Source organism: Vidua chalybeata, chromosome 16, assembly GCF_026979565.1.
Source record: "Vidua chalybeata isolate OUT-0048 chromosome 16, bVidCha1 merged haplotype, whole genome shotgun sequence".
In the NCBI taxonomy this organism is placed as follows: domain Eukaryota; kingdom Metazoa; phylum Chordata; class Aves; order Passeriformes; family Viduidae; genus Vidua; species Vidua chalybeata.
The window spans coordinates 2,806,614-2,945,234 of NC_071545.1; the positions used below are offsets into that span (position 1 = coordinate 2,806,614).

At 52.3% G+C, this 138,621-nt stretch overlaps 7 protein-coding genes across 12 annotated transcripts in view; 2 read left to right on the forward strand and 5 right to left on the reverse strand.

Moving 5' to 3' along the window:
* Positions 1–354: 354 nt before the first annotated feature.
* Positions 355–5,551, reverse strand: RGS11 (regulator of G protein signaling 11). Of its 2 annotated transcripts, none has more exons than XM_053957138.1 (17): positions 5,466–5,551; positions 4,528–4,624; positions 4,170–4,220; positions 3,978–4,084; positions 3,824–3,875; positions 3,684–3,742; positions 3,435–3,511; positions 3,239–3,320; positions 3,040–3,108; positions 2,355–2,378; positions 2,210–2,271; positions 1,873–1,986; positions 1,640–1,755; positions 1,212–1,299; positions 969–1,107; positions 822–904; positions 355–748 (listed from the first exon to the last, which is right to left on the reverse strand). In XM_053957138.1, exons 1-17 carry the CDS (start codon positions 5,523–5,525, stop codon positions 622–624), a joined length of 1,407 nt encoding a protein of 468 aa, XP_053813113.1. In that variant the 5' UTR covers positions 5,526–5,551; the 3' UTR covers positions 355–621. The 2 variants fall into 2 exon arrangements, with proteins under 2 accessions (XP_053813113.1, XP_053813112.1); XM_053957137.1 differs by having other exon boundaries at positions 2,355–2,384.
* Positions 5,552–6,391: 840 nt separating this feature from the next.
* On the forward strand, positions 6,392–10,282 carry ARHGDIG (Rho GDP dissociation inhibitor gamma). The gene is made up of 6 exons (XM_053957146.1): positions 6,392–6,551; positions 7,632–7,814; positions 8,795–8,878; positions 8,961–9,037; positions 9,593–9,656; positions 9,750–10,282. The coding sequence occupies exons 1-6, from the start codon at positions 6,479–6,481 to the stop codon at positions 9,947–9,949; spliced, it is 681 nt and encodes a 226-aa protein (XP_053813121.1). The 5' UTR covers positions 6,392–6,478; the 3' UTR covers positions 9,950–10,282.
* Positions 10,283–10,464: 182 nt separating this feature from the next.
* PDIA2 (protein disulfide isomerase family A member 2) lies at positions 10,465–13,827 on the forward strand. Its single transcript, XM_053957135.1, has 11 exons — positions 10,465–10,779; positions 11,189–11,395; positions 11,674–11,807; positions 11,879–12,016; positions 12,090–12,206; positions 12,285–12,410; positions 12,489–12,683; positions 13,026–13,146; positions 13,258–13,439; positions 13,519–13,602; positions 13,747–13,827. The coding sequence occupies exons 1-11, from the start codon at positions 10,545–10,547 to the stop codon at positions 13,825–13,827; spliced, it is 1,620 nt and encodes a 539-aa protein (XP_053813110.1). The 5' UTR covers positions 10,465–10,544.
* A 647-nt stretch (positions 13,828–14,474) lies between these two features.
* AXIN1 (axin 1) lies at positions 14,475–92,393 on the reverse strand. 5 transcript variants are annotated; one of them, XM_053957128.1, is made up of 10 exons: positions 92,317–92,393; positions 83,314–84,285; positions 46,444–46,584; positions 39,399–39,495; positions 31,800–31,937; positions 25,620–26,173; positions 23,223–23,399; positions 22,400–22,645; positions 17,062–17,232; positions 14,475–16,264 (listed from the first exon to the last, which is right to left on the reverse strand). In XM_053957128.1, exons 2-10 carry the CDS (start codon positions 84,189–84,191, stop codon positions 16,138–16,140), a joined length of 2,529 nt encoding a protein of 842 aa, XP_053813103.1. In that variant the 5' UTR covers positions 84,192–84,285; positions 92,317–92,393; the 3' UTR covers positions 14,475–16,137. The 5 variants fall into 5 exon arrangements, with proteins under 5 accessions (XP_053813103.1, XP_053813101.1, XP_053813104.1 ...); XM_053957126.1 differs by lacking the exon at positions 92,317–92,393 and adding an exon at positions 86,279–86,355; XM_053957129.1 differs by lacking the exon at positions 92,317–92,393 and adding an exon at positions 85,781–85,920.
* A 15,676-nt stretch (positions 92,394–108,069) lies between these two features.
* Positions 108,070–113,228, reverse strand: MRPL28 (mitochondrial ribosomal protein L28). Its single transcript, XM_053957144.1, has 5 exons — positions 112,883–113,228; positions 112,626–112,778; positions 110,941–111,075; positions 108,860–108,946; positions 108,070–108,456 (listed from the first exon to the last, which is right to left on the reverse strand). The coding sequence occupies exons 1-5, from the start codon at positions 113,168–113,170 to the stop codon at positions 108,373–108,375; spliced, it is 747 nt and encodes a 248-aa protein (XP_053813119.1). The 5' UTR covers positions 113,171–113,228; the 3' UTR covers positions 108,070–108,372.
* Positions 113,229–113,806: 578 nt separating this feature from the next.
* PGAP6 (post-GPI attachment to proteins 6) lies at positions 113,807–130,776 on the reverse strand. The gene is made up of 13 exons (XM_053957131.1): positions 130,680–130,776; positions 126,465–126,642; positions 124,758–124,965; positions 124,546–124,679; positions 123,933–124,198; positions 122,463–122,785; positions 121,689–121,782; positions 120,993–121,110; positions 120,197–120,333; positions 118,154–118,332; positions 117,209–117,355; positions 116,704–116,820; positions 113,807–116,277 (listed from the first exon to the last, which is right to left on the reverse strand). The coding sequence occupies exons 1-13, from the start codon at positions 130,774–130,776 to the stop codon at positions 115,981–115,983; spliced, it is 2,295 nt and encodes a 764-aa protein (XP_053813106.1). The 3' UTR covers positions 113,807–115,980.
* A 7,466-nt stretch (positions 130,777–138,242) lies between these two features.
* Positions 138,243–138,621, reverse strand: part of LOC128796433 (hemoglobin subunit alpha-A) — an 828-nt gene continuing 449 nt past the window's right edge. The window contains exons 2-3 of the mRNA XM_053958049.1: positions 138,572–138,621; positions 138,243–138,470 (exon numbers count right to left, since the gene is read on the reverse strand). The exon at positions 138,572–138,621 is cut by the window's right edge and continues 155 nt beyond it. Coding sequence (XP_053814024.1) covers positions 138,342–138,470; positions 138,572–138,621 — 179 coding nt within the window. The 3' untranslated portion in view covers positions 138,243–138,341. The remainder of the gene's footprint in view (positions 138,471–138,571) is intronic.

Genomic DNA, 138,621 nt, shown 5'->3' on the forward strand with positions numbered 1-138,621 from the left:
CCAGCCCTGCTCCTGGTGCCCCTGCCAGCCCACAGGGCCGGCCCCATTCCAGAGGCCTTTTTGTCCCTCCCAGGGTGTGGGTGGCACACCAGGAAGGCCCGAGTGCCAGCTCAGCCGTGCCAGGCTGGTGCTGCCCCTCAGAGCAAACAGATCCGTGGGTGCTGGCAGTGCCATGGGCACACGGTCCCCTCCCGGCTCTGCGCCCTTGCTGGCTGCTGCAGCCATGGGAGGCCATCGCTTCCAGCCCACAGTCCAGCTCACAGTCCAGCCTGGAGAAGTGGGCAGCACTTTGCGCACCTCCCACCCTGCCGATGCCTCCCTGACCCTCTCCCCAAAAACCACGGGAGCCACCAGTGTTTCCCGTGGGGGTTTTACTGTCTCGTGCCCGGGGTGAGGGTGGGAGGAGGGGGCGACCCCGCACCAGGCCGGCTGGGTGCGGCTTCCCCGAGGGAGAGGAGGGTGCGGGGATGTGAGCGGGGGCTGCGGCGGGGTCAGCCTGGCTCCGGGGGGCCTGGGGGGAATATGGCTTCTCTCCTTCAGTGCTACTGCCGGCAGGGTCCTGCGGCGGGGCTGGGCGTGCTGGGTCAGGGCGCTCCCGTGCTGCCGGGGGGGCTGCGGCTCTCAGCTCTCCTCCTCGGGCACGGGGGCGGTGGAAGGGCTCCTGCTCCTCTCCTCGGCATCGCCCGCGGGCAGCAGCAGGGCCGGGCTGGGGCTGGAATGCCGCTGTTTGCGCATGAAGGGGAAGACCCTGCGGGCAGAACGGGGTCAGAACCGGCGAGGACCACCCCTGGTGGGCCCCAGGGGCCGGCCCCTGCCCTCACCGCTTCTTGGTCTCCGGGGGAATGATGGCCTCGGCCAGGAGGTTCTTGTAGAGGTCCGACTTGAGGAACCGTGGGTAGGAGTCCTGGGCGAGCAGAGTGGTCAGGATCCTGCCCAGCCCTGCACTGCCCAGCCCCGCCCTCACCCACCTTCTTCATCAGCATGTAGATGTGCATCTGGGCATCGTCCATCACGTAGCGATGGGGCGTCTTGATGCCCTCCAGTGTTCGCTCCATCGTCTTGCTGTCGATGTTCACCCAGCGCGTGGCCCCGGGAGCCAGGAACTGCCTGGGGAGTCACAGACAGCAGTGAGCCCGGCCCCGGCCTGGGACAGAGCTCCGTGACGGCCTGACCACCCCCAAACCTTTCCTCCCGAACCCACTGGCACTCACTGGTAGATGGAGTCCACGATCTCGGCGATGCGGGACTGCTCCCCGTAGCGCAGCTCCTCACACGCCTCCCAGAAGCTCAGGTTCTCAGCTGGGGAGGGGGACATGGTGCTGGGAATGGGGACACGGCACTGGGCACCCCGCATGGGAAACCCCCAAAGGCCACCATGGCTGGGCATGTGTCCCCGTGGGACAGAGCCAGCTGGGGCCGTGGAACCAGGGAAACTGGGGCAGATCAGCTGGGAGGTACTGGGATGTGGTGGTGGGCTGAGGAATGGCAGGACACAGTAATGGGTTGGTTTGGTGGTGTTGGGATTGGACAGTGGATTAGGCACTACTGGGACATGCTGGGTTTGGCAGTGCTGGGTCAGAGTGGTGGGTCTGGGGTGCCAAGACAGAGGTGTTTTGGGACTGGGGCTGAGGCTGCTCACCACTGAACTCCTTCTTGAGGAATTCCAGGAGCTGTGCCCGGCCCAGGGGGTCGTTGATGAGCTCACTGAAGTTGAAGCCCCAGCGCTCCACGCGCAGCTTCGTGGGGGTCGTCACTCTGTGGGTGACAGCGGCATTGGGGCTGGCAGCACATGGCAGCCTGCATGACCCCACAGACCCCACAACCCTGTCCTGCAGATTGGGGTTCTGGGGGGCCTGGGGCTGGGACACTTACGTGGGGGCATTCATGGCCCAGTACGTGGTGTCATCCGTGATCCAGGGGTTGCTGGGCAGGCAGCCGGACATGATGGGGTCGTGGGGCACATACTGCTCATTGAACTTGATGTACCTGCCAGGAGCGGTGGCTGGAGGAGACCAGGGCCACCAGCTCCAGCCACCATGGGGACATGATGGGATGTGGTAGGGATGTGCCCGAGCTGTGCAGAGCCTCAGCTCCACTCCCTGCTGAGGGCTGGGGTGCAGTGGTGCCAGCACCAGCTGCTGGGATGTGGGTGCCCCTGTCACCCTGACAGGGACCCAGCCCATGGCTTGGGGCAGCTGCTGCCACTCACCCCTCAAGGCAGATGGAGGACTTCACCCTGGTCCTGGCCATGGCCTTCCTGCAGTACTCGATCTGGGGCCAGGCGCAGGGGAGATGTTGGGGTGCCTGGCAGCTCGTGCCCCCCAGGAGCTGCCCCCACCCCTCGCCCCACTCACCTCTCGCTTGTAGTAATCCATGTTCTTGGTCTGCAAGAGATGCACGGGGCTGGGTGAGGGCACGGTGGGGCCGGGACATTGTCCTGCCACCACCACCCTGAACAATCCAGGCACCCAGTCCCCCACCCCGGGACTCTGTATCCCATCCCTGTGGCCTCCAGCCTCTTTCCCCCAGCCCTCCTGGCTCAGCCAGCACAGCCCGTGGAATGAACCCTGGCTTCCCCCTCTCCACACCCCAGTGTGACAGCAGCCCTAGGTTAGTGACACTTACGTGGGCAGAGGACATGGCACACGGCGCAGAGAAGAGAAAGTGGGTGGTTAGTGAGGACAGCCTGGGGGTGCTGGGGCAGCATTAGTGGGGTCACAACACAAGGAAGGGCTTGGTGGCTGCTGCTGGCACCCCAGGGTGCCAGGGCGCCCTGCAGCACAGCTGCCCTGCAGGGATCAGAGGCGCTGGCACAGAGGGGTGCTGGGTGCAAGGACAAACACACCGTCCCTCCATGCTCAGGGTGGGGGACACACGGGTGTTAGCAGAGCTGGGGCTCACCCCTCACCCCAAAATGTGGGCACAGACTGGGGTGAGATGGATGGGCACCCACCGGGGCAGCTCTACACCCCGGCACAGGCACTGGGTGTGCCCTGTGCCCGCTGACAGCCCCAGGGGTGCCTGGACACCCCCACTCACCAGCTGGACACGGGTGGTGTGGCAGTTCCTGCGCTCGGGACCCTGCTCCAGCACGTTAGGGGCTCCTGGCTGCAACGACAGCATCATGCTGAGGGCTGGGGGGACCCCCCTGCGGCCCTCAGCCCCGCTGCCCAGGCTGGGGCCGTGCGTGGTGCCAGGGCTGCACCCTCCAGCCCGACCCCCCCTGCCCCGCGCTCACCGGGGGCCGGTTGACGAGCCAGTACGCCTGTTCCTGGCAGTCGATGACGATGCGGTCGCCCTTGCGCCGCTGCTTGGCTGCCCTGGCCGTGCAGAGGCAGCGGGGAGGTGCTGGCACCCTGCCTGCCCGGCACCCAGGGGTGCTCCATCCCGGCCGCTCCCCGGGGCGCAGCGGTGCCGGCCGTGCCCGCACTCACCGGAGCTGCTCCCGTGCCTGCATCACCACGAAGTCCCACGTGTGGTTGATCCGCTTGTGCAGGAGGTTGTAGTTGTCCTGGGGAGCGACAGGTAGGCACGGTGCGGCACCTGTCCCCCTGCCTGGCTCCGGCTCCTGCTGCCACTCCAGCACAGGGACAGCCGCTGTCCCCCGCCACGGGTGAGCACTCGCTCCTGGGAGAGCCGAGACTCCGCCAGCTCATCGCAGGGGTGAGGAGGGCACCGCTCACCTTCTCGTGCTCGATCAGATCACCCTGCTTGCGGATGTTCTTCTTGGCCAGGTAAATGGCTGCAAGAGAGGCGGCGGCGCTCAGAGGGGCTGAGAAGGGGTCGCAGCCCGTGTTGGTGCCAGCGGCACGGCGGCACCTACCGTAATCCAGCTCCGTGGCCGGCCACTTGGTGCTGGTCCAGAAATAGGGGGTCTGTGGGGGAGGAAGAGGCTGAGGAACCTGCCACGGGTGCCACGGTGCCCAGCCGGGGCAGCCCCGGCGTTTGGGCTGTGCCGTGCCCCGGTGCGGCTGTACCTGGAAGCGGTAGGGCGACTCATCGGCCCGCAGCACCAGGCTGCGCGGGTCTTTGAGGGGGTAGATGTAGCCGTGCTTCACGATGAGGTTGCCGAGGTGCAGCGACTCTGCGGAATGGGATTGGGGGCTGCGTGGAGGTTCGGCAGCCCCAGTTGCCCCCCCAGTGCCAGCTGCCTGCGCCAGGGCACTCACCCTCCTCGGAGATGCCGTACTTCTGGATGAGCCACTCCACGATGTCGTTCCCTAGGGACGGAGGCTGCGTTAGTGGGGGGCAGTGGGGTCCCCCAGACTGGACTGGGGGGGTTCTCGGCAGGGGCACCTGGCACAGCATGGCAGTGCCAGGGGTCACGCAGGGTGACGGGGGCCCTGCCAAGGACGTGCGAGTGCCCGCCCCGCGCAGCCGATGCATAATTGATCCCAGCTGCAGCGCTGAGCACCCGGGGTGCGGGGAGAGGAGCGGCGCGGGGGCCGGCGGGGGCCGCTGCTGCAGGGCTGGGGACACCCGGGGAGTTCCCACACGCCTCGCGGGGGACCCCATCGGGGGACCCACCTGTCATGGCGTGGGGGATGACGGTGATGAGCAAGCGCTGGTTCCTCATCTTGATGCCCATGTCGGGGTCCTGCATGCAGACGATCATCCGCTCCATCTGCCGGGCAAGGAGTCGCTGTGCTCAGCCCCGCGACAGCGGCACCGAGGCTGGACACAGCATGGGTCCCCTCACTGTGACCCTGGGCACCCTGCGACCTGGACACAACCCGGGTCCCCGAAACCCGACAGGGGCACCCAGTGCCCAACCTGGGGACAGCCTGGAACTCCGCAATGCCCCAGGGCACCTTGTGTTCAGCCTAGGGACAGCCTGGCATGCCACAGCCTGACCGAGGCACCCAACAGCCGGGCGAGCGTGCGATGCTGGAGCTGCACTTATCCTCCGGGCATCCCTGGCCCGGGGAACCCCGGTTTTGGGGAGCGAGCTCTGCCGAGGCTCTGGCAGCACCCCAGCCCGGCGTGGGGGAGCAGAGCACGCAGCTCCGGGGCGCTGCCCGTGGGTATTCCCTCGTGGGGGGGTTCCCGGTGCCCCGTGGCGGCGCCGGGGCCGGGGTGGTGCCCGCTGTCCCGCGTACGCTGGGCGGAGCTGGTCCCCGGCGATCCCATGCCCGCTCCGCGGCGGCCCCCGCTGCCCTCGAAACCCAGTGCAGTGTCAGTGTCTGGTCCCCACGGTCCCAGCGCCCCGTCCCCTGTCCACACGGTGCCGGTGCCCCGGTCTGCACAGTCCCAGCGCCCGGTCCCCGATCCACACGGCGCCGGTGCCCGGTGAGCTCGGTACCCCCACCCGGCGATGCCGGTGCCCGAGCCCCACAGTCCCAGCACCGGGTGTCCGCGGCGCCCGCTCCCCACGTTGGCGGTGCCCCGTTTCCGCCGTGCTTGTGCCCGGCCCCGGCGCGATGCCCCCTGCCCGCGGGGCGGCCGCCGGTGCCGGTGTCGCTCACCTTGCGCAGACAGGGCATCTGGAGGCGGGGGTGCCGGCCGCGGGGGCCGCCGATGGTCATCGCGGGTGCGCGCCCCGCGCCGCGCCTCTCCGCCCGGCCCCGCCCGGCCCCGCCCGGGCCCGCCCCGCTGCCCCCCCCGCGCCTGCCGCCGTCTCCAGCGGGTGCCCCAAACCCCGGCCCCGACCCCCGGGGTCAATCTGCCCGCGGGACCCCCGGCACCCCTCGGCCCCCCCCGCCCCCCTCAGCCTCCCGGGGCCGGGGGGTACCCTGGCTGAGCCGGTGCCCCGGAGGGGGAACCACACCGCTGTGGCTGCTGGATGGCGGTGCGGGCAGGGCACTGAGGGTACGGGAAAGATGCTCGAGGGATGCGGGCAGGGTGGACAACGCGCCGGCAGCGTGCGGGGCTGCGGGCAGCGCGGTCATGGTGCGGGCACTGTGAACAAGGTGCTGGCCAGGATGCGGGCGGTGCGGCCATGGCGTGGGTAGAGCCCTGAGGGTAGAGAGAGGATGCTCGCGGGATGCAGGCAGTGCCCTGAGGGTACAGAGAGGATGCTCCTGGGATGCAGGCAGTGCCCTGAGGGTACAGAGAGGATGCTCCTGGGATGCAGGCAGTGCAGTGAGGGTACAGGCAGGAGGCTCCCGGGAGACACGCAGTGCACTGAGGGTACAGGCAGGAGGCTCGCGGGGTGCGGGCAGCGCGGGGCGGGCGCGCCCGGCGATGAGCTCACTGCAGTCTCGCCGCCCACGAGCGGCGGGGCTGGAGCCGCCGAGGGGCGGGGGCGGGCGGGGGCGGGCAGCGGAGCCGCCGCGTCTGCGGGAGCCGCCGCCGCCCCGCCGGGCCGCGCCGGGCAGCGCCGGGAAGCGCAGCGGGAAGCGCTCGGGAGCAGCCGGCACCGCCGAGCGCGGCGGCAGCGGGCGGGAGGAGCCGCCGGCACCGGCAGAGCCGCGCCCCGGGCCCCGCCAGCGGCCGCCCCGCACGGCCCCGGGGGCGGCGGGCCCGGCACGGCCCGGCCATGCTCGGCCTGGATGTGTGCGAGGCCGGCGGGCAGCTGCTGGAGCTGCTCTGGCTGGCGCTGTGCTACCGAGGTGAGCGGCGGCGGCCGGGGGGCAGCGCCCGGGGGCGGCGGGGGGCATTGCCCCGGGGAGGGAGGGCGAGCATCACTCCGAGTCCCCAGTAAGTGAGCATCCCCCGGGCGCCCGGTGCATCCATGAGTGAGCAGCACCGCGGGCCCGCGGGAACTGGAGCGTCCCACGGGGGAGATCCCCTGCTGTCCCCCTGCCACCTCGCAGCCTGTGGCACCTGGTGCATGCCACCCTGCCCTGCCGCCCGTGGGCAGCCAGCGAGTCCCGAGGTGGGTGCATCCCTGGGCTGGGAGTGCCCGCATGCTGCCGTGACAGCCGAGGGGCATGGCCTTGGTGGGGGGCCAGAGGGGCAGCAGGGCCACTGCTGTGTCCCCATCACTGCCACTGCCCTGGGGGACCCAAATCTTGGCGAGACTGACCCAGACTTTTGGCCCTGCGGCCCCGGGGATGGGCACAGGCAGTGTCCTCTGCCCCATGCTGTATTCCCAGCATGTCCCCAGGGATGGAGTTCCAGGGGCTTTGGGGAGCTCAATGCTTGCGCTCACAAGAGTGGGGTGGTGATGCAATGGGCAGGGAGAGTCAGGGATTGTGGGGACATCACCCACGCTTGTGTCCCCCAGCAGTCTGGCCACACCAGAGCCACCGGAGCCACCATCCCCTGCAGCTGCTGGCGGTTTGGATTTGGGGTGGGAGATGGGGCTGGAGGTTGCCTAGTGGGGTTGGAGGGGGCTGCAGGGCAATGACAAGGACTTCTCCGGGTGGCACGAAGGGGCCCTGGGGGCTGGAGGGGTCTGCAAGCACCCTCCAGACCGAGCACACCACGTAGGCACCAGCTCGCCTTGCTCCATGACCGTGCGGAAATGCAGCCGGCGGCAACACCTCTGGTCTCAGCTGTGCCACCAGGCCCCGGGGACACCGAGCCTGGCAGCCTTGCCACGGCTCCGAGCAGGGCACCAGCTTGGCCTCCCCACGGGGATTTCCCATGTCACAGCCCAGCCACCCCCTGCCCACCGGTGCCTTCCTGTTGGGGGCAGGGGGTGTCCCCGGGGTGTCCCCGGAGCTGCCACTGCCTGTCCCCCGCAGACATCATGGCTGACAAGGAGGGGGTGACGCTATCGCTGGAGGAGGAGGAGGATGCCGACGTGGCCCTGGCGTACAAGACGCCAGAGAAGAAGAGCCTGCAGGAGATCCAGGAGCTGGACCCAGGGGATGAGAGCCTGCGGAAGTACAAGCAGGCACTGCTGGGTGCCATCCCTGCTGCCGTGGGTAAGGCTGGGGCTGCAGGCGGGTTTGTGCGCCGCGGCACCCCGGCAGCCCAGCCGGGGGATGCAGCCTCAGCGGGCTCAGGGAGCTCGGGCGTTCTCGAGCAGGGAGCGTCCCGTGGGGCATCCCCGGCAGGGAGGGCACATCCCGGCTGGAATCGCCCGTGGGTGTCGCCTGTGCCCCCCACCTGCGCAGAGACCCCGGCATTCCCTGCCGACAGAGTGCCGGTTCCCGGGGACCCCAGTTGCCGTGGTTACGGGATCACCGCCGCAGTTTCCATAGGAACGGCTACAGGGAACCGGGAAATTCATGGGGATGACTGAGAGGAGCGAACGGCGGGGGCGGGCGGGGGGAGGAACACCGGGGTAGCACGGTGTGACCAGACGGTGCCCCCCGCTCCCCATGGCCCCCACAGGCTCCCCCACCCCAGGCTGGTGCTGGTCGGCACTGGGGGTCCCTGGGGAGCTCCACGGGCCCAGCCCCCCAGTGTCTATCCATGAATGCAACTGGGACGGTGCAAACTGGGAGGGAGGTAGGGCTTGCAAAGCAGTGGGGTGCATGAGGGATGCACCGTGGTATGTGTGAAGGCTGGGGGCCGTGCAGGTTGGGCTGGTGGGGTGAATGAGACCAGTGCCCACCTCCAGGGATGCCTTGGCTGTGCGTGCTGCATCCTCCTCTGCTTCCCCTTGTTCTGCTCCTGAGCCAGGGAATGGTACACCCTGGGAAATACCCATGTCTGGGTCCTTTAAATGCGATCTTACCCCAAAAGGCACTGATGCCAGTGGTGGAGTGACCTGAGATGCACCTGCTGTCCTGTGCCCTGCCTGGCTGCCTGGCACTCACTTGCTTTAACACCCCCACCACGGACACCGTGGCCCTTCCGTCCATTACAGGGCCATGGGCAGCCCCCTGGCTCACTGGGATGGAGGTGATGGTGGACTGGGCATGGTGGGTAAGGTCTGGGCCCTGCTGCTTGTCCCTAGATGCCAGCGTGCCCAACGTGCAGGTGACAAGACTGACACTGATGTGCGAGCAGGCGCCAGGGCCCATCACCATGGACCTGACAGGTGAGCCCTGGGGACACCCGGGGGAGAAGGAGGAGGGGGAGGGAGAAGGGGTACCGGGCTGATGGCCCATCTACCTGTGCAGGAGACCTGGAAGAGCTGAGAGGCCGGGCCTTTGTGCTGAAGGAAGGGGTGGACTACAGAGTGAAGGTGTCCTTCAAGGTGCGTGGTGCCCTGTGCCCACTGGCTGGACATGGTCCTGATGCTCTCACACCATGGGCTCCCTACCCCAAGGGGTTCTTGTTACCCTGCAGGGCAGGGTCCCTCTTGCCACCCATGGGTCCCTGCCTGTCCCAGGGTCCCTGCCTTGGCACATCTGCTTTTACCCTTTACCCCTGCGGTCCGTACCCTTCTGGGGGTCTCTGGCCACCCTGAGTTCCCCAGCCTCCTGGGTCCCTGCCACCCTGCCATCCTTGCTGTCCCCAACATGACTGCCACCCCATGGTTCCTGCCACCCCAGAATCCTTGCTTCTCCCAGAGATCCCAGCAATGCTGCCTATCCAAGGGTTTCCTAGAGTCCCTGCCCCTCCTGAGTGGGATCCCTGTCATCTGAGTCCCTGCCCCTCTTGGAGTTACCTGCCAGCCTGGAGTCCCTGCCACCTTTGATGATGCTGAATTCCGACAAGGGGCTGGATCCTGGAAGAGGTGGATATCAGGATGCCAGGGGTCCCCATGCCATGGGGCAGTCCCCAAGTCCCCCCTGCCTTCTGCCCGCAGGTGAACAGGGAGATCGTCTGCGGGCTGCGGTGCCTGCACCTCACCTACCGCCGGGGCCGGCCCGGTGAGTGGGGCCGGGGGCTGGGGGCCGGGGCTGGGGGGCCCCCACGCTACCCTGGCCCCACTCACCCGTCCCTCCTGTGCCCTCCTCGCCCAGTGGATCGCGACGTTTTCATGGTGGGCAGCTACGCGCCGCGGGCCGAGGAGTACGAGGTGGTGACGCCGGCGGAGGAGGCGCCGCGGGGATGGCTGGCACGGGGCTCCTACCGCGTCCGCTCCCTCGTCACCGACGATGACAAGACGGAGCACCTCTCCTGGGAGTGGGGCCTCTGCATAAAGAAGGCTTGGGAGGACTGAGGCCGCCCCCGCACCCCGGCTCCCCCCGCCAGCTCGGGGACGAGGTGCCGCCATCCCGGGGAGCCCTCGGCGGCACCGCCGCGCTTGCCCCAGTCGCGTGAAGGGTTGAGGGGGGTCCCTTAGCGAGTGAGAGCCCGTGGTCGTGGTCTTCGCAACCAAAGTTATTTTTAATTGCTCTTTTTTTTTAATATATCGACGCCCGCCTGGTCCTCACGGCGTCCCCATCGCTGGGGCCGGGGCTGTGACCCTGCCGCGGTGGTGCCGTGTCCGGTACCCGCCCGGTCACAGGCTGTGCTCTTCCATCGCCATTAAACCCTACAGACTGGTCTCTTACTGGTGTGTCTGTGCCCCCACCGCCTATGCCTGTCCCCGTGCTCCCTGTCCCCCTGCTCCCTGTCCCCATCCCGCTGGCGGGGCCAGGTCTCCCTGCGGCGACGACGAGCGTCTGGAAAACGGCCACCTGGTCCCGCTGCCTTATCGGCGGGGCCGGGCAGCCAGTAGCGGAGGGCCACGAGCCCCAGGGGACCGGCACAACCCGCCCCCAGGTCCCTTATCTTCGTTCTGCTCCCTGGACAACATCTTCAGCGCCGGCACCATGCGCGGCTGCGGGTCCCGGCTGGTTTGGCTGCTGGTGCTGTCGCTGGCCTGGCTGGACCCGGCTTTGGGGGGCGAGGATAAGGATGAAGAGGTGATAGAAGAGGAGGAAAAGGAGAAGAAAGAGGATGAAGTGCTCTCAGATGAGATCAAGGAGGAGGACAATGTCCTGGTGCTCCATGAGCACAACTTTGCCCGTGCCCTGAGTGAGCACCAGCTGCTGCTGGTGGAGTTCTGTGAGTGCCCCCACGGCGGGCAGGGGTGTGGGCAGGGGCAGATGTGGGGCAGGGAATATTGGCAGGGGGGACCGGCTGTGGCTGAGTGTGGGCAGAACACACGTACACGGACACAGGTACAGCAGGGTACAGGACAGGAGGGACGATAGGTGTGGTGGGCAGGGGCGAGGCTGTAGGACAGAGGGGCAAGAGCACAGGCCATGTGACAGGGCATGGGATGGGGATGGACACGCAGAGCAGGGACACAGGCAGAGCATGGCGTGGGGGTGTGCAGCACGGGTGTGGGACACAAGACAGGGACACATGGTGTGGGTGTGGCAGGGGCACAAGCTGGGGCCCATTGGGCTCACACAGCCATTGGGCTGTCCCCACACCTGTCCCTGTTATCAATGCTGTCCCCTACCCACAGACGCGCCGTGGTGTGGGCACTGCCAGCGGCTGGCTCCCGCCTTTGCCCAGGCAGCCACTGAGCTGAGGAATGAGTCCAGCCCAGCCCGGCTGGGCAAGGTGGATGCCACGGCACAGACAGCCCTGGCCACTGAGTTTGGCATCACCTCCTACCCCACGCTCAAGCTCTTCCGTGATGGCAACCGCACCCACCCCCTGGAATACACCGGTAGGGCTGTGGCACCACGCAGTGTCCCTGGCACCCGTCCAGGGGGACACTGAGGCTGGGGTGGGTGGCAGGGGCTGATGGTCGAGGGTGGCACTGCCCTTGTTGGGGATCACAGGGTGGTGATGGTGAGAGAGGTGGCAATGTCCTGGTGGTGATAATGGACAGGTGACAGTGTCATGTATGAGGTGATGATGGTGGGCAGTGCCACAGTGCTGGTGGTGGCTGGCTGAGGTTGGTGGCAGCCTGGAGAGGGATGTCAGGTGACATCTGTGTGCCAGGCCACATGGACAGCCAGAGCATCGTGCGCTGGATGCAGCGCCGGGCTGGCCCCAGTGCCACGCTGCTGCAGGACACCGACACCATCGCGGCCTTCATCAACTCCCAGGACTTGGTGGTCATCGGCTTCTTCAAGGTGGGCTGGGGCAGGCTGGGGCTGGACCACGGCCGTGGCTGAGGCTGTGGCACTCACGGGTGGCTGTGCAGGACCTGAAGGGTGAGGCAGCCCAGGCGTTCTTAGAGGTGGCTGCCGAGATGGTGGACCTGACGTTTGGCGTGGCAGAGGCAGCTGAGCTCTTCCAGGCGTACGGGCTGTCAGCTGACACCGTCTGCCTGTTCAAGAAGGTGAGGGGGTGGCAGGGGAGTGGTGGGGCCATCCTGTCCTCCCCTCAGCCCTCACAGGCCCCTGCCCTGGCAGTTTGATGAGAGACAGACAAACTTCCCTGTGGACCCGGCACGGGGGCTGGACACGGCTGAGATCACCCAGCTGCTCCGTGTCCACAGCCTGCAGCTGGTGATGGAGTTCACCAACGAGGTACAGCCCATCCCCAGCCCTGCCACTGTCCCCTGAGGGCCACGGCTGCCCTGCCCTCATTCTCCTCCTCCTCCCCAGACATCTAACCAGATCTTCAGTGCCAAGATCCCCCATCACATGCTGCTCTTCCTCAACAAGTCCTCAACGGAGCAGCTGTCGCTGCAGGATGGCTTCAGGGCAGCTGCCGGTGACTTCCGGGGTGAGGTGAGGTGGCCCCATGGTAGGGACATGGAGGGTGGCTTTGGGACTCCCCAGCCTCAGTGTCCCCCGTTCCCTGCCCAGGTGCTCTTCGTGGTGGTGGATGTAACCGGCCATGGCGCCAACGTCCTGCCCTTCTTTGGCATGACCGCTGCTGATGCCCCCACCCTGCGCCTGGTCAAGATGAAGAACAATCGCAAGTACCAGATGGAGCAGGACGAGTTCTCGGACTCGGCCATTCGCGCCTTCATCCAGGCGGTGCTGGACGGCAAGGTGAAGGTGAGGGGTGCAGCACGGTGCCAGCCAGCACCGATGGATTCTGCCCTGTGGTGAGAGATGGGCTGTTGGCTCAGAAGCTTAAGGATGATGGTTGTATGGTGAACACCTGAGACCTGTTTGCTGATACTCCTGCTGCCAGGCTTGAGCATTTGGGGATTTGTTATGGGCAAGGGGGGCAGGAGACTGCTGCCATGGAGACACACAGAGCTGGGATGGCAGCAGAGGGGAAGATGTGGTCGAAAAGGCAGCACAGGAACATGCCCCTGCCCCAGCCTGCACTGTGCCCCACGGGCCTCTGGCACTGCTCAGCCCAGGCTGTGACTGTCCTGACTGTCCCCACAGCCTCACCTGCTGAGTGCAGAGCCCCCTGAGGACTGGGACACGCGGCCCGTTAAAGTCCTGGTGGGGAAGACCTTTGAGCAGGTGGCTTTTGATGAGACCAAGAACGTCTTTGTCAAGTTCTGTAAGTGCCAGGGCCACTCATGTCCCTCCCTGAGCTCCTCCGTGGGGCTCAGCCCCTCCAGGACAGCCCCAGCCCTGTCCCAGACCCCTGGTCAATGCTCCCGCCCCGCAGACGCGCCGTGGTGCCCCCACTGCCAGGCCATGGAGGCCGCCTGGGAGGAGCTGGCCGAGCGCTACAAGGACCGCGAGGACATCGTCATCGCCAAGATGGACTCCACGGCCAACGAGCTGGAGAACATCACCATCCGTGGCTACCCCACCCTGTACTACTTCCCCGCGGGGCCGGGCAGGAAGGTAGGTGTGGGCACTTGTGGGGTCACCGGCACCTGGGGGACGGTGGCACCCTCAGCGCCCTCTGCTCCCATGGCTCCAGATGGTTGAGTACAAGAGCAGCCGAGATGTGGAGACGTTCTCCAAGTTCCTGGAAAACGGGGGGACACTGCCTGAGGAGCCTCCGGTGAGTGAGGTCAGGGGACAGCCCCCTGCCCAGGGCTGTCCCCAGGCCCTGCTGGGCGAGGGGATGGATCCTGCAGGATGGGGACAGGGGCAGGGTCAGGCAGGGAGTGTGTGTCCATCCATGCCTCACTGCTGCCTTCTCCAGGTGACCAAGACCCCTGGGAACAGCACCGACAAGAAGGATCCAAGTACGCCGCGCACAGATGAATCCCGGGATGAGCTGTGAGCCCTGTCCTACTCATGCATGTGCTATAAACCACCTGGAAACAATGTGGGCTCTGGTCTGTGTCTGTCTCCATGTGCTGGTATAGATTTAGGTCCTGAAGTTGCCTCCCAAGGGAGGGCGGGGACCCCTCCCACATGCTGGGAGCACCCACCTGTCTAGGGGACACAGCAGAGCCTCTGTCCCCCTGGGGCAGCTGTGCCGTAGCACCGATCCTGGCAACCCTGCAATGGCACCAGGTGGCCAAGGAACTCTCCGTGCTGGCCCTCGTGCTGCACTGGTGGGGTTCAGGTGATGGGGGACCAGCTGGGGTCTCTCCTTCATGACATACCAGATCCAGGCAATCCCCAGGAGCTGCTCTCACCGTCAAGGCAGGCAACACGGGGTTTCTACTGGCACATAAGCCTGGCTTGTAGCCTCTGGCAACTCCAGCACTGTCCTCTCTCTGCTGAGCCATTCCTTCAGGGGCAACATGTTGGTCCTGTGGGGCCAGGATGTGCTCAGCCACCCCTCCAGGGAATCCAGAGCAGCCCCAGTCCCACCCTCTCTGCCCTTCACCAATCCTGCCTCATCCTCTGTCCATCCCAGAGGCTGCTGAGGGCCTGGGGTGGCTCCACAGGGAAGGAAAAAAAGCAGCAGGCAGTGGGATGTGGGGTTTTATTTCATTTTATCCAAGTACCTTTGAAAAGATCATTGTACAAGTCAGCACATGAGAATGCAGAGGAAATGCTGGGGCTGCATGGCCACTGTACATATTTACAGGGACCCCCCGAAAAAAAGGGGGGGACGGAAATCCCGGGCACGCCAACAACCTCACCAGACACACCACCATCAGAACTTCAAAAAACGGAGTAAAACCCCTCTTGACACTGTTCCCGGGCTGAAAACATTTGCAGATTTTGCTGGACTTCACACAGTGTATTAGGCAAGCCCAGAACCGTGTTTAAAGGCACTCGGTGACATGTACAACAGGCGCAGTCCATCCCGGCCTGGTGCCGTGGTGTCCGGCAGCTCCACCACTGCTGGGGCTGGGGATGGCTCTGAGCAGGGCCAGCGCCACCGTGGCCCCCCGGGCTTTGGGGCCACCCCCGGGTGCGTGGGCAAGGGCTCTCTAAAGGAGCTGGCCCAGAGCCGTGGCTGTGCTGGAGCAGCAGGGCCTGGGCTGGGCGAGGACAGGATGAGGGGAGCACCGGCACAGCCCCAGCTTCCTTGCAGCTGAGTAAGCCCAGGAGGCTTCCAGGGCTGCCTGCTGGCCCTACACGAGCCACAAGCTGGCATCAATGACCCCCTGGTGCAGTGCCCTCCTGCTGCTTTCCCCGAGACACAGAAGCTGACGAAAGATGCAGGACTCATAAAAAGACATATTTTGTCTTCAGCTTTAATGTCTGCTTCCCCATTATGGCTCTCCTAAAGAGAGCCCTGCCTAAAGCCAGAGCTTGGCCCAGGTGTTTGGGCATGTCTGCACCAGGCACACAGGAACCAGCCCTCTGCAGAACTGCAGCACCCTCCTGGGAAGCAATCCCTTCTCCATGGGGACACAGAGGAGTGTGCAGGCTGTGGGATGCCAGCACCCAGCCTGCCACCCTGGCTCTGAGCTGGTCCTTGCTCTGCGGGAAGCCCCCAGTCCCAACAGGCACTGACCCTTCTATCCCTCGGGGGTTCACTCAGTTGCAAGGAAGCTCAGGAGGAGAAAAAAAGACCCATCCTACCACATCCAGCAGCTGAGCCTGCCGAGGAGGCCACAGGTGACTCCTTCCAAAAGGCTCAATGATCTTCACAGCCCCTTTGGAGCGGGGTTGGCCCTTCCACGCTGGTGGGATGAGGGCAGCTCTACCCCACGGCGCTCCAGAGCCATCCATGCCGGGAGAACGGGGCAGGGTGCCGGGGAAGCGCGGAGCAGCCGGAGTCTGATGGATGGCTGTACACTTTGGGTGAGTTCTGCAGTACCTGTATGTTTTACATTTACATAAGAGCACTGTGACATTGGAAATATTTTCCTTTTATTACAATATATCAAAAATATGCAGCTTTAGTAAACAAGGTCATATTACACTTTCTAATGCACTGTACAATGCTACATTACACTTATATTCAGTATGGAGAGGGAGCCCAGGCTCCCACTGGCAGGTTTGTGGGGTGAAAGGGCATCCACTGGCATCCTGGAACTTGCCCAGATCCGTGCTGGAAAGCGGAGCTGCCACCCTCTGCCCTGGCTCGCCTGGTGCCCGTGGTGGCAGCACCGCCAGCGTCCGCCCCAGGCCTTCTCCTCCGGTCCCAGAATCCTTCACAGTCCTGTCCTCACTGCCCTGGAGCCTAATCAATCTTCTCCACCTTCCCAATGATCTTTTCTTCGAAGATGGGCAGGATGGTGTCATCCTCCCGCACCTCCTCGAAGACCACACCACAGTCAAACTCGTCGCTCACTTTCTTAAAGTAATACCTGAAAAAAACAGAAATGTAGAAGGGGAGAGGGAAAAAAAAGCATGTGAATGGTCACAGGGCACCATGATCCCCAAACCTGGGTACAGCCCTTCTCCGTACCCAGGCTCTGAGCTCATGGAGCATACGAAGATAGTCCCCCAGACATGGAGGGAACTGAGGCCACACTCCTGCCCCTGCCCTCAACAGTGACCACAGAAGGTGGTCAGGATCCACGTTAGCATGGTCAGGAGCTCTAGCCCTGAATCCAAGCCCATTCACAGCTCCCAAAAGCAGTGGCTGAGCCACTTGTGTTGGTGGAGCATTTCTAGGCAGGCTTTACCATGGCAGCTCCTACTTGGAAGTGGGAACTTGGAGAGCTCCACGCCCCACGTCTGACTGCTTTGGCACTCTGGGAGGACCCAACCTCCCTGTCCTCACCAAAGAGAACTTTGAGAGGAATAAAACCAGCTCTGAATTTAGAGGGTCCCCACAGCATCACTGAGCACTGACTGCACCTGTCCAGGAACCCACAGGGCAGCTCAGCAGCTCCTGTTGGAGCTGCAGGCCATGATGCAGGACATTTCTGCTACAAAACCCAACCTCCCTCCCCCCTGCTAACCTGCCTCTTCACCAGTCGAGGTGCCCTGGCCATGCTGCCACATCCCCAGCACAGCACAATCCCGGAGAAGCCCTCCTGACCCACCTCCACCCACCCTTCCCTTTGTGGGGGCAACACCGCTGTGTCCTGGCAGTGGCATCGGCCAGGGGTCACCAACAGCTGCTGGCAGCTTCCTACAGGCGGGGAGCAGCCCTTACCTGTAGTTCCCTTTCTTGGTCAGCAGCTCCTTGAACTGTCCCAGCGTCACCACGCGGCCCTTGACGAGGGTGCGGTAGGGGATGGGCTCCCCGCAGAAGTAATACGCCACCACGATGTTCTCGCAGGGCTGCGCCGCGCCGCTGCCCGGCCTCTTCTGGGGCTTCAACCTGCTGTGCACAGACACAAGGGACCTGCTCAGTGCCAGCCCAGGGGGCTCAGAACCATCGTGCTGGGTACCTGGCAGGGCTCGGGGCTGCTGCGTGAGAGGAGCAGGTCAGGGCCCCCCAGATGGGCTGGTGGAAATGCAGTGCAGGCCCTGCTCCCACCAACAGCTCTCCGGGCACGCAGACACACACAAAGATTGGTCAAGGAGCACTTGGAAAGGCTGAATGAGGCCAGGACACAGCTACAAGGAGGGTGCAGGTTCTAACTCAGCCCCTTCGTGCTGTCTCCAGGCCTTGAGAGAGTACGGCCCTCCTCACAGCATGGTTTGGGAGTCACTGGCAGAGCACCCCAGGCCAAGGCAGCAGTGCCAGGTCACCATCATCTCCATCACCATCCCACACCATGCTCCTGGTGCACACCAGCACACAGGGCTGGAGCACCATCCCACAAGGCATGACCATGCAGACAGTGCCCAGACTGCTTGGGATCATTGTCACCATGGCCAGAACAGCCCAGCAAGACTTTCCAGTGGCCCACACCTGCAGGCAGGATGTTCCTGCACCCTACAGCTCTCCTGGGCACCTCTCCCAGAGTACGTGGAGGTCTGAGGGGATGGAACTCCCAGCATGGCATGTTCTGGAGACTCTGCTGCCTGCCCTGTCCATGCAGGGTGCCAAGGCAGCTGCCATCCCCAAAACCTCAGTGACTTTATACCTCCTGTGTTTTCCCAGCTCTCAAAATGTTGGTCTGATCTTTGCTTCCAGCCCACACACCGGGTTCAGCTATGTGGTGCCATCAGTAGACTGAAACTGTCAGCCCAGCCCTCACCCCATTTTCAGAGACAGACAAAAGCAACAATCATTCAGCTCAGGGTACTTTGCCCTTCTGCAGAGCCTTTCATCTGGGGTGCCGAAAACGCTGCACAAACATTGGAGCAGCCTACACAAATTGGTACCTTGGCATGCGTGGTCTGAGCCAGAGGCAGCCTTCCCTTTCAAAGTCACATAAAACACATTTGGCAGCTTTAAAAAAAAAATCATTTTAAAAGCACACTGGATAAAAAAAGATGATTTTGTATTTACATGACTGGAAAGTTGCTGTAAAAACCATAGAATCTGCCAAGCACATGAGGTAATCGCAGTTTTGGAAATGACTCTGACCTTAACCTTTAAACAGTGGCTGGCGGGCAGAGCACCTTTTCATGGTGTGCCCACATAAACATTGGCACTGCAAACCAACACCAGACACAGCCTTTCCACCTCTTCCTACAGGCATGAGAGGTCTAAAGTTCAGCTGAACAATCTTCTGGGTGCCTGCTCTGCCTGCGAGACCTTTGGAGAAGATGCAGCATTCTGAGAGGCAAGGGTCTGCTCCTGGTGCCAGCAGAGCTCTCGGAGCCTCTCCCATCCCTGTATCAAAATACAGGATGCCCTTTAGCTAGAAAAATATTAAGGAATTGAGTCATCCTTGGAAAAAAAAATATAAGGCATTTAAAGGAAAAATGGGTCATAAATTCAGGCAAATTCTGTGAATCCTGTGAGCCAGAAGTTAATTGAAGGGGTTTGGAAAACCTCAGCATCCCTAAGCTTTTCTTAATCCTGCTAGAGACAAGTCATGACTAAGAGAGGGCTGCTGTGTGCCTGGGGACATGGAGACGAGCCTGGCACAGGAGCAGAGCTGCTTCCTCAGGGCTGCTGTTCTCCTTTGCCTGGGAGATGGAGAGGACAGGACATCCCTGAGCTCTGCTGTGACAGAAGCAAGAGGGGAACTGTGCCAGTGGCTGGGAGTGTCCTTCCTCCTGCTGTGCACATCTCGAAGGCCATTCCTGAACGTACTCAGCCTGACTCCAGTGACATGTGCCCTGAAAATGATGCCTGAAGCAGTACCTAAAAATGATCTTGACAGACAAAGAGGGGAGACTGACCAGCCTTTAGTTCCCTAAGCCTTCCTTTTTTCCCTTTTTGAAAATGGGCGCTATGCTTTCCCTTTTCCACTCAGTGGGCACTTGTCCAGACTGTCAAGACTTCTCAAATATGATGGATAGTGGCTCAGACACTTCATCCACCAGTGCTCTCAGGCCCTGTGGATGGATTTCATCAGGCCCCATGGACTTCTACACCTTCAGGTTCTTTACATGGTCTCAAACCTCATCTTCTCCTACTGGGTGGTTCTTTTTTCTCCCAGTCCCTGCCTTTGCCTGTGACTTGGGTGCTGTGGTTGGAGCACTCACTGGTGAAGACCAAAGCAGAAAAGCCATTGAGTACCTCAGCCTTGTGCATGCCCCAGGTAACCAGTTCTCCCATTTCCTCCCAGACAGGGTCCACATTTTCCTCAGTCTCCCTTTTATCACCAATGTACCAAGAGAAGATTTTCCTGTTGCTTTAATTCTATCAGCAGAACTCACACACAACCCCAAACTGCAGCCACAGACCTTTAGCAGGCTGAAGCAGAGCTGATGAATATGGAATCACTGACAATGTAATTTTCCAAGAGCTACCCTAAGGAGAATGAAACAACACAACTGTCTCCACTTTCGTCATTGCCAAGAGATCTCCTGAGACTTTGGCTTGCACATAAAGGCCATCAGACCGACTCTGAGCCCTGCCTCATTAAATCTGCCACCTGCACCCATCTCCTGGGTGTCAGTGTGACCCAGAAATACTGCCAGGTACCACGCCCTGCCCCTTCTGAGGTCACCTCCCATTGCTGTGTTTGTCACAAGCACAAAATACCATCCAGCAGGGAAACAACAGCACTCATCCCCCTCACTGCATCTGCACCCTAGTCCTGACCCACAGCTGTGCATCCCACCAGTGCTGGGACAGGGATGCAGCACCAATCAAACCTTGCTGTGATGCAAAGGTCTCCAGCTTGCTCCAACACAACCCTGGGGCTGGAGAGCTTTGGAAAGCCCAAAATGCACCCAGCAGATGTTACCTCAGAGGGTGTCCCAGCCACAGGCTCTGCCCCTCTTCCAATCTTGGGCCAACACAATTGATTCCAAAGTGATCTCATGCTAAATGTTTTCCCTGCTTGCAAAAAATCCTTTCTCTGAGGAGCTGGTATTAATTACTTCAATCCAGGTGTGAAATGTGAGACTGAGCTACAGGAAATGGCTCAAAACCTGTCTGTCCATGGAAAAACCTGATGGTCACTGGGACACCCGTGCTGGGCACTGGTGTGCTGCTGGATCTGCAGGTCATTAGCACTGGATGGTCAATCCTGAATTGCTTGCCACAAGCAGCCAGGTTGCTATCTCAGAGATCAGGGTCATTCCAAATGCTGTGAGAAAAGGAGAGAAATGCTTTTTCTGGAGGAATATTTACAATTCCAGCACGGTCACTGCAGGTGCCTCGTGGATTTACAGTGGGGCAGTGCTGCAGTGGGAACAGGGCTGTTGGCAGTGGGCAGTTTGGTGGGGAATGCCACTGCTGGGAGGGCTGTGCCAGCGGGGAGTGGCTGCAGAGCTGGATAACCGTGCTGGCAAGGCCAGTCTGGCTGTAGGAAGCTGGCAGAGTGTGCTCTCCACCCACAGCCAGCTCAACTGGAGCCTCAAGGACACCTCTGGGCTCACCTCCACCTCTCTGTGCTTCCCCAAGGCTATTGACAAACCTGGGACACTGGCTCCAATTTCCCAGAGCTCTTCAAAGCTCCTGACTGAAATATATGGTGTTTTCATGGGAGCTTCTCTCTGTTTCAACTTTGTTCTCACTGAGCTGTGGGATCTATTTCCAGGCAGGCTCCTGGGCTAACCAGAACAGGAGCTTTCTAAAAACTGCCAGCTCATGTGTGCTTCAGTTGTAGCAGCCAATCCTACCAAAATCCAGCAGAGAGATTTCAACATCCAGGAATCTTTGGCTCCCTGGGGACCACTGCATCCATTTTTGCCTGCTACAAAATGTACTGCAGGCAAAAATGTACTGCATACAGTTCCCCACTGGTGAATGTCACTCTGGTTTTCCAGGCATGGGACAGGGCTGGGGGATCACTGCATCACTGGGAGAAGAGCCAGCCCTCATGGAGAGGCAGTGGAAGCAGAGCAGCCCAGCACTGGGACTGCTCAGCCCATCCTGCTGCTGGCATGCCTGGCATTTACCACACACCATGGGCTTCCCCTGTAAGCCATTCTTATAATACAGGCCAAATTAGTGTCAGAATATTAATTGCATAGCCCAGGCTGCTGTTTTCCAAGTGTATACAGGCATTTCTTGGGAAGGTGCATGAATTTAGTACAACTATAAATGACTCTACTAATAAACCCTATCCAATTACACACGCCAAAGGTAGATCACATAAACTTGGCTTAACCTGGCTTGGGAAAGCCCTCTAATTACCTGGCTTTCAATCAATGCTCTGACATGAATACACAGAAATCTGCTACGTGGCCACTGCAAGTGAAAATAACTGGAGCCTGTCAATTAAGAGCTTCTTTTTTAAATTACATTTGTGTTTCTACAAGTCAGACCGCAAAGTGTCAAGTTTTCTGAGGACAGCTGGAGAGCTGTGAAAGGTTTTTAATGGACAAAGTGCTTTTAGCTGTTAACAGTAATTATCTAGCACTTCCAAAATGCTTTTCACCAGAGAGCTCCATGTGCCTTGCAAATGATGTCCCCTGAAAGATAACAGAGCAGGAAAATGAGCTCTGCAACAGCCATTGAGCTGAGTCACAGAAAGATGCAGTGACTTGGATATGGTCATGCAGAGTGAGAGCTGTTGCAGGAGGGCTCCAGCACAGAGCTCTCATCCAGAGGCCACCAACAGCCTTTGCTGGAAGCTTGTGCAAGATGGAGATAAAGAGCAAAGACAGATTTGTCTTCTGCACTTAATTCTGCTGCATCCTGATGAATTCTGCTCCTGCACCAAGCTCTGAAGTCATTGTGTGACTGTGAATGAGTGCAGAGCCAGCGAGCACCAGGGGAGAGAGCTCTTCCAGCCATGCTCCCTCTGCCCAGCTCCTTCCCATCCTGCCAGGAGCACTTCCAGCCTCTCCATGCACAGATCACAAGCCCATGGCCCCAAGGTGGCTTTTGGCATTTGCACCATCATGTCAGAAAGACTGAGGCAGATTTCTCTGACCTCTCTGCATGCTGGAGACCAGAGGAGAGGACATAGACATCCCTCAGAGCAGTCTCTCCCAGCCCTCCCACACAGAATCAGATCTTATCATCATACCTTTGCTTAAGGGGGAGTTTTCCAGCCCTTTTTTCCTCCTCTTCCAACCTCCTGCGAGCTTCCTCCAGCTGGGTGAGAGGGTTGGGGGCTGGGTTGGGTGGCATGGTAGGATCTTGAATGAAGGGGTGAGAAGGCTGGACGACGTTCCGGAGCTGGGCGCTGACCCACGGGTGCACCGTCACAGGTCGCTCGATGGAGAGGGACCGCACCACGTCGTGGGGCAGCTGCTTCTTAGCACCTGAAGAGCTACACACAAACACAGAGGTTTTACACGGAGCACTGAGATGCTCTGCACAGGCACACAATCATTCCCAGAGGGACCTGCTGCTGGACACAGGCACCACTGGGAAGTTTCTCACAGCACGGCTTTCAAGGGAGAAGAGGGGTGCAAACAAAATCTGAAGATTTTGAGCAAGTCCTGAGACATCAGGGTGAGCAGCCCAACCCTGAAACAAATCCCACAGATAAAATGTGAGGGCTCCCATCAATCCCACACATAAAAATGAACTCAGGAAAAGGCAGCTCGATCTTTTGTGGCATTCTCCCACAGGATGCCCTCCATGTATCCACCTTGGAACCACAGCAGCAATTTCTAAGATTCCCCTGGGGCTGCAACCTCCTGCCATGGCCATGAGTTATCCTTCAGAAACAACAGCCCTCACAGCCCCCAAGTAATCCTCAGTCTCCTAAGGGTCTAAACCCTTCTGTGGTGGATTCTTGCCTTCCCAAGATGTCTGGGAGGAAGGCAGCCTGCTGACACATCTCCCTTGTGCAGGGGATGCAATACAACAGTGTGGTTATCCCTTGCTCTGCCAGCCCTTACCCATGGTTTGTTTTCTTATGCCTGCTGATCTCCTTCTCTCCTTCTATGATCCACTGAAGGATCTTCTGGTTTTTCTCCACATCTTCAGGAGATCCTGGCATCTCATAGTTGGCACCATCACTTTTCCCTGAATCGGTCTTCTTAACATTCCTTTTTGAGAGCAGACTTGCTTTCCCACTGCAAGAACAAAGCTTGAGACATTAGTGCTTTGCTTATGCCAACCACCAGAGGGGCAGAGGATGGACACATCTATCTCCAGACATTTTCCACAGCTCCCTGCTCTACCAAAGCTCAAACCACCCATGCCACAGTTCAGGCTAAGAGTAAGACTACTTAGACCTGGGCACAGCAGCTTCTCTGCCCAACAACCTGTGGGGAGAGGGAAGTTCTCCTCTGGCCAAATGAGCCATGGCAAGATCTCCTGCCATCAGAAGGGCTGTGTTAAATCCCCAGCTCTTTGCTCAGAGCAGGAGGTTATTCATTGTCTGTCTCTCCATGCCTGACCACTGCTTGAAACCGGGTCCTTCCTATCACCCTCAGATTCACTGATACCCCAAACCCTGACTTGCTATGCCCAGAGTTTGCTTCTCACCCTCAACTGATTGAGGCTTCACCTCATGGTGGAAGATCACATCCTAGCAGGGTGGACTGCCTCCCAGGGGGAAGCCCAGCCACCTCAACCACCATAGCCAGAGGGATGCCAGGCAGTAGCCAACACTCTGGCTACACCTGTGGCTGCAGCAAAGGCTCCTGCAGGAACGCCATGGCACACACAGCCACGTGCCCAGCCAAGCAGCCCCATGCTCAGGAGGCCACGCAGAATTCCCCTGTGCTGGCCTGTCACTCCATGAGACTTCCACTGTCCTAATCATCCACTCGCTTTACTGCACAGGACCTCGCTCCTGCATGTTCACCAACGCACAGGAAAAACAACCTGAACACCACAGAGGAGCAGCAGTCCCTCAAATAGCTTTGCTGGCTTTTTTTTGGAAAAAGCCTGGGGAGGAATTGCTGCAGATCTACAAAGGCAGGGCAAGCTGACAACGTCTCTGCTTCTTCCAACACGGGATGATGCAACTCGGCAGCATCAGGTTCAGTGCATGCAAACTAATGCTGTTTTCTGCAGGTTGTCACTGACCCACAGACACAGTCATGGGGGGCTGAGGAACAGCACACCAGCTGGGTTCAACTAAGAGTCAGAGAAGCCACCACAAGAGACTGCTGGCTACCAAACAAGACCATTTGGATGCAAATCCTTGCCTTGTGAAGCTTCTAATTCAGGGACTGCCAGGAACTGGGAGTTTGTGCCAGAGGAAGGACAGGTCTGAGTGTGTCCTTTAAAAATCTCATTAAATAGATGCTGTAGCTGCTGTTAGAAGGAAATCTTGTGTCTAGATGGGGCTTTGGGTTGGCCCAGCATGGCCATGCTCATCTCTGTTGAAGCAATAACCCTTTCCCCATACAAACATGGTGGATTTAAGTGCCTCTCCCTCCTGAAGAGCAGTTTGCTTTGGCTGCCTTTGCCTCTGCCTCTCCCCTGCCACCCTAGAAAGCTGATCCTGACTGCTGCAGACCCAGCCAACCTGCCTTCACTAACTGTCCCACCCCTGGTACACTGCAAAGAAACATGCCAAAGCCTCAGCCGTGGGGAGCCAGACACACTCAGGGTGAGCACAGCTTTCCCCTGTGGCTGCTCCATCCCCATCCCTCACCATGGTCAGCCCTGAGCTGCACTCCCACCTTGCAGGACCAGGAGCTCCCCCCTCTCCCTGCAGCATGGAAGGGATGGAGGAATTCAAATGGCCAAGGAAAGACGGACAACAGCCTGCAATGCAGCCAAATGGCTTTTCTGGGCAGAGGGTGCCCTACCCTGGAGAACATCCCCTTGGGACTGGCTGCAAGAGCAGCACTGCAGTGTCCATTGCTCTGTTAGGGAAGAGAAAGGAGCCCATCTGGTGAATGGGTTCAGCCTTGCAACAAATAAAGTGGGGGCATTTGTCCTCTCATAAACACCTTAAGAAACCTGTTTCTATTACCCAGACCTCGAGACACAGCCCCACCATCCAACTCCTGGTACATGGAGAAGTAGACCAGCACCTGCAATTTCTAAGCATCTCCACTGCTTTAAGGAGTAGAAAATCAATTTTATAACCAAGGCAAATAAAAATTCTGGTTAGAGGGTGTCTTTCAGTACCAGATCACAGAGATAAAAAGGACTCTATAAAGGTTATCAGGGCATATCCATTTCTGAAGGGGAAGAGCCCTCAAACAACATCCCAGCATAAGCTCACACAGGAAAAGGCTCAACTGCTACTTCCCTGACATGCTACAGCCTGTTTATGGAAGAGCTCCCTACAGAAGTCATGGCTTTGGGAATCTGGGTGTTCCTAGACTCACCTGTAGCCTAAAGAGTCCATAGGGACAGGGGCCATGCCCAAGTTTTCACTGTAGTTTCGGGACTTTGTTGCATAGTTATGTGAATCTACATTCCAAGCAAAGCTGTTCTGCACTCGCTGCGTGGCCTCAGCCTCGATCTGCTCTTTTGGTTTCATCATGCTGTGGTGATGGATGTGGTGGTAGACATGTTTATGGTGGTATAAGTTAGCTGCATCCAGTTTCATTCCTGATTTTGTTGTGTGCTTGCCATGCCCTGGAGGAATTGTTCCTAGTGTCCCTGACAGCTTTCCTAAGTGGCCACTTTCTGGGGACCGTGGCTTAGGAGAGTGACGGCCAGGTCCTGGAGATTGGCAGCCTGGAGTTTTCATCACACGCTGCACGTGTTCATCCAGGATGCTTTCGGGGTTTTCTTCATGGGCATCTCTCATCTGCATCCCAGCACAGCCCATCTCAGCGTAACGAGGAGCAAAGTGATGGAAGGCTTGGGCAGAAGGCATCTTGTGGCTCATGACTGAGGGACCAGAAGAGATATCTGCATCCTCACCTTCTTCTTCCTGCAAGAAACACAGGGACAGTCAGAGAATGACAGAAGAGTGGTGGAAGGGGTCCCTAGTCCCACCTTCTGCTTGCAGCAGGACTGCTGCTAACCCTTAGGCCAGGCCTGGTTTAGTCCAGTCAGATCTTGAAAACCTTTAAGATGATGGAGATCCACCATCCCTCTGCAGACCTGTCCCAGACTGACAGGAAATTCCTAATGCTCAAGCCAAGCCTGTGCAGTCTGGGTAACACTGAGCAGAGCAGCTCAGGTCTCTCTGTATCTGCTTCTTGAGCCACCATTAGCAATGTTCTCCACACACCACGCAAGGAGCTCTGCCAGGTAGCCCACACATCACAACCAGGTTTACAAACACAGCTGACAAGCCTAACGACTCAACTGGAGCAGGCACAGCCTTACTCTAAGTCCCTTGAAGGTGGTTCTACAACAACCAGCAGCAGAAACATAACTTACCACAGTGTACCTTCAGCTTCCTATGTGCCTTTGGTAAGGCACTGCTTCAAAGCCCATCAGATAAAGCCCAGAGCTACAGGATATGCAGCAAATCAGTTCTGAGTCAGATGAGACCAGGGGGTTTTCTCACCCAAATGACTGTTTCACGAGGCAAAGCCAAGAGAAGGCTTGTAACAGGAGGGAGCAAGTGAAGGTCGACAGCTGCATGAATGGTTTTGGAAATCAAACATTGATTTCTCCTGGGCATGCTAAGGCTGGAGTGAAACACTTCGTGCAGATAAAGAAATGGGTTGGAACTAACTGCTTGTTCTTGCTGTTCACGCTGGTCTAGGACACGCTATTAGCGACTCTTAAGTCCTTGCCAGGAAGAATTAAACTCCTCCATGCTGACAGCCACAGTTTTGATGCTGACGAACTACTTTACACTCCAACATAAACTCAGGTATTTATGAAGTTTCTTTATTGGAAGTCAGGATTCCTATTTGTTTTAATTACATAAGCTGGATTCCAGTGAGTCCTGTAATCCTTCTCTTTTCCTCCTTTGGCACAGTAAAGAAATCAGTTGCAGCACAGGGTATCTCTGCCCAGCCAGATAAATGCATCTACTGGAGAACACTGACTCCCATCAGCTTTGCCTGTCAGATGCCATCATCCACCACTTGCTAACCAGCTTCAAAGTCTCAGCTGCCAACCACACAGCAAGAAAGCAAATAACAGACTTCCTCCCAGTGTCACACCTGGGGGTTCAGGCCTGAAGCAGGGACAATGCCAGGCTTTCAAAGTGCCAAAGGCGCGGGCGCTGTAAGCCTGGGGATGTGACATGATGCTGGTGTCTGGAGGGGACACAGCACTTACAGATCACTCTGAAGAGCTTCAGAGGCACCTTTCATTTACAGCCACAGGCCACAGCTCACCAGCCACCAGCCCTGGGCACCAAGCTCAGGGACAAGGCATGGTGAGGGATGTGCTGACTACATCCCTGCCACTGAGGAGAGCATTTATTAGCAGTTTGTGATACCCAGTGATACCCTCAGCACTTGGGAGGCTTTAGGAGCTGGTACCTCCCAGGTTTAAACATCATCTGATGTGCACAGCAGGACCTGACCCTGGCACAGATCCCTGAGGAATGGCAACATGTCCTTTCTGCTCAGCCCAGAACTCTGGCAGTGCTGTCACAACTGATCAGGGTCACATGAGAGTGAGAACCTAGGCTGGTCCACCCAAATGGGTGCCTGGGATTTGGGAAATCCTCTGGCTGCCTAGAACTCCATTTTGCAGGTAATGTGGACTTCTGCTTCAAGACTGAGATCAGGATGGGCTAAGGGGAGAAAAGGCTCTCAGTTCATGTTAGCTCAGCTTATCTGCATCACTGAGCAGATCTGGACCCCAAGCAGGACCACAGGCAGGAGCTCCTGGGGTGGGTATATGGGAACCTGCCTTACTACCCTCAACACTGGCCTCAACCTCACATCAAGTAGGAACAAGCCAACAGTGACACAACAGCAGTGAATGAAGGAATTGGGGTGCTTATCCCAATCTGCTATCTTTCCTCAAGCAGGGCAATGGTTTGAGTCGAGGTTGTAGGAACTAATTCTGCTGATTTTTTTCACTGTGCTCACACTGCAGTGAAATAAACAAAATACGTGGTGTGGGCTCTGGAGCTGTGTTTTGGGACCTCGCGGTGGTGAGCTGGGCAAGGCCTGGCAATGAGTTGGGCAAAGCTTGGTGGAGATCTGGGCAAGGCCTAGAAATGAGCCTGGTGGAGATCCTGACAGCTTGACAGTGAGCTGTGCAAGACCTGGCAATGAGCAAAGCTTGGCAGGGAGCTGGGCACAGCCTGGCACTGGTGCCGGCACAGCCTGGCAGTGATGTTGGAACACCCTGGCAGTGTTGCTGGCACAGCCTGGCAGTGATGTTGGCACAGCCTGATAGTGGTGCTGGCACAGCCTGGCAGTGATGTTGGCACACCCAGGCAATGATGTTGGCACACTCTGGCAGTAATGCTGGCACAGCATGGCAGTGGTGCTGGCACAGCCTGGTAATGATGTTGGCACAGCCTGGCAGTGATGTTGGCACAGCTGGGCAGTGACCCTGGCAAACCCTGGCAGTATTGCTGACACAGCATGGCAGTGGTGCTGGCACAGCCTGGCAGTGACCCTGGCACAGCGGGGCAGTGATGTTGGCACAGCCTGGCAGTGACCCTGGCACAGCCTGGTAATGATGTTGGCACAGCCTGGCAGTGATGTTGGCACAGCTGGGCAGTGACCCTGGCAAACCCTGGCAGTATTGCTGACACAGCATGGCAGTCAGTGGTGCTGGCACAGCCTGGCAGTGACCCTGGCACAGCTGGGCAGTGATGTTGGCACAGCGGGGCAGTGACCCTGGCACAGCCTGGCAGTATTGCTGACACAGCATGGTAGTGGTGCTGGCACAGCCTGGCAGTGATGTTGGCACAGCCTGGCAGTGGTGCTGGCACAGCCTGGCAGTGACCCTGGCACAGCGGGGCAGTGATGTTGGCACAGCCTGGCAGTGACCCTGGCACAGCTGGGCAGTGATCCGGGCGGGCAGGTGACACTCGGGGCGGGCAGGGAGCCCCGCTGCCATCACCACTAGATGGTGCTTTGTTGACATCCTATTGTCACAGAGCTCCTCCACCAGCTCCCACAGGCAGCCGCGGGCGGAGATGCAGCTCCAACTTTGCTGACTGCTGAGCTATTTTTACTGCCCAGCAGGGCTGGGGGTGCCCTTCCCTTTGAACGAGGAGCTGAGAGCTGCACTGCTGAGCCACAGGCTGGAATACCTCGCTGGAAACCTCCTCCTCTGCCTCCCCTCGGTCCCACCCATCAGGCTGCTGCTGGTTGGGAAGGGAAAACAGCTCTGCTAAGCACAAGAGCCTCTTCGATCATCATGCAAATGATTTCCCTCTCTAGTCAGGCAATGCTTCATATTCAAATACTGAGACTCTCACTGGTGAGATTTTTTTTTTTTTCCTTTTTTCCCTTTGCTTCCCCCTGGCTTATTTTTCATTTGTTCACTTCAGAGTGATCTGTATGATCCAATACTGATCTCTGTGACAGCAGATTCCATTCATGGACATGAGGCTTAAGTGTCTCAAAAACTAACATGGGAACATGCACATCCTCTAATTCTCTGCCACGTTTCTCAGAATAATTAGCATTTGCTATTCTGAATTCTCAGAATTCAGCATTTGCTTTTTTGTAAAGCAGAAACCTGACAGTCTTTTCAGTAAAAGGCATTTGGCTTCAAATCAGATGCTTCCTCTCAATGTTACTGCATGATGTGGCTTTGAAAGGGAACCTGCAGGCTGCTCGTTAGGGGGGAGAAAAATTCTTTTCCCCTGGCTTTTGCAAAATATTTCCAGCTTCTCTGTTAGGCTGGTAACTGCCCAGTGTGACTAATGCTCCTGGTTTTCCCTGTGCTGCTGTGCAGTGAGCCATGCAGACCTGGGAAGAGGTTACCCTGCAGTCCTGGTGTTCAGGTCACAGAAAAAAGCCCTGTGATCTATCAGGATTCCAGTTCTCCTCTTGCTGATACCAGCAGCTCCTGCACCTTGAGTGCTGACCTAAAAAAGCTACAATTGCTTACTCTGAGTTTTTCTGAATGGCTAACACCAGATGCCAGCCAGTCAATGAAATACATTCTGGAGACAGCAAAGAGGTTTAATATATAGCATTAGTGGGAGTCCTGGGTTTAAAAATAGATTAAGTCACACAAAAATGTGTTTAAACAGACTTAAATATATTCTCTGGCACATAGGTATTTGCTGATTTTATGGTATTGCTACTGGCAGCTTCTCCAAGGAGGCAGAGGGCTGGGATAATGTAATTTAGTATAGGTGGGGGCTGCAATGGAGCCATGGCAGGAGGAGGAGGAGGAAGTGGAAGTGTGTTCTAGGACTGTGTTAGCAGAAAATGCTGTTGATTGCACTGCCTTTGTCTAGAAAGCAATAGTCACCAGACAGGAGAACAGTGCAATTCCAGAAGAACAGGAATCTAATACCAAAATAGCACCTGGCTGGATGCAGAGGTGTAGGGAGTTTGCAGGTAAACACCTGGAGATGGATGGGACCTTACAGATCCTTCTGTTTTCCTCTGTTCTCTGGATTTGAAATGCAGATGGCAGTTTAAAGCCAACACTACAGCTTTTTCCTGTTCAAAGAGTTACTAGATAAGCATTTTAAAATACTCCAACAGGGCTGAATGTTCTTTCCTGGAGCCCCAGAAGCTCAACCTCCCTGAATGCACACCTCTGCTTTAAGGGAGGGCTGCAGGTTACAGAGCAGGTTACACTGAACTAGTGATGCTCAGTAACACCATGGTGTCCACTGGGATCTCTCCTCTATCCCCACCACAAGATGTGCAGGTACCCATGAGATGCAGTATCTCAGAAGAAAAGCTGTGGTGTGAACACTGCTGAACAGGGGTCTCACACAGGTAATTCCAGATGACCAGGACCTCACTCTCTCCCTCTTGGAGCTTGCTGTGGAGCTGAAGGCCTTGCACCTTTCCCATGGTTCATCTAACAAATCCTCAGGGTCTGGGGCCCCAGCAGTAGCAGGGCTCACAGCACTCAGTGCCACTGGTTAGGTATCCCAGTGGAGTCAGTGTGTTTATTCTGCCCAGGAGAGTTTTTCAATGCCACACTTGACCACTTCCAAAATTCCTACGATGGGCAGAACCCTTTTGGTTGTGGTAGATATGGCCTGCTAGCAGACACAAACACCCCCAAGTGTAACATGGTTACCGTCTGTAGGGGAAACAGATCACACAAAACCTCCTATGGGAAGGTGAACCCCTCTTACACAGTCCCCAGGGATTGCTCACAAACTCAAAAGAGCCAGGATACCAAAGAAAGTGATGGAGAGCATCCACAGCCCCTGGGTGATGGCAGAAGTGGGCACTGCTGTGCCACAGTGGGTATTTTACACAGGGAGGGAGCACTGGAGCTCACAGAGCCCTGCATGGGTGGGGGAACAGCACCGTGGAAGCTGCAGGGGCTACAGGAGCCTCCAGGAGCCCTGTGCCACTGATGCCCACAGCAGTGGAGCAGGGAACTGGCCACCCCAGTTGCTTGCACAGCAGCTGAAAGCTCCCTGTGGTACAGGGCAAGCAGAGTGCCAGGCTGGCAGAGGAGATAAGAAGATCACTGACCGCTCGAACGCGTTTAAGGCGCTCCTCTAACTTCTCCTCTGCTTCACGTTCCTTCTGTACTTCCTCCAAACGGTTGATCAGCTCTGCAGCAAACTTCTCTGGTTCCACGTGGATATCCTTTGGCATTCGGTAGGTACGCTGCAGGGAGAACACAGCACGGCTTAGCAAAGGACGAGTGAAAAATCCCACGTTTCTCTGGGAGCCTTTGATAACTGGAAATGCCGGTCGTTCCGGTGGCAGCTGGGGGAGGACAGGCTGGCAGGCACTCAGGTGCAGCTCAGGACCTGGGGGCTTGGAAGCTGAGCCACCACCTCCACGAATTCCTCAGCTGGCACCAGCTCCACACACCACCCCATCTAAGGGAAAGGTTTTCTGGAGCTGCAATTCAAAAAGCTGTTTTGGGATCAAATTCCACTCAGGGATGGAAGCGCTTGCTTTTCTCCCAGTGGATACATGGTCAACAGGAATATCCTGGTCTCAAATGGAGGCAAAAGAATGTACAGACCTTTCAACCTCTCAAACCTCCTGTTCATAGCAGTTATGCTTTCAGTTTGGCAGAAGGGAGGACTCTGGTGCACACTTACTCAGCTTATTGCAGGAGGATCAGTGTGTGCCAATCAACCTCTGCAAATCTAGCCCACAGCCCAAGGTCCCAATTCCCACAAAAGCATTCTCTCCTGCTGGAGGATCCTACAGGATTGCATCTCAGCTTTTCAGAGCTGTGCAATGATTCCCTGCTTGCTTTATCAATACAGCACTCTTACAAGCACACAGGTGTCATTTTTTGCCTGCTCTGGGTGAATAAATAAATATTTATGGCAGTTCAAGGACATTCTTGATTCCTTATGCTGAGTTACTTTGTCCCTAAATTCCTGGGTTCCGGGATAAGAAGTCTGTGTAGTGAAGTATGAAGCTATCAGCTGCTGCATTCTCCCCCTCATTTTTATCCTTTCTGTACAATTTTTTTAAAAATAGTAGAAAAAGTTAAATGACGCACCAGAGATAAAAATTTAATTTGGAGGAAAAATAGTTGGAAATTCAACAGCATAAAACTCTGCATTCAAATATTTCAATAGTAACATGAGAGAAATATACACTCTATAGGACCAGAGACAAAATTAAATGTGAAGATGTGAGATAATTCATAGCAAAAGAACAAATGCAGCATCAGAAGCAGACACTGAGCTTGAAAACTTTAAAGGAGGATGAGAGACCACCCGAATTTATCCCAGGCCAGCCAGAAGATCAAAGCAGAACACTAAAATGCTGCTTTGCCTCAAAACCTGACAAAAGTATGCAAATCACATTGGCTTTTCTGTCTCTGCCAGCTGGAAGGCAGGGAAGAAAACCAGAGGCAGCAAGAACCCACTGATGGCACCAAGGAGCTGAAGACTTTTTCATGACACCCCAGCTGGGTTGCAGAGGTCCCAGTTAAAGCACTGCTTGTTTTGTTTGCCAAGAGGGATGGGTCTTCCTGAGCCTGCCAGAAATCTCAATCCCACTGACCCATCTGAGCTGGGAACACCCCCAACCATTCCTTTCATCCTTGCAGCCACTGAAGTGGGCACAACATGAGGGAGGTGATGTCACCATCCTGGGATGATGTCTTTAGTGCCACCAGGACCTCCAGCCCTGCAAACCAAAGGCCTGTATCACAAAAAGCTAAACTGAAAACAAACAAACAAACAAACAAAACAAAACAAAAAAAAACCAAACCCACACCACCAATGTTCAGTCTTGAAATATTGGCAGAGGGGCCAAAGTAGCATTGTGTAGTGCAGAAACAGGCTCCAGATGTGTTCCAGCACAGGGGAAGATGTAGCAGAGCTGGTTCCTGCTCTGTTACTCCCTGAGGAGCTTCTCAGGATGTCTCCCTGTTCCCCTGCATAGCCCTGGGAAGCACTCCTGGCTAAGGGATCCTGTTTCCCTCAGAAACCCCAATCCCGTGACCACCACCACCACCCTTCCTCGTGAGGCCACGGCAGCAATTCCCAAGGAGGGAATTCTCTCCCTTGCCTGACAAGTCCCAGCCTGCTGGGTGACGTGTTCCCTCCCTCCTGCCACCTCAGATGCCAACTCTCCCTGCGGTTGTTTATGGATGGCACCACCAAGCCCTGCTCCGTTAGACACTCAATGAGCCTCATGAGAGGCAGCTCAGAGCTCAGCACTTACAGTCTTGGATCTCCCTGCTGCAGCTACCACAGACAAGCACAACTGGGAAAGAATTGCCCTTTGTTTCCCTAGCCTTGATGCAGGGCAGCATCCCAAACCAAAGTCTCTCCTGAACCTGTGGTAGCAGTGGGTGCAAGGGCTGGAGTGTCCAAGTCCTGTCACCATGAGGTGGTTCCCTGCAGGCCCAACAATGCTGAGGAGCTGAAGATATTTGGAATCACTGCTGCATTGAAGGAACTCAAAATAAGGTGATTCTAGGTCTTTTACAGCTAATACCTCAGCATGTTTATTTATCCACAGTCTCTCATACTCTGGAGGTGACTGAAGGTCAACTACAGAAACTACAATAAAAGAACCCAAGAATCTTTACGAGGAACTTGTTTTCTTCTCTCTTTGAAAAACTGTTGCACCTGCAAAACCCACTGCCTTGTCCTTGGAGCTTCCCACTCAGCACAACAGCTTGCAGAGGGCCTCAGGAGCCTGTATGAGGGTGCAAGATGCAGCCCCCTGTGCAAGGGTGTCACTGAGCATCCAAGATCAGTGCAACTGAAATAAACCTCACTTCACCCCATGGATACCAGCTGCACACACCCTGTGCTGTCCTGGTGGGTACCTTTAAGGGTAACTCAGAGAGCTGGTGAGCAGAATGATGCTCTGAACATCACCATGGGTCTGACTTTATTCCTAGCTCAAAGGATGAGCTACACAGACTTCCCCCAAACTAACAGTATTGCAGAATAATGAATGCAAATTCTCTGGGCTGAAACAATACAGATAACTGTTGAGGGCTCTCTCTGACTCCCTAGACAGAAAACGTGGATTGCACTGACCTGGTTCAAAAGACTTAAGACAACAAAGTGTTTGAAGCCTTATCAAATGATGGGCCTGACTTCAGAAGGGAGACAGGGGAAATATGCTCCATCAAAGACCAGCGAGGCTGAGCCTGCGCCCAGAATAGGATCCTTCAGGGCTTCAGGATTTTGAACCTGCCCCCAGCTTCCCATGAGCATACAGCATCTTGCCAAGGGAGTTGTAAATAAGCTGCTTATTGTTCTGAAATCAGAGAGGCTCCAAATGCCTTTGTTCCAAGTAAAGGGTGCAGCACTGTCCAAGAGCTTGCTGGTTTTTGAGGATCCAGCCCCTCAGTCTGGACCAGAATGAGGTCTCTGGACATTCTACATCAACAATTTAGAAAGGAAGTGCTTCATTTCAAAGTACTGTTTAGTCTAATGTTTTATTTAATTACCTATCTACTTTTATTTAATGGAACTAGTTAGATAGGTCTGTCCAGAACCAAACCACGTGGAGCTGGGGAGGCTGCAGAGGGCAACAGACAGGAGGCTGAATGCCAGGTAGATTGGGAAAACTAGAAATTGCTTGACCTGGTCTAGATGGAGCAATCTTTCCTTGTGACGGCTCTGAAGAAGGATTTCTTGGGGTAGCTATCACTAGAACACTGTCCTTGACACATGAAGTGTCTGAAGCTTTGGTAGCTTTGTGAAGAAGCAGCCCTCTAAGAACATGTGAGACACACAAGCTCTCCAGTAGCTCCACTAGGCAGCTCCTCTCACATCTTCCCCTTCTTTTCTTGGAACTGATGGAGTGGGAATTCCATGGATTTTGCTCCATGAGACAGATGCAGCTCTTGGATTTTGATGGATTTCACCTTCCCTGAGAAACAGAGGTTTAAAGGACCAAGCTGCAAATCAGAACACACCGGCATCTGAAATGTGAGAAGGCTGAAAGGGAAGAATCTCACTGCAGTTTGCAGGTTCCCCTTGGGAAGCATCAGCCTCAACTGCTCTAAGATGAAACAGGAAGTTTTTCAACATTACACTGGGTAGAGGTTCGCTAAGCAGCTCCAGGGATCTGTGGTTTGGGCTGAACTGTTTCTGACAGATGTGACTGGGCCAAAGAATTCTGTGTTAGTAAATCTCCCTCTTCTACAAGAGGTTTGATGCCTCCATGATGCCTGAGGGGCTGTTGTTAGATCACAAGTCAGCCTTAGAAATGAAAGGAAGATGACAGGCTAGAGAAGCCAAGAGAAACGAACTTCTGAACCTCCATGTTTCTTAGATTAATGCATTCCTCTGTGACATAAATTTTTAACGGATAAATGGTGTTTCCATACCAGAAACACTAGTGGCAGAGCTCACAGATAGCTGGATTTCAGCATCCAGTTTAGCAGCATTCAGGGATTAGCAAGGAGTCCTGCTGTGGCAAGGCGTTTGAGGAAAATGGCATACAACAGCCGATGGGCATTCTGAGCAGGTTCCCAACTCACAGGAGCATAAAGCTCATTTAGCTGCAGTTATCCAGGCAGCACGAGACCAGGCTCCTCCTGTGCACTCCTCACTTGTACAGCACAGCACAGGGGTCACTCACAACCTTCTGTTCCACTCAGGAACACCAGGGAAGCCACCCTGCAGCATCCTTGACTGTGCGTCAGTACAGGAGAGCTCCTGCCTCATGACCAAGCTACAGCAAGAACATCAACATGGATTCTTTATGCAGTTAAACAAACCAACCATACACCAGGTCTTAATGCTTGAGGCTGGATTTTTCTAAATTTGCTGTGGAAAAGAAGGATCTCCCATCCTCTCCTGGGAACAGATGAATGCCAGAGCCAGGTACAGCCCTGTGTGCTCTGGGCTTTCTCCCTTTCTTTGGGAACTTGCTTGCTCTTTCCTTCCTTGGTGCTCCAAGACTCTGCTCAAATCCAAGAGAGAGATGGAAAACCACATGAAAGCAACACTCACTCTCTGTGTAATGTGTTCCTGCCAGAGGCACAAACCAGAGGTCTCCCTGCTTGCTGGAGATCCTCCCCCACTGCATTCCTGGGCAGAGCGCCACTTCACAGAACACAACTTTTCCAAACTTAGAGCATTGGTGACTGGCTAAGTGTGGAAGATGTGAGCTGCTAAGTGTGGAAGATGCAGATCAGGGCCATCCACACATGTCCTGCTGCTGAAGAGGGTGCTCCACATAGCTAGCACACGCTGTCACTACTTGGAGGCAGCACGGCTGCTGGGACCAGCGGGCAGCCTCCTCTGAACATATAATCACTGCAGTTTATAGCTTCTGGACTTAACTGCAAGTGCTGCTATTAAAAGCAATGTAAGTCCTTTTAGAATTTTGCATAATAGCCCCATAACTCATTTGTCAGGGAACGGGAAGGTCTGTAAAGCACTTCTGAAATGACTTTCGGAAGTAGGAGGTTCCCTATTATCAGTAGGAAAACTTGCTGTGCATTCTGCAGGCACTATCAGCATGGACTCTGGCTCTGCTGCAGATAGGAGTCCATAAAGACCTTCACTCAAAGGTTGTGATTTCATCACTGCCACACGTTTGGAAGCAGCTAACCCCAGGTCCAGCCTGATTCAGCCATGGGCTGTGGGATAGCCCAACCACTGGCTTTGGAAAGCAACACTTGAAGAGACATTTGCATGGCTCCTTGCTAATTTGTGCTGTTTAATTCAAAGAGTGTGCAGTTAGAGCTGAATTTTAAAGAGTAACTTTGTAACATTTCACACTGGTGTTGTCAAAACACATTGTCTAATTACCTTCTCCTTTCTTGGCTGATTGATAAGAGAAGGCAGAACAGTGCCTCTCTGAAGTTGATGCCAATTCTGTGTCAGTAATTGGCTGGCAGGAGGTGCCAGAGTGTCTGAACTAAACTTTTATTCCCTGGAGAAAGACTAGAACTAACTCAACTTCTCAGTCCTCGGCTCCCATATAAATATGTGTCAAGATGCCTTTCCCCCTGGCTTAAAATTACAGTGCAGAACCTAATGGGAACAGTGGATGTTTCACCAAAAAATCCTTGTGAAGCATCTGTGTGTAGTTTAGGAGGAATATGTAATTCTAAAAGACTATGTAGGTAAGTAGGATAATATAAAAATTTATAAGCAGCAGGTGGGTAATTTAAACTTTGTTTTTTACCCCGTTTTTAAAGCTGGTTTCCAAAAGGGTTGATAAAATTTAATGCTAAGTAAAACTAATTAGCCTGCAAGGAACTGCTGCTGGAATGACACTTATTCAGTTCAACAAAAGAAATGTTTGGCAGATGGAAGTTCGTTAAAGTAGAGCTCACTATACATATTTAATGCTCCATACTCTGAGTTTATAACCTGCAGTTCATCGAGGCATTGCCAGTGCACACCATCAACAGAAAGCCACTATTATTTTTATCCAAAAGGTAAAGCCACTGACAAGCTTTGAAGTCAGAGAATATTCAGTCAGTAGTTCCCACTGTTGGGGAACAGCAACAACAATAACAACAAAAAATAAAGGCCAAGCTTTCAAACTTCAACTCTAACAAAGCCATGCTTACAGTAAAAACGGCATCAAGTGAAATAAAAAGGCACCCAGCCAGCCTTTTCAACAGCAACCACACTGTGAAAGCAACTGTGTGAAAAGAGAGGTGACTGAGCTAGGATGGCTATGAGCGTCTGCAGCCAGGGCTTTTATTGTCAACCCAGTGATCAAAGCACAGGAGACCCTCTTAAATCTAAGGAAAATAATCTAATTTAAAAGGCAAAACAAAGAGTGGTGGTTTTGGTGTGAGTTTTTTTCCTTTTAAATCAGATTAAAACAAGGGTGTATTTCTGCTGGTATTGTGCTGCTTTGAGCAGGCAGGATGGGAACAGCTGCGTCAAGTTTGAAGGCACTTCTGGAAAAAACAGATGGAGCCTTTTTCTCTCCCTATTTGATTTGTGCTGGAGTCCAGCTGTCCAAAGGGGAAAGAAGCACCTTTATTCCCTAGCAGATATTAAATGTCACCTGTAACTTCTCAGAAAAAGAAAACAATAATAAGCGGAGCTGCAGATGGTGATGCAGACCTCTAGCAGTTGTGCTTATCTTCGAGAGGCTGTTTGCTTACCTGGAGCAACCAAAGAGACTGTCAGATAAATGAAATACTTACTCCTGCACCTTTTTTTTCTCCTGCCTTGTGTCCCCAGGTGAGCTTTGCTGAGTCCTTGGGAACAGGTTACAGCTCCTCTGGCTTCTCAGTGCAGAAATATTGCTGGGGACCGTTGCACTTCTCCCCAGCTGACCTTGGCTGAGAGCTGCACCAGCCTCCATGTCCAACAGCCTCCTACACCTCCCACAGACACCTCCAGCTCACCCGAGGGCATGGAACTGCTTGCAGATAAATGCCAGCCGGTGCTTCCATTCTCATCCAGGAGAAACAATCAGCTACTGACTGAATGGTTAAAGAAAATTCTGTGTTTTGGGCAGCCAAAATGGTGAGTTTGGCAGAAGGCTCCAAGCCTTTTCTTAGCACAATGTATGTCATCTTGAAGCACCCCCAAAGCGAATACAGCACTAAGCGGGATTAAACTTAAGCACCAGCAGAGCAACTGTCTGCTAGAGATCTCACATATTTTGCATATTTACCCCTGGGAAGGAGATAGTGCTACTTACAGGAATGTGAGGTAGTGGCACGCGTCCATTTGCTTTGGCACTTTCTTGCATCTCTCTGCGATGCTGCTTTCGGAGTCTGTACGGTGGGATCCCATCTCTGCAGGAATAAAACAACAACACACCCTGCTTTAGTGCTTTTCTCTGACACGTTATGTTCATTCAAGCCTCGCTGACACAGAGTGGCTGGTAGGAAATCCCTTCACATTTGCATGCCCAGAGTAAGAGGGACCCATGCAGCAACGATGCTCACGCAGGTCCCCGAACCAAAAATCTCTAGCATGGGGGCCAGGAGGACTTACATAGCATCCACCAGGAGCAGAGTGAGGCAGGGCTCCTGCGACTGCTGCTCAAGGCAGAGGGCAGGGAGAAGGACTTGGACTGCATCCTGGTACCTTTTATAGTTGGTTGCTTTCTATAAAGAGTCTAATGTACACATTAAACCACAGGGCAGGCTAACAGAGGGGGGAGAAGGAGGAGTGGGAGCCCAGTGAGCATCTACTCCAAGGGGAGCTCAGTCAGGGAACAAGGTATACATTTTTAAGAGAGTGTGACAGCTGCTCGAATGGCTTATCAAAGGAGGTATAGGCTCCACTGCTCCCGAAGGCGATCTCTAGCTCAGTCTGAAATGATGGGCTTGATACTGGAGCTGCTGGAGGGAAGAACCAGGCCCCTCCCCAGAGGAGGCTGGATGAAGTTAGGAAGGGATGTCATGGGCAGTCACATCCAAGTGAACCAGCTCTGCTTGGCCTTGTGCCTGTGCTGAAAGACGTGGTGACAGAGGTCTCTGTAGAGGAAGGAGACAGTGGTGGCCACAACCCTTGGTACACAGGGGTCAGTGGGTCAGAGGCACCAGGCTTTGCTATGCACCCCAAATGGCAAAGCATCACGGCCTAAATGTGATTTCAGGCAAAGAAAGGAAATGCATTTTCTTTCTCACCATTGCTACCACCCTGCTCACACCCAAGGACAGGAGAAGATGAGTGCGTGCAGCCCAGTTATGAAAGGACACAAACCCATCTCCTGGGGACCTTGTATTATTTGGTGAAAATCAACAAATTCAAAAACACATGCCAGCCTGCAGCTTGGCAATTTGGAGCTTTTTCATTTTATAAATTTCCCTGATTCAGTAGAGGTAACTGCTTGGGAGCGCCATGCAGTGCCACAGAGGTGGATGGATGGAGGGATTTGGTTTGTCCCAGCTACCATGTAATTCCTAGGCACATCTACCAACCCTGCACCCCTCTGAGTTGTGAAAACGAGCCAGTTCTGACACATCTCACAACATGAGATGTTTGCACAGGCCAAATGTCCTTAACACCTATCCCCCCCCACCGCCCCAGCTGTTTCTCCAGAACATAAACCAAACAGTTTCACCCACAGATTTTTCAAGTCAAGGTGCCATTTGGCAAGAAAAACACAATTTACTGTGGTGTTTTGCCTGCAAACCTCCTGAGTTTCAAGCACCAGTCTGTGTGAGGATGGCCACCACCAGCTTTCAAACCCATTCCCATCATGCTGGCTGCCCTGCTGGCTCCCTGGAAATGTGGGTGCAAGGCAGAATCACCACCAACCTACATCAGAAGAACCTAATTTCATGCAACAACCCAGGCATTCAAAATGCAACACCATTAAAATAAAATAAAACAAACCCCATGATTAACAAGTGCTTTTTAGCACAAAGACAAATGAGGGAACGGAAAATGAGCCAGGCTAATTACAGCTCTGGTGAGTGGCTGCAGGTAATGCAGGAGGAGGAGGAGGAAGAGTGTGCTGGGAGCATCATCTCTGCTTTGCCTGCAGTGACATGGCTTGGGAGCAGGACAACTTCCCCACGTTGCTGTACAGGCATCATGACAGTGTTCATTAGGTGGCTTAATTTTCTTTCATGATGAGAATCACAACGGTTAAAGAGTTTCACCGCATTGTGACGCGGCCTTTTCTAGACTGGACGGTAACAAAACAACTGCAAGTTTTCAGAGGGAAAAATAAAAAACCTGGGGGATTATTTTAGCCATTGCTGGCATCAATAGTCAACATTTCAGCTTAACCAGTGCACAAAACCCGGGTGCCAGAACACAACTCGCACACTAAAGCCACACGGCCATTCGCAGGGAACGCGGCATTATGTTAGAAAGTGCAATTTTTCTTTCTTTCTCTCTCTCTTTTTTTTTTTTAATTCTCCCCAGCAGCAGTCCCAGCGGAAAGAGCGACTTTTGTTCCCAGCACAGTAGCGAAAGGCTGATAATGGCCTCTAATCTATCCGGCTTCAAACACATGTTCAGCCCCGCTGTGCTGCCTTTGATGTCATTTTAACTAGATTCCCCAATGCCACCTCTGAACTTGGAACATTCCTTCGTTCAATGTACTGTGCCAACTCAACCAGAGGAAGCAAATTCAAAGATAAGCACTTTAATTTTATCCCAACAAAACCTTATTCAATAGATGGGGGGAAAGCAAGGAAAACCAATACCGTACTTTTGTTTTCCTTTTGTCAGGTAGCTTGCTTTGAGATATTTTCAATAGATAGAGAAATAATATATATATATATATAAGGAAAAAAATTAAACTTTTTTTTACAGCACATCTACTTTTAAAATAAAACTTTCCCAAACTGTTTTTCCTTGTTTCATCACGTGATTTTCTTTAGCACCGGAAAGCTCAGCACTGAAATGCAACGAGGGAAGAAGAGTATTTCTATTGCTTATTTAATGATAATGCAATGAGTTTACTGTTGGGGAAATGTGGAGGCTTCCTCCCCTCTCCAAACTCACCTGCAAGAGCCTCTGGTGAGCAGTGGTTTGGCTGTGGCTCTGCATGTTGGACTCTTCTGACAAGAGATGTCTTTGCTCCTCTAGACAGGCTTCAAACCCAACCATTATGTCTAACACATTAGAAATCATCGTTTGGGATCTTTTAAATTTAAAAGCTGCTAAACTTATTTAAATATAGGAAAACTTGGGGTAATTCTGGATCACTAGCCTTAGGAAAGACAGGAGACAAATGCACAGCCAAACTGGTATTTTCTACCAATTACCCTATCAAAGCACCTCTGTCACAAGAGACTTTTCTCACATAAAGAAGCATGATAGGAAAATCACCAGGAATTTTGGTTAAAGGCCAGTCATCCAAGGAATAGCATTTAATCTGCAAGAGTTTTTGAAGGAATAACCACTGTCCTAAACCCCTTTGTTTGGGGGATTGGCCATTCCTACTCTGGAGCAGGTTTGACTGGAATTGGGGAAGAAGGAGCATCCCTCTGGCCAAGCCCACAGGCATCAAGGGCTTCCCAAGTGCCTGGGGGAAGGCAAAGCTGTCTCCCAACTAAGATAAGCCGGGACGCCTGATAAGAAGAGGAAGGAGTATTGTTCAGCTGGAGCACAACACTGGGCTAAAGAGGAGACATTATCTCCTGTTTACCATGTAAGCTCTTGAAGAAATCAAGATAGATATGGACCTAATGTGTTTCTGCATCTGAATTGGAACATCACATGGAGATTTAATGGTTTCAGCTGCTGCCTTCCTACCTACAGTTGCCTTAACTTGCCTCAAGCATCTCTGTTGTGACAACCCCTCCCACCCACAGACTCACCTCCTCCACTTGGGAAGATGCTATCCTCAAGAAGGGTTATCTGAGACAGCAAGAGCAGCTTAGGACTGTGCTGGAAATGCTGCTGCAAGTCTGGGGCAGGTTCTGAGCAGCCCACGGGGCAGGCAGAGCCCCAAATCCCTGACTTACCTCTGACCCTGCACTGAACATCAGCGGTGAGTGACTCGACCCCACCTGCGGCTGCGGCACTGCCGGGCCAGTGCTCACCAGAGCCTCTCACTGTGTCCTCCCCAGACCTTGCCTCCACACAAACCAGCTAAAGCAACACAGCTGCCCTGCTGATTATAAAAACAGGTTTCAGCAGAGAGCTCCAGAGCTGTTTTGCCTACAAGGGCAGAGGAATTCCTATGACACAGGAAGACTGAAAAATAATCAGTGGAGTGCAGGCATTTAAGAGCAATGTTTTTTAAGCCACTCAAAAAGCAAATTACTCAAACAACAGGGACTGACAACGTACTCATTATATAAATTCAACCCATTACAATAATATTTAACAGTGCTTGGAAAGACATCCTGTTGAAAGCTGGCCTTTTCGGTAAGTGTGCCTGTAACATCACAGTTTTACAATCTGTTTGGTGAGCTGGCTGCTCCCAAAAAATCACCCCAGCTCAGGAGCTGAGACAGGCAGAGCATCGCTCAGGTCTGTGCCAAAGGCTTGTATACAGCCACTTCCAAACCCCATATTGCTGGGATCAATCCAACATTAAAGCTTGGAAGGGAACTGGTGTAGCAAATGCTCTGTGCCTGATTTCTCCACTGGCCAGAGCTGGCCAGCACTGAAGATCATGCTTTGCTCTCCTGGTTTATTAGCATTCCTCAGTTAGCCAGTGTTTTCATCGCAATTGTCCAGACAGATTTTCCTCTGATGGAGGGTCTGATGGAGGCTTGTGCCTTGGATCACCCCTCATTCACGTGCTGCCTTGGAGCAGAAGCCAGATTTCTTCATTATTGAGTGTGACTGCTTTGTGTAAACAGCACACAGAGGGAAGAACCTCACTCATCAGCAAAGGAGGCTTTTATTGCCATTTTCCTCAGAGAAGGCCTAAATTCAAAGCACTGAGACATGTAAGTCTTGTCAAGCAGCAGGAGTCCCTTCTTTAACTTCATCTGCTTGTTCTTCATTTTTGCTGCCTTGAGCAATTCCGCAAAAATTCCTTTGAAACTCAGAAGGCAGATAGGTTCAGCAGTGCCATGTAAAATCCGAGTAAAATCTGGTGCTGGAATTTTAAAGATGTAATGAAGAGCAAGTGCTGAAAACACCCAGAATCTGTGTAAGCCAAAGGTCAAGGCTGTACATCCAGAATCCCAATTTTGGATTCTGCATGGATGCAGTTTGAGAGGCATAGAAAGAATGGCTCACCCTTTATGAAGTTCAAAACTTACTTAAAATGAACCACTAGGATTGGATTAGTTATTAGCAGAAGGCAGTGCACATCTTGGTGGTAATTAAAGCCCTAGAAGCAGCCTATGGTGGGCAGAGGAGGGATAAAATGCCTAAAGGAAAAAGGAGCACAGGATGGCCAGTAAGAAATTATTCTTCCTCTGAAAAAAACAAAGTGGCTAGTGAAATAAAAATTAGGAGGGTGAAGAACTCTGGCATAAATGATCACAACTTATCACAGGTATAACCATCAGCGCAGCCCCATGAGCCTGCTGGACCAGTGGGAGAGGAAGTGCTAAAAGCTAATTAATTTTGAAGAGTTCTTACATCTGTCTCTCCTGATAACAAGAAGTTACAAGACTCCTGCTAGCTTCAGAGCACTCTTCCATATAAATTGATGCATATGAAGAACTGCAGAAGGATGTGGCAGAGCAGCTGGATTTCTATCAAATGGAGCCTTTAATTAGCGGTTGTCCACAGGGTTCTGTCCTGGGGGCATCCTCCTCCTCCCAGGCCCCTTTGGCCAAGGTCTGCCTCCTCAATTTTACAACAGGACTGGAGCATAATGTGCAAGGAGCCGGTGTTAGGGTGCAGAATGAACTCACAGCTGCTCCTGAGTGGCCCCAAGCCTCCGCAGAACCAGAGATGAGCAAGCTACTGGCTCAGGCAGGGCAACCACCACAGACACAGAAACCCCCTGGCCACGCTGCACACTCCCCGTGTCACTGTATGAACTCTGGGCAGGTGGGGAACTGTGGCAGCACCCATGGCACAGGCTGGAAAGTTTCTCCAACAAGGTCTGACAGCTGCAGACACTTACAGTGACACTAAACGAGCCTCTTGGAGGACTCTGTGTTTACAGCACTGCCATTAATAAAATGTTCTCCTAATTCTGTAAACCTGTCATCTCTCGCCTGAAGAATCAAAGGGTTTCTACTCTACAGAAAGACACTTTGCATTTGCACTACTAAAAACCAGACCAAACAGTGAATATTTTTCCCCAAATCCTTTTTTTTTTTTCTATCACAGAGATGCAGTCACAACAAAATCTCATAACCCCTTTTTTCTTTCTTCGCAAACCATCTTTAAGGAAGGCATCTCGTGGGTGAGATACAGGGTGCTGTCATGAGAGACAGGGAAAATATACTTGGCTGGGGCTTATCAGCACAAGTTGTGTTAAAGTGCAGTGGTCACCAGACAAACTAGAACTGGTCAGTCACCAATCCTACTGCAGAGCAATCACAGACTGAGCTGTTACTCCATCTGCTGTGCTGTGTCCAGTTCTGAGCTCCTCAGGACAAGAGAGACACAGAGCTCCTGGAGTGAGTCCAGAGGAGGGCAACAAAGGGACTGGAGCATCTCTTATGAGGACAGGCTGAGGGAACTGGGCCTGTTTAGCCTCAAGAAGGGACCTCATCAATGGGCAGAAACTGATGCCCATGAAGATCCACCTGAACATGAGGAAGAACTTCTTCCCTCTGCAGTGACTGAGCACTGGAACAGATTGTCCAGAGAGGCTGTGGAGTCTCCCTCACTGGAGGTGTTTCAGAACCATCTGGACACAATTCTGTGAAATCTGCTCTAGGATGACCCTGCTTGAGCAGGGAGGTTGGACCAGATAACCCACTGTTGTCTCTTCCAACCTGAACCATTCTGTGATTCTGAGAATTTAGAAGTATAAAATCTCAAGAAAAATACCCAGGTAAGTAGAAGGCTCTGTCTAACATTCAGAAGATAATGTATCTCAAATCAGTTACTACAAAGTCACCCAACAATACCAATTCTTGCACCTGGCTTAAGAAACATTGCAGAAGCTCTGACCACACACCACTTATTTTAGATTGCTCAAAAATATTTTATGTGCAAATGTTCACGAAACTGGCAAGGCTGAGTATCCTGCACAGTGACAAAGTAACTGAAAAGAAAGTGAGAATGATCTTGACCGTGGTCTATTCAGACGTACCCCCCACCCCAGCTGTGGCCAAGCCTCTCTCGCAGAACAACCCATGAGCAGCAGTGCTGAAGACACATGAGGCTGTCCCCCAGGAGTTACTTACACGCTGCTGTCTGTCAGGGACATGGTGTCGGCGTCGCTGGACATGCTCTGCTGCTCGCTGTCGTTGGCACTGGTGGCTGGTGCCAAAGCATAGCCCGTGTTGACATAGTAGGGGTTAACAGGCTCTCTCCACGACCCATGCCTGTGAGAGAAAAATGAGTCAAGTTAGAAGGACACAACCTTGACCATGCTCTGCATCACCAGGCAGAAGGACTCTGCCTGGAACCCCAGCTACAGAATAAGCTGTCTCACACTAAGTCGCACTGACAGAGCCATGAACAATTTGACTCATAACTGGAAGAAAAAGGGAATTCATGGAGTAATGAAGATGACACTGTTAGAGATCAGGGAGGGAAGGAGACTGTATGGAAGAAGTCCTGTTTCCATCAGGGTTTATGGAGTCCATGGGCTAGCTGCTTAGCACTGTCGTTCTATTAGCATCTAAAGCAATACCTACACAGTAAGACAGAATTTTTCTTAGTCAAATTAGGATTATGCTCTTCCAACAGGGAGGGATGTGTAGCAGAGCTCACCCATTCTATGCTTACTTTAACATCCCTCCAATATGTATGCAGAGGGAAGGAGGAGAAGCAAGAAACAGCTATTGCTCATAGCACTGTACCTAAAAACAACCTCCAGTGTTGCACTGAGGTAGATCAGACACTTGCAAATTCCACCAGGAAGGACCACCTCATCACACCAGCTTTTCCAGTGGCCAGTCTGCTCAGGGATCTGTGATAGATTTGTACACAACCTATGCCTTGTTATGCAAGTACACATGCAGGCCAGCCTCCTTCTCTTCAGCAAAAGGTCAGGAAGGGAGGCTGCCTGCGTGAGCTAACCTGGGAAATAAGTTCCTTGCTCAGGAAGGGACCTGATGGTGAAGCAGCCTATGAACCAAGCAGGCATGAATTCCTTCATGCTGGCTCTGCCACCAGCATAGAAAAGCCACTGCTGCAAATGTGCCTCCAGCTCTGCCACCCTGCACGACAGACAGGCCATGCAGGCATCTTGTTCTCCTGCAAGTTATTTTGTAATGCGCCAGAAGAAGGAACACGATGAAATGTTCACATAAACCAAAGAGCACTTAATCCCCTGCTCTCCCTGCCTGCCCCTCTGCATGAAGAGCAGCATTTTTAAGGTATCTTGAAGCTGATGAATTCCTGGTTTTCCAAGCTCTGAAAATCAGAGTCCTTCTTCAGAGTTCAGATCACGAAGTTCATCAGCATCATTCTTTATTTAGTAACTCAGTAATTGGCACCTGGTGGACGTGATTTGCTGTGGGCCCTTTGCAAACACCTCCATGGAGGGCACTTCATGCAACGTGTGCTTCCCTGTTCTGCCAAGAAAAGGGATTCTGGTTCTACTGCAGTGGTTAAAGTCCTACAGACAACAGAAAACAGCCCCTGCCCCAATGAGTTTACATTTGGACAAGACAAGGAACACACAGATGGAGGGACCATAGGTGAGGAAGACACCAGCAAAGGGTAAAGCTGGCAGTTTGTGTATATTTGTATGGAGTATAAATGCAGGACAGGCACTGCATGAACTGGCAGAGAGCCCATTTAAGGCAGAGGTTTTCGTATGCTGCTATGTAAAATATGGCACATGGTGTACCAGGATGGAAGCATTACCAAAGTATTTTAAAACCTGAACAGAACAGGATTACAGCCTTCAGCTAATGCATTGCTCACCCAGCTCCTATTTACCAGCTGTTTGGGTCTTCAGCATACAAACTAATTTCCTTGTAATGCAAGGGGTCATGGATATTCACTGATCACTAGGAAAAATCTTATTGTTTCAGGTCCATTATGGGGTCAGTTAGAAACAAATTACTCTCCTACTCTCAGATCAAACTATTCTGTGTGCCACAAACCAACCAAAACTCCAAACTATTTCTTCTTGGATGATGAAGCTTAGCATAGTTTCAGAATGGTGCAAAGAGCATTCAAACTTGAGTCAGCTGAGGCTTTTCATGACTGACAGTAGGGAGCCTTGTGAGGTTTCTCCATGCTCAGGCACAATACAGAGTAAGTTGGGGATGAGCACAGGGATGCCTTGGGATGGTTAAGTCACCACAGACACCTTCTAGCCTGCAAACTTTCTGTCAGTCGCTGCAGACGTGCACTGGAGCAAACTCGTTCCTATATTCCATCAGATTTCAGAACAGCTTTCTAGGGCAAGTACTGGAAATAATTGGAACAAGTTCACCCTAAAAAGCAAGGGATAATAAGTGAAAACTTTACCAGCCCCCTTCAGCCATTCTCCCTGTGCAGAACGGTCAGTTCTGAACATTAAAGGAGTGCTGTACAGTGCAACCCTCCTGTCAAATCCAACATGACAGCGGTGTGATGGAGGCTGAGACAACCTCTTAAATTGAGGCAGGAATGATGGATAGCTCAGGCCTTCCCTCAGGGCAAAGACAAGGATGATTTTTGGACAATCCAATTAAAATATAGCACCAACTTCTAGTGGACCTTTCGCCAGGACTCTCTGCAAGAAGCATGGATTATTCTAGCAGTATACTAAGAAAGCACTCAGATATACAGAATAAAATGCACAGGGCAATCAATTTCTCCTTTGTATCTGTTGATACAAAGAGCAGCAGAGAGCACCTGAAGAGGTTGCTGGGTGTGCAACTGTGAATCAAGAGTGAGAAGATGGGTCCTGGGAGGTCCCTGACACCTCTGGAGGAGCTGGAATGGCTGGGCTCTCCCACAACACTCCCTGGCTGTGGTCTTCTCACTGAGGATGCAGGTTTGGTCACAACTGTTGTATTTAGCTAAAATTACACACTTAAGCATGTATACAACAGGGATTACTTCTATTTTAGCTCTGCCTCTAATACATCAATGCAAATGTAAACTTTTGGTAAGCGTAAGGAGATGGAAAGGGTATAGGATTTCAAAGCAATCATAACAGGTTACATTACTTTTGAGGAATCCATCTGTATTCAATCCTTCTCCTAATGTTCTCTCTCCCTGACAACTCTCTTCAGCTGGCTCGTATCACTATTTGAATGTTTTGTGCCGTGCCTCTGAAGAACACTTTCAACATCTATTAGGAGGAAAACATTAAAGGAACATGGAGTCTAACAAAAAAAACTGGTCACTTCTGATCTGGGAGGGGAGGCTGCTTTAAAAGGGATTCAGGCACCCTCAGAGCAATTTGAAATGTCAGCTAAAAACCTCACATACCGAGCTCTGCACCCTTATGCACTGATAAGGGTGATAAAAGGAAAGGTGAACATTTAAAGTTAGACTTCACAAAAATTCCTGCAGCCTTCCAGAATTTTATTTCATTTTTTAAGACAGAAAGAGCAATGAGCATTTTTGAAATTAACACAGAACATTTCATACATTGCAGAAATAAAGCTGCATGTCTCTTCTGCAGCTCTCAGCTGCTCAACCCTCAAAATAATCACATAGGGAACAATTATAACAGAGATCACAGCGACCTGAGTAAGTCAGCCTGACCAGCTGCCTTTTCTTTGCATAAAGCTCTCCGCTGATCTCTGCACATTCTGGTAATGCTGACAAGGGCCTAAACTGCTGTAGAAACACAGCAAGAATTCCCTTAAGGCTTCCTTCTACCTGTTCTGGGTTTATTTTGTGTGTTATCTTGGCTGCATCCCATCCATCTCCAGATTTTTCACTCCTCTGACTAAGTACCCAGCACCTGGGACCTCAGCACCAGCAGATCTTGGAGTGTCAGTGTAAGCGAGCAGAGAGGTGAGGTCCTCTTCAGTACTGTTGCTCTATGTGGAGTTCTCACTGCATCCTGAGTCCCTAAGGGCATCCTTTTCCTTCCAGCCTGGGAACCCCAGTCTCCCTCACACAACTTCCCCCAATGGCTGTTTCAATTTTAAATCAAAGATGCAAAGTCCCCAACCTTTACCAAACATGCTACTCTGCTCTATGCAAAAATCCCAGGGTTGGTGTGCTCTGGGGAAGAATTGCATCACCTTCAGCACCCACAGTGGGAGGAAGAGCTCACTGATCCCGCCTCCAAACCCAAATCCGAGTGGCACTCCCTTTGGTTCTCACCAGTTATGTACCTCCTTCACTGATGTGCTTCATCGAGCATGGGAAAAAAACCACTAAGGCAAGAAGAAAACTTCCTTGAAGATGAAAGGCCTCTAGGCAACTAATTTCTGTAGAATTTAAATTTCCACTGGAGGGAATAAGTTGCGCAACACTCTACTGGCAGGTCTGAGAGACAGGGTCCTCCCAAGCCAGCTAGCAGTTCCAGCATGGCTGGAACAGCTCCCAGTTTAACAGGGAAGGTGATCAATCCGAAGTTTTCATTGCTACCACCTTCTCCAGCTCCAGCACTAAATTTTTATGGCACTGACATTTTCTTGAAGAAATTTTTTCCTGAAAAGAATTGAAGCTGTGATAGAATCAAGGCAGGCCTCCTCTTGCAAGGGTGCCCCACCTCCCTGACCCAGAAATTCCAAAATCCCTGGTGGCACGGGGAGCTCCTCCAAACCCCTGCACTACCAAGGAAGCAGCTGTTTGAGACACAGTATTAGCAAATCAAAGAGATAAAAACTCATGAAGCTGACAACCATAAAACTCCAATGCACTCTCCCTAAACAGCTCTTGCAGAAGTTTTCCTCCCATGCCATAGTCCGAAGCTTTGGTCACCACAGCTTTAGTGAGCAGCTCATTTTCAACATGGGAGAAATCCCATTTTCCAGATGGCAAAACCACCCCGACTTCATGAGTCACCTTGGAAAGTTCTGAGCTGCAGGAGTTCTGGGGATGCTGGCAAGTCCCACAGAAGGACACCCCAAAATGGGCTCTGCAGAAACTCCAGATGTCTCACCACGGCCGATGGCACGTGGAGGAGCTGAGATGCCCTCCCTCCTGCACTGTGGTGAGCAACCTCACAGCAGGACACAATTCCTCCTTTCCTCTTCTGCTGGGTGGTGTTTTGGGCTGAAGGATGGTGCCCTGAGACCACACATCAGGGCTGCAGCTCAGTGGGACCCAACTACTCATTCTGTGCTTCCACCCTGCATTTTCACACCAACTTCTGAAATATTAGCTCAAACTTTTGCAGTCCTGTGTTTCTGAAGATGACTATTTCTAGAAAACCAGCACTAAGAATTACTCTTATTTGGTGTCTCTGGTCATTTTGCATTTGTGACTGGGAGGATGCAGTCTAATGCTGAGACATCCTTCCAGCTCATTATTTTGACATGTTCTATTTATTCAGTGTGGAAAAAAAAAAGTAATTTAAAAAGTTACTTCCATCCAAGAAACAAAAACTCCTTCTAGAATCACAGGTTGCCGAGTCTCCAGCTGGCCACTTCCAAAACTTACATCTACCAACAAGCAGGTGATTGTTATATCCTTCATGCAGTTCCACATTTCAGTATCACAACCAGTCAATCAAATTAAAAGCTGCACATCTTGGTTTATGATGTCCGAGCCAAAGCAAATCCCTTCAGCATGTCTAAACAGCACGTGCTGACAAGAGTGTCCCAGCATCAGGGTCACCTTTAAACAAGGGATTACAACAGCATCCACCACGGAGTCTGACTTACAAGATTACATTTATCCACAACCTGAACAGAAAAGTCTGTTTCCAGTCCGTGGTACCAACAGCTATCACAGAAGTTGCATCGTACAGCTTCTCCCAAATCATTATCACAGGAACATTTCGGAACTAAGAACAAAAAGTCTATGAAGATACAAAGCTGAAAACCTTCACCCCTGACTGGATTTGATCTACGCTAAAGATGCAAAGTTGGCTCAAAAGGTTAAAATTGGGGATTTACCTGATAATCTGATTGCAGATTGTTGGGGTTGCTCCACTTAACACTCTTCCCAATTACTCTGGGTACTCAGACACCGCTGTGCATCTCAACTTTATCACTGCCAATGTCAGGCTAATCACATGTGTTCCAGGCAAGGGCAGCTTCTTCAAAGATCACATCAATTCTGGACAAGTTAATCTGTTCTTTGAGGTCTCCAGATGGCTCTTGCCAAGAAAGTTCACTTCCAGCTCTGCAGCCTGCGAGCGCAGCGGCCCCAGCGCTCTGCAGAGCATTACAAAGGAACCAGATCAAAGTTGTGTCTTACAAAAAAATGAAATCTGAAGTTTGAAAAGCAACAGCAGCCTGTCACTTGTAGGCTTAAAGACGACTTCTGCATGCTCCAGCTATCAGGGAATTTATGATTACAGTCTGGCTTTTAAAAAGCTGATGAAAAAAACGACGCTCTTTAGCACTCCTTGCGCCTTTGCAAATCTGTATCTTCTTCCCTGCGTATTCATCCTCCCACACCAGAGGAAGAAGGGAAATAAATAAAAATGTAACTAAAAGTACAGATAAGGGCTCTTCTTCTCTTTTCTTCTAAGGCACTCAATTCCATTTTAGGACTACATGGAGATTATTTTATGGGGAACTTCAGCAATTATTGTGAAGTATTAAAGCACAGTTACAAAAGCTAAATCCAAGATTAACAGACTGAGTTTCCAGTTTCTAACTCTTTTGCATCTACCAAGGACATGCTACTTCTCAGGCAGGACTAATGTACAGTGGATGCATTAATTGCAACCAGCAATTTAGATCATAGGATACAGCAAGGTGGGGGAGAGGTTCTAGGAAGGAAGTTGAAATACAGGAAATAAAATGTTTGCCTTAGGAGGCAAATAAGGATTAGATAGGCTAAATATTGTGGCTGTATTGCCCTATCACCACCCTAACCTTCTTAGGAAAGGCTTTCAGACACCAGGATAAAACCACTGTGTTCCAAGGAAACTGCAGAACAAGTCCCTCAAGATTTCATCTGACTGCATCTCCAAACCAGCCCTCCCAGCTCCTCCTTCCCAATGGAGGGCGAGGCTGTGCTCACTCATCAGTCCAATGTAAGAAAGGATTTTGTCCTCTAGTTACAGATTTAAAATCAAAACTGCAAAAATATGAGTGTGACAAACAATAAAAGCAAGTCCTTCCTGAAAACAATGCATGTCTTCCCTAGAATAAGACCACAAACCTCATTTATTTAATAGCTCAAAGCACAAGATATTCATTAAAATGAAAAAGGAAAAAAAATGGGCAACACAATGTCTGCACAACAATTAACAGGACAATTGGATCATCTTCCTGAAATAAAGCAAATGTTGCAGAACATTCTGTTCCATATCTAACAATAACAGCTATCTTCCTAGATTAATTTCAATATATTAGCCTGACCTTATACCGTAACAGAGTAGTTTTGTTTGTTTTTTTAAATGATGACATGATTCATATGAATCCTTATCTGTCATGAAAGGCTGACAACATTAGGGACATTTTCTACAAAATATACAGGATATTTGGCTGCATTAATTGCAACTGAACAAGAGCCTCACTGCTTTAGAGCAGCCAGGCTGCATCAGCCATCCAAAAGCTGCTGTAGTGACTTCAGAAGCTGCAAAAGAAGGGCAACCCCAGCAGTGTGTGTGCATTTTGGATATCCAGGGTACACTGCTGCCACCCACGAGCCACACTCACCTCCACGTCCCGGCCTCTGCCAGACAACACATCACAGGAGAACTGTTTTTATTATTTTATTGGAAGGGACAGAATCAAGCTCGTGCAGGGATGTGCTGAACATCCAAGCATGTTAACCCCTGAAACGAGTGGGACCTGAGTCCTCATCCCTGATTTTTTGACCCTCCAAACGTGCTGTCCCTGGGGCACCAGGATCGCTAGCACAGACACAGGTAGAGAGGGCTGATAATGCAGTCTCCTTTTCCCTGCTTAAACTGAGAGCTGGGGAAAATTCAGCAAGAGGGTGATTGGCAAGAGCTCTCCACTCTGCTAATTGGCTTCTCAGACTGAAATGACATCTATGTTTAACACAAGTGATTTCATATATATACATATATATGTGTGGTTAAGTGGATGAACACACAGAGCAGGCATTTCAGACAGCATTTCAGTGCCAGCTCCCTGCTCTCTGCTTTCCTTGGTGACTGTCCCAGGTAAATTGGGACTGCTGGAGAGGGAAAACACTTTGCAAAGTGCTGTGGGGGTCTTTGCATGGGCCTCTCTGCTTTTAGCCCCATGGTTTAGCTTCCCTGGGAAGGCCGGCAGGGCAGCTGGGAGATGTAAAGGAGGTCCAGAGGAAACAATTCTTCCCAGAGGGGGCCACCATGTCACAGATGGAATAACAGCAGTGAACCTCCCGACAGTTCAGAGCCTTCCATGTCATGCCAAGCCAGCGACCACCCATCCCTGCCTGCAGCCCGGGGTCTGCTCCCTCCGCAGATGGAACAGGCAGCCCAAAGCGTCTCCCGGCATTCCAGCCGCGGCCCGGCTGTGCCGACACCCACGCACGGCGGCTCCCGGCCCAGAGCAACCCCCTCGCCCACACTGAGAGGGCCTTCGTGGAACAAATTACTTCCAAATGCCTGGCTCTGAGGCACAGGGAGAGAGGGAAGCCCAGGTTTGTACCTGGGTCTGGTCACAACATAAAGAAGGCAGCAGCTCCACTTAAAAACACCACTGCCTGCAAACTATCAAATTAATCCCAGGATTTCAACAGCTTTTCTTCATTATTTTTTGTCTCAACCAAACCACAAATTTACTTAATGACTAAACCAGGCGAGCGAGTACTTTGTTTTCCAGACAGCAGGAACGTTTCTAACGGGATCCAGGTTTTCAGAACACACGCTTACCAAACGTCAGGCAAGGAGGGAGAGGTTCCATTGCTGAGATGTGTTTGATGCTTTTTTTAACTCCCCCAAACCTGCCAGCACCGTGGTTGGGGCATCTCCGAGCCCTGAGCCCGAGGAGAGGCACTGAGCGGGGTGAGGAGGAATACAATAAGAACACTGTGTTCCAGGAATGACTGAATAAAGGCAAGAGCATGCTTTTGGCCAGCAGGATTCAGCACCGTAACTCCGTCTGCCACTTTTCTTCTCTGTCTGAAGCAACGTTGTTTGTCCACACTTCTCTGAAATGGAAAGTATTTCCTCTTGCTTGCTCGTTCCAAGGAAAGATCTGAGGAGGCCTGGTATAACCAGGCAGAACTGGGGATTCTCCAGTGACTTGACTCTTCTTTGCCAAAATTTCTGCTCAACGAGAAAGGGCTTACAAGAAAGAAATTACGAGCAGATTTCTCTGCAAGTTCAGTAACTTTAAGACCAAGGTCTGTAGAATGAGTAAATTTTTGGATGGAAATAAAGCATCCAGCTTTGGCCATTGACTCCAGATCATTCCCTGCCTTCCTACATACCTACAGAGTCTCTGGAGTGTTCAAAAAGGTACAACAGGGCAGAGACATCCACAGGTACACGGACCACACTGGGGAATGGGAGCCACTGGAATCCAAGGGCTAAATAAGACCATGGGTACTCAGTCCTTCCTTGGACCACCAAAGTTTTTCAGGAGGGCATCAACTCCAGCACTGCTATCCATTGTTGTATTGCTTTCAGGGATAAATTTCCCAATACTTCAATCACAACAGTGGTATTGCAGATGGTTGAAATGAAAGGGGAAGATATGCAGCTCAGGGGGGCTCTGTTTTACAAGGACTACTTGCAGCTTTGACATTAAACCATTTGCCTGTACCACTGGGCCGTGTAACATAAGCTGAGCTGCATGACCACAGACTTGCTAGCCTCACTTGAATTCCCCTCAAAACAATGGTATGAAACTCAATACTTGTTACCAACTCATTGCCAACAAACTTGGAATTTTAATGAAATTACAAATTTGGATGGCAGAGGAAACCAGCTGAGGCAGTATTTTGAATGCCTATGAGGCACCTAACTTAGCACCTCAAAAACACTCAGCTTTGCTCATGAAGACCTTTGACGAAGCCCTACTAATGATGAGGTGGGCAGAATTAGCAGTAATCCTGCACAAAATAAAAGACTTTATTTCACTGATTAAGGTCTGGCTCACAAGGCACATGAAGAGAAGGGGTCTGCCTCCAAGCAGAGTTGCTCACTGGTGTCTTAACTCCTACAGAAATGATCCAAGAAGCTTCCCCCATTGAACAAGAACCTTTGAGGTGAATGAACTCTGACCTCAGCTGTTAACAAAACCAAAACCATGAAGGGCTGGCAAGACCTGGCAGAGATAAAGCTGAGAGTCAAGATTTAATAGTGCTCCCAGAGGGGAGATTCAGCTGATTAGAAGCATCCTAATCTTCTCTCTCAGTGTATATTAAAGGTCAAGAAGTGGGATCAGATATTGGCAGCACATGAAAAAACAAGTCAGTCGAGCAAAAAAGACCTTCACAAAGACGTTTCATACCTTCACATTAAAAATTCCTGCAAAGTCTTATTTAACTTTACTTCCCTCTAGGTAACACAATCAAGTTTAAAGTCAAGAGACCATTAGATTGGGGCAGAAAAGAAGTACCCCCGCAGAAGATTTCTGCCTCCAATCAGTACTTTATAATGAGCAAGAGTTCATAAGCATCAGCTGACTGCAACCATGACAGATAAGTAGGTCTCAGAAGCACAACACCACGAAACAGAGCTTCTCTAGCAGCGCTCTGGAGTCTCACAGGCTCCCCAGATGGGGTCATTAAAGGATACTTGTTGGATGTTAACAAACGGCAGGCTGTATCAACAAGAACATACTGGCAAGCTGCAAACAGCTTTTAAACTTGCTCCATTATTTATTGTTCAGCTCTGAAGAGATGTCAGCATCACAACAAAAGTATAAATCCTAACTCAGTCTCCTGGTCTCTACGGGGAGCTCAAGCCGACCTGGCCGATGTAACGCAGGGGCTGGGGCAAGCCAAGGGTGGACTAAGTCATGTTGTCCTTCTGACAAGGTCTATTAGAGGTTGACAGCAATGACAAGCCCTCAGAAGAACTGTAATAACAACCACCAGAAGGAATATAAAACACAGAAACTGTGTTTAAGGGAGACAGATGCTGTTAAAAAGAGTATTTCCTTTTCTAGAGATACTTATTTCTTTTTTAAGAGTTTAGCAGACTAGCAGGAAACAACTTGCTGTTGTTCCTGGAAAACAGACATACAGAGGGAAGACAGTCTTGTGAAGCTGCTACAAACAGCCCTCCTTTTAAACAAAGATTAAAGTAACTTTTCCTTAGATGGTGAGCATGAAGTATTCTTTCACAGTCCTAGTTTTGGGACAGTCACCAAACCTTGCATCTCCAGCCAGACCTGGAAGCCAAACCATCAATCGCTGCATCGAGGTCACACAAAGTCATAGCTAAAAAGGAAGAATTAAGTCAGTGGACTCAGTTTCCTATTTCTCATGGCTGTTCTTTTACAAATGGATCTAAATTTTGTGTCTGACTGGCAATCCAAGAGCAAAGAATTTCAGGGCAGTGAGAAAGACGGAGGAGACCAGAATCCAAAGGGAGCCAGGGCAGGTAGGTCAGTGATCCCTGTTTACTGGGAATTCCTTGACTGTAACTCCAAGGTTGTATGCTGGACATGCTCTGCTGCTGAGGGTGACACGTCTCCAGAGGCATTCTAAATAATCCAAGGTGCAAGAACCAGTTCACCTCATTGAAACATGTATTAAAATGTTGAGAAAATCAGCTGAAGGAGGAAGGGAGGGGGAAAGAATTAAAAATAAAAGAGGTGCTCATAGGCAAATTGCACAGGAGCTCACAGGGTCATTCCTGGTACACAGCAATACCAAAGGGTCCAGCTAAACTCCAGACCTGTAGGGAGGTGAAACACCTTAAAATCTTTGGGAGGTTGATACTTGTGGTCCATCCCCTTATGAGGTTTGGCCACTGCTTGGGCAAATCCTGTGCTTGTTTTTCCTGGGGGCACTTCACAGCAAGTGAAACTTGACTTCAAGAACTGTGATGGGGTTTGTTGTTATTTTTGCCTTCAAGATTTTTTCTGTTTTGGTTCTCATCCATTGGAACAGGCAGATATATGGGCTTTTACCTTTATTGCACAAATTCCACAGTATCTTTTCATCTGGTATGCATTATTGTGGTGTATATATGAAGTACCATGTCCACTCCAAGTGCTATAAAAGAACTGTTTGAAGCCTTGTTCCATTCCTGTTTATCTTTATACAATTAAAACCAGTTGACAGCTCCACATAAGAAGAATAAGTGACAATGCAAGCAATGTGCTTTTTGTTCTAAACACATTAATCACTGTTCAGATAAAAGATGACTGTACTTGATTTTTACCTCAGTTTCTTAAAGACACAAGGCTAGATGAGCAAACTCTGTGTGTTCCATTGATGCCTTTTTAATCCCTCCAGAAATTCTGAGTACAAGGTACTTGCTGACAACTAACCAAATTCAACAGGGGAGGGAGGCCCCAGAGACACTGATAATTAGTGAAAATGGGGAAGTGTGGAGGGACTCTTAAGTGCTCTGAATAACTGATCTCAGCAGAAAACTTGCATGGAAAGAAGATCTCACAATCACTTCAAATGCTCCAGCTCCAGCTGACAACTCTCCACACACTGAATACAGCACAGGACCATTGCAAAAGTTCCATTTTTGTAGCCCTAGAGGTGAGACCTGGTTTAATTCTGCATTTTGGATGGCAGTGTGTGGGCCTACAATCACCCTCAGTTGACACAATGTGTTGCTGACACCATTTTCTTCTACAGCAGGAGCAGAGCACTGGAGCTCGTCTGACCCACTGCCACATTGCAATCATCCCACGTGTCATAACCAGAAATCAAATTCCACAGATGAAGGGAAAGGCTGTTTTCTGTGTATGGCCTGGAGCACAAGAGCTGTGAAACACTGGAGCCCATCTGTGTGACACAAACCCACCATCTGTTACTGAGTGCACATGGGCCACACCATACAGACAGAATTTCACTGACCAGGTAGGTACTACAGGAATGCATCATTGATCTAGATGTTTTCTCCTTAAGAACAGCAGGGAAAAAGCAATCTGTAAGTAGGAAAAAAATGTATCTCCTGCTCAAAACATATCTCTTCTGCTCATGTATCACCATCTCCTCTCTGCAGAACTTCATCTGCAGGATGAAGGCACAGGATAAATGGATTCATATCCTTATTTTTCCCCCTCTTTGTACTTTAACATCACCCAAATCTTATATTGAGTGCAGCATTACTTGCTTTGCTGGAGATTCCTCTTGGCAATTTCCACAAGTGTATCTTGTATTTATTTGTGCTGCTGTTCTGGAGGGAGGAAAAGCCATTATTCTCTAATGCACAAAAAGCCAACTGCAATGCTGAAATTATCACAACTTTCTCAAGATGTGGGTCCTCAATTTGAAATGCTCTGGCCCTAATACTCAGTATTTTTAAAGACTTCTGCCTTGATGCATGCTCAGCATATCAGCAAGTCTGATCTGGGTCTCAAGTAGCAGACAGAAAGCTGAGGAACACACAGTGATTCTCTCCCAGGGAGAAGAGCTGTCTTCCAGCATTTCTCTGGCAAAAGCCAGCACAGAAGTATCTCTGTTTTGCTGCTTGCATCTTCTGTCTCTGCTACTCCAGGGCCTTTCAATGACACAAGAGGCAATGCAGGTGTCCTGTGCCCTTTCCTTCCTACCTGCTCTGTTGGCTCCTCTGGCTCAAGCCACTCCATGCATGGAAAAAGCAAGAAGGCTGAAGTACAGGCAGTTTTGGCTACAGCACCCAAAAGCTCTGGGAGGCATTGGAAAACCCCTTTCCAGTTCCAACACCCTGTACAGTTTGTCTCTTGCTAGCTCCCAACACCACCTGCTTACCGCTGGAGGAACTCCCTCTCTTCACCTCCTCCCCCATCACTGCATAAAAAGCCTTTTTTTTTTTCTGGAGGCTGTGAGAAGAGAGCTGGCTCACCTAACAATGAGTGCTGAAGGCTCCATGATCAGCAGCAGCAGGAATTGCAGTTTCCTGTCTCTGAAGTCTTAGCCATGAGCATCGTCACAGTAAATACACATTTTGGATACTCTGACTGCCAAAATTTTAAACCACCTTCTATGGAGCTTGTGCCATTTCACAAGCTTACAGTTCAGTCATATTGAATAAATTCTCACACGGATGGCAAAATACATGTTCAAGCTGCCAGCATCCCTCCCACCTCCAGCAACCCACTTGCCAAACCCCTGCTTCAAAGTGGGAAAACTGGAAGGTTATCAATGTAAAGTAAATTGTAAGACTCTGACATGAACAAAACAATGTAATTTCCTCCCTCTCTGTTTTTACTAAAATTTGCCAAAATAATTCAGCCTGAGGCAGAATCTCAGCATGGAAGAACACCAAACAACACAGTCTGATAAAGATACGAGCAACTACAACAAAGTTCTATATAATGGGGAATGTTGGGCAACCACGACTACAGCCATTGCTGCCAGCTCTGCCTATAGCATCAATGAGCAATATTATAACATCCCCATTAATCCCCTCTCCAAAACGATGAGTGAGTCTGGAATATGACTCATAATATCCTTGGCACACATTTTGATCACAAAGTTGATGAAAGCACCCGTCCCTGGACCCATGTATGAAAACTGTAGATTAATTAATCACAACATGCAGGAGCTTGTGACACCAATGTCTGTCTGAGCCTGCAACTCTGCAGCTGCAGCGGTGGGGCTCCTGTGTGACACGATGTGACAGCAAAGTGACACTGCTGCCAACCTTTGCTGCTGGTACTTTGTCACATCCAGGGAAGAGAGGACAGTATTTGCCAGTGGTTTTTATTCAACTATTCACATAACCTTCCTGGGCTATGTGTACATCCAGAGGGTGATGTAAAACATGCTGTAAGGCAGTGAAGAGGCTGCTCTGTTGTGTGTGTGTGTGTGTGTGTGTGTGTGTGTTGTTAACACTCAATGGCATCATCTCCTCGCTTGAGATGATAACACATATCTGTGTATTCTGCAGATGCATTTGCAGCTTGTAGCAAATAATAAAGGAATTTATGAATTCTGCTGGTGGTGACTTGGTACCATGGATTCTCCATGTGCAGGATCTCTTTGTTCCTTTCCTGTGAACAGCAGGGTGACTGCCTGGTGGGATTGCCTAACTCAGTCCAGGTGAGCGGTCAGAGTAATTTATCACACTGCTTTATCCAGAAGTAAGAAAGAGGATTTCCCCAAGCACCTATTTCTAACACTAACCTTGCAAACCCTCCTTCTCCCTGCAGGCTGTATTATCTAGGAAAAGCTAGGGAACTTTGGAGCAAAGAAATATCTGCACAATTCCTTGACTGGGGCCAACCCCAGGAGATGAGAAGGTCATGTATGTCTGCAAGAAGCTGACCCTGGAATGTGCAATAATAATCCTCTACTGCTGCCGGAAATGCAGTTGCACTAAAAAAAAAAAAAAAAAAAAAAAAAAAAAAATTTGGGGGATTTTGTTTTCTGCTGCAAACAGAGGAGAAACAGGGCTACAACAGCTCTCAACAACTTGGGCTTCATTTCTGGGGAGAATGCCAGTGCTGAGGAAGACTTCTGTCCCTCTGGTAGTTTAGGGCAAGTTCACAAAGTGACAAAACTCTGTGAAAACATGGTAAGAATCCAGGAGACTGAATATACCCCCAGAACTGTGCCTGCTCAGCTCCTCACCTTAGAGAGAAGACATTTCTATCAGTCCTAAAGAGGAACCAAGGATCATGATTCCATCACCAGGAGAGGATGTGCTGGAGATCATCAGAACCTAGAAAATCTGATCCTGATCAACACCACTTCCCCAAGTGACAAGAACTAGCAGGGCAAGGTCACCTGTCTGGCTGAAATTCAGCCCAGGAGGGCTGGCTGAACAGCAGTAAGAGAGAGGGCTCTTCAAACTTAAGTCTAAAAGGTGTGGAACTTTTAGTTCTAGAGCAAGAAAAGATTTTGACCCAGTTTCAGATTTTAAGTCCATCTCCTAAACAAAAGCAGCTGAAGTTTAAACGAGCCAATTCTGCAGATCATTATGTTGCTATTACACAATTCCTTCTAATCCCTGAAGTGTGAAGATGTGCCAACGCCAGCCCAGGCACATCTTTGTCATTTCAGCTGGACTTCCATCCTTTCCACTAAAGATTTTGTTCTACTAAACCATTCTTGATGAATGCCAACACTAAAATCTCCCAAATATTTATTGTAATTTCTTTGGCCACACTATCACAAGTGCCTAAATTCCCCTCCTCAGTTGGAGAGCTATCTAGACCAGAGGTCTCCAAATCTTTCAGCCAAATAAATATCACAAAGACTCATGAGCCCTACGAGTAGAAAGGGAGAGATTGTTTGTGCTACAAAAGGAACAAAAATGACCAGCCATCCCCTGCTGGCTATTCTCCTCCCCCAAGAACTTGGGTCTAATCCCCTCTACCCTAGAGTCCTTAAAAAACAATGTGCCAAGGAAAGGGAGCAACTGCTCTGCATACTGATTCCCTGCAGCTTGGACATAGCTTGTGGAGGACCACTGCCAGCCAACTGCTGAGAGCAGCCCTCTCTGACATACTGTGCTAAGACAGAGGTTGATTTTCATCCCTCTGTCTTAGGGACTGCCCAAAGAGACTGTTGGGATGGCTGCAGCTCTCCTGGGATCGTGCAGCAGCAGAGCACTTCCCACATCGTCTTTGTGTCTCCTAAGCCCAGCAGGTAAAAGGGCTGTGGAGCCCACAGCCATTCTCTGTGACAGTCCAATAAGCAACCTGGCCTCATCCAAACATTCAGGGGAGAGGAGGATGCAGTCCAAGGAGAACACTCCTATTTCTCTTCCAGTGCCTGCTGACACAGCACCCTTTAGGTGAGGAGGTGCACACACTCACTGATGAGCCACACAGGGAGCAAGTCCCAGAGGTGCCAGGGGAAAAGGGGGAGATGAACCAGAAACACGGGCTTATGGCCATCCCTGTGTGCTCCAGTAGGCCAAGGCCAAACCTGGAAGCACTGCTGTATCTAAAAGAAGCCACAGTTGAGAAGGTAACATTATAAACCTATAAAAATAAGGTTTTACTGCTGCTGACTAGCTGGGACATGCAGAACATATGTTGCAGGGAACATAGCATGATTTTATTAGCAAACACAAAGCCATTCATGCCGAGTGGCCCAAATGGGGTGGGTTGAATTAAGAGAACAATAGCAGTTCAGAGGATGGCCCTTTGTTTCACATATGTGTTCAACTTACTGCGCTAGCAAATACTTAAAGCAACTTTTTCCCCATGAAATGAAATACATTTTCATTCAAAGAGACTCACGTTATTAACACATTAAACTGAAATAAAAGTAATTAAGAACGTAGCCTATTCCTGAGGCATTAAGTAACTAAATGTAAACCATTAGCACTCAGGCAACCTCCTCATTTTGGAAATTCTCTTTGTGACCAAGGGACTATTTGCCTGATTTAGACCAAGCCAGCACTTTGCAACTCTCCTGAGACTGAATGGGATGGCCTTTCAGCAATGAAGAGAGTGACTATTGCATCACTGCCCAAGTGTGTGGGTCACAGGAGAGCCGTGCAGCCCTCGAGTTGTCCAGGGGAAGATGTGCTCAGGCTCAGACCAATCTGAAAGGAAAAAACCCACCCCGTTGCATCAGAGGCTGATGCTACCACATTTCCAATTTGATCATGGATTCCAGTTCCCCAAATAAAAAAACAATAGACACAAAAGAGGAAAAGTGGAAACTGCTGCTTAGGGAAGCTTGCCATGACATGCTGGCTGGAAGTGTGCTGGGACCAAATCCTGCTGTAGCCGGGCTGGGGCTGAGCACACCAAGGCAGCCCGCAGGGAAGGCAAGGCTGGCTGCTGGATCTGCCCGCTGGCCCATCTGCTCCGTGCCTGCCTCCTCTCCAGCTCTCCTCCAGTGCACAGTATTTGTGCTGCTCACTCACCACAGGGTGGGAGGGACGAGAAGGGCTGGGGGGGACAAGCCTGGAGATGGGCTTGGGAAGGACAGACTTCAGAAGTGACAGCAGGCTCTGGCTCTGATTGTCCTTCAATGGGCACTCCTGCAGTGACAAGCATCTAGAGTTGCCTCAGTCTTGTTTTACGCCCATTTTTAAGACTTGTGTTTTGCAGAAAAACGAGGTAGGTGACTAGACATACTGCTGGTTTAGGAACAACCTGCCTACTTAAACTACAGATTTGCCACAGGACACAGGAACAAATGATAAGGCAGCATCACCCTGGCTCAACCTTTGTCAAAGAATTCCTAATCTTCTCCAAGATTAGATTTTTGTTCTTAACTGCCAGCTAGACTGCAGGGGGCCAGGCCCACAAACTCAAATTAATTACATCAGCTGTAATTCACACCTCTGGATGTGTTTGTTAAGTGCTTTTTCATAAGGCAGGTTGGGGGAAAATGTCTAGCAGTGTATCACAGTGAAGTATAGATTTTTGTTATGGAAGGAGCACAGCATCGGTTAGGATTAGGGTTTATACCCCAACAGGTGAATTCAAGCAGCCACAGTTTGTTTGAGTGCAGGACTGTGTCCATCAACGTGCAGAGTTCAACCAGAGATCTCAGACACCTCTGAGATCTGAAAGAACAGCAATAATACAGCCATAAAGAGAGCTCAGCTCAGGGATGTTCCTGCCCACCATCCAATCACACCAAAGGAAAGCTGAACCCTCACCAAGGAAGATGCTGTTCCTCAGGAGCTGGAAAATCCCCCACCCTAACACAAGTCCCAGCGTTTCCTCTCCTGAGCTGAGCGAGCAGGGGCCTCCCAACACCAGCACTGTGCAAACAACACAGAAGTGTTTTGGCTGTGGCCACCTTTGCAGTATGACCTTGAGGTGAGGAACACAGGGCTGCTGGTGAGTCTGTGGAGAGCCAGCTTGGTGTCTCACTGCACCCAGAGGTGACAGATCTGTGTGTACGGCAAGGCCAGGTAACTCCATTGCTGTTCCTACTGCCTAGCACAGGGACACTGGGAAAGCCTTGGTCAATCTTACGTCGGTGCAAGGACAATGTCATTTCCCTGTAATTCACTAGAATGAAACTGCAGAGTGGCTTGCTTTGCTCAGAGAATTCCCCACTGCACAGGGTGATGGCTGAGCAAGGAGGAGACCCAGCCATGCCCGAGCAGTCCAGGTTAGTCCTGCCTAACCCACACTGTGACAACATCCAAAGGGAAAACTCAATGCTTCTGTCCTCTCCCCAGTTCCTTCCTGCTCCTCCAACCTGGGGACTACAGACAGAGAAAACCACCAGCAGCCCAGTGATGGATGGGCAAAACTTTGATGAGTATCAGATAATCAGCACCCGGAGGCTGATGGGGAGACAGTGGCCCCAAGCTCATCCTGCTGCAATGGCACGCCAGAAATGCCCTGGCTTTCTGCTTCCCAGCAAACAGGGTGGCAGCAGTAGGGGAGCACAGGTTTGAGGCATTTTTTTAGTTCAGTATTCCTACTGCAACCACATGCTGCAAAAGAACAACTTCCAATCTAATTAGAAAATGAAAAAAAAACCAACCAAACACTAAGGACTAATTGCTTAAGATAAAAACACCTTATCTCCCAAGTGATTTCCCTGACCTTTTGATGCATGGCAGTTTTGCTCTGAATAAAAACGTGAACTATTTACTCAGGGTGGGATTTTCATGAAGGCTGTAGGTGTGTCAAGGCAAGGTCAGTAAGGAGAGAGGATTTAAATTTTTTTTTTTTTTTTAAGGCCAACAGCTACTGCTTGGAAAAACTAGCAAGGAAACATCCAGGCCCTCAGATTACTCTCCTGGTCTACAAGAGAAGTCAGAAACTGAAAGTCAAACACAGGCTGAGAGCAAATGTTCCAAGTTAAATATGTTAATCAATTAGATAATTGGAGTGAAAATCCTGCTCAGTGCCCCTGAAAAGGCCAGGAGACATTAGCAAGGGGAGTCATGGCAAAGCTGCAGAGAGGACAGCTGTCTTCCATTGACATAACTGAGGTTATACGGTGGTGAAGCATTAAGACATGTCAGAAAATAAATACTCTTTCTTCAATTTGGCGTTTTTACAATCAAGCAGAGAAATGCAGCTTCCAGGCTTAACATCAGAGGCATCTCCTGGGCCTCCATGAGAATGAGACCTGCTCCTTGCTGCTTATCCCCCAGAAATAGTTTGCAACAGCCAGGTGCGTCTCTGTGCTCTGCTTCCTTCAGACCTTGCAAAAGCGAGCTGCTTTGGACAGAGAGGTTTGTTTGGCATGGCAAAGCCCTCCATGTATGCAGGGATCCTGCAGCACCAAGCCTGAGCAAGGATGGTGACCACCTCTGCCTGTGGACTGTTGCAGCTACAACAACACCATGGTGCTGATGCAAACCCAAACTTCCTTTGCATAGCCTGGAAAGAATCCCAGCAATTTCAGCGACAGGGCAGTCTCCCTGCCTGCCATCTCCCATGGATTTTCAGCACAGCTCCTTGAGGCTGCCAAATGCCAGCTCCACACACTGCATGAGTGAGTTATTCCAAACATTTTCAGCCCATGTTGTTGTGTGCTGAGGTAGAGCTGGGCGTGAAGAAAGCATTCATTGAGTTAACTCTGTTTTACTCGGCAAGTGGAACGAATTTCATCACCCCCTACAAGTCCATTCTGTTTTCTATTTATACTGCAGCCATTTGGTGCAGGACTCAGGAGCAGCAGGAACAGGTGATGTAATGCACTGTACAAACAGCATTCTGTTCATACAGTGGGAAAATAAAGTGCATTCTCTTGGTTTCTTTGATCACACTTAAAACAATCAGATTAGAAGGCACAGATAACCCAATACATGCTGGAGATGAAAGGACTCTGGAGAAATAAATCACCCAAAGTTAGATATTAAGCAAGATTTCTCTCTCAACAATCAACTTATCTGCAGAGAGAGGAGGAATGACCATGTGGTTTCAAAATCCTGCCAGGCATTTTATTTATTTTTATAATACCATAAAGCTACTCCACCCACTTTTTCAGAATGAACGTTGCATTACACAACACATCAAAGGGACTTTATGGCCTAAATTAAGCAATAAAATAGTTGAGATTGTGCGTTATGTTGAAAATTGGCCTGCTCCTGGTGCCTGGGAGATGGGAGGCGAACACCACATGTTCAGAGCACCTGAAGAAAGCTCGGGGCAGTATGGCCTGAGGTACTGAAGTGTGTGGCACTTGCGTTTAATAGCCCAAAGTGAAGTTTGAGGCTCTTGTAACCCTCTCTTGCTCAGGGGACAGTACCAACTCAAGGAATGGGATGGGACAGAGGTGCAAGCATGAAGACCTGGGGCATTAACAGGATATGGTCCTTCATATCCATAACCTTTAAGGTTTGGTTTATAGTCAAAGTTCTCTTGGAAGTTGTGGGCTTCATGGATGTGGTTCCTCACATTTAACAGCAAGCCATGCCTTGGGAAAGGAGATGGGAAAACCCAAAGGAAAAGTGTTGGTGTGGCTGAAGCACAGCTGCACTTCTCACCATCTGGCTACTTCCTGCCTCTCCCATCTTGATCAAAATGACAAAAAAAATCAAAATAATTAAAACCTCTCTTAAAACATTTTTGAGCTCGTGTGCCTTTTGAATTAAAAAATAACCAGAAGCTGGGATATATAAGAGTGGTGTGTTGGTGCTAAGCATTTATTTTCCAGGTCTGCTTCAATGCCCTTACAAAAGAGGGGTAAGAAATGAAAGGATATCAAGAGAGGAGAAAGTTGGCAGATCCCATCACTCCAGAGCAGAGAAGGGACTAGGCAGTTTCCATTAGAACATCCTGGGAGGCACAAGAAAAGTCAACTTGCAAGGACACATGAACTGGCAGGTCCCATGCATCCCAGCGTGTGTGTGTCCCTTCCTTCCCGTTCCCAAAACAAAGTTCGGGGGAAAAAAAAAAAAAAAAAGGAAGGAAAAAAAAGAGGTTTAATTAGTTTGGGCCCTATCATGATTTTCTGTGGCCTGACTCATAGCGTTTGATCTCCCAAGGCTGGCGAGAGGTGTTTGAGCCTGCCCTCAGAGCCCCTGGCGCTTCAGCCAAGCACCAACAATGACTAGACAGACTTGAGGGCCACTCCTTCCATCTATCAATAGAGTCACTGTTGGGCAAGCTGACTCACTGCTTTCCCTGAGAACTGTTCGGCACCAGATCACCATCAAAAGAGCAAAAGTAAAATAATTCTGTGTTTGCAGACAGTTAATTTAGCAAGAAGATGGATTTTATTTTAAGGTTTTGTTTTCAGGAGGTTCCTACAAAGAAAGCTTATGCTGCTGCTTTTGCATGGCAGAATTGGCCAGGAGCTCCTGGAGGGTATACTCAAGTGGCTTTCACTTCTCAGTCATGCTCTAAAGGCACAGTGAGGAGGATATTGAAACCCACAAACTGCATGTAAAGAAAACACACATACACACAAGCTCTGGGAACCCCAGGTAGAGAAGCAGAGCTGTTCATAAACCAGCCTGCCTTGGCAGAGCACCTCCCAGGCCTGCAGTGGGCAATGAGAGGGTTTCTAATTTCCCTTTGTGTCTCTGCAACCCCTTACACAGAATGTAGAGCCCCAGCCTGGATGTGTCAGTCTATGTTACATCTCCCCATGCTGCTCCCCAGCACTGCACTGGGTCAACACAGCCAAGCCCGGGTAGAGATAAAGGAGAGGTGAACATACCTGGTCTGATGGTTCTATTCCTGCTGTAAAACACAAAACCCACCCGGAAGGAACTTCAAAGAATTTCCCAGTAAGTTCCCAGCCTCATTTAAGTTCAATTAAGTAATAAAGTTTAATGTCCCCACCAGGACAGATGCAGCTTGGGAAGATGACAACAAGACTGTACATGACTGTAACTCGGATCCAGTGAGACAAGAGTTTAGACCTTGGTCGTGTAACATACCCCCCACCCCCAGGTCACCCCAGGACCCAAGACATTCCCACACACGCCCTCGTCATAGAGGAATGCTGGCACAGTTGGGTCAAGAGCAGCCAAGCAGCAGATGGGACACAAGGACCAGCTCTCTGAGCAGAGATGTCCGACTGGGATCAGACATGCCTTTAGTCTGCAGCAGATCAAGGTTCAGTACAACCCCATTCTCTACATCCAGCTACCATCACATTCCAACAAGGATTGGGATTCTGTCTCTATCAGCTTCCTTCAGGCTGCTAAGCTTTAATTAACTGACTTCTCAAAGGTATTCAGGAACATCAGCAAGCTCTGCAACGTCTTCTGATTAACTGCATTTAAGAAATTAATTATAAATCAGCCTATTCCTCCTGAAACTTCATGCAATATGACTGAATAAAGAGATGCCACTACCTTGCTAAGAAGACAGCAGCTCTCTGAAGACCGTTTTAGAAAAGTACAAGCCAGACTTCTGCACAACAATACATAAAGATGGTATTTAAGGTTTCTTTGAAGGCCTCCAGGACTTTACAGGAGAGACCAGTCCCATAGCAAACAGGTCATCTGATGCAATTACAAGTTGTGGTGGAGTCCCCAAACTTATCTCAATCAGACACTCTTGATTTCCTGTTTGCGGCACTGACAAATAAAAAGCTCTACATTACAGGTAATTACACTTCACAGAGAACAACAATTAAGAAATAGCCAATTACATTTTACAAGCGCAGGATAATCAAAAGCTTCCTCAAATATCTAGAGTTGCAATAAGTACTTAGAAATGGCAACTCCCAACAAATTGCAGGTAATTTAGAGCAATTTACACAGATGACATATTTCCCTATCTGTGCTCAAAACCTGCAAACTTGGTTCTGAAAAATACTGCATGAATTCCCGGAATGCAGCACTGCCGATTCCTAAAAATAGTTCATTACCTATTTCTACCTTCATTGGCCTCGAAGGGGAGATGTAGGATTCTGGTCACCATAGCGTAAAGATAAATTAATTACCAGAACACATTTATAGAATGGGAGGATCATAACACGCATACCAAGTCTAAACAACAATAAAAAATATCTATTCCTTTTATTTATGTTATTTGAAAAATATGCTTGATTTTAATAGCGCACACAGTCAAGGCAGGAGAACCAGGATCAAACAGCAAATTAAAAACCATTAAATGATGGAGAGGAAAAGAAACATGCCTTTTTCATTTACAACTTTTTAGACAGGAGATCTAAAAGCATCCCAAGAGGAACAGAGCAGGAGAGACAGATAAGGATGAAACCTAATGTAGATAGGTTGATTTAGTACAGTGATTTCATCCCTCACTTTCAATGCATATTTTGGGGGGGGGAGGGAAGGGGTAATGGTTTTCCTTGCTCATATGGGTTGTTGGAATGGGAGTTTTACCTCAGAGCAAGGCTCTCATACTGTATTTCAAGGTTATCTGTAGTCATGGCTCCCTGTCTCCTGGCCACCAATTCAGCTGTTACTGCCATTACTTAACCACAGGAGCATATGAATTTCTGCAGGGCTTGTTGCTGCATAACAACTGTTGGAAGTCTCTCAGGATTTCCTTGACAGTCAATAATGGACTAAAATCACAGAGGTATTCATTGGAAAGGAGCTTTGGAGGAGCAGAGTAGTCCAACCTTTAGTCTGAAGTGGGACTATACCAGGTAAGGTGACCACTGCTGATGTTCTTACTGAGAACATGAATATTTTGAGAAATCTGGTGAGAGGGGTAACACCCTGATTAGCTATGGCCAGATACTGAAACAGCCTTTTGTGATCTTGCATCATAGAGGCCATGGGAAGAGCAAGGAGGAAGGATTAACTCAAGGAAAGGCATCAATGTGTTTGAAAAAGCCTGGGACAGGCAGCAACCTGACACGAATATAAACCATGGCTGCAAAGTCAGCTGGAGAGGAGGCTCGGTGCAGAAAGGTCCCCTGTATCAAAGGGAGACCTCATGAACACCTTGTGAAGGCATGAAGGGGTTGACAGCTTTATATAAAGTTTAGATCTGCAACACTAACGGGAGACCCTAAAAGAAGGAAAAAGATATTCTCAAACTCTACCGTAACTGCATCGGTAAAAATGTGGTTAGGAAGAGATCCCTCAGCCCCCTTCTGCAGAACTGTTTTCCTTGTCCTCTGTGCCAAAGCAGAGCAACCCAACGTTCTACACCCTCTTCACATCAGCTATTGCTCAGGACTGAATACACTCCTGTTTGACAAACTTGCCTGTTTTATTAACTCAGTAACTACACTGGTTAGATGATTTCAGGTGCTTGCTCTTACAACCCCAATTTTGTCTACTTGGCATATCAATGTGCATTCATGAAATTAAAAAATAATAACTATTTTTAAAATTCAAATTTTAAAGGAACCACTTTTTTCTCCCCTGCTAGTTGCCTTCTGTGGCTTAGCAACGTTTCTGTGGACAATAGGTGCTCCTGCCACTACTGTCCCATCTGGAAGGAGAGGTTTGGCTCCAGTCCCACCCTCTTTCTTCAGCTCAAGCTTCCAGGACGATTTCAAAAGCTGGGAAGTGAGAGGATGATGCTACACCGTACCACCTGAGGCAACATACTACACCCAAGTCCACAGCCCAAGATGGGCTACCTGGGAGGGTTTCTGACACTGCTGGTGCCAAGCCACAGGCAGCAATTAACATAGGAAAAGAGTTGCTTGTAGCTTGACTGCTGGCAGTGTGGTTGATGCCTCTGGACAGAAGAACCTACACGAGGTGAGAAACACAGCAATCCATGTGGAGCTGACTCAGGGCTTCACCACCAGCGACCAAAACCCAGGTGATCTTGCTGAGTCCAAGCAACTACTGCCTCCCAAGCACATCCTACCGCTGGGGAGGCAAATCCAGTGAGCTGCAGGATGCATCTACTCCTCAGCATGTGGAATAGCTGTGGGCAGGCACTGGAGAACTGCAGGGCCAGCACCCTCACTATAATAAAACCAGTCGGGTATCAGCTCACTCTCCAGAGCTCCAGCAAAAACTGGAGCACTCAGGTGGGGAGCGCCCAAGTCAATGATATTTGGAAAGGGTAGTCAGGTCTTGAGGAAAGAGGCTCCAGCACTGCATCTAGAAATGAAAAGAGACCAAGCTGGGGCCAGCTGACCTTTCTGCTTAGGCTGCCACAGGAGACAAAAAGCCTTCTTGAGTTCTTGACTAAAGCTGGAGCTGCTGGCAGCAGGGTTTGGCAGGACAGGGGCTGGAACAAGCACTCTGCCTTCCTCAAATTTGCTCATCTATTCCAGCATGCACGCAGCATGATGGAGCAGTGGAGCTTCACTGGTGACCTGTCCCAGGGACTGGTGAAGTGTCCCGGGGACCGGGGTGCCCTGCTGATCTCTGGGGCAGAGACACAACTCGAGGTGCCCATCCTGGAGACCCTTCTCCTCCTCTCCCAGCTCTGCTGCGGTGGAGCAGCGCCCGTGCCGCGCCTCTGGCTGGAGGAAAACGCACCCTGAACCTGATGAAACTGCAAGGCGTTGGTCGCTCGGCAGTGCCACCCACTGCGGTGCCAGCTGCCCTCCCGGCCACGCGGGCACGGGCCCTGCCCCTGCCCTGGATGTTATCTGGGCCGGTGAGCCGTGCAGAGTGCTGGCTTAGCACAAAAACAACAACAACAACCCCCAGCTGCTTTCAGTTCAGTGCAGCATACTTCCGACTTCTTGGCAATCAGGGAGAGAGAAGCATGTGACAAATACTCCTCTACTCAATAACACGGGGCTGAAAATTAAAATACTCAGTTTTCCCCAGCTGGGAAGAAACCACCAGCACCTGCACTGACACTATCAGAAGCAAAGCACCATGACTTCCAGCACCTCTAAAATGAGACTGCTGCATCTGAGAGGGATCATCCAAAGGAACTTCCCTCCCTTCTCCCCCAGACCCCTACAATTCACACAACGGATACTGCTGGAAGAATGTAGAAAGAGGAAAGCAGATGCAGCTTGGCTGTCGTGGCTGTGGGCACACAAAGCTGCTCCCCCACCACCTCTCCACTAGTCCATCAGCGTGTTTGTGCCATCCAGCCTTTGTCACCACCTAAACCTACAGACAGCAAATCTACAACAAATATTAAAACGTGTGAGCCTTGTCTCTCTGTCCATCCTAGTGCCAGCCACTGCTACAACAGATTCCACCTCACCAGTGAAAAGCCTGGAGACAGCAAGGCCAGCAGAGACAAAGGTGTGCTGGGTTTACCTCTGAAGGGATTTAGATCTGGAGCACTCAACACGGACAAACTGCTGAGACAGGCATTTACTCAGGTGTATAAACATCACGGGCAGCAAATGCCAGCCTTGCAAGAATTCTCCTCCAAAGCTTAAGAATAAATTCAACATGTTTTTAAATAATTATGGATGAATCACTTGAAAAAACTTCCTACATTTTATCTTCAGTTGCTGACACTGATCGTGCAGCTGTTTTGTTTATAACGTAATTACACATTCCCACCTACTTGCGCTCTCAGTGTGCAGCAGAGTACCTCAGGTAGCAGAAAACCTAAAGGCTGACATTTCTTTCTGGCCTTTGGAAGTGACAGAACAGTTAGCACAAAACTTTATTTGAGGTGGAGGGCTGGGGGGTGGGGGGGTAAAGAGAGGCGGCAAGTTAATTTCCCTTAGAAGCCCGATGGTCCCCACCCAGAAACCTGCACACAAAAGAATACTGCCTTTAAACTGGTAGGTTAGGTCTGAGACCAGAGCGAAGGTTTGTCAACCATGACATGCTCCAGCTTGTTTAACAGTCGACCGGAGGGTTGAAAAGTCTAATAAAACCAAAAGGCCTTCCATAACAAAGCTGCTGCCACTTAAGGAGAACATTCACACCCATTCAGCAGGGCTTTTTTCAAACATGCAGAGGTTTTTGGAACCTCCAAAGAGAGCCAAGAACGCCAAAACAGAGCAGCTAGAAACTGAAGCTGGAAAAAATTGAAGTGAGCAATAAGGAACACACTGGGAACACTGAGTAACTAACCACGGGAAGAGATAACAAAAATGCTGCATGACCTCCCTCCCATCACTTGGATGCCTTTCTAAAATAGACACTTCAGCCTGACCACAAGTTATTGTGCAAGGATCACTGGGTGAAGCTGCGTGACCTGTTATCTCCAGGATTACCAAAGGAAAGTTTTTCCCATGCCCATTTGGAAGGATTCCCCTCTTCTGAAAGAGGAAGGTTTATATGGATAAATTTTGCAGGCTCTGCCAGCCCTGGCTGGGGAAGGCCCGAAGTCAGTGCTTGGGGACAGTGGGATGCTCTGCCTTCCTAAATTCTCCAGTTGGGCTATTTCCCCAGCCGGCAGCACTCAAACCCCACGGGTCACAAACTTCACTGCATATATCCAGAGGGGAAGATCAGCACAATGTTTTACAAAGTGAGAAACCCTTTGCTGTAGTGGCACATCCACACATCCTTTGCTGCCCATTTGCATCACGTTTTGCCAGCATTGGTCTGTCTTAAGTTCAAGAAGCCTTTTCAAAGTAGCTTTTCCCAAGAGAAGAAAGCCAAGTTCCACTGAATGTGCAGATGTTCAGAGACACACCAAATCTCAGTATTTCCACAACAAAGAAGGCAGCTTTTCTGTCATTGTTTTTCCTGGTAGAGTCGTGGACCAAGCAACAAAGGAGTTGCGGTGATGGTCTTCGTTTAGCGCTAGATGAGCAGGAGACACATGCTGCACATACCTGAGGCTGCCAGCCTACCCAACAGCTTCTGTCTGTGGCTTTGCTCAAGAAGGAACATTTTTCATTTCCTAAGAAATAAATGTTATGACAGTCACATGGACTGAATTAAAAGTACAAAGACCAGACCTCTTAGCCAGAGACCCCAAATTTTATGAAAAAAATTTTAAAGTACATGCCCTTGGAAATCCAATCTGAGTAGGGCCACAAGGAGAGTAAGAAGGTTCCAAGGTCATGTTTTACAATCTTTTGAAGCAGGAATGAAGCCGATCTCTGACGGAGACATTTCGTGCTGCCATCTGTACAGAGCTTCCCTTTCTCCAACACACTGCAAATATTACAGTGCAAGAACTTGCTGTCTTTGCTCAGGCAGTCTTTATTTGTACACAATAAGGGCCTTGTGCAGGAGATCAAGGCTGTATTTCATCGATTTGACACGATGGTTAACCTGTGAACTTTGCCCCTGCTAATAGAATAATTTCTATTTGTTGATTTCTCTTTTGGGGTCCTCGAGGGTAACAGTAGCTTCATCCCAGCTCTCATTTGCATGTCTACTGCCAAATGGTTTTACAGCTTTTACTTCTGTGTAGCAGAGCCAGGACAAAGTTGATCAAATGCAGTAGCTACAGCTGGATCCCGAGTCCCCACACCTCTCTCCATGGATCCTACCTGTATTTCCTAGGAGCTCTCCAGTGACTTGGCTCTGATTCATACTTTGCTTGTGAAACCTTGGAGAGGTGATAGAATCATGGAATGGTTTGGGTTGGAAAGAACTGTAAAGCTCATCTCGTTCCACCTCCTGCCATGGGCAGGGACACCTTCCACTATCCCAGGTTGCTCCAAGCCCTGTCCAACTTGGCCTTGGACACTTCCAGGGATGGGGCAGCCACAGCTTGTCTGGTCCTTGGCTATCCAAGCAATCAGTCCCTCAGAGGTCCCAAAGCAACAGCCTGGACCAGGCTGGCAGCAATGGCAGAACAAGGAAGCTCCTCTTCCAGACAAATCTCCCCCAGTCCAACAGGCTGACTGCCAGACAAGAAAACAACCAAAATTTATGACTGAGAAGAGCAAATCTGTTAAACACTGAAGACATGGTTTTCCAGCAGACCTAACCCAACCTAAACATGGAGTGCTGGAAAATAGGCAGTCCCACCTGCCCAGTCATACTGCTCTTCTCATTCCAGCACCAGCATTCCTCTAAACATGTGCTGGAGATAAAGGACAGAAAACTGAACCTCCAGAAAAGAAGGAAAATGAAGATGGAGAGAGGGAGAGGACTGACTCTCCAGTCTGCAACAGGGCAGGGAATAAGTGGGGGTGGGAGGGATGAAGGATAAAATCCAGTAGTTGCTGGTCATTAGCTCTGGAGGTAGATCCAGAAACTAACATGAGGCTGTGCTGCTAACCAGTAGGTCTCACTCAGGTATTTCAAAGAGGTTTTTTCCTCTAGCTATAGCTTTGCCTCCCTCCACTGCTTATCATCAGGGTAGATGAAAGCTCTTCATCTTTTAGCTATTTAGATCAGATGAAGACCTTCAAAAAACTGATACTTTGAGGACAGGTTGTATCTTGGGAGCCAGGGGACCAAGAAATTCCAGGTCTTACCACAAAAGTGTAATCTGGAGTCTTCAAAGGTAAAATCCAATTTCTATGTGAGTTTTATAGAATTGGGATAATCTGACTTAAAACTGCAACGGTTCTACTTAAATTCATTACTGGCTTACAACGGTGAGGGATCCTGACCAGGGCTGTGAGGAACGATGGTTTTGCTTTTACACAGAAGCGTGACCTGCAACAATTTAATTTCTGAGTGTGACTTCAGGCAAAGCAGCTCACTCTGGCACCCAGGAGGAGAACAAGATCTGTGTCTCCAGAAGAGATCTTTCCTGAAGTTCCCTGAGCTGGGCGTTCAGGGCTGCACCAGTGAAGGAAGGGGCAGCTTCGCACATCAGGTGTGGAGATGGATACTGCAGTCCCCCAGAGGAACTGAGCCATGTGTGACTGCAAATGAGGAATAAAATGAGCCTTTTCACAAACAAATCACCTCAAACCCAGCTGACTGCTGTGGGAATGTGTATTTCCAGGAGCACGATCTTTGTAGAGTCCAAAGCTGCCCTTCCAAGTGAAGCAGGCATTAATTAACTAATTTATAGCATTAGGATAGATGGTGTCAGACATACTTTGTATTTGATAAGTTCAAAAGTGTAGCTTTCATCTGGCATTGTTCCACTTCCAGATCATCTCTACTAACCCTGCAGCAGAGCTCCAACATTCTACTGCCATGGAAGAGGTGGACAGAATGGCACCAAGGACAATCAGCATCACCCACGCTGGGGTGGCACAATATGGGCTGTTCCACGCTGCCAGGCCAGGCTGAGCAAACCCCTGCTCTCAACCAAGTGTCACATCTTTTCAGAGAGATGCTCAGAATTACATTCACCAGCAATTTGACTTTTTAATTATTTCAATTACTGTGACTAAAACCCTTCAATCAGAACAAAACCAGGGAAAAATAACCCCTCTCCTTCTGAAGCAGCCTGCCTAGCTTAACAGACCATACCGAATTGTGAAGGTTTTTGCTTTTGTGGTCTTCACATATTTCATTTAATGCAGATAATTAACCTCAGTTTCTAATTTCAAATCCTCCACATAAGGAAGCAAAGTGACTGAATACATTCACTGACAGATGGAAAATTAAAATATTACTACAGCTTCTGCATGACTCAAAAGACAGGGCCTTGCAAAAGATCTTTCTTCTTTTATTTGACTGATTAACTGTAATTTGCTTAATGGATTTAAGGATGAGCCTAATAATCCAATGATATATCCAGGAACCGATTTAGGATATCAGCACCTCTGTTCTGATTTTTTTTTTTAAACACAGCAATTTTCTGCATTACACACGGTCACTTCTGAAACCAGATTTTCCCACCAATAGTAATAAAACCAGATCCATGATTTATTTTAAATGGGTGGTGACTGCATGACTGGCTTTGCACCAGGCAGCTACAGTGCTGTAACATGTTGGAGCACCTTCTGAAGCCCCAAACCTAGGAATGACCCAAGACCATCATGTGCTCCAGCAGCCACTGACCCAGCCCAGCGGACAGCCAGGACTTCTTGGGAAGGTGGGAAGTCAACAGCTCAAACCTAAAATGGGGCCAGTGGTGCGTTCCCCCCACACCACTCTCAGTCCCTTTTCCACCAAGAAAGTCTGCCCTAACAGGATTTCACAGTCTGTCTCAATAGTTAATAAATCCAGAATCTAACAGACTATTAAAGGAAAACATCCAAGAGGCAGTCATTTTTAAAATGTCCAATGGCAACTAATTATTCAAGGGATTAGTCCATTATAGTAACAACAAAGAAACTCTTAAAATATAAAGCCAAGTTGAACGGCAGATCAAAACCAAGGTGTTCCCACCCTGTGGCCACCTCCTGGGTGCACTTCTCAGCATCCTGGCATTGGTTCAGCTCCCACCCAGCCTTTTAGCACCCCATTCTTTCTGAAACCAGGCAGAACTCAAACCAGTCTTCTCAAAATATAGAATTTCATGATATGTGCCATCATTGTAAGCACACAATAAAACAGGACCATCACCAGGACTGGACCAGTCAGGCCACAGCTCTGTCTAACCCAGCTACGAGGCCCTCCAAGGACAGAGATTCCCACCCCTCATGCTCCCAAGGTTTTTTTCACCATGTCCAACCTGAATCTCCCCAGGACCAAAAAGGAGGACATAACTTCCCTCTTGAGCTTTTAAGAGAAAATATTCTGTAACCCAAATAAAAGTCAATCACAACAAAACAAGGCTTTGTTTGCTGGAAGAGGGAAGAAAACACTACTCATTTATCAAATCAGAGTGCTAAAAGCTTAACTACCTGTCTTTAAAAAGAAGCCAAAGCACTGATCTATAACCAAATACAAACACACCACTTCTTCATCTTGATTTGTGTGGAGGCAAAGCTGTGGGCACAAAAGGTATTCTTCTTCAAATAAAATCTATTTTAGAACTTGGCAACCACTAGCATAAATACTTTACATTGCTAATGTAATGTAAGCATTTCCATGTAGAAGTTTCATCAGCTTAACAATATATTTTAAAAAGCTGGCGTGAACTTCTGTGCAAAAACACCATCAGTCTCTGTCCTGTATATCTTAGAGTGCTTCAGCCACTAAATTACCACTTAGAGCTCTTAGCACCAGACTCCCTCCCTGATGGAATCACTGATTTCTCTCAAGAACAATGCAGAACCCAAACTATTCTTCTGCAACTTATTTTCTTTAAAACTGGAAATAACCACTGCTCTACAAGGATTCCAGACAGGGTTGTACTGATTACAAATGATACTGTGGGCCCAGCAATTTTAATTCAAGACAAGCATTTTCAACTTTACATATGGGTCTAACTTTCAGTAGCTGATTTCTTCCTACAAACAAGCTCCCATGAAGCTCCAACAGCCTAACTCCAAGATGCATGTGCTGCCTCTCCAGCTAAAAGAAACATCACTAAGAGGGTAACACATCTTTAAATTTTCTAAATACAACTGCTCCTGCACCAGTGTTTGTGATTTTGCATCCTCAGTTTTCCAACTGGCCAGTACAATTAACACCAATTCCTTCAACACCACACAGTCTTGAGTCAGAGGCGTGCAATTTAATATTTAATTATGAACGAAGCAGCCAACCTCAAAATTAGGGCTGCCAGCTAGACTTCAGCCAGCTCCTTCCTGGTGCAGCCCCAGCTTCTGACCGCTGGACCGTTTATACTCCCTAAGCCACAGAGAGATCCTGTGCTTTCCCTGAACCAGCCTCTACACCTTAGTTTGTCACATTTTCCCAGACCAGAGGTTGTCACATCCGTCTAAAGCTTCTTCAGCTTTTCTCCACTTGCCTGCTCTGCACACTCCATCGTGAAGTACTGGCTGTGTGTTTTGGGGAGAGCTGCTCTCCCACGTGTCCAGAGAGGCTGCCAGCACGTGGGCACAGGCACAAGGACTCTCCTGGTGATTCCTACCAGCCTGGAGAACCACATCACCCACCCTTTTCATTTGAACCACCAACACTTGTGAAATGCGGTGAGCTTAGTCAGCTCAGCACTGTGGAAATTAAAGCTTGAAGCCAGCTCCTTTAAAAAAACAAACAACCCCCTGTGTATATCAAATCCCATGCTGAGAAATTTCTCCATCCGTGTCCAGCAGTTCCACCACCAACACTCCTCAAAATCCAACAACTGGAGACTTCACCCACCACCACGTGTCCACTAATCACCATCATCCAGGCTTCCTCTTCAATACTATACACTTCATGGAATGGGTCAAAGCCCAAAGCAGAACTAACATAAACCTCTGTTTGCCTGCTTTTCAGGAGAGATGACAGCAGAGCTGCTGGCAGGTAACACCATGTGCTAGTCTCACTTCCCACCACAGAAGAAAGCAAAGGCAAAGGCCTGTGAGAGCGCTGCTCTCCGATGCTTTGGGAATGGGACGGGAGCCCCTTCCCACACAGAGCTAAAGAGAGAGCACAAGAAACCCACCCCAGCAAAAGACACGAGCAAAGCCCCAAACACCAAACTTCCAACAGTTTCAGGGGCTGTGTTTTGCTGGAGCGCTCGAGGAGCAGGCTGCAGGCGGTTCTCAGGCACAGGTTTAATTTCTGCTCTCCAGCTCCGAGGAACGCTGTCCCGGCGTGTCGGAAGAAGGTTAATGAACGATTTAGCCGCCCTCACAACCACGTTAGTGTCACTTTCGGAAGCTGCGAGTTAATGCCCGAGATCTTCGGGGGTTACCCTCTTTGAAGTTCACTGATCCATAACCAATGTCCAATTAATTTGCAGGAGCCTAACGATAATGACTATTGGCCTTTTCCGACGCATACAAAAACACAGTGGGTAAGAGCGATGCTTTTGGCTTCAGGGTATTCTCAAATCTGCCTGCACATTTGCACACCTTCAAAAATATCCAGCGCTAATAATGGGTTGTCTTCTGCCATTTGAGGAATTTTTTACATTTGTTCTCCCGAGAGCAGAGCTACTGCATCAAGATTTATGAACTTTCTGCTGAAAAAAACCTGGAGCTGATTCAAGATGCTCATTTGCTAACAGAGAAATACTTCTATTGCATTTGCTTAGATTCCTCCTTATTTAGGGTTTCCATGGAAGCCAAGGAATAGAAGTTAAATCTTGGGAAGATTAAACAGGCCCTGAGATATAATGCAAAACAGCTTATTTCAACATTCCCCAAAGAAGAGAAATGAGAAATTCTTCCACACATACGCCAAAAAAAAAAGACGTTTGTGGAAATTTTGAAAATAAATTGGGACCCAGCTTTTCAAATGCTGCACACAGCCATTGCTTCCTGCTGCAAGCAGCTTCCCCAGCTTCCAGCACACTTCCTCAGGTGAGAAAGTAAATGAACAAGAAATCCCTAAAAACCAGCTTGTTCAAGACAGCTATTGCTATACAACATCCGGGAAGAAAGTTAATTCAACCACAAGGTCTTGCTCAAAGAGGAACAATCACCTCATAAATTAGTATCTGAGCAGTTCTTTAGAATTAAAAAATGCAGAGCTTATGCAGTTGAGCAGCATCTTCCATGGCAATGCTCTGGACACCACAGAAGCTGACAGACCAGCATTTAAAAAATAAAATAAATCCCTTATCTTCAGCTACTCCAGGCTGAAAAGTGACTCCTGCTCTGGTGAGAAGGGCAAACATTTCCTTGCCTTCTTACCCCACAGATCAGCAGAGTGTCAGTAGCCACAATGACAGGCTGTTGGACACTACAAATTAATAGCCACAGGTTTTCTCTGATCTCCATCCTCCAGGTAAAGATTTATTTCACGTTGTTCCAATCTCCTATGAAAATGCCCAGGACTGATGAACTCTACTTCAAAACACTTCTATTTCACAGCACATTTCTTAAACCATTTTACAATCTGGCACAGATATATTCAGATAATGGGTGAAGTGCACCTTCTTCTCGAAGCTGGAGCTAAACACCTCAGTCTAACACACAGGAGTTACTACCTGGTCTGGTAAAGACACTAAGCACAGCTGACCCTCAAGTAAGTTATTTTCAATCTTAACACCATTATTGCTTAAATAAAAAGATACTTAAATCAGAGACTTTTCTAATCCTTCATTTATGGTGAGCACCCAACTGCTCAGTGAAATGCACTTCAAGACACATTCAAGGTTTTTATTAATTCCATGGGAAAGTCCCAAGACACTGGGATATTTTTTTTCTGACTCCTGATTAAAACAGCGGGAGCCCACATGAATTCCCTTTCCCCCCCCCCCCCCCAACCATGAGTTTCACATACAACATCCCCTACTCAAAATCTGTAAGAAAACAAGAATCAAACCGAGAACATTTTGCCAGCTGAAAGGCGCTGAGACCTTGCGTGGGGCGGGATGCGCTTCCAGCTGCCAGCCTAAAGGGACGGCTGAGGGAGATTAAACACAGAAATGCTTTTCATAAGGCAGGAGGCTTTGAAGAGGACAGTTCAGCTACTTCATTTCGTAATCTTCACAAAGTGTCAGATTTTAGCCTAAGCAGGTCTTAAAACAAGGAGATTTTATTTTAAAAGGGGGGGGAAAAAAGTAGGAATGTGTTCTGGCTGGGTTCTGTTGATTCAGCAAGGGTTAGACACACACATGCTTATTGATCCCAGAGAGCTCCCTGCTAAGTTAATTGTCTGGAATTTTAACTGAGCTCTCAGCAAGTTTCAAAATCCATGCTGGCTGGAAGTGGGTGGGGGACCCAGAAAAAAACAGGCTGCAGAACTGTACAAGTCCTACAGTTAAAAAAACCCAGCAATTACTTTCATGAAGGGAAGAGCTTCAGCAGGGCATGGTTTTAACTGGATTTTGGGATTCTGACTCTGACACCGTTAGAATTCAGTGCTGGAAATCTCATATGCAAAGCAGTAGCATTATCAGAGAGCACCATCAATGCTGCTTCACTCCTACTCATATCACCAAGGTGAGGGTATCTATCTCCTGTGAGCTCCCAATTGTGGCTCATGACAACTTCTACACAGGAAGTGTCACCACCAGCTGTACCTGCCCATGTTACAGTACCTGAACGCTGACCTTCTGTTGGTGCAGGCTACGGTAAACCTGGCACTGCAGCTTGCCCAGCCACCTGCACGTGCATGAGGGCTACCCATGGCTTTGCACTATCCACCAACCCCTACCTGCCTCCAAAACACCTCCAGCAGCAGTTTCTCCAGGTGAAATACATGCTGCAGGGATGATCTGGCACTATCAGACAGGAACAGCTAAAGACACCTTCAAAACAACCTGCGATTAGTTTCAAACAAAGCTTTGCACTCCATCAAACCACTCGGCAATGCCATCCTGTACCAATGTGGATGCTCCCCAGCAACCGTGGTCCTCCAAGGTTTCCCAAGTCCCCCACGCCCATGGCAGCTCCCCGACCCACTCCCCACCTACCTGAACTCCCTGCCCTCGCTGTAGCGCCGGGCCGAGGCCGCGCGTTGCGTGGCCGTCTCCAGAAGCAGCTTCTGCGTGAGCCTGCTGGAAGGTGCCGAGTCCCTGCTGGCCTCAGGCTCGGCCTCTTGGTCACACTTCCACTCCTCATCCTCGTTCAGAGTTGGCAGATAGCCAGGTAGCCCTTTACCTGTCCCAGACCCTGAGCTCGGATCGCTATAAATTTTTGGACTTTCCCCACCTGTCCTTGTGTATTCCAAATAAATATCTGACTTAAGGAACAAAGGGTAGGTATTGTCTTCTATCATGCACTGAATCTCCGTTTGGGCCTGGTCAAACATGTCAGGGTCAATCTGCAGTTTCATGACACAGTCTTTGATGAAGCTTTTTGTGGCTGGTTTGATCTGCCGGGACACAATGCCATTGTTGTCGAGGATGTATTTTTTGTAAATGGCTTTTGCCAGCTTGAGTCTTTTTTCCTCATTAGACACACACGGCTCCAGCTTTCTGAAGCCACTGCAGGCAAACCAAAAGTCCAGCAGATCTGCACAGTCCTCCTGTTTCAGGAAAGTCCTGAAGAGGTTGATGCCATCTTGGTCATCCAGTAAGGAGTGCAGTGACTCGGCCCACTTCAGGTAGGGTGGAGTTGGCGAGGCACTCCCCTCGGGCTCGTACCCCAGATCCAAATCGGAGCGCCTCGGTGTTGCCGTGGACGTCTCATTTCTGACCACATCACTTTTACCAGAGTAGAAACCATGGCTAACTGGCCTTGGGTCTGTGGACACAAGCTCCCCCTCCTCACCAGGAACCGGTGGCCTTGGAGCATCTTCAGTGAAGCTTCCTCCGAGGTCCAAGGGGAAGCCTTTCCCCTGGATATTCATTTTTCTGGTCCTTGCTTGCGTGGGAACAGTGGAGGATGAGCGCCAATCTCAAGTCACCAATATTTGTAGCTCCAAGGTGAACAAGTTTGTTCGGCTGAAACAGATGAGGAAAAAAATAAGCTAATATCCCTGGAAATAAATGCTCTAAGACAACAAACGGGTTATGCTCTGCACCTTTACTGTACTAACACCTCTTTTTCAGGAGAATCAATGGCTTGGTAACTTCTGAGAGCACAGAATCAAACCCAAACCAGGCAGAGGCTAACAAGGACAGTTACAGAATATCCCAAAACTTTATATTCAGAATTCGGCATCACTGATACAGCTGACATTATGCTAAAACACCAGCCAATTTCCCAACAACGGTGGTTTATACATGACCCTGGCATGTGGCAGCCCACATCCAAGAGATCCATACTCAGGTACTACAGGACACATGCCATCTTCTGCACTGCCACCAGCTCCTCTGCACTGCCTACCTGGACAGGACGTGTACCAGATCATACAAAGGCAACATGTTTTTATCTGGCTATGGATCTAGGAAATTCTTATCCTTAAACAGGAATTTAAGGCTTGCGAAAATTATTATTAAAGCACATCCAGTTAGTCCTGAAAGCAGGGCTGCACCTTAATCAAACACAGGTGGCTTTTGTAGCTCAAGTGACATACCAGCGCCACATTCCTCACAAATCTCTGCGTTTCAGAAATACGCCGCGTCGCCTCGTCTAGCTCTAGGGGAATCCAGATGCATCGTTGACCCTAATATTTTGGGCATCTGGACTTCATTCTTGCTTCAGATGGGCATGTTAGTACAGGAGCTCAGTTCTAGCACTGCTTTTTGTAGGCAAGCCGTTGAGAAAAGGTTCATTTACGCTAACAGAACTGCATGCTACGAGCCTGGGAAAATTTCAGGTCATCAAAGGAAGATGAGAAAACCACCTTGACAAGGAAACCTGATCAAGTACGATGTTTTTAAAGAAGAGCAATGAGTCAATATGGAGGATGCAAGGTATGGGGAAGGCAGGGAAGGAAGAAAAGGGCAATCCCTGGGTTGCTACTTCTGCTGCTCAACAAATTAACCTCATCATTTAAAGCAAGTAGCAAAAGCCTTGTGTTACAGAACAGCCTCAGCCTCTAAACCCCAAGTACTGCAGAGCACCAGCAGCCTCACAGATTACTCCTTGCACTGGATTAACTCAATTGCATGTAAAAACACAGCAAGAAAGACACATTTTAGCTCACCCTCCCTCTCAAAGCAAACCCAACACCAACGAACATCTTTGGGATGCTTTACCATTTCCCCCCCATTTCCTAATCGTGGCTAAACCAAGAACCGCCGCCGATGCCGTGCCTGTCCTTACAGCCCACCTGTCCATCGTGAAACAACCCAGCGAGCCCAGGAGCGGCCAGCGAGGATGGCTGGGCCCCGCCAGGAGCGCGGCAGGAGCCAGCGCCGCGCTCACACCCGGCCCGAGCCCCCGGCACGCAGCCCCTGCCCTGGCACCCCGGGACGGGGCTGGGCTTTGCCACCACGGGGCGGTTCTGGGTGGTTTTCACCCCCCTTCTGGAAGCGAGCGCAGGACTCGCACCCCGTTTGCGGTGCAGGTCCTCTGTGACCCCCGGCCGGGTGAAGGGGACCCCCGGGGCAGCGGCACCGCAGCCCCAAAGCCACGCCGGGCATTGTTGCGGCGGGGCGGCGCTGGCTCCTCGCCCCGGCCGGGGCAGCCCCAGGAAGCCTCCCGGAGGACACGCGAGGCGCCCGGCCGAGCCGCCCGGCCGGCTCCGGAGGGGACCCCCGGCCGCCCCGCGGGAGGCGCGGGGCCGGGTGGGCTCCGGGGCGGCCCCGCCGCTGACAGGGCGCCGCGCGGGGCCCCCGCCGCCCCCCGGGCAACTTCGCGGGACCCGGCCCGCGCCGCTCCCCCCGCCGCCGCCCCCGGCCCCGCTCGCCCTCCCAGCCCGCCCGGCTTCCCCCCGCGCCCGGGGCGGCCTAGCCCGGCTCGGCGGCCCCGGCGCGGCCCCGCGCTCCCGCCCGCGGCGGCCTCGGCGCGGCCTCGGCGCGGGGCCTGGGCCGGGGCCGCCTCACTCACCCGCGCGGAGCGGCGGCGGCGGCCCGGGGCGGCGCGGGGCCCGGCCCATGCGGCTCAGCGGCGGCGGCGGCCCGGAGGGGCAGCGGCGGCACAAAGCGGGCGGCCCGGGACGCCCATGGCCGCGGCCGCAGGCGGGTGGCGGCGGCGGGGAGCGAGGAGAGCAGCAGCAGCAGCAGCAGCAGCGAGCCGAGCCGAGCCCCGCTCCGCTCCGCTCCGCCTGCGCCGCTGCCTCCCAGCCCGGCACGGCGGCTCAGCCGCGCCCCCCGCGCCCCCGCCCGGTACTGCGGGACCGGCGGCCGGAGCGGGGCGGAGCGGGCCCGGCCCGGCCCGGCCCGGCCCGGGGAGGCGGCGCGGCGGCACGCGGGGCCCGGGGCGGCTGCAGGCCCCGCACCCGCTGCAGGGCCGGCCCGGGGAAGCACAGAGGTCCCGGCTCGGGGAGGCATCGAGCCCCGGGAGCCGCAGCACACTGCCGAGTATACGGGCTGAGCTTCCCGGACAGCTCCGGCACATGGCCGAGGCTTCGGGCTCGGCTTCCCGCAGAGCCCCGGCTGGGTAGGCACCTCAAGGGCTGAGTGGCTCCAGGGCTTCGTCCGGCCCTGGGAGCCCGTGAGCATCCCGGGCAGAGACGGCCCCAGAGAAACTTCGGAGACCTCCAGGGTCTCGTCGAAGGGCTCTGCCCAGGAAAGGCATCAGCCCTCAAACACCACCGGCCTCCACGGCTCTGTCCACATTGAACACCATGACGCACCTGAGTTTTGTCAATTTTGGACCACGCGCCGTGGGTCTGGGGATGTAGGGGCACTGGTCCACCAGCTGCTCTTGCCTCCAACAACAACTAGAGCTGGTTTGGAACCTGCAGTGGGTGTCCTGCTTCTCTGAGCTGGGCAACTGCCGCGGGGAGAAATCAGGGGCTGGCCAAGAGGTGGCACTGCCTGGACTGGAAAGGGTCACACCACGTGGAGACTCCCCGAATCGGGGATGTTTGGTTCTGTGGAGCAGGGTGCACCAGCTCTGAGGCTGCAGTGATGGGGACACTGAAGGGAGAAGAAGTGAATTGCCAGATGCAGAGATCAAATGAGAGTAGTGTGACAGGGAAGTGCAAAAGCGTGCGTCTTCCCTGGAAAGCAGTGATAGACTCCAAGTCAGGCAGACCCTAGATACCATCCTAAAGGCTGAACATGCAAACAAGCCACTAGACAATCCTCTGAAAGTCAGAAATAACTCAGAATAGTTTCCATAAAATTCCATTAAATAGGGACTGTTTCTCCTTTCTTAAGTGATGATGCTGCCACAGTGCATTTAGGGGAAACTTTTGGAAATGTAACATTTTTTACCAGCTTTGTGAAGCTCCCAAATATCCACTCTGGGCAGTGACACTCCCCATCCCACCCCAGCACAGAGCCTGGCAGTTTGATGTGGCTCCTTGCAGTCTCTCATGTGAATAATGCTCGGAGCTGATTTACACGTAGCAGTGCAATGCTGATCTCAGGCGTAATAATAGAAGAGCTGATGTGGGATTCAGCTGGTAAAGAATTAAAGGATGGGAACATAATTAATGCAATCAGCCTAGTTTCCAGAAAATAGCTCTTGTCAAACTCTGATGTCATCCTTTGAAGAGATTACAAGTTTGGCTGATAAAGGTTATGGCATAGAAATAATAGACCTGGGCTCTGTTCAGGCATGTGACTTAATCCATATACTATTCTGATTAAAAATTAGCACAATACAACATCAAGAGGGACACCTTAAAGGGGCTGGGAGCTGGCAAACCGACGGCCATCAATGGGGAATCCCTGCAGAATGGGAGTGCGCTCAGTGGGTGTCCAGGCTTGGATGGGAAGCCCACTGCTATTCAGTATTTCCATCAATGGTCTAGAAATAGATTAAAAAGCCCTGCTGAGAAAAACGCCGGGGCGAGGGAAATGAGAGGGGCAGGAGACATGGACGAGGTCAAGACAGCTGTAGAAAACTTCACAAGCCGAGTCCCTGGCAAATAAAACGTGCTTGAATGCGAGCAGCTGTGAAAGGGTCTGTCCACTGAACACAGGGCCCTTCTGCTGGAAACCCGGCATCTGGCAAGGACACATCGGGGTGAGTTTAGGAGGCAGGAGGGATAATGTGGGAGCAGCAGGCTCCTCATGGGGAATGCCCAGCTGGGATAGGGCTGGGTGCTACAGCAGGAGGGTTCCTGCATCTGTGTTTTGGAAAGGATGCTGAGGAATTGGAAGAAGGTGGAGGAGAATTAAAAGTGAGTCCTGCTTTGCAGGGGGGGTAGCTGAGGCCCACAGCCTCCCCAGCAAGTTTAAAGGAGCCCCAGAAGCACCTCCATTACAGCACTTCAGCCACTTCATGGGTGAGAGACGATCAGGTGTTAGAGAGCTTTTCATCTCCCAGAGGAAGGTCCAGCAAGATTCATGGCTTGAACTGAGTTCATTTGAGAAACCAGAGCAAGATTTCTCCGTGGCAAGGGAGAGAGCTTGAGGTGGTGGGCAATGAGTTTGGGTGCAGCAGGATGCAGGTGGTTGAAGTGCTGGGGCTTGACATGCCCTCCCTCATGCTGCCATCCTTCCCTGACCTTCTTTACTGCCTTGGGCTGGGCTGAACCTGGGGACGTGGGAGAAGTGCTGGAGGCTCATCTTGCTCCCACCAGCTCCTGGCACATCCCCCCAGCTCAGAGGACACAGCCCAGAGTAAGGACCAGCCCCCATCCCGCCCCCAAGGCACACAGAGAGGCAGGGGACCTCCAGACCAGCTGGCATGTCCCTTCCAGCAGTGCAGGATCACTCTGTGCATGCTCCCAGGGAAAGCAGAGCCAGTGCTGCTCTGCTCCAGCGGAGGCAGCCAGGCACCTGCCCCTTCCTAGGCCACAAGAAGCAAATTCCACAGGTCGATGCCAAGCCCTCACAGTGCCTCATTATTTTCTAGTCCTCTAGCAGGGATGCTTGGGGCTGACAGAGCCATGGACTCCCTCTGGAGCCCTTTCCCTGCCTTTTACCCCTCAGGTGGCTCATGACAAGGAGGCTTACCCCTGACTCTACCAGGGGCCAAAATCACTTACTTCCAGATTTATCTGAGGACATCAAACAGGTGACAAATCACACTGAGCATTCCTGGCTGTGTGCTGGAGGAATCTGCAGACCTCAGACTTTGAAGTCAATGAACCAAACCTGGTTATTTTCCCCTCTTTATCAGCTGACCATGAAGCTCTGCCTTTCACCCCAAATATCACCCTTACACCAAAAGTGCCACCACTGAGATGGCAGTGGTGTTTTGTGCACCCCTGGTGTCACCCTGCCACTGAAGCTGGCCCCATGTGAACCTGGGGTGCTGGACACTTCCCAGCTCCCAATGCACACATTCCTTTCTGCCTGGAAGAAACAAACAGCAAACACTGGAGAAAAGGAACTGCTCTCAGCCTTTGGTCTGAAGAGTCTGTGCTGCATGCAGGCAGCACTGGTGCAGTGCAATTCCAGAGCCTCCTTGCAAAGGGATGTGTTCTGTAGCAACCTCCCCTCCTGCCAAGGCAGGGACCCGCAAGCTCTCCAGCATCCCATCTGCAGAGCCTGAAACCGCTTGGATCAGCTTCAGCACTGACTGGAGTCCCCCCAAATGAATTCTGCTCTTTGTAGCGACTCACTGGCTCCCCCAGAGCAAGGTGGGCCCGAGCCGGGGCCGAGGGGTGATGCCTGGTGGGCTGTCAGCATGCAGCGCTCCCTTCCAGCGGCAGGGATGTGCGTGGGTGTAGCCGGCGTCCCTCTGGCGCTGGCGGATTTGGGAGGGAGTGCACTAGATGGTGCTGTTCAACCTTTGGCTGCCATTTAAAAGGCTCCTGCAAGGTCATCAGCGATGCCGAAATTCGGTGGTTTTATTCAATAACCTTTTTGGAACTAGGGGATAAATAGAAATACTCTGAAATATGAGGTCCTACACTGATCACTGACAGAGGCAAAGGGCACGTGCTGCCTCCCACCTCGGGCCTGAAGCACCCTCAGTGCTGAGGCAGGACCTGGGGTTTGACTATGTGACCAATGTTGGCTGAAGAAAATAATGATTTAAAGATTTAATGATTAAAAAAAATGATGCCAAGAAAATAATGTCCTGGGGTGCAAGAGGTGACTGACAGCTCTCTCTTGGACCACTGGCAAGACGATGCTTACAGAATGGGAGGAAGAAAATGTATTAGCATTCTAGATAAAAGTATTGGTGTTGTGGCACCAGGAAGCCAGAGCATCCCAAAGAGCCCGGCTGGGATGAGGCACCAAGGGCCCAGTAGCACTGCCACTGAGGGGACAAGCAAGCAGAGCCACAGGATACGGCTGGCAGGAGAACAAGTGACCATGGATAGGGCTGGGGGCTGGATGAGAGCACCTCCCTCACTGGGAGGGAGGGATGGAAGGAGCAGATCTCAGTGTGGGCAGTGAGGATGCCCACAGACAGCTGTGCCAGGGCGGGGGGCACGAGTGGAAGTGAGTGCTGATTTCAACCACCACAGCATCCCTTCTTGCAGGGTCTAAAAATATCTGCCCACCCTGGCCATGCCAGCCTGCCAAAGCATCCATGGAGATGTGGGTGTAGGTCCCCCAGGCAGCCTGGGTGTGCCTGCTTATTTGGATTCCCCAAGGAGGGAAACACATTGCTTCCAATGCTGGGTAAAAAGGATGAAGCACTGTTTGGATACCAAGTTTATGCCTTTTCACTCAGATCCTGCTCTTTCATAAAGCCCATGGTGGAGCCTGTTCCAAGCAGTGGGAAGGTTGTAGGGATTGGCTGCTCTGGGCATTCAGATCCTTCCCCTCCAGAAAAATCATCCCAGTTTCCCTGTTCATTCCTATTCCCACATGGGTGCTTGCTTGTAAATCCCCTGTTTATGCTGGGGTACAGTCCTGGAGTGGGTAGATGGGAAAAAACCTTTACTGCTCACATCAAAAATAACAAAAACTGTAGTCAGGGTGACCTTCTTCCAGGAATGTAGGGGGAGAAGGGCCTGGACCAGCTAAGGCAGCTGTCTGGACTGGGTTTTGCAGCTGCCAGTGTTTGCCCATGGTGGTGCAGATGCCCAAATGGCAGATGGAAGCCCCAGTACACAACCCTGAGCCCCTGCTGTGTCCCAGCACCCTGGCCTGTTCTCCCAAGGGTCTGCTCTACCTTCATCTCCAGGTGTTTGTCTTTGTGCCTGCCCTGGCATCAGCCTCTTTCCCCCAGCTCGGCTTTGCCCTTCCTGCTGGTTTACAGAGCCCTCAAACATGATATTTTCTCAAAAAAAAAAAAAAAAAAAAAAAAAAAAGATTATGGACAAGCTCATGCTGTGCCTTGGGAGGCTGCTGTAGATGTGCTGCTCACCCAGCACCCTCCTCACAAAGGAGCTTGACATGGACTTTTCTTTGTCTTCCCACACTTCTGTGACATTCCTGCCACCAGCCCTCAGACCACACCAGCTCCTTTCTGACTGTCAGCCACCTCTAGCCTCATGTTTTGGGCTCAGGACTGGAGTTTTGGGCAAAGCTTTCCCCATACTCCTCCTCCATTCCAGCCAGCCCAAGGAGAGTCACAGCAGCTCATGGCCACTCTCCTCTGCTTGGTTTGCACCATGCATAACCCCAGTAACAGCCAGTGACCATATCAGCTAATGTTCCTCTGCCCTGGCTGGGCAGTTTGTTCACATGGGCTTCTCTTCTCACTCCTGTCCCACCCCAGATAAGCCCTGGGCTCCCATCCCAGCTCAGGGCTGTGGCATAGAAGTGTATGAACTGATAGGGGTGCCAGAGCCTTGGTGTGTCCCCCAACCCTCCCCACCTGCCCTCTGTGCTGCTTTTGGGGCAAGGTTCCCATATCTGGCAGAGCAAAGAGACCCTCACAGACCCCTGCTAGATCTGAGACCCTGTCATCCCAGACCCTGCAGTTCCCCTGGTTTTGATCAGTCTTCTCTGCCAAAAGCAATGCACAGGAGCTCAGCCAGCACCAATGCCCAGCGCTCTTCATCCCCAGCCAGTGAAGGCGAGCACCCCCCAGGGACACCCCACACACCTTCCTGCACCCACCTTTGGGGTCCAGCCCGGGCCTGTGCCCTGCTCTCCTGCCTCTCCATGCTCCAGACCACCAGGCTCGCTGCTCCTCTCGGGGTGCCAGGGCTGGAATGCCGTCCACACGCATCCCAGAAATGCCGCTCTGCAGAAAGAGGAGATGTCAGCTCGTCCCTGCTGGGACTGCCCTACCCAGGAGATGTTTCCAGCGGAGCTGGGCCAGGCAGGGACACCCTGTGCTCCCCACTCACAGGAGTGGAACCTGTTCCCATGGTCCTGAAGGACACACTTCACATCTTGCCTCTCCGTGAGAGGGAGATGTCTGGAGCAGGGTGTGCTCTGTCTTGAGCACGGGGCCTCTGGAGTGGTTATCCCTGCTGGAATGGTCCCAGCTTACAGAGCTGAGGCAGGAGGGAGCAGCAGTGTCAGGGGACAACCCTGTCCCTGGTTCCCAAGCCCCAGTGCAGAGCCAGGGCCCACCCACCTGCCCAGGCCATTGCTTGCCCTCTGCTCCAGTGTCCCCACAGTGGGATGGGATGGGAAAACACGAGGAACAGCTGTGTGGAAACAGCTGGTTCCTGCAGCAGGGTTATCCCAGAGCAGCATATGATAATTCAACCTGCTTGATTCTATTGGAGAAGATGGATTTCCTTTACCCAGCCATGAGTGACTGTGACCTGGGCTGCTGGAAGGTGGGGGAAGGCTGGTCAGTGCAGAAATACCAGCTGCTCCGCTCTCACAGACCTCTTTTGTAACGCTGGGCAAGACCTTCTGGCTTAACTGTGCTCACCAGCTCGGCTGGCAAGAGCCACCTCAGTGCTCGGTGGTGCCTCGGTGTGTGTCCTGCAGCCCCAAGATTTCCAGTGTGACCCTTTGGACACGATCTCCATCAGCAGTGCAGCTTGGAGGGCTGGTCCTCACGTTCCTGGCTCACTCCTCCTGGAGGGTCAGCTCCCCCAGGGAGATGGCAAAATTTTTGTGACAGGTCTGGTGACTATGTTTTGGCTAATTTTCCACCTCTGGTGACCAGGCAGTGGCCAGCTGGACACACGCTGCTGTTTCTCTGCTCTCTCCTGGGACGACTCTCGCTGACGGTGCCTCTGCTTTGACGAGGCTTCCCCCGGAGATGAGGCAGACGGCCAGGGAATTGCTCTGTCCCGCAATTCTGGTTTGTTCTGAGTCCACCTAGTGGCCCGCGGCTTTATGGTCGGCTTTGCTGGGTGCAGGGAGGCTTGTGAGGACATCTCAGAATCGCTCATGCATCCAGGACAAGCTCTAGAAATAATTTTACCTCTGCACTGTGCCTGACAGTTACAGTTTAGGTCCAGCTCATCGTTATCCTTCGCCAGGAGAGCTCCGAGCCCATGAAGTGGCCACGGCAGCTGAGGTTGTGGCTGGTTTGCTGAGGTCCAAAGCCCAGCCAGCCCTGGGCAAAGGGGCCCTGTGATCACATGGGGCACTGCTGTGGGAAGCCCCACAGCATTTCCACCCCTTAATTCTCCTGCAGAATGATTTTTTCAGCCTCGAGCTCCTCAGACAGGGCAGTAGATGCCCCAAACGCTCCTCTGGGCGATCCCATGCCCTGGGGAAGTGTTGGCTCTGAGTGACCAGGCAGCCCAGCAGCCAGACTCTAATTGCCACTGGCAGCTTATTGCCAAGCTTATTTCCAGGCTCCTGGTGGCTGCCCGTGCCAGGCAGGACAGCTGTGCTGGCAGGAGGTCACAGTCTGCCAGCCAGAGCCCTCGCTGGGCCCTTCTGTGGCACAGCACGCTGTGTGTGCTGCAGGACCACGTGTATTCCAGGCCAGGGGGACTGGCCAACCCCAGCTGGGGGACCCCCAGTCCTGGCAGGGCACTTCTGGGAGCCTCTGCTCTTTCAGCTCTCTGGTAGGATAGCCACAGGATCTTTCTCTACCCACACAGAGACTCCAGCCTCCATCACCCCTTTCCCAGCCTCCTGCTTCCCAACAGCACCTCAGAAATCCCCAGCTGCAGGTGGGGTTGCCCTCCTTGGCCATCTTCCCTCTGAGGTGGCCCTTCCTCAGAGAAACCATCCTCTGCCACCTCCCCAGCAAGGGCCACCCCTCCTGGCTGAGCTGGGGGATGGGATCCCCGCACCCAGTGAAGGTGGCCAGGGCTCAGCACCAGCAAGTCCTGGAGCCCCTCCACCCCCAGTGACCTGCCCAAGGGTCATTGGAGGTTTCCCTGGAGGGTTCCTCCTCCATGCTGGGAGTGAGTGGGACAGGAAGGGCTCAGCACTGATGGACACCAGCTGAGGTCCTGACCAGCCAAAATGCTGGACACAGCCCAGCAGTGCCTGGGGCTGATCTGCTTCCTCCTACAGGGAACAGTCCTGGCTGATGAGCTGGGGGTGCCATTTATCCACACACTTAGGGGAGAGTCTCCAACTCTTCTGCTGCTTTAACTGCCCTAGCACAAGCCCAGCCCAGGACTTGGCATTGACTCATCTCAAGGCTTTCCAGCACGAGGTGAACAGATATGGAAAGTGTTGGTCTTATCCTGACAGAAAACTGGAGAAATTGCTCACAAAATCATTTACTGTGTGAGGAAGCTCAGAGAAGTGGGGCATCTCTGTACTTGGAGGGATCCAAGACTTGTTCCACAGCCAAGGCAAACTGGCACTGGATGTCAACCATGGGATTCCCTGTCCCCTCCTGCCAGCGCTCCTGGGCCTGTCACCCATGCTCACCACTTGGCAACTCTCTGCCTGCCTGCCTCTCTCCTAAAATCTCCCCTTCCTGTGCCAGGCAGGTGAACCACAGCAGAGCCAAGTGCTCTCCAGGACAGAATGTCTGGGAGCAGGGAGAGTAGTGGAATTGTGATTGTGAACATCCCATGACATCCCACTTCCCTGGGGAAGAGATTACCAGAACTGCTCCTTGGAGATGTGAGCATCAGGCCAGGCAGCTCTGAGTGCCCCATCTCCTCCAGAAGCCAGGCCTTGGGCTGTTTTCCATAGAAGAAGCTGCTTCCCAGCCCTTTGTCCCCTGTCCCCATGAGGACACGGAGGCTCCTGCCACTCCCTTACTCCGCAGGGCTGGAGACACCACCTGATGTCCAGCCATGTCGTGTCCAAGCATCTCATGTCCAACCACCTCACACTCCTCATGCTCATGCTGTGTCCCTCAGCCTGGGCAGCTCCTCTTCCCCACAGTGGGAGCTGACAGCAGCCAGACCCCTGCTGCCCTGGCCATCTCACCTCAGGCCCCTCCTGGTGTTCTCCCAGAGAATAGATTCCCACTTTGATTGTCCTGCTGGGCATTCTCTTACCAGTGCATCTCCTGCCAGAAGTTCTTCCACGGACACATGCTGGCTGGCACAGTGACCAGAGAACCCATGGCTGGCAAATGTGAGCAAATCCAACCTTGTATTGTATTTCATCCTGATTCTTTATAGTTAGAGGCTCAAAACAGGAGAAAACACATCTGGAAGCAGATGTACAACTCCAAATCTTGGACTTGTAGACACTGTAGACCTTATAGAATTTCCAGATTTTGGACTTAAACTCTTCCTATTGGCAGCATCTTCCCCAGTGTGCCAAGGCCATGTCATGGAGAACATGTGTCACAGAGGACTTTGGTTCCTCTTCCCACACTTCCGTGACTCTCCCAGGGCTGCGAGGTGAGTGCCCATGGTCTTGGGTGACCATCTTGTGGGCAATGTCCCACAAGACACCAGTCAATGCCAGAAGTTATCCCAGCCCACCTGAGCTTTGGCCTGCAGTGGGACATGGAGCAGAGGTGTCTGCCCAGGAGGTCCATGTCTCCCTCTTCCCAACAGAGGGGTATTTTCAGGTCTCCAAAGCTGAACACCTTTATCTCAGCCTGTTTATCTTAGTCTGGCATTCAACAGCTGCCCAGAGACCCCTGCCATGAAAATTCTGCCTGATGGAAATGAATGATTCAGTCTGAATTCTCGTCCTCTGTCTCCCAGGTGGTTTGTGCTCCTCATGTGTCAATGTGGCCTGGTAGCTTCTGTGCTGGGCAGACCTCTGGATGGACCATGTGGAGCAGTTGGGAGTTTTGGGACTGCCTTGGTGTTGATCAGAGCAGCTGTCTGGGTTAGGAAGCAAGGCTCAGTGAGCCCCCACTGCACTTCAGCCTTCCAAAGAGCCTCTGCTTCAGGCAGGCATCCACATCCCTGACTCCTGTCCCTTGGATCCCTTGGTGGATCTCAGGATGGACTGTCCAGGGCTGGTGACTCACAGCTTTCTCAGCTTAATCACTTGTTTGTGCATCCATTCCCTGCAGGAGCTTCTGGCATTGGCCATTTTAACCCCACTGGAGGGCGACTGTAGTTCTGGAGGATTCCCAGTATCTGTGAGTGCAGCAAGAGCAGAACAGCTTGATCTGGGGCTTGCAGTAACACCCAAATCCCTGTGAGGCTGTTTCCTCCCTGGGTCTCTTGTGCCTGTCAGTGCCTTGTAAGCACTGTCCCAATGGATGAATGGCTGTGCCCACCTCAGAGAGCATCTGGGGGTGCAGTGAGCCCCCCGCCCTCTGGAGAGGCACTCCTCTGCTGTCCCTTGTCATGAGGACAAAACCCTGGGCAAGCCCTCTGGGCTCCTTGAAATGAGTCCTCTTGGTTTCTCCATTGCTGTTTCCTTTCCATGTTCTTACCGAAGATCCTCATGGCTACACATGAGCCACTGGCCTTGGATGGCACTGGGCTACCCACAGCAGGAATAAGGACATTTTGGACTCAGTGGCATCCTGGGAGGGCCATGGGCTCCTGAGTGACCCTTGCTGTGCAGAGTTCCCTGCTGGCTCAGCCCCATCCTCATCCCATGGCCACTAATGCCTGTCCAGCCATGTAGTTCAGAGCTGTTTTCAATCAGCCCAGGACCCAGCCTGGCCGTCCATGCCCTCCTGCCCTGCTGTGGACCAGGTGTGATCCCTCACCCAGAACTGCCCTAGGGGAGCCCATTGCTCAGGACAGGCCATACCCAGTGCCTGGAGGGGCTGGGGGGCCGGTGTGCCCTGCTCACCTCCAGCACCCACAGCTGCCACCTCAACCCCTCTCAGCTCATTCCCACCAGCTCCCACCTCCTCCTGCCCAAACACCCCCATCAGCCAGGCTGTGGCCACGTGGTCCCCACTCATGTCCCACCTGCCCTTTGCTGCTGCTGGTTTTATTTCCTTTCCAGGTTCCTCGGCTCTGGTCTCTGCTGCGCCGTGTTGGGATGACAAGGTGAGTCCAGGTGTGATCTCCACTTCTCCTCCCCAGCGGCGCTGGTTCATCACAACGTGGACACTTCTATTTCCACATCAGTTGTATCCCATGTCCTTAAAGGAAGGTGATTCCCCCATCCCAGGGCAACAGCACCATCCCAGGGTAAATCCCAGGGCTTGGCTAATTTAAGGGAGGCTACCCCAGCTGCCAACTCCCCATGGGAACCACCACCCCAAAACCAGGCCCAGAACCAACCTGGCCTTGCAGCCCTCTGTGCCACCACTGCCCTGGGGAGGCAGTGAGGGGTGAGGGTCCCACTGAGGTCCTGGCAGGATCCCGGTGAGGTTTCAGGGCTGGCCGGAGCTGGGAACATCCCTGCCCTCTTTGTGCTCCCCTGGTAAGCAGCGCAGTGCAAATATCAGCCGTGTTCTTTGAAATGAAAATAAAACTGATGAAAGTCGGGCAAATCCTGCTGCTGGCCCCTGCTGCTGGCCTGAGCAGTGGCTCTTTCTGCCGCCGAGCCGGCTCCCGCAGTTATCAATACATTATGTATGCCGGTGTCCGTCGGCCAGAGCCTTTTGTTGATGCTGAATATGTCCTGGCCAACAAAAGTGGACTGGATTAGCCACAGTGGATTAAAAGATTTTCTTCTTGGAGTTTACCTAATAATATAACAATTGACATTGAAGGTCTCTTTGAACCCTACACGACTCTCTTATTTTACCATCTGTGAGTTTGCTCTCCGTGCCGCTGATGGGGCGCCCGGCTGCCGGTGGTGCTGGTGGTGGGAACGCCGCCCGGAGCCAAATTTATCGCTGAGCAGAAGAAAGCAGCCCGCGTTTGAAGGGAGGCGGCGGGAAGGGAAAGTGGCACAACTTCTGTCCTCCTGCCTTTGTCCTCGGCCCTTCTGCTGGTGGCTCACCAGGCTGGCGATGCTGCGGTGTGAGGAGAGAGGAGACCCAAGGAGTGGGCTCCAGCGGTGGGGAAGCCACCCGCTCATCTGCAATTCGAGGTGTCTGGAGAGGTCCCGGACGGAATGAGCTCCTTTATGAACCATGAATTTTGGGAGAGTTGTCGAACTGTAAGCCAATGGAGTTTGCTCGTCTCGGTTCCAGCTTTTGGGATCTGGCCACTGTCCCTGGTCTCCATTGCAAGATGGGTCAGGCAGCAGCGGCAGCGACACCGGGAAACATGGAGGGCAGTGGCAGCAGGGGAGGAAGGCTCCCCCCAGCATCCTGCGGCGCCGCCGGCCCTCGCCCCCTCCTCCGGCACACCCTGGCGTCCCAGCCTCGGGCTTTGATCTCATCCGGGGGGGCTCCATTCACAAGTCTTTCATTTCAGCCTTTGGAAATATCCGTCCTCAGAAGTCGCCAGTAATGAGATGGGGAGACGATGAGCAATTTAGGCGCCGTTCTTTCTCACTTGCGTTTTTTATCTCCATATCCCCCCCCCTTTTTTTTTCCCTCTTTTTTCTTTTTTTTTTTTTTTTTTTTTGCAAAGACACTTCTGGAGCGGTGCCGACTTTGTATGGGATCACCACACCACCCCAGACCTGCCGGGGGGGCAGGAATATGGGGCTCGTGCCTCTCAGCCGGGGGCCTTTGATGAAGCTGCTTTGCGAAATTTGATTTGAAAGGCCTACGATGGCAATTTGGGGAGAATGGTGGAGCCTTTCTCCACCCGCCTCTCTTTGTCTCCCACCCGAAGGGGGGTTCCATTGTGGGTGCCGGGGCGAGGGGGTCGGGGCGGCGGCGTGGGTGGGGTGGGGCGGCGGAGGGACCGCGGCGCGGGAGAACAATGAGCGGGAGATGGGGAGAGTTGGGATTCTCACCTGCCCGGGCATTCGCAGTCCGCCATGACGGGAGCAGCCGCCCTGCTTGCCGCCGGCCGCAGCACTTTTTTTCCCCAGACTCTTGAACCTATTTCCCTTTCTTGGCAAGTGCGTGGCTGGAAGATGGGAATCTTTACTTTATATTGCAGCTTGGGCTTCCCAGCCTGATTGGCTGCAGCCAGGACCAAATGCTGGTCCTTCCATCCCATCGTCACTATGGCAACCGGCCCCGTTAGGCACCACCGATTTACTTATAATTGCTGGGTAAATAGTCAAGACAGGCCGCTTTCATCCCGCACCCAGAGATTGCTCTTCCTCATCTCCTTTTTTCCCTACTTTTTTTTTTTTTTCTTGGAGGAGGAAGCCCTGAAGAGCAGCAACACTTAAGGAAACTCTTTGAAGGCTGTTGCAGAAAGCGGTTCCTCCCTTGGCCAGCCTTTCCCATCGCTCCCGCTGCACAATGCCTCGGTGCCAAGGCTTTCCCGCACCACCACGGCTCATCACTGTCAACCCTCATCATCCTCCCCCTCCAAGGAGCAGCGCTGGGTGCAGACACACGATGCCCTACCAGCCATTTCTTCTGTTTCCCATGGGGATTCCACCCTGGTTCATCCCAAGAGCCAGGATGGGGCCAAACTGTCCTCCATGACCTGTTCCCCCCTTCTCCAATGCTGCCACTGTGATTCCTGTTCACAGCACTGGCATTTTCTACCAGGGAACTGGCACTGCCTGGATCAGCCATCCCTTTTCCTGGCCTCGTGGTGCTGGCTGGAATGAGGAAGTGGTACCTTTGGCCATGCTCATCCCTGGAGCCTAGGATGCTTCCTGCCTTCCTGCTGAGCTGCTCCGAGCCAGGTCTGCGAGGCCCAGAGCCTCCCACTCCTCTGGAGGGTGTTAACCATGATGGACAGAACACAGGGCTGGACACCAGTCCTGTGGTGTGGGCATGGGCTCATGCTCATGGCTGAGTGGGTCCTGCAGGTGGGAATGTGGTCCTGGCTCCATCCTCGTGGTCTAGGGATGGATGTGGCCGCCAGAGAACAGCAAACAGCGCAGGCCAGCCCTACTGGCAGGAACGTGGGCATGGGACCTGCCGTGTGCTTCTGTTCCCATGGGTCATTACTGGCACCAAACAGCAGTTCCAGGAAAGTAGGGAAAAAAGGGGTCTTATGGAGAATCTAAAGGCTGAAGAGATCTGGAGAAAATGGACAACAAGGCAAGAGATGAAAGTGTGGGCTTGAGGGAAAGGAAGCTGAGGTCATCTTCTCATTTCCTCCTCAAAACAATCCAGAGTGGAGTCCTTCAGGGCAGCTGCAGGAGGAACACTAGGAGACTCTGCCCAAGCTCATTATTTTGTTGGGAGAGCTGGGGGATTCCCGCCCTGGGGAGCAGAGAGGAGACAAAGGTGACCACAGATGTCAACATGAACCTAGCTGAGAAGAGAGCAGAAAGGAGCCATGGAGCCATGGAGCACCAGGTGTGCCCAGGGCTTCTGAAGGAACTGGGGGAGAACCAGCTGATCCTCAGGCAGATCCTACCTACCCACTGCCAGAAAGAGTTGTCTGGAGCCTGGCAGATGTGATAATAAATTTCCTTTTCACATATCACAGGGAGAGCCTGGAAAGGGCAGGTCACTGACCCCGACAGCAGTACCAGTGAGTTGGCAGAAACACTCCTGGAAATGGATTCTGTGGGCACCAGAGTAAATACCCTCCATCTGGGAAACTGGGGTGATTGTAAAGGGAGGCTTGTCTCCTGGGAGCAGCAGCAGTGAATGATGCCCACAATAAAGCTCCCGTGGGTGTGCAAAGGGCTGCTGACAATGTGGCCACCAAAAGCTTCCAGAGAAGTGGAGGAGAAGGGGCTGGCTGGTGCCTGGAGCAGCTGCTGCCAACAGCGCCGGTCCCAGTGCTGGGCAAAGAGCCCACCTGGGGCCAGGGCAAGCAAAGGGAGGCACCAAGGGTGGGCTCTCCCCACCCCCGCTCATCAGCAGCCGGCTCAGGGTGGCCGGGAAGGCTCAGCTCAAACATTCCAGCCCCGATCCAGCCGAGCACTGCATCCCCCAGCTGTGCTCTGGGCCAGGGGCTGGCTGCTCCGGGCTCTGCTGGGCACGGGGGGCAGGTTTGGGACTCAGGGATGGGACTCTCGGCACAGCTGTATTCGCTGTTCCGGGTCCTGCCTGGGGCTGCTCTCCTGCTTGTGCTTTCTCTGCTAAGGGCAGCGTCTCTGTGAAGTGCTCTGGGGTTTGGCTGAGCGGGGATCGCTCTCTGTGCACTGAGGACGAGTTGGCACCTCCCCGGGTACCTGCAGGTCCCCAGCAAGGGCAGCTCCAGCTGCGCTCGGGGCCGTGGCGCAGCGCCCGCGCTGCCCTCCGAGCATCCTCCGGCCGTTCCCATGGTAACTCCCGGCTCGCAGCTCCGAGCCAGCGGCTTTAGCCACACGCCAGCACGGCTTCAGCCACACACACCCGCTGCCAGCTCCCTTGCCAGGGTCTTCTCACCTTCCACCCTCTCCTGCCACAAGCCATCCCCTCCTGCCACCGAGACCTGCTGGGGCCCCCACAGAGGAGGCACTGCAGAGAGTGGCTCCACAAGACCCTCCAACAAAAGTGTATTTCCCAGAGCCCTACAAAGGCCTGGATTCACCTTGTTCTTCAGCATATCATGCAGAAGACGGGGAAAAAAACCAATAAAAGGTGACACAGCATTCAAAGAAGAGAAGGGAGCTCAGCAGGACAAGTGGGTCTGGGCATGAGTGATTTACACAGTACTTTCAACTCTGCACATCCCAGGACCTCCTGGCTAGGTGGAAACCCACTAGCCTAGTTCCTGTATCCAAGGAGATTTCCCTCCACTTTTGGTGCTGGCACACAGGTTCTACACTTCAAAACAGTGGTAGAGAACTGCTGTGAAAAGAAAGAGCCACAGTTAATGACTTCTGGAGGAAAAGCCTTGCAGCAAGACTTGAAGCTCAATAGACTGAGAGGATAAAATGCAAGAGAGGAGAAAATCCCATGGATGGCAAAGTTCTGCACTGGGAGCAGAGCATGACAAGGCTCCATTCCCAGAGCTGGAGCAAGGCAGCTAAAATTAGGAGAAAAGACTTTCCACCCCTTGAAACCTTCCAAATCAATAGATGACTTTTAGGGGGAAGGATTTAACAAGCTCAGGTCTTCCACCAGCCTCAAAAGTCAAGGGACAGCATCCTAAGGAATAAAATGAGCAGTCATAGACAGTTATGGGCTTTGGGGGCAGAGTCATCTCACATCCAGCTGGGCAGGTGAGACTCATCTGGGAAAGTCCACCTGGGTCTCACAACACATGCAGGAGGGGTCTGTCAAGGAATTTAAAGGGCTGGCAAGGAAATTAAAATGCCTTGGAATGCGGTGAGCAGTCTCCATGGGAATAAATACCTGGCTGAAGCACAAAAATCCTGGCCCCATCCATGCCTGGAGCACTGCCAGAGGAATCCCCTTCCTGCTGCTCCCTTTTCCCTGTCATTTCCCATCCTGTTTGCTCCCTCCACCTCCTTTCACCTCTGCTTGGGGGAGACATCCCTGGGGGCACCAGGGCACAAGGACCTCAGAGCAGCCACATCCCTGGGTACCCAGAGGTTCTGTGAGCAGAGCCCTGCTCCCATCTCACAAATGCCATTTTCTGTGTTTGAGTGCTCTGGCTGGCCTGAACCAGCACCATTCCCATGTTACCATGGCAATGGCTGCCTGGAAAATGTGTGCAATGGATGCTCAGAGCAGCAGAGTCCAGCCAGGCAAAGGCCTCTGTGGCCAGTCTGGAGCTGGCCTGGCCACCCCTCTCAGCTCTTCCTCCTGCAGCCAAGGAGCCTGACCTGAGCCTCCCAACCACACCTGAGGCGTGGCAGGAGTGGGAATGGAGGGAACTCCCCCTGCCTGCCCTGTTCCGTGTGTCCATCTCCCATGTCCAGTGTGCCCAGTCCAGCTCAGCCCACAGCTGCAGGGGAGATGGTGGCAGGAACATGGCAGGGAGCTTTTGGCAATTCATTTGCATATGGAATTTTTCTTTCTTTCGTTTTTTTTCTTTTTTTTTTCTTTTTTTATGATGTAGATGCCAGCCTGGTCAGGGAGAGAGAAACTGTAGTCGTTTCTCACAGTGGCTTGTGAGAATTTTTAGGGAGTTGTAAGAATGTAATAACTTGTTAGTATAAACAATCTGCAAGTAGTGTTTTTCCACCTTGTCTCTCTGTGCTTCTCTAGGAAAAAACCCTGAGAGAGAGAGAATTATGTCTCTCTGTTCAGAGAATGGGAATGCCACATTATGACTCCTTTCTGTAACAATTAAGCCCCCATGTCCCTGGCCACTTCTCTGCTCAGGCTCTGTCAGACCCTGCCTGGCTGCAGACTGGTCTCACCCCAGAGAGAGTCCCCCCAGAGCCCTGCCACCATCAGGCTACCAGCCCTGCCCTGCCACTGGCCATGCCCCGCCCCACCTCGTCCCCTGCAGGGCTGGTGCAGCTGGCCAGGACGAGCAGTGTGCCAGGAACCGGCAGGGCTGGAAAAGCCAGTGGTCACTCCTGGAGAGCCACCAGGACCTTCTGCTGGCCACAGCCAGCCAGCACCCGAGGTGACAGCCCCAGGGATGCTCACACAGAGCCAGGCTGTTTGCTGCTCCACTTCACTGGGCTCTAAGTGATCCTACACGGGGCCAATGACTCCATCCTGCCATCCCTGCCTGCAGCCACCTGTCCTGGAGGTGATGGTTTGGCACACGAGACAATTCCTTGGGTGCATGGGAGAAGAGGGAGCACAGCACGTGGCAGCAGAAGGGGCTCAGGCAGGACGGTGACTGTCCGTAACCCAGAGGAGGGAGGGGACAGAGCTACTGGACTCCTGCCCCTCCCCTCCAGCCGGCACCTGGGAGCTGCTCTGCCTGACTCGCCCCCTCCTCGCTGGCTGCGTTGCAGGGAGGAACTGCAGCTCGGAAGCTGCAGCACAGAACACTGAGCTTGGGAGGACCTCTGGAGGTCTCAGCCCAGGCTCCTGCTCTGAGCAGGGCTCCAGGGGGTCACTCAGGGCCTCACCCTGTCCTTCTGAACACCTCCACCTCTCCAGACCCTGTCCCAGGACTGCACCACCTTCCTGTGGAAGTTTTTTCTCAAGTCCAGACAGTGTTTCTCACTACCCACGGTCTCCTGTTCTTCCCCCTGCAACGAGCCCAGCTCCATCTTGATCCCCAAAATCCAGAATGATTTGTCACTCACAGGCAGAGCCACCAGGATATTTGCTGCCATTTCCTGATCCCCAGAGCAAATTCCAGGGAGAGAGCAAAGCTGTGGGGACTAAGCACAGCACATACTCCCAGCTCCAACAGCCTGAGCATCCCAGACCAGCTGTGTGCAAGGAATTGAGTCCTGTGGAACTGAAAACAAACACTGCAGTGATACTTGAAAGGGTTTGCTGGAATTGTCCAAGTGAGTTTCTAAATCTCATGCCTCTTTGATTAATGCCATAGGATGGGGGATGATTTCAGGCTACATTTTGACCTCTGCTGACACCAAGTTCGGGCTGATTCACAGCACTCCTAAGAGTCACGCTCCTTTGCAACAGTGATTCCAAACCAAGAGGGAAAGGCAGGCTTACCTGTGAGACCAGCAGGAAAGGATATGCTGCTTGTGCTATTGCTCCCCAAATATCCCTTTTGTTTGAATGCAGAGGGGCTTGTTGGGAACTTACAAGGAAAATCTGTTTAATTTGTGAAGGTAAACAGGTAAGAAAATGTTTGTTGAGAAGCAGAGCCTTAATCTCAAGCTGGTTTTTGGATCAGTGACTGCGACCTGCTGGGAACAAGTGAGACAGGCAAAATCCAAACACTGCTTCAAGATCCCAGCAAACACCAGAATTCAGAACCAGCAAGTGCCAAACAGCAGGATTAGTCCAGCCATCCCACCCAAGGCCTTTCCTGCTTGGATGCTTTCCCCAGTTAACCTTTTCCTCTGCTTTATTACTTTGCAGTGTTGGGTTTGGGGGTGATTGTTCCTTCACAACTGGAACATGGGCCCAAATTTCATGTTCCAAGGGGCAGTTTCATATTTGTGGCTTGCTGGGACTATTAAAGAGAGTGGCATGTTTTTGATACTTGAGGAATGAATTAAACAGTCCTGGATTGATGTCCCACTTCCAGCGCTGGTGGCTGACACAGCACACGTGCCTCTCCCAGCCTCTCATCCATCATCCTTTCACTGCTGTCTTGATGAGATTTTCACCATTCCCCTTTCCAAGCACTGCTATCCCAGCCTGGTCTAACACTGCCAGATCCAAGGTGACCCTGGGCAGGGCTCTCTGGCCGTTTGTTGGGGGCTGTCACGTCCTTGCCAGCCTGGTGTTGGATCCTCCCCATGCTCCACGTGCCTGTGTCTGGCTCTGGGCCAGGAGCAGGAGCCTGGTGACCTTTGCAGAAGCCTGAGGCAGTGCTGGGATCTGAGCAGTGCTTGGCAGCCAGGCCCTTCCCCTGTCCAGGGGTGGATTTTCAGCTCCAAGCTGACAGCACCCGTGGGTTTGTGGCATCTGTGGCTTCCTGGGAACACGCGGTCGTGGCAAACTACCAGCTCCTCTGATTCCCCCCTGTCAGGGCAGAAAAGGAATCATTATTTGCCAGACTGAGCCCACCTAAACAGGGAAAAACCATCCCTCAAGCAGGACCAAACTCTCCAGCTGCAGCCAGCACTGTAAAAGCAGGACAGGACTAACACTGAGCCCTGAGCTGTTCCTCCACCTCCTCAAGGTCACCTGGCAGAGGGGGTTTGTAGTGCAAACTACCCCAAATGCTGCACAGGGGCTCCCTCCTCACCTCGAGACATCTGCTGCTGTGCCCAGCAGCCCTGTGTGCTCCAACTCTGCTTCCCCTGAGGCTGCAGCACGCCTGGTCCCCAGTTTGCAGCTTCCCTCAAGGCAGCAGAGTAATCCAGGAGAGTACATTTCTGGGCCTCATCCAACATGGGTATAAGGAAAGGAGCAAGGGCAAGGTTCCTCCACAAAGGCAGGATGACAAAAAGTCAGGATTCACCATATCCTAAATAGATTCCCCCAGAGAACCTCCTGCAGCTTCAGCTGTGCTCGTGCAGTGTCCCCCTTAGAACCCTCACCCCCAGCAGGACAAGGGCTCCCCCCAAAAGCTCCTGCTACCCCTTGTCACCCACCATGCCCTCCCAAGGCAGCAGATCCTGCAGATGCTCAATGAGCAGCTCTGGAGATCAGTCGGGGTCCAGGCTGGGCAGTTCCAGCCATGGGAGGACACAGAAGCAGAGCCTCAGCTCCACAGAACCAGAACCTCCCACCCCTGGGACAGAGCAGCAGCTGCTCATTGTCCCCTCAGCCACTTCCAGCAGCTCCCTCAGTGCCCAGAAGCTGCTGGAAGTGCCCAGGGACCCCCACGGGGCTGGGCAGGATCCGGGCAGGCGCCAGCCGGGCTCAGGGGGCCGGGCACGTTCCAGCAGAGCTGTGCAGGGGGGCAGGACAGAGCCACGGGCTGGAGCTTTGCTGGGAGATGCATTAAAATGCATGAGCTGAGCTGGCACTAATGATGAGCAGAGCTGTCAAACAAGGAGCTTGTCCCAGCTAATTATCTCTAACGAGGGCAGAGTGTCAGGGTCCCCGAGGAGCTGGGCAGCAGCTTCCCACTCAGCTCAGTTGCAGCAGAGAGAGAAGATAACCAAATGTCATTGTGCTGGCCTAGCTGCAGAGTCATTAATTAGGCAAATACAACCTTCTGTGCCAGTTTGCTCTTGAGAACCTGGACTTGCTGGGGATGGAACACACAGGCAGGCTGGAAACATCCCAGCTTCTGCCACCCAGCCTGCTCCCCCTGTGCCCCTGCAAGAACAGCACAGCCCTGCCTGGCAGCCCCAGCCAGCCCTACCAGCCTGTGCCAGGCTCCTCTGCAGGCTCAAATACCCCTTATGGGGACTCCATCCCCTTCTCTGTCCTAAAGAGCAGCAGAAAAGTCTGGTTTTCATGAACTGCTGTTGCTTAGATCCCATTCAACTCCACAACCTCCCTCACCCAAGCCCAGCATGGCCCTGTGAGGCTCTGTGCTCACCCAGGGGCTGCTTCTGCACCACTCCTCCCCCAAACCTTCGAGGCACTGCCAATCTCCACTCCCCTGTGGTCCTGCTCCATTCCAGCACAGAGGGGCCGAGCCACACTCTGCTCTACAAGCCCAGTTCCTCTCTCTTCACTCCTGTGGCTCACAAAGCAAGGCAGTGCACTTGGCCTGATGTGCCAGAGGGGGAAGCCCAACACAGGGGTAAGGCAAAGTCTCTTCCACAGAGATGACCCACACAAGGTTCAGCCTGCAGGCTCTGTGCTTGTCCCTCACCTCAGAGCTGAGAGGAAAAGGCCAGAGGCTGATTTTGATCACCCAGAAACTCACTGCACCACCACAAAGCTTCCAGACAACACCAGGGACTCCCAGTGCTGCTTATCAGCCTGTAATTATGGCAAGTGCTCTGCAGTCCCTTGTTGCCAGACAGCAGCAAAGACTTCAACACCCACTTCAACTACATCTTTACAAAGTAAGATTTAAAAGTCACCAACTTACAACAAAACAGGGCTGTAACCCAAGGGTTAGTGAGCTGTGCAGGGCTGCTCAGCCCCATCTGCTGAGGGGGTCGGGGTCACACTTTTGGGGCACAACCATCTGGGGTGGGTGAAGCTGGGGATTGATCTAAGTTACATTGTGTCTCAGAGTCCCTGCCACAACACACTTCAGAGAGAAGTTTACTGCTATTAATACCAAAATGTGTATTTTGCATCACAAGTGGGCTCTCAACAGCAGCCAACTGCTCCTACAGGCACAAGATCCACACTGAGTCAGTCTGACAAGAGCTCTCAGAGCAACAGCACAGAAGCTCTTTCCTCAGCCCACAGGAACAGGTCCTCACTGAATTTAGGCTGTCATAACACTTCAGCATCGTGGCTCTCACGTTGCCCCTTCCCCAGCAGCGTGGTTCAGGCAGCAGAGCCCCTGAACCCCACTGCTTTCTCTGCAGCAGGGGTTTTGCTCCCAAGGTTTCTTCTTTCTACAGCTTCTGCACTGCCTGTTGCTGTTCTTTCAGCTGGCTGACAAGCTCTTCAGCATACACCTTGAAGAGAGGGACAGGGTCCTGCAACAAAGCAGAGGATACACCATGTGACAGGAGTGAACCTGAGCAGCAGCAAGGGGAAGTGCAATGGGGAGCCCAGGGAGTGCTGGCAGCCAAAACCAGAGGAAGATGTGCCTGGGTTTTATTCCGGGGCTGAACAAGGCAACCTGCTGTGCCACAGCTGCTGCTCAGCTCTGTAACCCTCCCTCAGAGAGGGCAGGCACTGTGTGGGGCATTCAGCAGCTTCCCCAGTTCTGACAGCAGGTGAGGATCATCAGGAGCTCCCAGGGATCCCTTTCCCCCCTCCCTCCCTCCCCACACTGCCTGCCATCAGTGTGCACTGCAGCAGTGGCTGAACGCTCCCCATGGAGAAGCTGCACGTGCAGCCACAACCTCAGTGCTGAGCACTGCCTCAGCAAATCACCTTTTTTTCCAGGAGCCTCTGTTTTTCTATGGCTTCTTCCAAACTCAAGCCAACCCATTCAGCTTCTTCCTCTGGGATCACAAATTCCTGTGACAAAAGAAGGAGAAGGTAGCACAGACTTTGCAGGTGACCAAGACACAAATCCTCTCTATGCCCAGTGTTAGAACCTGGTTACTGAGAATTTCAGACTTTCTGTGCTGACAGGCACTGACCCCAAGAGAACACTGCATTTGACCTGAGTGTGGAGAAAACTTCCAAAATTGAATGACAGAACTAAAATTGTAAGTGTGTAATTTAAATAGAAGTGTATAATATTACATAGTAAAAAAACCTTAAAGTTTTAGAATATAGTAATATATATAAAACAAGATAGAAGTTTTAGAACATAAGCTAGTCCTTCTTCTTCATAGGTTTAGGTGGCATTGTAAAATTAGATTAAAAAGTCCACATTACACACCACTAGTGGTTAGTTATTAAGTTAAAAGTAAAAATAATTCAAGTGTCATTTCTTAATTAGACAATTTATCCTTAAAAAAAATCTTATAAAGAGAGAAATATAGCTCAATTTTTTAGTTTGTTAAAATAAAGTAAAATAAAGTACTATAAAATATAAAGTACTATAAAGTACTATAAAAGTTTATACGAATATAATATAAATAAAAACTAATGAACATCTAATACCATCAGACACAAAAGACCATCTCACATATTGAATTCTAACCCTAACAAAAAAAAAAAAAAAAAAACCAAAAAGCAAAAAACCCTCTAGAGGGTTTTTGTTGAGCCAACCCTCAACAACAACAACAACAACAAAATTAAAAGTCCCCCAGCCCAGGACACAAACATGAGATCCAGTGGGAACATTACTACGGGCAAATCTTAGAGCCCTGTTCCCTCATTTCCAACAAGCAAGGTCACTTCCCTTCTCTCCTCTCTTCTCAGCAGGTGTCCTGCTCTCTGATCACCTGTGTCTTTCCTGCAATTCTTTTATGCAGTTCTGGGGCTGTTTCTCAGCACAGCTCCAGGGACTCTGGGTGCTGGTGCTGTTTCCATGCTGGCAGCCACCAGCAGCTGCACAAAACTGACACAGAATGGGCACTCTGGGCTCCTCCCTCCAGGGGTAGCACAAATTCTTACTGTTTTTTATTGCAGACTCACCTCAATCACAGCAAAAATACTGCTTTTTGTGTCCCTAAATGATGAGTAGAAAAATGAGAAGCCCACAGAGAGACAAGAAAAAGCTGATGATGTTTATATTTTCTTGTCCCTCAGCACAGGAGCACCAACACCAGTGATGGGTGACCATCCAAACAGCAAACACCAGGACAGGTTGTTGGATTAATCCCTTTTCTGACCTAGAGATGGGGTAACTGAGAGGTGCTTTAAAAACTTTTATTCTATTTTCAGTTTCATGTGAAGGGTGAGACGATACAGATGTCATAAATTACACTATTGTAATCAGAAGTTAATTATTTTTAATTAAATAATAACAATAACAATAATAATAACAATAACAACAATGATAATAATAATAATAAATATTATTATAATTATTAAGTGCTTTTGGTGTATCAGTTTTTGTTACATTAATTATTATTTAATTAAATTATTATTTTAGAAATTATATATATTTCTTATTCTAGATATATAATATCTAATATATTATATATAATATAGAAAATATTATATAATATATAAATATAATAATAAATGTAAATTATAAATTAAATCAATAATATTAAATATTATTTAATTAATAAAGTAAATGCTTTAAAGCTAATTATTTTAAATTACTCTTTGTGGGTCTTAAAATGTATTTTTTGTAGTTTTATTTTTCTAAAGTATTTAGTCTTATTTGTAAGGCTATCTTTTGAAACGTGTTTTTAGTTCTTTTCTCTTAACAATGTTATTTATTCTATGGTGTTTTTGAGCTAGTATCTCTTAAGGTTTGTATGTAGATGTATATTATGTGAGCTTTCTGTCAGGCGTTGCGAATTGTTTATAAATGTAGTTGCTATGAGTTTCTTGTTTACATTTCCCCTCTCTCTCGAATGGGAGCGGGTGAGAAGTGCAGAGCCCACCTTGTACTTGTCATAGATGGCCTCTCTCCTGGCTGCATCGGCAGGGTGCAGCGCGGGGTCCCGCCGGGCCAGGCGCAGCAGCATCGTCCTCTTCAGATCCATGCCCAGCTTGGAGCACATGTCAGCTCTGGGAGTCTGCAAAGGCAGCCTGGGCTCAGGGACCAGCTGCCAGGGGGCACAGCAGTGCCCCAGCACACTGGCAGTGAAACATAAACTTTAAGAGATTTAGAGATTTTGGAGGAGCTAGGATTTTAGTTAGAGATAAGCCTTACTAGAGTTAATTAAAATAAAGGGATTCTGTAAGTAGGCCTTGATGAAGTTAAGAGTTAGTAGTGAACTAATAACTGATTGCTTGTCAACACAATGTTCAGTTATCTGGGTTTATAATGAAGAATATAGAAACTGACAAATAGCTTTTAGGAACATAAGACAATTGTGGGCCTCCTCTGTTCTGAAACCAATTGAAGACAGGGAATGGGAGTTCTACCAAGGTTCATTTGTCATATTTGCATTGAAAAGGTAGAAAGGTCAGAATGAGGAAGACTTCATTTACTTCCTCATTTTGGGACCCCTCCCCATGAAAGGGACCACCGACCCATTTCAAGGAACAAACTCTGCATGCTTAATAGCTTTTGGAATGATTAGCACATGGAGCGAGGAATGGGATGTACTAAATGATGAATGTGTATTTGTATTCTGGGTATTCAATTCTGGTGTGGATAAAAGGACTCTGTAATCATTGGAAAGGGGCAGTGTGTATTAGGGAGCTGTCCCGCACGCTGCCTGGCAATGAACATACACTTTCTAACTTCAAACTGTCAGAGAGCTTTTGTCCATCACAGTTGGGTATTGGTGCTAGATCAATATCCATATTTCTTTAATAAATCAACAGCACTGGCACCTCATCCACACCCAGCACACGCTCGCAGGACACTGCGAAAGGGGGAGCAGCTCTTGGATTTGTTCTGCACACAAGCTGGTCACAGCTCTGAGTTTTACTATCGAGGGCTCCAGTCGAGGGGGTATTAAAGGCTGGGAGCATCAGACCCGTGCTAAAACATTAACAGCAGCACTTGTTGAGCCTGGAGGAGAGGACAGGCTGGTCTGTCTGTATCACACTGTCTGCAAGAGCAATGAGAGTTTCTTAAACGAATAGACTAGTACAATATAGTATGATCTAATAAATTGATTGAAGAATTACAGAGTCAGTGCTAATTATTACCCAGCTGGGAGCTTTCAGCAACAGAACTGTGCTAAAACATTAACAGCAGCACTTGTTCAGCCTGGAGGAGAGGACACTGAGGGCAGAGCTCAGGGGGGCTGCAGCTCCTCCCAAGGGGCAGCTCCAGTCTCTGGGACAGGGACAGGGAATGGCTGGAGCTGGGCCAGGGCAGGGTCAGGCTGGATTTTGGGAAAGGTTCTTCCCCCAGAGGGTGCTGGCACTGCCCAGGCTCCCCAGGAATGGGCACAGCCCCGAGGCTGCCAGAGCTCCAGGAGCCTTTGGACAATGCTCAGGCACAGGGTGGGATTGTTGGGGTGTCTGTGCAGGGCCAGGGGTTGGACTCGATAATCCTTGGGGGTCTATTCCAACTTGGGATTTCTGTGCCTAATCCCAGGACTCCCTGCCTGCCAGCCCACGGCTGAGGGCAGCGTGGGCACGGCCCGGGAGCCGCCGGGCGCGGTACCTTGAGGATGTAGAAGTCGAAGCCGAAGGCGGCGTCGATGAGGTCGAGCGTGCGCATGGTGACGGTGATGGTCAGCGTGGCGTCCAGGATCTCGCTGTAGAACTGCCGCTCGAACAGCTGCGGCTTCCACGTCTTGGGCAGCCTGGTGGAGAGCTGGGCACGGCCCGGCCGTCAGGGGCTGCCCCGGGGGAGGCGGCGGCCGCTGCCAGCGGGCCCCGGTGACACCGGCCCGGCTCGGGGAAGGGCGCAGCGCTCACCTTGTCGTCGCGCGCGTAGCGGAAGCCGCGGACCCACCCCTCGCCGCCCCAGAGCCCCTCGTTGGCGGCGGGCGGGAAGTACACGGGCACCGGCACGTCCTGCACGCGCTCGCGCTCCCCGGTGCGCGGGTTCCGCCGGTAGCGCAGGCCGTGCGGCTCCCAGTGCACGGGGGTGGGCGGCGTGCTGTCCTGCAGCGAGGCCAGGTAGTGCTGCGGCAGCCGGGCGCAGATGCCCTCCCGCAGCCGCATGGCGGCCCAGAGCCGCGGCGGGAAGCGGTGCAGCGGCATCGCCCCGGGCCCGCGTCCCCGGCCCCGCCGCCGCTTCCGCTGCCGCCCCCCCGCTCATTGGCCGGCGCGGACGGAACACGACGGCGGCCGGCAGGGGCCGCGCCGCGCCCGCGTTTCGGCCCGGCAAGCGCTGAGGGTGTTGGAGGGCGGTCCCGGCTCCTCCCGGCGGGGCCCGGACAGAGCGGGATGGGCACGGAGCGAACCGCTGGAGCTCCACCGCCACGGACTCGGGGGGGCGGCTGGAGCTGGGCCAGCTGGAGAGCAGGGAAAGGCTCTTCCCCAGAGGGCGCTGCCCAGGCTCCCCAGGGGATGGGCACAGCCCTGAGGCTGCCGGAGCTCCAGGAGTGTCGGCCAGCGCTGCCAGGAATGCCCAGGCTGGGGTTGCTGGGGTGTCTGGGCAGGCAGGAGCTGGGCTGGGTGAGCCCTGGGGGTCCCTCCCCACTCAGGATGTTCCGTCATCCTGTGAGGGAGAACTTCACACGGCCGGAGCAGAGCAGCCGCCCAGGGAAGGCCGGGCTCTCCCTCTCTGGGGACATCCCAGACCGCACCTGGACGCGCTCCTGCGGCTCCAGGTGACCCTGAGATGAGCCCCCTTCCATCCAGCCCTGGATTGTGTGACTGCAGCCACCAGGCGTCTGCCCGCAAATACCGTCACCTTTATTAAATTATAAAACCGTAAGCTTTAAAATTTACCGTATAAAATAATCACAGGTATTAACAGCAAAGAAAAAAAATAACTTTCTTTTTTTTTTTCCCCCCAGACACCGGAATTTGCTTAGATTTTACCCAAAATAATTAACCCTCCCTCCTGCAGGCGCCAAGGCCTGGTCAGCAGGGAGGGGGCAAAGCAAAAATGAATGATCAAACACAAAATAAACAATCACATCAGCGGCATTTCTCGCGCCAAAGCTTCTGCTTCCAGCACGGAAATCCCTGAAGGGAAAGGCCCGATGAGGAATTATTGCTTTCTATGATAACCAGCAATACCCGGCCATAGCAGTGGCATCAGGTCACACTGGTGGCACCCGGGTCACACTGGGGGCACCTGGGCCACCCTGGTGGCACCCAGGTCACATTGGCAGCAGTCAAGTCACGTTGCTGGCACCTGGGCCACACCGGCAGCACCTGAGTCACACCAACAGCACCTGGGTCACACTGGAAGCACTCGGGTCACCTTGGCAGTATCCAGGTGGCACCAGTGGCACCCAAGTCACACTGGCAGCAGTCAGGTCCCACTGGTGGCACCCAGGTCCCACTGGTGGCCCGGCATGGACGGCACAGCTGTGAAGGAGCAGTGGTCCCCTGCCATGGTGCTGGGGCCTCAGCACCGCTGTGCAAGCCGAGACAGGGGACAAAAAAAGTGCCTAAAAGTGGTAAAAGTTGGAGGAAGCCCTGAGGGCCCCATGTCCCCCTTCCCGCTGTGCTGCCCTGGATGGCAGCAGCACAAGGAAAGGTAGGGGACACGGGTGGGGGGGGTGACACTGCTGGGTGTGGACAAGTGTCCTTCACTTGTCCTGAGCCTGCTTAAAAAGGGGGACATTGCAGAGAAGGGGAGGCAGAGGGATAAAGTGCACAGCTGAGCTGGGTGCTCTTCAAAGCAGAGAAAGAACCCCGAGGAGGCAAATCCTCCATTAAAGGCTCTTTCCTCCCCAAAGCCACCTGAGGAGGGGCTCCCAGCAGCACACACCAGGCTGACACAGCTGGAAGGATGGAGTTGAGCCCTTATCTGTGGAAGAAGGATGGGCAAAGACAACTTCCCTGGTTGCCAAGTTCTGCCCTTGCTTGCTGCGTGCCCTGGGGTAAGGCTAAGGTGAGACACGCTGCAAAGGAGACCGTGGCCACCTGGGGAGCCCCTGGTGATGCTCCTGGCTGGGCTGGGACACTGCTGAGGCCTCAGGAGCCTGCAGCACATCCAGGCTCTGAGGCACAGCAGGCTGGAGGAGCAGCTCAGGCACCACCCCAGAGGGAGCCCTGCCCATGCCCAAACCCCCAAAAGGAGGAAAACAGTGAATCCCTGAACACCATCAGCCTGGCTCCTTCCAGAGCTGAAGTTAAACTCAGACCAAACCCTGCACTGCTGTGGGTTTCACAGCTCTGGCCGAGCTGCTGCTGCCTCCAGCATGTCCCCACATGGGGTTTTTCACATTCCTGCCAGGCCTGATCCTGAATCCAGGGCCCAAGTCCCAGCCTCATTCTTCTCCCACAGAATCAGGACCAGGTAAGAGCAGCAGCACCTGTTTCAGAGGGAGAGAGGCTCCAGACCCCCAAGGAGATGGCAGCCAAGGGCCCAGCAAGTGTTGGAATCAGCTCCCTCCTTCCCCATCAGCAGCAAGGGCACTCGGCAGCATTTGCTCCCCAGAACAGAAGAAACGTGTTCTTCTCTTGGGTTCAAGTGCTGACTGCAGGATGGCAGGGGGGGTCCCTGTCCCACATCCTCTACCAGGACGGGGTGCAGAGAAGAGCCAGCAGCCAAAGCCTTGGCTCCAGCTCACTGTGTGCTAAGCCCAAGCCTCATGGATGCAGCAGCAGGGGAAGAAGGGTTGGCGATCTCCCCCAGGGCTGTGGGGAGGTGGGGGACAAGCTATTCCTTGATCTGGAACCATGAAGAGCCTGCCCCAGCCCAGCAGAAAAGCAGAGGTGGCCTCAAACTTGCCTCCACAAGACCAGCCCCGACCATCTTCACCTTTAAACCCAGCCCACACTGCACCCTCCTGTCCAGGGGACGAGCACGTGAGAGGACTGAGGACGTGCGAGGGCAGCCATGGCCGAGGGCAGCTTCCCCATTCGTCCACCCCTGCGACCAGGACAGGTCAGGTGACAGCATAGAGCTCCTCACGGTCGTTCTGGCAGATCTGATAGCGACACGTGAGCTTCTGGGACCAGGCCCAGGGCTTCTTATGCTTGTCCCGAGGAGGGAGCAAGAAAGCGACGCTGCAAGCCACCAGCACGTGCCAGATGCTGTGGGTGTAGTAGTAGTTCTCATTGGTCTCCATGAAAGCGTACACTGAGATGGCAATGAAAGCCAAGGTGATCCCTGGGAGGAGGTAGAAAACCCAGCGCTTCCACGAGGAGGGGTAGCAGTGCCTGCGCTTTGCTCCGTGGTGAACCTGGGGGGGTCAGAGCACACGGGGGTTAAGCAGCCCAGCAGGGGCTGGGGCAGGGGGCAAACAGACCCCAGAGCATCTGCCACCCTCCCGGGGTGCTTGCTGTTCCTGAGGAATTCAGCCCCCCCGCTGCTTGGGCCCATCTCTGCTCTGCAAAAGCGCCCCGGGAGCTGTGGCACCAGAGCCCAGCACAGATGGTACAGCTCCTGCCCAGGGCCAAGCCACAGCCCGTGTTTTGGGACCCAGAACCAGGGGTTTCTCAGCTGCTGCAGGGCTGGAAGGTGAATCCCTTGCCCTGCCCCCTCCCCCTGGGTATTTCAGGGTTTCAAGCCATGCCTGTGGATGGGCTGGAGCCTTGGGTCTGCTCTACCACCACCATTCCCCATGGGGAGCAAAGGGCAGCAGTCCTGCCTGGCTGCCCTCACTTACCCACGCTGTAACCATGATGAGGAGGGCAAAGAGGCAGGGACCCATCATGTTCCACACCCCTCTGCGGTCCAGCTGCAGGGACATGGCAATTAACAGGGTCCCCAAGACGAAAAGGACCTGGAAAAGAGACACCACCACTACTGGCGGGAGCTCATCTGTTGAGAGAGTACAGCCAGACATGCCAGAGGCAAGAAGAACCTCTTCTTCTGGCTACCCAGCTCTGCATCCACGCAAGAGTCAGGAAAAACACCTTCAGGGAGGAGGAACCACAGAACCCATGAACCTTTACCCCAAATCTCAGAGGACATCTTCAGGCCCAGCCCCTACGAGCAAGCAGGCATGAGCCAAACTGCTGGGACAAAACAACCCAGGGTGGCACTGGGTGACAAACAGGCTTTGTCACCCAGCTGTCATTAAAATACAGCGGTGAGAGGGCTCAGCGTGGCCACTCATGGCTTGGCTGGCTCGGGTCTGGCTGGGCCACGTGGGGACACCTGACACTCACGTATTTCAGGATCTTCTTCAGGCGGGCCATGCACAGGATGGTGACCCAGATGGACACCACGGAGCCCAGGAAGTCGCAGTACTGCAGGGTGTCGTAGTCCATGATGCACATCACGGCCACGCCCGGCTGGTCACACGCGTGGTAGAACTGCGGCCGGGGGCAAAAGCAAAGGTCAGCATGAAGCCAGCAGCACCACAAGGCTCTCTGGGAGGGGGAGGCAGGAGAAGGCTCAGCCCACTGCCTCCTGCAGTGGCTCCAGGAAGCTCCACCAAACTGCTGTGGCATTATGGAAAGCAGGTGAGAGCAGGCACCCTGCACTGTCCCAGCAGCTCTGAAAGGGCAGGACACAGAGCTGGAGCAGGTCCAGAGGAGGGACATGCAGCTGATAAGGGGACTGAAGCACCTGCTCTGTGAAGACAGGCTGAGACAGTTGGGGCTGTTCAGCCTGGAGAGCAGAAAGTTGCATGGAGAACTCATAGCTCCTTCCAGCATCTGAAGAGGGCTACAGGGAAGCTGGAGAGGGATTCTTCTCAGAAACTGGAGTGATGGGACAAGGACTAATGGGTACAAACTGAAAGAGGGGAAATTTAGGTTAGATATTAGGGAGAAACTTTTTACTCTGAGCATGGTGAGACACTGAAACAGGTTCTCCAGCGAGGTTGTTGATGCCCCAGCCTTGGAAGTATTCAAAGCCAGGCTGGATAAGGCCTTGAGCAGCCAGGTCTAGTGGGGGTGTCCCTGTCCATGGAACTAGGTGATTTTTAAGGTCCATTCCAACCCCTTAACATTCTTGGATACTACAATGTGCCCATGGAGGAGCTTATCCAATGATCCCAGGAGCTCCTTGTGGAGCTCCAGGATGGGCTGCTCCACCAAGGACTTCATTCTGGCACAGCATTCCCAGAGCTCAGGGGAAGGTGTCAGGGGACACAAGGCAGTCCCTACCGTGGAGAAGAACATGGTGTAGGTGTAGACAGAGGCCTCCACCAGGTAGAAGCGATAGACAGCGACTGCAATGGCGGGCAGGAACATGAGGTTGCTCAGGGTGAGCAGGAGCGTGGCCAAATTCTGTGTGCCCACGCTCTGGGCCTTGGTGTCATCTGTGCAGCTCCAGCCACCCCAACCTGCAGACAGAGAGGCTTCTGTGGATCTCAAAGGCCCTGCCTTGTCCTCCCACAGCAACCAGAAGGAGCCTGGGGTGCCTGAGAAGGAGCAATCCCACACCCAGACTGTCCCTGAGCCTCTTCTCCATCAGCCTCTCACGCTCCTGCTCTTAGGGCGTCTCATTACTCTGCTGTGGGAAGCTGGGGAAGCCCAGCAGAGCCCCATGGCTGCCCTGAGGACATTCCCCAGGTTGTCCCCATGTAGAGAGGCCATCCTGCATCCAGACTGGTACTTTCCGTCCCTGCCGTAACTCAACACACGTGCTACTTGCTGGTGGAACATCAAGCACTCAAGGTTCAGATGCTTCACGTGGTGGTGTAAGCTGGGTGCAGGATCCCTACAGATCCCAGGAATCAGGTGGAGAACGACCCTCAGCACTGAGGAAACCACTGGGCTCCTCTCCTACCAGCTGGCACAGCAGACCCAAAAGAGGTCAGGCCGCTCTGGACCTTCCCCAACTGACTTTTGAAGATCTACAGGGATGGAGACCTGGAACCTGTGCAAAAACAAACAGCTCTGAAGGGGGAGAAAATGTGTCTTCTTCAATTTAGGTGACAATTTCCTTGCTGCAGCCAATGTCTGTGGCCTCTTGCCCTTCCCTTGTGCTCATCCTGCATAGCTGGCTCCAGGGTCCCTGTAAGCTCTGGGCAGCAGAAAGTGTGACTGGTCCCACTCCAGCTCCTCTTCCACAGGCTGAACAAACCCACTGCCTCAGCCCATGGTGACACCCAGGGCTGCACAGGAGCCTGGGAGTGAAAATTCCCTAAAGGAAATTTCCTAAAGGAAAACAACTCTCACCCTGTGATTGGACACCAAGGACTGAACTGAGGCAATCTCTAGGAACACAAATCTGCCTCTTCTTTTTACAAATTATTTAAATTATTTTAATTAAAGATTAGGATGTCCATGCCCTCCTTTTGAAAAAGGAAGGTCAGCCACAGGGCAGCTGGGGTACGTGCAGGCACTCCATGGTCAAGAAGCAGAGTTAACAGTAGCATCCATCCCATTCCAGACTCACTGGAACCCACAGCAGCAGCTCTGCCCCGTGTGCTGGCTCCCTGCCAGGCAGAGCCCAGGGAACCGACTCTCTCTGGTTTATTTCTGGGTCACCAATATGCAGATGGGGCACTTTGCTCCGAGTGATTCAGCAGAAAGCTGTCCTCAGCCTGATTCTCCAGTTTCCTTAAGGTGCTCTGTGCTTCCCAGAACCTGGCAGCCCTTGGGGAAATTGGGATGCTGCTCTCCATCTCACTCCTCACCCATCATCAGCACTGCAGCAGGGAGGTCCTGGCTCAGGCCCAGAGCAGCAGGGAGCCACATTTTGCCCTGTCCTTCTGCTGAGAACAGGTGCACAGACCCACCCAAGCACAGCAGAGCTCATCTTCCCTACACCACAGACTTCCCAGGCCATTAAGATAATTAGGAGCTGACACAGATATTCCTCCTCCAGGGGCACCTCTGAGTCTAAGCTCTTGGCAGGAGACACACGGGGACCGCAGCCCGGCCTCATCACAGCTCGTACCAGGAACCCACTCAGCAAACCTCCCTGACAGGCACAGGCTCTGACACAGGCATTTTCAGGCACCCTGATCTCTCTGGGATGCTCAGGAGCACTGCTCCAAGCCCTGGTGGACTCCAAGCTGTCCTCATCCCAATTCCCCATCACCCCTGGGCTGCCCTGGGTGCTTCCCAGAACTGTGCTTCCCCAGGCACTGGCACTGCCACCCACAGCAAACCCCAGGCTCCCCCACTCCAACACCACCACTCTAAATCGTGCTGTCCCCTCGGGGAGGACGGCAAAGCTTCCCAGGACAAGGCACTCACCAGCCTTGCAGCTGCAGGCAGCGTAGAGGTAGCCGTGTCTGCGCAGGAGGCTGCACTGCCCGTAGGGCCCGCAGTCGTTGAAGCAGGGGGTGAGGTACGCGAACACCGTCACTTTGCCTTCGGCGCTGGCACATTCCCTGCAAGGACAGCACGTCCCCTTGGTGCCACAGTCCTTGGGACAGCCCCCTGCCCTGCTCCCGACAGCCAGGCCACGCAAGCTCCCTGGTATTTCGGGATCTGCTCCATCCCTCCCAAGAGCCAGGAGCAGAGCCTGCTCCCTTGCCACTTGGGCTGCCAAACTGATGTCCAGGTGGGTGTCAGCTCTCCCCAGACCGCCATGGCAGACCCCAGTGCCCATGACTGTCCTCAGGACCAGTGTCACCAGTGCTGTTTTGCATCATGCACTTGGCTCCTTATACAGGAAGCCAGCAGGAAGGCAAACTGCAGGAATTCAGGCACAGCTGCCTGCACTTTAGAGACCTCCCAGAAGGGTAACAGCAGCAATTATTTCCCAATTTATCACCTCTGAATCCACCTGGGGAAGGGGAAGCTCACCTAGGCAGGCTCTGCCATCTGCAGTCTACGTGAGCTGTGCCAGCTCAGCATCAAACAAGCTGCATGGGTGCTCACAAGGGAGCAAGTGAGCAGGGCCACCCACCTCCCTGTCCCTCTGCAGCCACAGTTCAACTGCCACCAGGTGAGAGGAGCCCACAGCCCACACAGGACGACAGGGGGGTCAGGTTTGCTCACACAAGCCAAGGGTAGTGGGATGTAGCAGGGTGACATCCAGACTCACCCCTTGGGGCAGAGGAGCTGCAGGGACAGGAACCAGTCATCGGTCTGCGGGTACAGGACAATCAGCATCGCCTCCACAGAGGACGCGCTCACACTCAGAGGGTAGCCCTGGGAGAAAGCTAAAAAAAGAAGAGTGCTGTGATGTGCCAGGGCTTGAGGAGAAGGGCCCACAGCAATCCCAGGCTGAGACTGACCACACAGGAATCAGCTGCCTCCTGTGTCTCCTTGCTCCCATGCTCAGGAGGCACCAGCAGCATGGAGAGGACCCCTGCTCTTAAGACCCTTTTGCTTGAGATCTCAATTTTTTCTGTCATTGTAGTTCCTGGTACATAGCTGGGCAGCACAGGGCACCTGGACAGCTGCCTGTTGTCTTGGCTGGTCCTCCAGTGCACAGCTTAGTTGTTTTGTACACCAGCAGTACCTTTACCATCCCCAAACCTCCTGCCAACAAGGCTGGAAGAACCCCAGCTGGTAACCAGACCTTCCTTTGGTGGAGGCTATCTCGTGGTGCCAAGACCACCACCTGTACCCCAGCACCCTGGGAACGTGCCAGCACAAAGACCTCATGAGGGTTTGTGCAAAAATCGGATTTGGGACACACCATGAAGTCCTGAGTCAGTTAACAGCTTGCCAGGTCTAAAAGCAGAGCCCTGAGATGACACAGCTGAGCTGGTGGCAGTGCCAGCATCTCTCCTACCTGTGCTGCAGTTCTGTGTGGCGTTCAGGGACAGCACTGGAGAAGCAGCACTCACACAGGCTGCCACGGTGGCATTGGCCAGGCTCACAGATGTCTGTGCAAACAGAGCATTGTCCAATGTTAGAGTGCCCCAATGCCATCCCCCGGCACCATTCCTTTCCCACAGTGCCCAGGGACAATAAATCCATCAATTCAGAAGGTTTCTGTTTCACTGGACCTTGTGCTACCACTGTGTTGTGTCAGGGATGAGAGGCACTCTTGTGGGGGACCCTGCCAGGGCAACTGCCCCAAAGCTGGGGTACCCACACATCATTTCAGCACCAGCACAGGGGAGACAGAGTCTGCAGAACATCAGGGCTGAGCCCTGGGCCAGCCCTCAAGAAGTTTCATAGAACTTCAGGGGGCTATTTTGGTGGTGGTGGTGGGGTGTCACTGAAGGAGCCTGGGAATCAGTGACTTGGACAGGAACATCCCTGGGTTCCCCTGCTCAGCCTCCTCTCCTGGTGGCAAGGTGCCAGGCTCCCATGGAGAAGATGGCATTGCAGCTGTTTTCCATTTTGTCTCCTGTGCGTCACTGCCGCCACATGCTGCAGGCTGTGGCATTTGAATTGGAGCTGGCAGGTGGGACATGCTGGAAGCAGCTAAAAAAGGCTCGGAGTATTTTGTAACAACAAAAAGAGAAATAGTCCCAGTGGTTCCTACAACCCCTGGAGCATGCAGGAGCAGGGACAAGCCCTGCCAGGGGGACCCAATCCCGTCCATCAGCCTGCTCACCTTGTTGAGCAGCAGACTGACCACGAGGGATCCCCCGCTGTCCATGCCCGTGTTCAGGTTGAGCAGGAGCAGGGTGGGGGACAGGGAGGTCACGGGCACACTGGGGCCGTTCAGGAGCCGGTAGCGCACGGACACCACGTCCAGGTCCTCCCTCACCACGGGCTGGCTCTGCAGGCAGGAGCTCCGCCGGCCGGACGCGTTGCGTGGAGCCTCTCCTGCAGCTGGAGCAGAGCTGCCTGCTGCTGCTCCTGGTCTGGCACCAGCCTGGCTCTGGTTTAGGCTGATGAAGTTAAGGAAGGAACTGGTGCTTCCTGGTCTGCAAACTAGAGCCAAAAAGGAGAGGAATCAGCACAGCCAGGTGTAGCACCTCACCCAGGCAGGGTCCCAGCAGATCCAGTGCTCCAAGGGGCAGCACAAACTGGGGGGGTTTCAGGTGGTTCATGCCCTGCAGGAACTGTCCCTGAGGTGCCATCTTTGCAGGAGGAGCATCCACAAGATGGGACACTGCTGGGAGCCAGGCAGTGGTACAGTGGGTGGAAGCACCCTGGAGCTACAGGGAAAGGGGAACAGAAGAAGGGATAGCACAGCACCATCAGGGTGCCCAGGGAGTGCTCACTCACCACCAGCAGAGCTCAGCACTCAGCTGTCCCACAGCCACAGGCTGCAAAGAAGTCTCTCCCAGCTCCCCATATATGAGCAAGCAAAGCTGAGCAGGAGGGAGAAGCCAACCCAGTGGAGCTGGGCACACTGTGGCAGATGGAGCTGAATGGGACTCTTGGAAGCCCAGTGCTAGAAACTGTCCATTGCTCCCAGAGACTCCAGCGCTACCCTCTAACACCTCTGCTGCCAGTGCCAGGTCTTCCAGCACACAGGATGAGGCTCTGCTTTGAAGAGGAGGTGGCAGAACCCCCAGCAGAAGAAAACTTTAAAAATGTACCTAGTTGGTGAGCTTCCAGCAGTCAAACAGGGATTACGGTCACACAATAGGTGCAAACGTGCCTATCACAGCCACAAGGACCTTGTGACCACCTGAGCCACACGGTGTCACTGGAAATGGTGACACCCCCTCACCACAACTCCAGACATTTCCCCAAGTAAACCTCTGTGAGATGGTTTCCTGCCTGTAGCCTGCTCTTGGCCAATTAGCAGTCAACACAGCCTTAGTCTGGTGTACCACAGAAAACTATTTTTCCCACCAAATTTTAAGCCAGCCACTGCTTCTCAAACAACCTTTAGAAAAATAACACTGAACTTTACAGGTGTTTCCAAACAGGCAGCTCTAGCAAAAGCCTCTCTAGGGTGAATGCTGGAGCTTTCCCCAAAGCAAGAACTAGGGCGTCCAAGAGGAGGCAACCAGCATGATGGGGAGCATAGGCCAGCACAGCCAGGCACCCAAAGACCCAGGGTGACACAGCACACGCAGAGTTCCCTCTGGTCCTCCCCTCACTGCTAAAGAACACGGAATCCCACCTGTGAAAGAAGCCAGCATCTCCACCGACACGCTGGCATTGGCAGTGCCGAGACTCTCCACCATGATCTGCAGCCACTTCTCCCAGGGGGGCGACTCCAGGGCCAGGCTGCAGTTGATGCTCCCAGTGCAGGTGAGGCTCCTCTGGAAGGACTGGGGCAGGGTGATGGAGCCCAGCAGCACCCGCACGGTGCAGGCTCTCTGCTCGCTGGTGACGCAGCTGCTCAGCTGGAACCGCATCCCCGCGGCGTGCTTGGGAACGAAGACCCTGCAGGGAGAGGGAGCAGCAGTTTGCAGAGCTTGTCCAGGTCCCCAGGGTTTTGTGACAAGAGCTAGACTGCCCTGGTTGGTGCTGTGAAAATCCTTCCCAAAGCAAACATCTGGAAGAACTAAAACTCCTGCCGTTGCATCTATGACCACCTGGGAAGAGTCGGAGAAGGGTGCTCATGTGCTCCCCGTGCAGACCCTACCACTGCTGCAGGGAGCTCAGCAACAGGCTCGGAGACCCCCCAGCTCCAGCCCCACGTGGGAACAACACTGGCTTCCCCTAAGCAGCTCGTGTGGGAAGTCCCACCCCACCGTGCCCTCAGTTGCCCACCCGCTGCTCCCACTCACTTGACATGCAGTGGCTTAGCAGGCGAGACAACGGTGTGTGGCATGGGGACACCAGGCTCCAGGACAGGCATATCAGTGAGTCTGAGCACAAACATATCTGCCTGGAACATATAGGGGCATGGAGTGGAGAAACCCTGCAGGAGGGGAGAGCACAGGGGTCAGCTGTGGCTGTGATGAGACACGCGGGGCAGGGCACGGGGCAGGCCCCTCACCTTCACCTCGATCCTGCCCGCAGCCTCGGGCAGGTGGGCAGCGATGAACCAGTCCCCAGCAGCGGGGGTGGTGACGTTCACGAAGGTGGTGTTTTGCACAGCACTGCTCAGCGTGATGCTGATGTTGTAGGAGGGACGGACGGTGGCGTTGGCAGGAAAGCGAGTGCCCAAAGGGTTAATGACAGGAGGGGCTCCGTGGCGAAAGTGCCTGCGAGAGAAACCACAGTGAGAGCAAACTCGGGGAGGTACAGACACCGGCAAGATAAACTGGGATACAGACTGGCCTGGGACTGGAAAGGGAGCAGGCTGGAAAACCCCACATTTTCAAGTGGAGTCATCATTTTCACCTGGTGAGGATTGGCTGCTATTAGCTTATCTGGGATTTATTTAGAGATTGGTTTAACTTGGCAGCTTATTAAGATTTACATGGTTCCATCAAGCCTGCGAGCAAATTTCCAACACTTGCTAAGGCTCAGCCCCACCCACAGACTACTGCTTTATAACCATCAGCAAATCCCCCATATAGGGAAAATCGTCCACAAAGAACTTTAATTTTCTAGCTAAGATCTGTATCTTCCCATTTCCTCTTTTAAGGAAGGCAAACAGACAGACTAAAAAGGCATTTCCAAGGAAGGCCCATATTACAGACTTCAGTACAGCAGCACTTCTGCTTTCTAGATAAGCCCAGCATTTGAAGTAGCAGAAACACACACAGCTGAGGAACGTGGGAGATATTTACTCAGTCAATTTGGCATTTAATTTGATTGCTTTTGGACTGCACTGCAACAGGTTCAGCAAGCAGACATGACAGGTGATATGTTCTTACCCCTTGGAGCTTATCTGGGTTAGCCATCATTTCTTGGATAATTGTTTAGCTGCTGCCTTGTCCCTCATGCCCCCAGACAACTGGAAACCTTTCTGGGAAGCAGAAAGCAGGCAGATCATCTGTGCCAGGCTGCTCAGGAGCAACCAATAGTGCCAGTCTCCCCAGGACAGACCAGGGTGGCACAAGCCAAGCAGCTTCAGCCACTCCCAGATCTCTGTGGCATGGGTGCCAGAGACCCATGTGACTCCATGGGCACAACTTGCTGAGGAAGCTTGGTGTCCTCCCAAGATAAAGCTCAAAATTGGACAAGTTTTGGATCTGAAATACTTCAACAAGTCAAGTACTGTTTTAAAAGCAGCATTTCTTTCACTGACATTGAGTTTGCAGTCTTCTCACGCTCCTGTACCCACAGGACACCACATTCCTCTCCTATCTCTGCTCCACGCTCGGCCATGCCCCTCACAAAGTGCCCCCAAATCTCCTCAGTTCCTCTGCACTGGGCAGTTTGCCCATCTCCAGCCAGTCTGGGTCTGCTCAAGTCCCTCGCAGTGCTGCCACATCGTTTGGCACCATGTGCAGGTTCTGCCAGGCCAGGAACACCTCTGAGCAGCACATCTGCCTCACTGTGAAGCTCTCTCCAGTGTCCTAAGGGGCCTCTTGGACACCACACCTGACAGGCAGCCCCAGATCCACTGGTAACATGAACACAAAACACTCCTACAGGTTTAAACACAGACTCAGTGCTGCTCTATAAAGAAACTACAGCTCCTGCAGCTGAGGAACTGCCCAGCCTCCACAACCAACCAGCCCCAGCCACGAGTGACCAGGACAAGGGGACAAGAAGCCCACAAGGACAAGCCCTGGCAGGGGGACATACATACACAGTGATCTCCATGCTGGTGCACTCGGGGCCTTTCCCCCGGGATGCCTGCAGGAGCCAGCGGAGCAGCACGGTGTCTTCTGGCACGTGGAAGTGGAAGAGCTTGGCGTTCCCATACCAGCTGTAGAAGGAGAGCTTCTGTGCACTCTGAGAGAAGTACTCGGAGACATACAGGGAGTCTGGAAGGGAGAGAGCACAGCAGTTGGTGGGGGAGCTGCTGGGGGCAGGCTGCAGGGCTTTATCCACCCACAGAAGCACACAGGAGGCTTAATGTTTCTTGGAACATGCACTCTGTGTCCCTGATTTCTCATTCCAGTCCCATTAGATATGTGGTGATCCATGCTCCTCCAGCCAGAACTACCCACATGCCTACTATAAAACCATCACCCTGAACCAGAGAGCACTAACAGATGCCTAAACTTCACTCTGAGAAACGTGCCCTGAAGATAAGAGATCACCAGAGACACCCAGGAGGAGGAAAAGGTCAGGAGGAAAGGTTGATGGCAGAAGGAAAGGTGATGGAATAGGCAGCAGGAAGCCCTGGGCACAGCACAGAGCAGATGGGTGCAGGCAGCAGGGGGGTGCCCTCTGCCCCAGCAGCAGTTTATGGTGCCAAGAGGCAAGAGCTGTGCCCTTGTCTCCTGCTGAGCACATGGGCTGATGTTTTACATGGGCAGAGAGTGAAAGGACAGTGGGGATGATTTTAAACGAAAGGAGGGGAGATTTAGATTGGATGTTAGGAGGAAATTCTTCCCTGTGAGGGTGAGGAGGCACAGGGTGCCCAGAGAAGCTGTGGCTGCCCCATCCCTGGAAGTGTCCAAGGCCAGGTTGGACAAAGCTTGGAGCAGCCTGGGATAGTGGAAGGTGTCCCTGCCCATGAGATGATCTGTAAAGGTCCCTTCCAACCCAAACCATTCCATGGTTATCCATTTACCCAGCTCAGGACACGGGTCCTGTCTTCCTGTGACACACAACACTATGGAAATTCATGTGCTGCAAATGTCACTCTTTCAGACATACCTTCTAAAGCCTAGCGATTTTCCTAGCTGGAAGAAAGGCTGCTGGGATAGTGAGAACAGCCCCAGGGTAGGCTGAAAGGGCGTGCAAGAGGACAATAGCTACTCAGTCAAAGTGCCAAACTAGATCCTCCATGCCTCTGCCCAGCTACACACCTACAGATCACACCCAGCAAAATATACATTTCCCAAAGCAGCCAGACTGCAGCTCGGGGCTGGAAAAGAAGCATCACACCAGTTGATAAAGGGCTAAACTTCACAGAGACAGCAGAGTCAAGGCCACCCAAAACCAAGGATTGTAACACTCAGCAAGAGGGTAGAAGGTTATATCTTCATGTGCCTGTGGAGTGTTTCCTGATGCTCCTTTCCTACTTTGGAATCCCCAGAGCGGGGAGAAGCTGTGGCACATTTCAGAAGCAGATTCCTTGTTTGTATGATAGAATAGCAATGAGGGTGAGTTAATTTGCCTTCCCTCAAAGCTGCACAGGGTCATGCTGCAAACACAGAGGACCCAACTGTGTATAAGAAAGACAGCAAAGAAAGAGGAAAACAATCCTTAGGCAGGACCAGATCCTTGGGATGTACTTCCTGCCGGGAGGAATCTAATCCTAGCAGGAACTACGTTTTGTGCCCCAAAGGAGGACGCTGGCCGGCCTGCACCCACGGCACTGCAAGGAGACAGGAACGGTAATCATGGGTTTAACTCCTTGGCAACTTACCAAGCCAAAGCCTGCGGGCATCCTGCAAGCCAGCAGGGAAAGGAGGAAACAGGAAAGCGAGAAATACCAGCCACGCAAGGCAGCGGGAGGATTTGCTCCTGGAGGAAGAGCGCGGCTGCCTGACCTTGCCGCAGGGGCTGCCCCGGCCACGCACCCATGGGGGACAGCCAAGGGAGCAGAGCCGGCAGCACCTTCATGCACAGTCAGGAAAGGCCACAGGGAAAAGTGAGCCTTGAGCAGGATGGCCAAGAGGCCACAGGCCCTGGGCAGAGCTGTCCCACTGCAGCCGGGGTCACGCTGCTCTCCAGCCAGCAAGGAGCAGAGACCACAAAAGGGGCTTTTCAAACCAGTGCTCCCTGGCTGAAACGCCAGCGCAGCGCGTGGGTACTGTGGACAAGAGCTGGCTGTGATCCCTGCCAGCCCAGGGACATTTCCGTCATCGGGGCTATGGAAAGGAGCAGGCTTTCATCCGTGGTGTCTGTACCCCCAGCATACTCCACACACACTTGGCACACTCGTTTCTGGCACTCCGTGGAGGCATTTGGGCACAGGAGGAGGGTAGGCAGGGACACAAAGCGTGATTAGAGCTGGGAGAGCCTTGGTCCTTGTCCATGCAACAGGTCCCATCAGACAACCTACAACCTGCCCCAAGCCCACCAGCTGTCAGCCACGGCCACCACCCATCCTGCACGTCCTCACCAAGTCAAAGCTCCCTTTGTGTGGGTTTGGGGGAGGACAGGGCAGGCCAACTGCAAAATTAAAAACTCCAGCAATCAGCAGTGCTCTTTATTAAGGACTGGTCAATGATGTGGAGTGAGCTCAAGAGCATTACCAGGTCAGAGCAGGCAGACCTGCCCTGCCCACGCACTGCTTGTCACCAGGTAAGCACCAGCTGGGGCTGTGGGCAAAGTCCACTGACAAACAGCTTCTTGTGGTGACAAGGGCTGAGCCCCTGCTCACAGGCTGTGCTGGACACCCAGAGCTGCACCAGCAACCTGGTATGCGACTCCCTCCGCCCAGGGTGACAAGAAAATACCACAGATAAGCGGGACATCAGCACAGAAAAGCCTGAAAGACAGGTCACTGCAGCCAAAGTGTGTGCTCTGGCAGCCCGTTTGCATCAAGAGAGAGTTCTCTGGCATGTGCTGTGCTCTGTTTGTGTCCATCCCCATCTATTCAGTCTGCTCGACACCAGCATGGCAACACCTGGAAAGTCCCACTTGACTGTTCCATGATGTGAAACAAGCTTTAAACTGAGCAAGAGACCTGTCCAGTGGATGCTGTTTTCCATCCTCTTCCATACAGATCTCGCATAAGCAGATTTCAAACGTATTGTGTGAAAACCAGAAGCGTTTTAAGACAAGCAACAGAACGTGGTAGAATCCCTGATGCACAGAGGAGACACATTATTTCAATTTCAGAGTAAAGAGTCACTTGCTACAGCTTGGGTTTGTTTGTACAAAGATGATCTCATGGTAGTTTTAGGAAATAATACCTTGACTGTGGGTTTCACAGGGCATCCCATCAAAGGCATGAAGCCCTCATTTCAAAGCAGACACTGTCTAAAGCTACGGAGTTGATGAGCCTGACTCGGGAAAAGACTGGGCTATGTTGCAGGATGTTTTCCCACTTACAATGTAACAGAAATCCCATTCCTTTATCCCGGGTCTAAAACCCCCCTGCAAATGCTGCAGAACAAGGACCCCTCGCTGCCCTGGGGAACACTGATCTTTGCCAGCACCCACACATAACCCTAGCGAGGTACTCCCTAAGAGGCATTCCCACAGCCGGCGGGACGGCGCCGGGACAAACCCAGCACCACACCTGAGGCGCAGGGAGCTCTCCAGGGCTGGGAACCCAGCGAGCAGGATGCCAGAGCAGGGTGGGCCTGGGGCACGGGGCCATGTCCCCCGCGGCTCCCCGAGAGCCTCACGCTCTGCGGACTGCGAGGAAGCGATAAGCACCATCAACAGGACAGCCACGGGCAGAACGAGCCGACCCCCGAGACGGAGGTGAACAGCCTCACCTCCCCACACCTCTCCACCCCAGAGCAGCTCCGGAGCAGGGGCACAATCCCCGCGGGTCCCCAGCCCCACCGCTCTCCCAAAAGCCCCGCTCCCATCCATCCGTCTGCATGCACTGGAAGTAAAGTCACCTGAAAACAAGGCAAACCCAAGGAAAACGACCGCTGCCAACACAGCAGAACCCTCTGCGAGTGGCCTGACCTCCCCCTGCTCTGCAGGGCCGGCACAAGCGCTGCTCCCCGGGGATGCTCGAGAGCCCCCGACTCCCCCGGGAAAGCGCGAAGCCACCCCAAAGTCACTGCAGATCCACCCCGGCAGCAGCTGCGACACCCGGGGCAGCTCCCGGGGCTCCCCTCAACATCGCCCTCCGCTTTCCCAGCGCCGCGTCTGCCCCCCGAGACCCCGCGGCCGCGCCCCGGCCCCGCGGCTCGCCCCTCTCCGTCCCGCCGGGACTCACCGGGGCCGGTGCGGTCGGCGCGGCCGGCGGGCAGCGCCAGGAGCTGCAGCAGCAGCAGCAGCAGCCGCGGCAGGGGCGGCCCGGCTGCCCCGGCCATGGCCGCCCGCCGCTGCCCCGGCCCCGCCGCCCCCCCGCCCCGCAGCGCCGCCGCCGCCGCCGCCGCCGCTTCCGCCGCCCGCCCCGCCCCGGCCCGCCCCGGCCCCGCCTCCCGCGGCACCGGGAGCGACGAACCGGGAGCGACGAAGCGGGAGCGACGAAGCGGGGCTGCCCGCGGAGGCCGGCGGGGCGCGGGGCCGCAGCTCCCGCCCGGGCGCACCGCCCGCTCCGGCCTGGGAGCCCCCGGGATGCGCCTCGCGAGTCGGAGCATCCCGGGCACGGGGAGAGAGCCCCGGGGTGGTGCCGGTGCTGCTCCCGGGTGTGCTTCTCAGCGCCCTGAAGGCCGAGGAAGGTGGTAGTTGGAGATCGGTTGAAGCTGAAATCGCAAACATGAACATGCCTCGGTCACAACCGGACAGCCCACCGTGTCCCCGCTCAGACGGGAAATCACTGGGGAGGCTCAGCCCTTCAACTGATGGGTGATTTAATGCTCGCTCCTACAAAGCCCGATTGCTTTCTTTGCTCTCACGTATCTGCCATGTTCATAGGACTCACGGGAGATGTGGCTTTCACAGGCATGGTCAACTCATTCTCTGATTTTCCAGCTGATTTCAAAAGTGTCAAGGATTTTCTTTTATCTGCGTTTTCCTTGGGATACCTCTGATGTGTTCCAGAGCAGAAATACTGCAGCTTGGGGACAGTCTCAGAGTCCTTGCTCAGGCAAAAATCCCACCACTCCCTTACCAGTCAAGTCCTCCTTAGCTGAGGACTTCAGACCTGTTTCCAGTCAACCACAAGCTCCCTGGAGATGGAGTTTCTACTTCTGGAGCTCAAAATCTTTGCTGCTTGTTCTCACAAGATGTTAATCTTTGTAATAAATTCCTGGTGCATGGGAAGGAAATCCCCTGGGGAAGTGCCTGTCATTTTCTAGGAGCTCTGACATCACCAAAATCCCAGTCAGAGCAGGCTGTGTGCTCAGAGCTGGCAATGTCCTCACCTGATTTGGAGATGACTTCCCTGAAGTCAGCCCAGAAGCCTGAGCACATAAAGCTCAAGGGATGGGAAAGGACTATTCTACTAATTTCCAGCTTCAATTTGTTCACTGTTCATTTCCGTTTGCCCCTGTGTGATACTATCCTTGGATTTTCAGAGCTCTCCTTCTAAGAGGAAAAGAAATAAACCCTTCTGTCCCCATTCTACATTAATTTAGCCTTCGACTCTACTTTTAAAGATATCAGCTCATCTCCAATCAGCCCTTATGAATTACTTTCTTGAAATGCTGTTTCTAGTTATTTTCCTCTTAAAAGAGAAAAGAAAAAAGGGTAAAGACCTGAGCATAAGTTAAGCTTATCTAACACAATGCAGAGTTAGCTCCAGAATGTGTTACAATGCCTATTTTTTTCACAGCTTGGGTCCCTTGGAGTTGCTTGTTCCCAAGAGAAGCATTCCAGTGCTCACTGGAACTGTGTGGATGGGTGCTGTGTGGATGTAGGACATGCCACCTCCAGACTGACAGCTGCTCCAAACACGTGGGGACATGCAAATGTTGTCACTGGCTTAGTGACTGTCTGGGCTGCTCCTTTTCCCTTAGGCTAAGCAGCCTTGCAGCCTCAGAAGGGGTGAGTTTGGGCCAGGGAGGGTCTCCTTTTGGCTGCAGAGCTGGAGTTGGGGCTGAAGCTGGAGCTGGAGAAGCTTTCTCCACTTCCCAGTCAGTGCAGCAGGTGGATCACAAAGACCTGCAGCCAGGCAGAAGATACAGCTGCAGTGGCATCTGCCTCATCCTGTGTGGCATCAAGAGCCCAGAGGATGCAGAAAACCACGTGGGGGGTTGTGTCTGTGCAGAGGCCTCAGGGACCATGGCTGTGCTGGGGCCAGGGCTTCTGTCTGAGTCAGTGACACTCTGAATGTGGTGTCAGTGTCCCTGTGATGGTCAGGGCTCACCACTTCTGCTTCTTGCTCTTTGGTCCATGAGTCCTGAACATAGCTCTTCATCAGGAAGTTAGACAAAAGAGGAAGACCTGTTCTGGAGTGTATTTCCTGCAGTGTTTCAAACAGGCCTGTGGAGAAGTCTGGATTATATATTGGAAGTATCCCTCTTTGAGGCAACAACCTGGAAAAATAAATAATGGTGGCCTGTGCAATTTGGATTTATAGAGCTTTAACAGTGCTGACCCATGAATTTTGATAAATACATTTCTACTATTAATAAAGGCACTGAGCTGCTCAACTATTGAGGGATGTCTAAAAGCTTTCTGGATGAGCAGCTGCAATGCACATTTTGCTGTATTGCTTTCCATAAATCCATAGCTGGGATCCTCCTGGCCATGTGCAAAAGTCTCTGGAGAGCACAGAGCTGGCACAGTCTGCTCCCCTATCTCTGTTTGATCCTAGTGAAAGGAGTAAAAAAAGTGTCACTGACTGGAAAACTCAGTTTTAACTATTTTCAGCTAGGTTCTCATTGAATTGTGTCCACCCAGCAGCTTGACTTGAAGTCACTGTGACAGGGGAAGGAAGATTATAACAAAGAGCTGTACCCCAGGATTAGGGACCAAAACTCTGCTGTTAGAGTTGCACAGTTTTAGCTTTTGACAGAGAAGTCAGATGATGCTCCATCGCTGCAGGAGACTGCTGAAAGGATATTTGATGTACTCTGTGGAACTTTGCTATGTGCAGCTCTCAGTGTTGCTCACAAAAGGAAAAACAGAAGGTCAGTCCTTTCAGTGTAGTTAAAGAGAGTGACCTGGATAGGGAAATATGATCTAAAACAGGGGAGGCTAAACTTAAACTGGCTATTACAGCTCAGGAAAAAGATGCTGGAGCCCTCACTGATGGTTTGCCAAAATTGTAGCCTTGATGTGCAGAAGGAAAAAAAATGATGGTGTCATCAGGAAGGGCCTGGGCTTGCAAAATAGCAAAGAGAACATCTCCTGCCTGTTGTGTAACAGCTTGGTGCACCCACATCTGTGCAGGTCTGGCCTCTGATCACAGAATCCTATAATCATGGAATAATTTGGGTTGGAAGGGACTTTTAAAGGTTGTCTAGTTCATCACCTCTGCCATGGACAGGGATGGCTTCCACTAGGTCAGTTTTCTCAGAGCCCAATCCAACCCTGGCCTTGAAAGGTTCCAGGGATGGGGCATCCCAACCTCTCTGAGTAACCTGTGCCAATGTTTTACCCACTCCATTGTGAAAAACTTCTTCCTTACATCTAATCTAAATCAAACCTCTTTGTTTGAAACCACCACCCCTTGTCCTGTCGCAACAGGACATCTTAGAATGTAAGAACATTGTGGATTTACAGCCCTGAGCAGGGCAACTGAGATCAAGGGGATGGGGTAGCTGCAATACTAGGGGGTTCTGGGGAGGCTGGGATTTTTCTCTGGAGAAAGGGGAGCAGAACATGCCAGCCCTACAAAATCACAAAGAGAACGTGGACCTGGTGCATGATGAGAGTTAGAGCCATCGATCAGTCTGGTAGATTGATTTAAAATTAATAAAGAAGACTTTATTTGGAGCAGGTGGGAGAATGAACTTCTGCAACTCACTGCCACAGGAGGTTGTGAAAACAAATAGGATCAGCAGGTTTATAAAAGGTAGAGCAAATTCATGAGCAGCAGCAGTTCAATAGACAGATGCTGAAGGTAACAAGCAGGGATGCAGCCTCTGGAATTGCTGTTAGTGCTTTTGTGGGAGGTGGAGGAACACAACCAAAGCTGGGCCCTCCCCAGATGGCATCTCCTGCTGCTGAAAAATACAGAAAAACAACATGGGGAGAGGGGAATCACTGATGTCACCAGCAGAGCATTGCCTAACATCTCAGCTCCAAGCAAAATCAGATCTCCCAGGTGGTTGCTGTGTGGTAGGAAGACAGGGCAACCAGCAGGAAGAAAGATTTTGCATTTCTATTCAATTTCCATCTTTGCAGTGAAAATCTAATCAATGCTCATTTTCTGTCTTCTACCACTTTTCCTTTTTCCACTGGCAAAACAACCAGTGGTGGAGGAGGTGGGAGGATTCCAAAAAGTTTGAATTCAAGTACATTTCAATCATTCCTTATTTTCAGACTGCTTGCCTGAGGAAAAAAAAAAATCCCCTTTACCTCAAAAACTGATGGAAGCCACCTCCAAACATCCAATATCTCTGGGAAAAGAGGGAGGGGGATGGGGTCACAGAAACAAGACCATCATGTCTCTTATCATTAGCAGGGTAAAAGGAGGAAACCAAGGAACCAGTTGGGTTCAAGTTAAAAAAAAAAAACCAAAAAAAAAAAAAAACAGTGGGACTTTCAATTAAACAAAGAGATGAGTAATAATCATAGCCATTGCCAAGAATGAATCCTTTCAAATGAGTATGTTTTCCTTCCGTGACAGATTCCAGTTCTTTGTTTACCATTATTATTTACTGTTCTGTCATCAATAACTTGTTTTGTAGTGGAGAATGTCCTTATTGAGTTCTCAGATGTTCCTGAGCTGGAGGGGCTGCAAGCACTGGCTTAAAATTCAAAAGGATTCAGACAAATCAGGGAGATAATTTCAGCAGGAAAAATCTGACATTTAGGAAAGAGTGGCTGTCCAAACACACAGCAAAGAAGCAGAGACCTATTGGCTGCACCACTCGTGGGTTACACTATTGAATTCCAATATGGGATGTATAAACAAGAACAGTCTGTAAAACACACAATGTTTTCCTTCCTAATTCCAGCAAGAGGATCTCTCAACTGGTCTCCTAAGATCAGCTTCCAATGAGGAATTAATTCTCTATCTTCCCACTGCTTGTTTGCTAGATCCCCTTACTACTGGGAAGACAGAAAATTCATGGAGAATTCCTGTTAAACTCCCCTAGGATGCTTGACCTCCTCCAGAAGTATGTGTTTTTTTATCCCTTTCCAAGACACACTCTCTAGGGACATGACTATCTAGCCAACATAATAAGATTAGAATCCAGCCTATCTGGACAATGCTGTTTGCAGCCCCTCAAGAGAATGGTAGAAGTCCTGTGATTGGGTAAGTCATTACCATCAAGCTCATTTCCTGATGTCATTTAACTCCTCTTTCAATAAAAATGAGCTCTGAGATGCCACTTGCCTTGGTGACACCACAGAACAGAGCACTGTGCTGTTCTGGGGGTATCTTTGAACCCCGGGTGCTTTGTCCATCAAGAATAAATGAGAACTGAGAAAAGCCTGCAGAATGGAGACACCAAAACAGGCATGACCTGGAGATACTCATCTTCTTTCTTCTGCTGAAGCTGCCTGGCGTGATTTGGCTTCCTGAGTGCTGCCATGGCCTGGATCAGGGGGCTTTGTGTCCAAATCCACCTCCTCAGTGTCACCTGGGGCTGTTTCAGGCTGCTGCTGCTGCTGTGGCAATGCAGAAGTTGCATCCAGCTCTCTCCTCAGCGCTGGAGCTGCAGCAATGCCAGCTGCAAAGCCAGCCTGGGCCAGCACTGGGGCAAATATTTGACCTGCTCTGCTCCAGAGCATGGCTGCTGTGGTGCTGGTGGGTCCCGAGGCAGCTGGGCAGGGATGCCAGCTCAGGGAGTGCCAAGCTGTGGCCAGTGTGTCTGTGCCATGGGGCTGGCTGTGTCCTGGCACACACAGCCACGGCCACCAAGGGGTGCCCAGCGAAGGGACCCCTGAGCTATGAGCCAGAGGCACGGGGGGCTCAGGGCTGGAACTCTCAGCAGGTCACACGGGCTGATGGGGAGGGGTCCTGCACCCCGCTCCGAGCTGGCACCAGCGTGCCCAAAGCACTCGGGATCTGGGGCCGGCTGGAAGCCCTGGCACAACAGCTCTGCTTCTCCCAGCCCTCGCAGCCTCTGCCTGGCCCCGATAAAGCACCACGGCTTGAGGTCCCCATCTTGTGGCAGCAGGGACAAACGGCTGGGACAACACGAGCTCAGCGGCTCTCCGGCCAGGCAGAGCCCTGGCAAAGTGCTGCAGAGGCAGGACACTGCCCGCTGGCACCCGACGTGTCCTGCCTGAGGTCACAGCACGGCTCGGGAGCAGTCAAAGCTAAAGCAAGCTGGGAACAGCTCTCATCCTCACACAGACATTGTCCCCACGTTGCTCTTACACCTTCTCTCCTGTGCCCACCATGCTCGGGACCATGAGGGCCCTTAGTGGCTGGGTTTGGAGAAGTCCAGGTCATTGATGGATTTGATGTTGGCTCTTCCCAATGCTTTTCACACCAGTTCACATCTCCTTGCACAGCTGTGTGCCCCAAATCCCCACCATATCCTGGTTCTCCACGAGATCCCCAGGAAGTTGTGCCTACAGCTCTGCCTGGGTGCTGTTCCTGGCTGGAAGGGTGGAACCTGCTCCATACAAAAGTGGATCAGATTGGCCAGTGATGCCCTGAGTGGCTTTCTCCTCCCTTCCTCACTGTGCCCAGGAACAGCGGGTGTGTGGGCTCATGATGCCTGCAGTGCTTCACAGAAGAGACCCTGAAGGGCCTCCTTCTCTCTTTGGAGGTGCTGGAGTTTCTCCTGTCTCTGTGCATTCACTGACAGTCCCTGGGGGCCATGGCACCAGGGAAGAGTCCATCCTTGCCAGTGCCAAGGATCAAAGGAGCCTGTGGCAACCTTGGCTGGCTTTGTGAGCCACCCTGGGGCTTCCTTGAACCTTCCCCTCCTCACTAAGGACCTCCCAGCCCTTACTCAGCACCTGGCAGGTCGCAGCCTCCTGGAACTATCTGTTGCCCAGTCTCCCACCACACCCACAGCTGGAGGAGAGCCCACACGTTCCTTTATCAGCCCCCACCACGGCCACCCTGCTGTGGGCTGCGATAAGGGCTGGGGGGTGCAGACACCAGCGCAACTCCTGGGCTCCTTTTCGTGCCCTGACATGGCCCCACACTGCTGGATCTGGAGCTGAGCCCCATCTGCTCCCCTTGCAGCTCCCCAGGACCCCTCCACAGTGACACCCCAGCAATGGGCCATTAGGTGGAGACAGAAGAGGTCTTACACCACTGCACAGCCCTGTGTGCTGGGTGTGCAAGGAAAGATGTCCTGGCACAGGGAGGTCCTCAGGCTATTCCCACTCTGCTACCAGGCAGAGGGTCACAGGCGCCAGGAGCCCCTGTACTCCTGCAAACCTTCTCAGGAGGAGATGCTTTCTGACACTGCCCTGAGCAAGGGTGCATGGGGCTCGTGGTGCAAGAGGGGATCCTCAGCGTGGAATTCTGGTGGGACAGCCTGGGGCTGCAGGGAGCCCCAGATCTTCCATGAGTCTCTCCCCTCCACTGGTGCATAGAAATGCTCTGTTTGCTCCCAGAGCCCCACGGCAGCAGAGCAGTGTCTGCCTGCCGGACACCACCCCCCAGATGCTGCCTCCTCTCAGGGACAGCAAAACCAGAGCCCATTTCCTCCATGTACCCACCTGCTGGGGAGACCTCCAGTTCAGACCCCCAGAGCACATCCCTCCCGCTCCCTTCCCGCAGGCAGCACACAGAGCAGGACACCAGAGCTGGAGCACAAATGCAAGAGATTTTATTTCAGAACATTTGACTGCTCGCTGTCGGAGGGCTGGTGGTGTGTTGGCTCCAGCTCTGGCCACAGTACACGTCTTAACGGTACTTGGCGGTCAGCACGGTGCCCACGGCGCACAGGAACTTGTCCAGGGAAGCGTGGACCTCTGGGGTCAGGAGAGAGGGGTTGCGAGTGGCCACTACCACCAGGAAGCACTGGCCCAGCAGCTGAAAGGCAAAACGATGTGGTGAGCAAGGGAACGAGGCAAGGGAGTAGCCAAGGGGTGCAGGAGGGAAGCTGGGCTGGTCACCCCTTCCCAGACACTCACTTTGAAGTTGACAGGGTCCACACGGAGTTTTTGGGCGTGGAGGTCGCTGA

Excerpts from the sequence above, each read along its gene's own strand:
- RGS11 (XM_053957137.1), bottom strand. The coding sequence starts at position 5,525 with ATGACCATCGGCGGCCCCCGCGGCCGGCACCCCCGCCTCCAGATGCCC. Across the intron at positions 3,876-3,977 it reads AGTCGCCCTACCGCTTCCAG|ACCCCCTATTTCTGGACCAG; the intron begins GTACAGCCGCAC and ends CCTCCCCCACAG. Across the intron at positions 1,987-2,209 it reads TCCTCCATCTGCCTTGAGGG|GTACATCAAGTTCAATGAGC; the intron begins GTGAGTGGCAGC and ends CGCTCCTGGCAG.
- ARHGDIG (XM_053957146.1), top strand. The coding sequence starts at position 6,479 with ATGCTCGGCCTGGATGTGTGCGAGGCCGGCGGGCAGCTGCTGGAGCTG. Across the intron at positions 7,815-8,794 it reads TGCCATCCCTGCTGCCGTGG|ATGCCAGCGTGCCCAACGTG; the intron begins GTAAGGCTGGGG and ends GCTTGTCCCTAG. Across the intron at positions 9,657-9,749 it reads CTACCGCCGGGGCCGGCCCG|TGGATCGCGACGTTTTCATG; the intron begins GTGAGTGGGGCC and ends CTCCTCGCCCAG.
- PDIA2 (XM_053957135.1), top strand. The coding sequence starts at position 10,545 with ATGCGCGGCTGCGGGTCCCGGCTGGTTTGGCTGCTGGTGCTGTCGCTG. Across the intron at positions 12,017-12,089 it reads CCGTCTGCCTGTTCAAGAAG|TTTGATGAGAGACAGACAAA; the intron begins GTGAGGGGGTGG and ends CTGCCCTGGCAG. Across the intron at positions 13,440-13,518 it reads CCGCGGGGCCGGGCAGGAAG|ATGGTTGAGTACAAGAGCAG; the intron begins GTAGGTGTGGGC and ends CCATGGCTCCAG.
- AXIN1 (XM_053957128.1), bottom strand. The coding sequence starts at position 84,191 with ATGAATATCCAGGGGAAAGGCTTCCCCTTGGACCTCGGAGGAAGCTTC. Across the intron at positions 26,174-31,799 it reads GCCTTAAACGCGTTCGAGCG|GAAGAAGAAGGTGAGGATGC; the intron begins GTCAGTGATCTT and ends TGTTTCTTGCAG. Across the intron at positions 16,265-17,061 it reads ACCAAGAAAGGGAACTACAG|GTATTACTTTAAGAAAGTGA; the intron begins GTAAGGGCTGCT and ends TGTTTTTTTCAG.
- MRPL28 (XM_053957144.1), bottom strand. The coding sequence starts at position 113,170 with ATGCCGCTGCACCGCTTCCCGCCGCGGCTCTGGGCCGCCATGCGGCTG. Across the intron at positions 111,076-112,625 it reads TCGACTTCTACATCCTCAAG|ACTCCCAGAGCTGACATGTG; the intron begins GTACCGCGCCCG and ends CTGCCTTTGCAG. Across the intron at positions 108,947-110,940 it reads CCATCTATGACAAGTACAAG|GAATTTGTGATCCCAGAGGA; the intron begins GTGGGCTCTGCA and ends CTTTTGTCACAG.
- PGAP6 (XM_053957131.1), bottom strand. The coding sequence starts at position 130,776 with ATGGCCGGGGCAGCCGGGCCGCCCCTGCCGCGGCTGCTGCTGCTGCTG. Across the intron at positions 126,643-130,679 it reads CGCCGACCGCACCGGCCCCG|ACTCCCTGTATGTCTCCGAG; the intron begins GTGAGTCCCGGC and ends TCTCCCTTCCAG. Across the intron at positions 124,966-126,464 it reads ACCAGCATGGAGATCACTGT|GCACTTTCGCCACGGAGCCC; the intron begins GTATGTATGTCC and ends TTTCTCTCGCAG.